We start from the raw sequence: 132,336 nt of genomic DNA, 5'->3' as shown, positions 1-132,336 counted from the left end.
TCGGAAAGTTTCAGAGAGTGTCAGAGAGTGTCAGGGAGTTTCAGAGAGTGACAGAGTGTCACAGAGGGTCACAGAGTGTCAGAGAGTGTCACAGAGTGACACAGAGTTGCAGAGTGTGTCAGAGAGTGTCCGACAGTTTCAGAAAGTGTCAGATACTGTCAGAGAGTTTCAGAAAGTGTCAGAGAGTGTCAGAGAGTGTCTGAGAATGTCAGAGAGTGTCAGAGTGTTTCAGACAGTTTCACGGAGTTTCAGAGAGTGTCAGACATTTTCAGAGGGTTTCAGAGATCTTCAGAGAGTGTCAGAGAGTACGAGAAAGTTTCAGAGAGTGTCGGAGAATTTCAGAGAGATTCAAAGAGTGTCCGAGAGATTCAGAAAGTGTCAGATAGTGTCAGAGAGTTTCAGAAAGTGTCACAGAGTGTCAGAGAGTGTCTGAGAGTTTCAGAGAGTTTCAGAGAGTGTCAGAGAGTTTCAGAGAGTCTCAGATAGTGTCAGAGAGTGTCAGAGAGTGTCTGAGAGTGTCTGAGAGTTTCAGAGAGTTTCAGAGAGTGTCAGAGAGTGTCAGAGAGTTTCAGAGAGTGTCAGAGAGTTTCAGAGAGTCTCAGATAGTGTCAGAGAGTGTCAGAGAGTGTCTGAGAGTGTCTGAGAGTTTCAGAGAGTGTCAGAGAGTGTCAGAGAGTTTCAGAGAGCTTCTGAGAGTTTCTGAGAGTGTCAGAGAGTTACAAAGAGTTTCAGAGAGTTTCAGAGAGTGTCAGAAAGTTTCAGAGAGTGTCCGAGAGTTTCAGAGAGTTTCAGAGAGTGTCAGAGAGTTTCAGAGAGTGTCACAGAGTGTCAGAGAGTGTCTGAGAGTGTCAGAGAGTTTCAGAAAGTGTCACAGAGTGTCAGAGAGTGTCTGAGAGTGTCAGAGAGTGTCAGAGATGTCAGAGAGTTTCAGAGAGTGTCAGAGAGTGTCAGAGAGTTTCAGAGAGTTTCAGAGAGTGTCAGAGAGTTTCAGAGAGTCTCAGATAGTGTCAGAGAGTGTCAGAGAGTGTCTGAGAGTGTCTGAGAGTTTCCGAGAGTGTCAGAGAGTGTCGGAGAGTTTCAGAGAGCTTCTGAGAGTTTCTGAGAGTGTCAGAGAGTTACAAAGAGTTTCAGAGAGTTTCAGAGAGTGTCAGAAAGTTTCAGAGAGTGTCCGAGAGTTTCAGAGAGTTTCAGAGGGTGTCACAGAGTGTCAGAGAGTTTCAGAAAGCTTAAGAGAGTGTCAGGGAGTGTCAGAGATTGTCAGAGAGTTTCAGAGTGTTTCAGAGAGAGTCAGACAGTGTCTGAGAATGTCAAAGAATGTCAAAGAGTTTCAGAGAGTATCAGAGAGTGTCAGAGGGTTTCAGAGAGTGTCAGAGAGTTTCAGAGAGTTTCAGAGGGTGTCACAGAGTGTCAGAGTGTTTCAGAGAGTGTCACAGAGTTTCAGAGAGTGTCAGCGATTTTCAGAGAGTTTCCGAGATCTTCAGAGAGTGTCAGTGAGTGCCACAGAGTGTCAGTGAGTGTCAAAGAGTTTCAGAGAGTGTCAGAGAGTGTCAGAGGGTGTCAGAGAGTGTCAGAGAGTTTCAGAGAATTTCTGAGAGTGTCAGAGAGTGCCTGAGAGTTTCTGACAGTTTCTGAGTGTGCCGGAGAGTGTCAGAGAGTGTCAGAGTGTTTCAGAGAGTGTCACAGAGTTTCAGAGAGTGTCAGAGATTTTCAGAGAGTTTCAGAGATCTTCTGAGAGTGTCAGTGAGTGCCACAGAGTGTCAGAGAGTGCCTGAGAGTTTCTGACAGTTTCTGAGTGTGCCGGAGAGTGTCAGAGAGTGTCAGAGTGTTTCAGAGAGTGTCACAGAGTTTCAGAGAGTGTCAGAGATTTTCAGAGAGCTTCAGAGATCTTCAGAGAGTGTCAGAGAGTGCCAGAAAGTTTCAGAGAGTGTCACAGAGTGTCGGCGAGTTTCAGAGAGATTCAGCGAGTGTCCGAGAGATTCAGAAAGTGTCAGATAGTGTCAGAGAGTTTCAGAATGTGTCAGAGATTGTCAGAGAGTGTCTGAGAGTGTCAGAGATTGTCAGAGAGTTTCAGAGAGTGTCAGAGAGTGTCAGAGAGTTTCAGAGAGTTTCAGAGAGTGTCAGAGAGTGTCAGAGAGTGTCAGAGAGCTTCAGAGAGTGTCAGGGAGTGTCAGAGAGTGTCAGAGAGTTTCAGATAGAGTCCGACAGTGTCTGAGATTGTCAAAGAGTGTCAAAGAGTTTCAGAGAGTTTCAGAGAGTGTCAGAGAGTTTCAGAGAGTGTCAGGGAGTGTCAGGGAATGTCAGAGAGAGTCAGAATGTTTCAGAGAGAGTCAGAGAGTGCAGGGAGTTTCAAAGAGTTTCAGAGAGTGTCACAGAGTGTCAGAGCTTTTCAGAGAGATTCAGAGAGTGTCAGAGAGTGTCACAGAGTGTCATAGAGTTGCAGAGTGTGTCAGAGAGTGTCCGAGAGTTTCAGAAAGAGTCAGATAGTGTCAGAGAGTTTCAGAAAGTGTCAGAGAGTGTCAGAGAGTGTCTGAGAGTGTGAGAGTGTGTCAGAGACTTTCAGAGAGTGTCACAGAGCTTCAGAGAGTGTCAGAGATTTTCAGAGAGTGCCAGAGATCTTCAGAGAGTGTCAGAGGGAGTCAGAGATTTTCAGAGAGCTTCAGAGATGTTCAGAGAGTGTCAGAAAGTTTCAGAGAGAGTCAGAGAGTGTCAGGGAGTTTCAGAGAGTTTCAGAGAGTGTCACAGAGTGTCAGAGTTTTTCAGAGAGATTCAGAGAGAGTCAGAGAGTGTCACAGAGTGTCATAGAGTTGCAGAGTGTGTCAGAGAGTGTCCGAGAGTTTCAGAAAGAGTCAGATAGTGTCAGAGAGTGTCAGAGAGTGTCTGAGAGTGTGAGAGAGTGTCAGAGTCTTTCAGAGAGTGTCACAGAGTTTCAGAGAGTGTCAGAGATTTTCAGAGAGTGCCAGAGATCGTCAGAGAGTGTCAGAGAGTGCCAGAATGTTTCAGAGAGTGTCACAGAGCATCGGAGAGTTTCAGAGAGATTCAGAGAGTGTCCGAGAGATTCAGAAAGTGTCAGATAGTGTCAGAGAGTTTCAGAAAGTGTCAGAGATTGTCAGAGAGTGTCTGAGAGTGTCAGAGATTGTCAGAGAGTTTCAGAGAGTGTCAGAGAGTGTCAGAGAGTTTCAGAGAGTTTCAGAGAGTGTCAGAGAGTGTCAGAGAGTGTCAGAGAGCTTCAGAGAGTGTCAGAGAGTTTCAGATAGAGTCCGACAGTGTCTGAGATTGTCAAAGAGTGTCAAAGAGTTTCAGAGAGTTTCAGAGAGTGTCAGAGAGTTTCAGAGAGTGTCAGGGAGTGTCAGGGAATGTCAGAGAGAGTCAGAAAGTTTCAGAGAGAGTCAGAGAGTGCAGGGAGTTTCAAAGAGTTTCAGAGAGTGTCACAGAGTGTCAGAGCTTTTCAGAGAGATTCAGAGAGTGTCAGAGAGTGTCACAGAGTGTCATAGAGTTGCAGAGTGTGTCAGAGATTGTCCGGGAGTTTCAGAAAGAGTCAGATAGTGTCAGAGAGTTTCAGAAAGTGTCAGAGAGTGTCAGAGAGTGTCTGAGAGTGTGAGAGAGTGTCAGAGACTTTCAGAGAGTGTCACAGAGCTTCAGAGAGTGTCAGAGATTTTCAGAGAGTGCCAGAGACCTTCAGAGAGTGTCAGAGGGAGTCAGAGATTTTCAGAGAGCTTCAGAGATGTTCAGAGAGTGTCAGAAAGTTTCAGAGAGAGTCAGAGAGTGTCAGGGAGTTTCAGAGAGTTTCAGAGAGTGTCACAGAGTGTCAGAGTTTTTCAGAGAGATTCAGAGAGTGTCAGAGAGTGTCACAGAGTGTCATAGAGTTGCAGAGTGTGTCAGAGAGTGTCCGAGAGTTTCAGAAAGAGTCAGATAATGTCAGAGAGTGTCAGAGAGTGTCTGAGAGTGTCAGAGAGTGTCAGAGTATTTCAGAGAGTGTCACAGAGTTTCAGAGAGTGTCAGAGATTTTCAGAGAGTGCCAGAGATCTTCAGAGAGTGTCAGAGAGTGGCAGAATGTTTCAGAGAGTGTCACAGAGCATCGCAGAGTTTCAGAGAGATTCAGAGAGTGTCCGAGAGATTCAGAAAGTGTCAGATAGTGTCAGAGAGTTTCAGAAAGTGTCACAGAGTGTCAGAGAGTGTCTGAGAGTGTCAGAGAGTGTCAGAGAGTTTCAGAGAGTGTCAGAGAGTGTCAGAGAGTTTCAGAGAGTTTCAGAGAGTGTCAGAGAGTTTCAGAGAGTCTCAGATAGTGTCAGAGAGTGTCAGAGAGTGCTTGAGAGTGTCTGAGAGTTTCAGAGAGTGTCAGAGAGTGTCAGAGAGTTTCAGAGAGCTTATGAGAATTTCTGAGAGTGTCAGAGAGTTACAAAGAGTTTCAGAGAGTTTCAGAGAGTGTCAGAAAGTTTCAGAGAGTGTCAGAGAGTTTCATAAAGCTTCAGAGAGTGTCAGGGAGTGTCAGAGAGTGTCAGAGAGTTTCAGAGTGTTTCAGAGAGAGTCAGACAGTGTCTGAGAGTGTCAAAGAGTTTCAGAGAGTGTCAGAGAGTGTCAGAGGGTTTCAGAGAGTGTCAGAGAGTTTCTGAGAGTGTCAGAGATTGTCACAGAGTGTCATAGAGTTGCAGAGTGTCTCAGAGAGTGTCCGAGATTTTCAGAAAGAGTCAGATAATGTCAGAGAGTTTCAGAAAGTGTCAGAGAGTGTCAGAGAGTCTCAGAGAGTTTCAGAGAGTGTCAGAGAGAGTCAGAGAGTTTCAGAGAGTTTCAGAGAGTGTCAGAGAGTTTCAGAGAGTCTCAGATAGTGTCAGAGAGTGTCAGAGAGTGTCTGAGAGTGTCAGAGGGTTTCATAGAGTGTCAGAGAGTTTCAGATAGTGTCAGAGAGTGTCACAGAGTGTCATAGAGTTGCAGAGTGTGTCAGAGAGTGTCCGAGAGTTTCAGAAAGAGTCAGATAATGTCAGAGAGTTTCAGAAAGTGTCAGAGAGTGTCAGAGAGTGTCTGAGAGTGTGAGAGAGTGTCAGAGTCTTTCAGAGAGTGTCACAGAGTTTCAGAGAGTGTCAGAGATTTTCAGAGAGTGCCAGAGATCTTCAGAGAGTGTCAGAGAGTGCCAGAAAGTTTCAGAGAGTGTCACAGAGTGTCGGAGAGTTTCAGAGAGATTCAGAGAGTGTCCGAGAGATTCAAAAAGTGTCAGATAGTGTCAGAGAGTTTCAGAAAGTGTCACAGAGTGTCAGAGAGTGTCTGAGAGTGTCAGAGAGTGTCAGAGAGTTTCAGAGAGTGTCAGAGAGTATCAGAGAGTTTCAGAGAGTTTCAGAGAGTGTCAGAGAGTTTCAGAGAGTGCCAGAACATTTCAGAGAGTGTCACAGAGTGTCTGAGAGTGTCTGAGAGTTTCAGAGAGTGTCAGAGAGTGTCAGACAGTTTCAGAGAGCTTCTGAGAGTTTCTGAGAGTGTCAGAGAGTTACAAAGAGTTTCAGAGAGTTTCAGAGAGTGTCAGAAAGTTTCAGAGAGTGTCCGAGAGATTCAGAAAGTGTCAGATAGTGTCAGAGAGTTTCAGTATGTGTCAGAGAGTGTCAGAGAGTGTCTGAGAGTGTCAGAGATTGTCATAGAGTTTCAGAGAGTGTCAGAGAGTTTCAGAGAGTTTCAGAGAGTGTCAGAGAGCTTCAGACAGTGTCAGGGAGTGCCAGAGAGTGTCAGAGAGTTTCAGATAGAGTCCGACAGTGTCTGAGATTGTCAAAGAGTGTCAAAGAGATTCAGAGAGTGTCAGAGAGTGTCAGAGAGTTTCAGAGAGTGTCAGGGAGTGTCAGAGAGTGTCAGAGAGTGTCAAAAAGTTTCAGAGAGAGTCAGAGAGTGTCAGGGAGTTTCAGAGAGTTTCAGACAGTGTCACAGAGTGTCAGAGCTTTTCAGAGAGATTCAGAGAGTGTCAGAGAGTTTCACAGAGTGTCATAGAGTTGCAGAGTGTGTCAGAGAGTGTCAGAGAGTTTCAGAAAGAGTCAGAGAGTTTCAGAGAGTTTCAGAGAGCTTCAGAGAGTTTCAGAGAGTGTCAGAAAGTTTCAGAGAGTGTCAGAGAGTTTCAGAGAGTGTCAGATAGTGCCAGAAAGTTTCAGAGAGTGTCACAGAGTGTCGGCGAGTTTCAGAGAGATTCAGAGAGTGTCCGAGAGATTCAGAAAGTGTCAGATAGTGTCAGAGAGTTTCAGAATGTGTCAGAGAGTGTCAGAGAGTGTCTGAGAGTGTCAGAGATTGTCATAGAGTTTCAGAGAGTGTCAGAGAGTTTCAGAGAGTGTCAGAGAGTGTCAGAGAGCTTCAGACAGTGTCAGGGAGTGCCAGAGAGTGTCAGAGAGATCCAGATAGAGTCCGACAGTGTCTGAGATTGTCAAAGAGTGTCAAAGAGATTCAGAGAGTGTCAGAGAATGTCAGAGAGTTTCAGAGAGTGGCAGGGAGTGTCAGAGAGTGTCAGAGAGTGTCAGAAAGTTTCAGAGAGAGTCAGAGAGTGTCAGGGAGTTTCAGAGAGTTTCAGAGAGTGTCACAGAGTGTCAGAGCTTTTCAGAGAGATTCAGAGAGTGTCAGAGAGTTTCACAGAGTGTCATAGAGTTGCAGAGTGTGTCAGAGAGTGTCAGAGAGTGTCTGAGAGTGTGAGGGAGTGTCAGAGTCTTTCAGAGAGTGTCACAGAGTTTCAGAGAGTGTCAGAGATTTTCAGAGAGTGCCAGAGATGTTCAGAGAGTGTCAGAGAGTGCCAGAAAATTTCAGAGAGTGTCACAGAGTGTCGGAGAGTTTCAGAGAGATTCAGAGAGTGTCCGAGAGATTCAGAAAGTGTCAGATAGTGTCAGAGAGTTTCAGAAAGTGTCACAGAGTGTCAGAGAGTGTCTGAGAGTGTCAGAGAGTGTCAGAGAGTTTCAGAGAGCGTCAGAGAGTGTCAGAGAGTTTCAGAGTGTTTCAGAGAGTGTCAGAGAGTTTCAGAGAGTCTCAGATAGTGTCAGAGAGTGTCAGAGCGTGTCTGAGAGTGTCTGAGAGTTTCAGAGAGTGTCAGAGAGTGTCACAGAGTTTCAGAGAGTTTCAGAGAGATTCAGAGAGTGTCCGAGAGATTCAGAAAGTGTCAGATAGTGTCAGAGAGTTTCAGAGATCTTCAGAGAGTGTCTGAGAGTGTCAGAGAGTTTCAGAGATTTTCAGAGAGTGTCAGAGAGTTTCAGAGAGTGTCAGAGAGTATCAGAGAGTTTCAGAGAGTTTCAGAGAGTGTCAGAGAGTGTCAGAGAGTTTCAGAGAGTTTCAGAGAGCTTCAGAGAGTTTCAGAGAGTGTCAGAAAGTTTCAGAGAGTGTCAGAGAGTTTCAGAGAGGGTCAGACAGTTTCAGAGAGTTTCAGAGAGTGTCAGAGATTGTCAGAGAGTGTCAGACAGTTTCAGAGAGTTTCAGAGTGTCAGAGAGTTTCAGTGAGAGTCAGTGAGTGTCAGAGATTGTCAAAGAGTGTCACAGAGTTTCAGAGAGTGTCAGGGAGCTTCAGAGAGTGTCAGAGAGTTTCAGAGAGTTTCAGAGAGTTTCAGAGACATTCTGAGAGTGTCAGAGAGTTACAGAGAGTTTCTGAGAGTTTCTGAGTGTGTCGGAGTGTGTCTGAGAGAGTCAGAGAGTCTCAGGGAATTTCAGAGAGCTTCAGAGAGTGTCACAGAGTGTCAGAAAGTTTCAGAGAGAGTCAGAGAGTGTCAGGGAGTTTCAGAGAGTTTCAGAGAGTGTCACAGAGTGTCAGAGCTTTTCAGAGGCTTTCAGAGAGTGTCAGAGAGTTTCAGAGAGTGTCAAAGGGTTTCAGATAGTTTCTGAGAGTGTCAGAGAGTGCCAGAGAGTTTCTGAGAGTTTCTGAGTGTGTCGGAGTGTGTCTGAGAGAGTCAGAGAGTCTCAGGGAATTTCAGAGAGCTTCAGAGAGTGTCACAGAGTGTCAGAAAGTTTCAGAGAGAGTCAGAGAGTGTCAGGGAGTTTCAGAGAGTTTCAGAGAGTGTCACAGAGTGTCAGAGCTTTTCAGAGGCTTTCAGAGAGTGTCAGAGAGTTTCAGAGAGTGTCAAAGGGTTTCAGAGAGTATCTGAGAGTGTCACAGAGTGTCAGAGAGTGTCAGAGATTTTCAGAGAATTTCAGATATGTTCAGAGAGTTTCAGAGAATGTCAGAAAGTTTCAGAGAGTGTCAGGGAGTTTCAGAGAGTTACAGAGTGTCACAGATTGTCAGAGAGTTTCAGAGAGCTTCAGAGAGTGTCAGAGAGTGTCACAGAGTGACACAGAGTTGCAGAGTGTGTCAGAGAGATTCCGAGAGTTTCAGAAAGTGTCAGATACTGTCAGAGAGTTTCAGAAAGTGTCAGAGAGTGTCAGAGAGTGTCTGGGAATGTCAGAGAGTGTCAGAGTGTTTCAGAGAGTTTCACAGAGTTTCAGAGAGTGTCAGAGATTTTCAGAGAGTTTCAGAGATCTTCAGGGAGTGTCAGAGAGTGCGAGAAAGTTTCAGAGAGTGTCACATAGTGTCGGTGAGTTTCAGAGATCTTCAGAGAGTGTCTGAGAGTGTCTGAGAGTGCCAGAGATTGTCAGAGAGTTTCAGAGAGTGTCACAGAGTGTCAGAAAGTTTCAGAGAGAGTCAGAGAGTGTCAGGGAGTTTCAGAGAGTTTCAGAGAGTGTCACAGAGTGTCAGAGCTTTTCAGAGGCTTTCAGAGAGTGTCAGAGAGTTTCAGAGAGTGTCAAAGGGTTTCAGATAGTTTCTGAGAGTGTCAGAGAGTGCCAGAGAGTTTCTGAGAGTTTCTGAGTGTGTCGATGTGTGTCTGCGGGAGTCAGAGAGTATCTGAGAGTGTCACAGAGTGTCAGAGAGTGTCAGAGATTTTCAGAGAATTTCAGATATGTTCAGAGAGTTTCAGAGAATGTCAGAAAGTTTCAGAGAGTGTCAGAGAGTGTCAGGGAGTTTCAGAGAGTTACAGAGTGTCACAGATTGTCAGAGAGTTTCAGAGAGATTCAGAGAGTGTCAGAGAGTGTCACAGAGTGACACAGAGTTGCAGAGTGTGTCAGAGAGTGTCCGAGAGTTTCAGAAAGTGTCAGATACTGTCGGAGAGTTTCAGAAAGTGTCAGAGAGTGTCAGAGAGTGTCTGGGAATGTCAGAGAGTGTCAGAGTGTTTCAGAGAGTTTCACAGAGTTTCAGAGAGTGTCAGAGATTTTCAGAGAGTTTCAGAGATCTTCAGGGAGTGTCAGAGAGTGCGAGAACGTTTCAGAGAGTGTCACAGAGTGTCGGAGAGTTTCAGAGATCTTCAGAGAGTGTCTGAGAGTGTCTGAGAGTGCCAGAGATTGTCAGAGAGTTTCAGAGAGTGTCAGAGAGTTTCAGAGAGTTTCAGAGAGTGTCAGAGAGTGTCAGAGAGTTTCAGAGAGTTTCAGAGAGCTTCGGAGAGTTTCAGAGAGTGGCAGGGAGTGTCAGAGAGTGTCAGAGAGTGTCAGAAAGTTTCAGAGAGAGTCAGAGAGTGTCAGGGAGTTTCAGAGAGTTTCAGAGAGTGTCACAGAGTGTCAGAGCTTTTCAGAGAGATTCAGAGAGTGTCAGAGAGTTTCACAGAGTGTCATAGAGTTGCAGAGTGTGTCAGAGAGTGTCAGAGAGTGTCTGAGAGTGTGAGGGAGTGTCAGAGTCTTTCAGAGAGTGTCACAGAGTTTCAGAGAGTGTCAGAGATTTTCAGAGAGTGCCAGAGATGTTCAGAGAGTGTCAGAGAGTGCCAGAAAATTTCAGAGAGTGTCACAGAGTGTCGGAGAGTTTCAGAGAGATTCAGAGAGTGTCCGAGAGATTCAGAAAGTGTCAGATAGTGTCAGAGAGTTTCAGAAAGTGTCACAGAGTGTCAGAGAGTGTCTGAGAGTGTCAGAGAGTGTCAGAGAGTTTCAGAGAGCGTCAGAGAGTGTCAGAGAGTTTCAGAGTGTTTCAGAGAGTGTCAGAGAGTTTCAGAGAGTCTCAGATAGTGTCAGAGAGTGTCAGAGCGTGTCTGAGAGTGTCTGAGAGTTTCAGAGAGTGTCAGAGAGTGTCACAGAGTTTCAGAGAGTTTCAGAGAGATTCAGAGAGTGTCCGAGAGATTCAGAAAGTGTCAGATAGTGTCAGAGAGTTTCAGAGATCTTCAGAGAGTGTCTGAGAGTGTCAGAGAGTTTCAGAGATTTTCAGAGAGTGTCAGAGAGTTTCAGAGAGTGTCAGAGAGTGTCAGAGAGTTTCAGAGAGTTTCAGAGAGTGTCAGAGAGTGTCAGAGAGTTTCAGAGAGTTTCAGAGAGCTTCAGAGAGTTTCAGAGAGTGTCAGAAAGTTTCAGAGAGTGTCAGAGAGTTTCAGAGAGGGTCAGACAGTTTCAGAGAGTTTCAGAGAGTGTCAGAGATTGTCAGAGAGTGTCAGACAGTTTCAGAGAGTTTCAGAGTGTCAGAGAGTTTCAGTGAGAGTCAGTGAGTGTCAGAGATTGTCAAAGAGTGTCACAGAGTTTCAGAGAGTGTCAGGGAGCTTCAGAGAGTGTCAGAGAGTTTCAGAGAGTTTCAGAGAGTTTCAGAGACATTCTGAGAGTGTCAGAGAGTTACAGAGAGTTTCTGAGAGTTTCTGAGTGTGTCGGAGTGTGTCTGAGAGAGTCAGAGAGTCTCAGGGAATTTCAGAGAGCTTCAGAGAGTGTCACAGAGTGTCAGAAAGTTTCAGAGAGAGTCAGAGAGTGTCAGGGAGTTTCAGAGAGTTTCAGAGAGTGTCACAGAGTGTCAGAGCTTTTCAGAGGCTTTCAGAGAGTGTCAGAGAGTTTCAGAGAGTGTCAAAGGGTTTCAGATAGTTTCTGAGTGTGTCAGAGAGTGCCAGAGAGTTTCTGAGAGTTTCTGAGTGTGTCGGAGTGTGTCTGAGAGAGTCAGAGAGTCTCAGGGAATTTCAGAGAGCTTCAGAGAGTGTCACAGAGTGTCAGAAAGTTTCAGAGAGAGTCAGAGAGTGTCAGGGAGTTTCAGAGAGTTTCAGAGAGTGTCACAGAGTGTCAGAGCTTTTCAGAGGCTTTCAGAGAGTGTCAGAGAGTTTCAGAGAGTGTCAAAGGGTTTCAGAGAGTATCTGAGAGTGTCACAGAGTGTCAGAGAGTGTCAGAGATTTTCAGAGAATTTCAGATATGTTCAGAGAGTTTCAGAGAATGTCAGAAAGTTTCAGAGAGTGTCAGGGAGTTTCAGAGAGTTACAGAGTGTCACAGATTGTCAGAGAGTTTCAGAGAGCTTCAGAGAGTGTCAGAGAGTGTCACAGAGTGACACAGAGTTGCAGAGTGTGTCAGAGAGATTCCGAGAGTTTCAGAAAGTGTCAGATACTGTCAGAGAGTTTCAGAAAGTGTCAGAGAGTGTCAGAGAGTGTCTGGGAATGTCAGAGAGTGTCAGAGTGTTTCAGAGAGTTTCACAGAGTTTCAGAGAGTGTCAGAGATTTTCAGAGAGTTTCAGAGATCTTCAGGGAGTGTCAGAGAGTGCGAGAAAGTTTCAGAGAGTGTCACATAGTGTCGGTGAGTTTCAGAGATCTTCAGAGAGTGTCTGAGAGTGTCTGAGAGTGCCAGAGATTGTCAGAGAGTTTCAGAGAGTGTCACAGAGTGTCAGAAAGTTTCAGAGAGAGTCAGAGAGTGTCAGGGAGTTTCAGAGAGTTTCAGAGAGTGTCACAGAGTGTCAGAGCTTTTCAGAGGCTTTCAGAGAGTGTCAGAGAGTTTCAGAGAGTGTCAAAGGGTTTCAGATAGTTTCTGAGAGTGTCAGAGAGTGCCAGAGAGTTTCTGAGAGTTTCTGAGTGTGTCGATGTGTGTCTGCGGGAGTCAGAGAGTATCTGAGAGTGTCACAGAGTGTCAGAGAGTCTCAGAGATTTTCAGAGAATTTCAGATATGTTCAGAGAGTTTCAGAGAATGTCAGAAAGTTTCAGAGAGTGTCAGAGAGTGTCAGGGAGTTTCAGAGAGTTACAGAGTGTCACAGATTGTCAGAGAGTTTCAGAGAGATTCAGAGAGTGTCAGAGAGTGTCACAGAGTGACACAGAGTTGCAGAGTGTGTCAGAGAGTGTCCGAGAGTTTCAGAAAGTGTCAGATACTGTCGGAGAGTTTCAGAAAGTGTCAGAGAGTGTCAGAGAGTGTCTGGGAATGTCAGAGAGTGTCAGAGTGTTTCAGAGAGTTTCACAGAGTTTCAGAGAGTGTCAGAGATTTTCAGAGAGTTTCAGAGATCTTCAGGGAGTGTCAGAGAGTGCGAGAACGTTTCAGAGAGTGTCACAGAGTGTCGGAGAGTTTCAGAGATCTTCAGAGAGTGTCTGAGAGTGTCTGAGAGTGCCAGAGATTGTCAGAGAGTTTCAGAGAGTGTCAGAGAGTTTCAGAGAGTTTCAGAGAGTGTCAGAGAGTGTCAGAGAGTTTCAGAGAGTTTCAGAGAGCTTCGGAGAGTTTCAGAGAGTGTCAGAAAGTTTCAGAGAGTGTCACAGAGTGTCAGAGTGATTCAGAGAGACTCAGAGAGTGTCAGAGATTGTCAGAGAGTGTCAGACAGTTTCAGAGAGTGTCAAAGAGTGTCACAGAGTTTCAGAGAGTGTCAGAGAGCGTCAGAGCGTGTCAGAGAGTTTCAGAGAGTGTCAGAGTGTTTCAGAGACTTTCTGAGAGTGTCAGAGAGTTCCAGAGAGTTTCTGAGAGTTTCTGAGTGTGTCGGAGTGTGTCTGAGAGTGTCAGAGAGTATCTGAGAGTGTCACAGAGTGTCAGAGAGTGTCAGAGATTTTCAGAGAGTTTCAGAGATGTTCAGAGAGTGTCATGGAGTGTCAGAAAGTTTCAGAGAGAGTCAGAGAGTGTCAGAGCTTTTCAGAGAGATTCAGAGAGTGTCAGAGAGTGTCAAAGAGTGTCATAGAGTTGCAGAGTGTGTCAGAGAGTGTCCGAGAGTTTCAGAAAGAGTCAGATAGTGTCAGAGAGTTTCAGAAAGTGTCATAGAGTTGTAGAGTGTGTCAGAGAGTGTCCGAGAGTTTCAGAAAGAGTCAGATAGTGTCAGAGAGTTTCAGAAAGAGTCAGAGAGTGTCAGAGAGTGTCTGAGAGTGTGAGAGAGTGTCAGAGTCTTTCAGAGAGTGTCACAGAGTTTCAGAGAGTGTCAGAGATTTTCAGAGAGTGCCAGAGATCTTCAGAGAGTGTCAGAGAGTGCCAGAAAGTTTCAGAGAGTGTCACAGAGTGTCGGAGAGTTTCAGAGAGATTCAGAGAGTGTCCGAGAGATTCAGAAAGTGTCAGATAGTGTCAGACAGTTTCAGAAAGTGTCACAGAGTGTCAGAGAGTGTCTGAGAGTGTAAGAGAGTGTCAGAGAGTTTCAGAGAGTGTCAGAGAATGTCAGAGAGTTTCAGAGAGTTTCAGAGAGTCTCAGATAGTGTCAGAGAGTGTCAGAGAGTGTCTGAGAGTGTCTGAGAGTTTCAGAGAGTGTCAGAGAGTGTCAGAGAGTTTCAGAGAGCTTCTGAGAGTTTCTGAGAGTGTCAGAGAGTTACAAAGAGTTTCAGAGATCTTCAGAGAGTGTCAGAGAGTGCGAGAAAGTTTCAGAGAGTGTCACAGAGTGTCGGAGAGTTTCAGAGAGATTCAGAGAGTTTCCGAGAGATTCAGAAAGTGTCAGCTAGTGTCAGAGAGTTTCAGAGAGTTTCAGAGAGTGTCAGAGAGTTTCAGAGAGTGTCAGAGAGTGTCAGAGAGTTTCAGTGAGTTTCAGAGAGTGTCAGAGAGTGTCAGAGAGTTTCAGAGAGTTTCAGAGAGCTTCAGAGAGTTTCAGAGAGTGTCAGAAAGTTTCAGAGAGTGTCAAAGAGTTTCAGAGAGTGTCACAGAGTGTCAGACTGATTCAGAGAGTCTCAGATAGTGTCAGAGAGTGTCAGAGAGTGTCTGAGAGTGTCAGAGGGTTTCAGAGAGTGTCAGAGAGTTTCAGATAGTGTCATAGAGTGTCACAGAGTGTCATAGAGTTGCAGAGTGTGTCAGAGAGTGTCCGAGAGTTTCAGAAAGAGTCAGATAATGTCAGAGAGTTTCAGAAAGTGTCAGAGAGTGTCAGAGAGTGTCTGAGAGTGTGAGAGAGTGTCAGAGTCTTTCAGAGAGTGTCACAGAGTTTCAGAGAGTGTCAGACATTTTCAGAGAGTGCCAGAGATCTTCAGAGAGTGTCAGAGAGTGCCAGAAAGTTTCAGAGAGTGTCACAGAGTGTCGGAGAGTTTCAGAGAGATTCAGAGAGTGTCCGAGAGATTCAGAAAGTGTCAGATAGTGTCAGAGAGTTTCAGAAAGTGTCACAGAGTGTCAGAGAGTGTCTGAGAGTGTCAGAGAGTGTCAGAGAGTTTCAGAGAGTGTCAGAGAGTGTCAGAGAGTTTCAGAGAGTTTCAGAGAGTGTCAGAGAGTTTCAGAGAGTGCCAGAACATTTCAGAGAGTGTCACAGAGTGTCTGAGAGTGTCTGAGAGTTTCAGAGAGTGTCAGAGAGTGTCAGAGAGTTTCATGGAGCTTCTGAGAGTTTCTGAGAGTGTCAGAGAGTTACAAAGAGTTTCAGAGAGTTTCAGAGAGTGTCAGAAAGTTTCAGAGAGTGTCCGAGAGTTTCAGAGAGTTTCAGAGGGTGTCACAGAGTGTCAGAGAGTTTCAGAAAGCTTCAGAGAGTGTCAGGGAGTGTCAGAGAGTGTCAGAGAGTTTCAGAGTGTTTCAGAGAGAGTCAGACAGTGTCTGAGAGTGTCAAAGAATGTCAGAGAGTTTCAGAGAGTGTCAGAGAGTGTCAGAGGGTTTCAGAGAGTGTCAGAGAGTTTCAGAGAATTTCTGAGAGTGTCAGAGAGTGCCTGAGAGTTTCTGACAGTTTCTGAGTGTGCCGGAGAGTGTCAGAGAGTGTCAGAGTGTTTCAGAGAGTGTCACAGAGTTTCAGAGAGTGTCAGCGATTTTCAGAGAGTTTCAGAGATCTTCAGAGAGTGTCAGTGAGTGCCACAGAGTGTCAGTGAGTGTCAGAGAGTTTCAGAGACTGTCAGAGATTTTCTGAGATTTCAGAGATCTTCAGAGAGTGTCAGAGAGTGCCAGAAAGTTTCAGAGAGTGTCACAGAGTGGCGGCGAGTTTCAGAGAGATTCAGAGAGTGTCCGAGAGATTCAGAAAGTGTCAGATAGTGTCAGAGAGTTTCAGAATGTGTCAGAGTGTCAGAGAGTGTCTGAGAGTGTCAGAGATTGTCATAGAGTTTCAGAGAGTGTCAGAGAGTTTCAGAGAGTTTCAGAGAGTGTCAGAGAGTGTCAGAGAGCTTCAGACAGTGTCAGAGATTGTCATAGAGTTTCAGAGAGTGTCAGAGCATTTCAGAGAGATTCAGAGAGTGTCAGAGAGTTTCACAGAGTGTCATAGAGTTGCAGAGTGTGTCAGAGAGTGTCAGAGAGTTTCAGAAAGAGTCAGATAGTGTCAGAGAGTTTCAGAAAGTGTCAGAGAGTGTCTGAGAGTGTGAGAGAGTGTCAGAGTCTTTCAGAGAGTGTCACAGAGTTTCAGAGAGTGTCAGAGATTTTCAGAGAGTGCCAGAGATGTTCAGAGAGTGTCAGAGAGTGCCAGAAAATTTCAGAGAGTGTCACAGAGTGTCGGAGAGTTTCAGAGAGATTCAGAGAGTGTCCGAGAGATTCAGAAAGTGTCAGATAGTGTCAGAGAGTTTCAGAAAGTGTCACAGAGTGTCAGAGAGTGTCTGAGAGTGTCAGAGAGTGTCAGAGAGTTTCAGAGAGCGTCAGAGAGTGTCAGAGAGTTTCAGAGAGTTTCAGAGAGTGTCAGAGAGTTTCAGAGAGTCTCAGATAGTGTCAGAGAGTGTCAGAGCGTGTCTGAGAGTGTCTGAGAGTTTCAGAGAGTGTCAGAGAGTGTCACAGAGTTTCAGAGAGTTTCAGAGAGATTCAGAGAGTGTCCGAGAGATTCAGAAAGTGTCAGATAGTGTCAGAGAGTTTCAGAGATCTTCAGAGAGTGTCTGAGAGTGACAGAGAATTTCAGAGATTTTCAGAGAGTGTCAGAGAGTTTCAGAGAGTGTCAGAGAGTGTCAGAGAGTTTCAGAGAGAGTCAGTGAGTGTCAGAGAGTTTCTGAGAGTTTCTGAGTGTGTCGGAGTGTGTCTGAGAGTGTCAGAGAGTATCTGAGAGTGTCACAGAGTGTCAGAGAGTGTCAGAGATTTTCAGAGAGTTTCAGAGATGTTCAGAGAGTGTCATTGAGTGTCAGAAAGTTTCAGAGAGAGTCAGAGAGTGTCAGAGCTTTTCAGAGAGATTCAGAGAGTGTCAGAGAGTGTCAAAGAGTGTCATAGAGTTGCAGAGTGTGTCAGAGAGTGTCCGAGAGTTTCAGAAAGAGTCAGATAGTGTCAGAGAGTTTCAGAAAGTGTCATAGAGTTGTAGAGTGTGTCAGAGAGTGTCCGAGAGTTTCAGAAAGAGTCAGATAGTGTCAGAGAGTTTCAGAAAGTGTCAGAGAGTGTCAGAGAGTGTCTGAGAGTGTGAGAGAGTGTCAGAGTCTTTCAGAGAGTGTCACAGAGTTTCAGAGAGTGTCAGAGATTTTCAGAGAGTGCCAGAGATCTTCAGAGAGTGTCAGAGAGTGCCAGAAAGTTTCAGAGAGTGTCACAGAGTGTCGGAGAGTTTCAGAGAGATTCAGAGAGTGTCCGAGAGATTTAGAAAGTGTCAGATAGTGTCAGACAGTTTCAGAAAGTGTCACAGAGTGTCAGAGAGTGTCTGAGAGTGTAAGAGAGTGTCAGAGAGTTTCAGAGAGTGTCAGAGAATGTCAGAGAGTTTCAGAGAGTGTCAGAGAGTGTCAGAGAGTTACAAAGAGTTTCAGAGATCTTCAGAGAGTGTCAGAGAGTGCGAGAAAGTTTCAGAGAGTGTCACAGAGTGTCGGAGAGTTTCAGAGAGATTCAGAGAGTTTCCGAGAGATTCAGAAAGTGTCAGCTAGTGTCAGAGAGTTTCAGAGAGTTTCAGAGAGTGTCAGAGAGTGTCAGAGAGTTTCAGAGAGTGTCAGAGAGTGTCAGAGAGTTTCAGTGAGTTTCAGAGAGTGTCAGAGAGTGTCAGAGAGTTTCAGAGAGTTTCAGAGAGCTTCAGAGAGTTTCAGAGAGTGTCAGAAAGTTTCAGAGAGTGTCAAAGAGTTTCAGAGAGTGTCACAGAGTGTCAGAGTGATTCAGAGAGTCTCAGATAGTGTCAGAGAGTGTCAGAGAGTGTCTGAGAGTGTCAGAGGGTTTCAGAGAGTGTCAGAGAGTTTCAGATAGTGTCAGAGAGTGTCACAGAGTGTCATAGAGTTGCAGAGTGTGTCAGAGAGTGTCCGAGAGTTTCAGAAAGAGTCAGATAATGTCAGAGAGTTTCAGAAAGTGTCAGAGAGTGTCAGAGAGTGTCTGAGAGTGTGAGAGAGTGTCAGAGTCTTTCAGAGAGTGTCACAGAGTTTCAGAGAGTGTCAGACATTTTCAGAGAGTGCCAGAGATCTTCAGAGAGTGTCAGAGAGTGCCAGAAAGTTTCAGAGAGTGTCACAGAGTGTCGGAGAGTTTCAGAGAGATTCAGAGAGTTTCCGAGAGATTCAGAAAGTGTCAGATAGTGTCAGAGAGTTTCAGAAAGTGTCACAGAGTGTCAGAGAGTGTCTGAGAGTGTCAGAGAGTGACAGAGAGTTTCAGAGAGTGTCAGAGAGTGTCAGAGAGTTTCAGAGAGTTGCAGAGAGTGTCAGAGAGTTTCAGAGAGTGCCAGAACATTTCAGAGAGTGTCACAGAGTGTCTGAGAGTGTCTGAGAGTTTCAGAGAGTGTCAGAGAGTGTCAGAGAGTTTCAGAGAGCTTCTGAGAGTTTCTGAGAGTGTCAGAGAGTTACAAAGAGTTTCAGAGAGTTTCAGAGAGTGTTCAGAAAGTTTCAGAGAGTGTCCGAGAGTTTCAGAGAGTTTCAGAGGGTGTCACAGAGTGTCAGAGAGTTTCAGAAAGCTTCAGAGAGTGTCAGGGAGTGTCAGAGAGTGTCAGAGAGTTTCAGAGTGTTTCAGAGAGAGTCAGACAGTGTCTGAGAGTGTCAAAGAATGTCAAAGAGTTTCAGAGAGTGTCAGAGAGTGTCAGAGGGTTTCAGAGAGTGTCAGAGAGTTTCAGAGAATTTCTGAGAGTGTCAGAGAGTGCCTGAGAGTTTCTGACAGTTTCTGAGTGTGCCGGAGAGTGTCAGAGACTGTCAGAGTGTTTCAGAGAGTGTCACAGAGTTTCAGAGAGTGTCAGCGATTTTCAGAGAGTTTCAGAGATCTTCAGAGAGTGTCAGTGAGTGCCACAGAGTGTCAGTGAGTGTCAGAGAGTTTCAGAGAGTGTCAGAGATTTTCAGAGAGTTTCAGAGATCTTCAGAGAGTGTCAGAGAGTGCCAGAAAGTTTCAGAGAGTGTCACAGAGTGTCGGCGAGTTTCAGAGAGATTCAGAGAGAGTCCGAGAGATTCAGAAAGTGTCAGATAGTGTCAGAGAGTTTCAGAATGTGTCAGAGAGTGTCAGAGAGTTTCTGAGAGTGTCAGAGATTGTCATAGAGTTTCAGAGAGTGTCAGAGAGTTTCAGAGAGTTTCAGAGAGATTTAGAGAGTGTCCGAGAGATTCAGAAAGTGTCAGATAGTGTCAGAGAGTTTCAGAGATCTTCAGAGAGTGTCTGAGAGTGACAGAGAGTTTCAGAGATTTTCAGAGAGTGTCAGAGAGTTTCAGAGAGTGTCAGAGAGTGTCAGAGAGTTTCAGAGAGAGTCAGTGAGTGTCAGAGAGTTTCTGAGAGTTTCTGAGTGTGTCGGAGTGTGTCTGAGAGTGTCAGAGAGTATCTGAGAGTGTCACAGAGTGTCAGAGAGTGTCAGAGATTTTCAGAGAGTTTCAGAGATGTTCAGAGAGTGTCATTGAGTGTCAGAAAGTTTCAGAGAGAGTCAGAGAGTGTCAGAGCTTTACAGAGAGATTCAGAGAGTGTCAGAGAGTGTCAAAGAGTGTCATAGAGTTGCAGAGTGTGTCAGAGAGTGTCCGAGAGTTTCAGAAAGAGTCAGATAGTGTCAGAGAGTTTCAGAAAGTGTCATAGAGTTGTAGAGTGTGTCAGAGAGTGTCCGAGAGTTTCAGAAAGAGTCAGATAGTGTCAGAGAGTTTCAGAAAGTGTCAGAGAGTGTCAGAGAGTGTCTGAGAGTGTGAGAGAGTGTCAGAGTCTTTCAGAGAGTGTCACAGAGTTTCAGAGAGTGTCAGAGATTTTCAGAGAGTGCCAGAGATCTTCAGAGAGTGTCAGAGAGTGCCAGAAAGTTTCAGAGAGTGTCACAGAGTGTCGGAGAGTTTCAGAGAGATTCAGAGAGTGTCCGAGAGATTTAGAAAGTGTCAGATAGTGTCAGACAGTTTCAGAAAGTGTCACAGAGTGTCAGAGAGTGTCTGAGAGTGTCTGAGAGTGTAAGAGAGTGTCAGAGAGTTTCAGAGAGTGTCAGAGAATGTCAGAGAGTTTCAGAGAGTCTCAGATAGTGTCAGAGAGTGTCAGAGAGTGTCTGAGAGTGTCTGAGAGTTTCAGAGAGTGTCAGAGAGTGTCAGAGAGTTTCAGAGAGCTTCTGAGAGTTTCTGAGAGTGTCAGAGAGTTACAAAGAGTTTCAGAGATCTTCAGAGAGTGTCAGAGAGTGCGAGAAAGTTTCAGAGAGTGTCACAGAGTGTCGGAGAGTTTCAGAGAGATTCAGAGAGTTTCCGAGAGATTCAGAAAGTGTCAGCTAGTGTCAGAGAGTTTCAGAGAGTTTCAGAGAGTGTCAGAGAGTGTCAGAGAGTTTCAGAGAGTGTCAGAGAGTGTCAGAGAGTTTCAGTGAGTTTCAGAGAGTGTCAGAGAGTGTCAGAGAGTTTCAGAGAGTTTCAGAGAGCTTCAGAGAGTTTCAGAGAGTGTCAGAAAGTTTCAGAGAGTATCAAAGAGTTTCAGAGAGTGTCACAGAGTGTCAGAGTGATTCAGAGAGTCTCAGATAGTGTCAGAGAGTGTCAGAGAGTGTCTGAGAGTGTCAGAGGGTTTCAGAGAGTGTCAGAGAGTTTCAGATAGTGTCAGAGAGTGTCACAGAGTGTCATAGAGTTGCAGGGTGTGTCAGAGAGTGTCCGAGAGTTTCAGAAAGAGTCAGATAATGTCAGAGAGTTTCAGAAAGTGTCAGAGAGTGTCAGAGAGTGTCTGAGAGTGTGAGAGAGTGTCAGAGTCTTTCAGAGAGTGTCACAGAGTTTCAGAGAGTGTCAGACATTTTCAGAGAGTGCCAGAGATCTTCAGAGAGTGTCAGAGAGTGCCAGAAAGTTTCAGAGAGTGTCACAGAGTGTCGGAGAGTTTCAGAGAGATTCAGAGAGTTTCCGAGAGATTCAGAAAGTGTCAGATAGTGTCAGAGAGTTTCAGAAAGTGTCACAGAGTGTCAGAGAGTGTCTGAGAGTGTCAGAGAGTGACAGAGAGTTTCAGAGAGTGTCAGAGAGTGTCAGAGAGTTTCAGAGAGTTTCAGAGAGTGTCAGAGAGTTTCAGAGAGTGCCAGAACATTTCAGAGAGTGTCACAGAGTGTCTGAGAGTGTCTGAGAGTTTCAGAGAGTGTCAGAGAGTGTCAGAGAATTTCAGAGAGCTTCTGAGAGTTTCTGAGAGTGTCAGAGAGTTACAAAGAGTTTCAGAGAGTTTCAGAGAGTGTCAGAAAGTTTCAGAGAGTGTCCGAGAGTTTCAGAGAGTTTCAGAGGGTGTCACAGAGTGTCAGAGAGTTTCAGAAAGCTTCAGAGAGTGTCAGGGAGTGTCAGAGAGTGTCAGAGAGTTTCAGAGTGTTTCAGAGAGAGTCAGACAGTGTCTGAGAGTGTCAAAGAATGTCAAAGAGTTTCAGAGAGTGTCAGAGAGTGTCAGAGGGTTTCAGAGAGTGTCAGAGAGTTTCGGAGAATTTCTGAGAGTGTCAGAGAGTGCCTGAGAGTTTCTGACAGTTTCTGAGTGTGCCGGAGAGTGTCAGAGAGTGTCAGAGTGTTTCAGAGAGTGTCACAGAGTTTCAGAGAGTGTCAGCGATTTTCAGAGAGTTTCAGAGATCTTCAGAGAGTGTCAGTGAGTGCCACAGAATGTCAGTGAGTGTCAGAGAGTTTCAGAGAGTGTCAGAGATTTTCAGAGAGTTTCAGAGATCTTCAGAGAGTGTCAGAGAGTGCCAGAAAGTTTCAGAGAGTGTCACAGAGTGTCGGCGAGTTTCAGAGAGATTCAGAGAGAGTCCGAGAGATTCAGAAAGTGTCAGATAGTGTCAGAGAGTTTCAGAATGTGTCAGAGAGTGTCAGAGAGTGTCTGAGAGTGTCAGAGATTGTCATAGAGTTTCAGAGAGTGTCAGAGAGTTTCAGAGAGTTTCAGAGAGTGTCAGAGAGTGTCAGAGAGCTTCAGACAGTGTCAGAGATTGTCATAGAGTTTCAGAGAGTGTCAGAGCATTTCAGAGAGATTCAGAGAGTGTCAGAGAGTTTCACAGAGTGTCATAGAGTTGCAGAGTGTGTCAGAGAGTGTCAGAGAGTTTCAGAAAGAGTCAGATAGTGTCAGAGAGTTTCAGAAAGTGTCAGAGAGTGTCTGAGAGTGTGAGAGAGTGTCAGAGTCTTTCAGAGAGTGTCACAGAGTTTCAGAGAGTGTCAGAGATTTTCAGAGAGTGCCAGAGATGTTCAGAGAGTGTCAGAGAGTGCCAGAAAATTTCAGAGTGTGTCACAGAGTGTCGGAGAGTTTCAGAGAGATTCAGTGAGTGTCCGAGAGATTCAGAAAGTGTCAGATAGTGTCAGAGAGTTTCAGAAAGTGTCACAGAGTGTCAGAGAGTGTCTGAGAGTGTCAGAGAGTGTCAGAGAGTTTCAGAGAGCGTCAGAGAGTGTCAGAGAGTTTCAGAGAGTTTCAGAGAGTGTCAGAGAGTTTCAGAGAGTCTCAGATAGTGTCAGAGAGTGTCCGAGCGTGTCTGAGAGTGTCTGAGAGTTTCAGAGAGTGTCAGAGAGTGTCACAGAGTTTCAGAGAGTTTCAGAGAGATTCAGAGAGTGTCCGAGAGATTCAGAAAGTGTCAGATAGTGTCAGAGAGTTTCAGAGATCTTCAGAGAGTGTCTGAGAGTGTCAGAGAGTTTCAGAGATTTTCAGAGAGTGTCAGAGAGTTTCAGAGAGTGTCAGAGAGTGTCAGAGAGTTTCAGAGAGTTTCAGAGAGTGTCAGAGAGTGTCAGAGAGTTTCAGAGAGTTTCAGAGAGCTTCAGAGAGTTTCAGAGAGTGTCAGAAAGTTTCAGAGAGTGTCAGAGCGTTTCAGAGAGTGTCAGACAGTTTCAGAGAGTTTCAGAGAGTGTCAGAGATTGTGAGAGAGTGTCAGACAGTTTCAGAGAGTTTCAGAGAGTTTCAGAGAGTTTCAGTGAGAGTCAGTGAGTGTCAGAGATTGTCAAAGAGTGTCACAGAGTTTCAGAGAGTGTCAGGGAGCTTCAGAGAGTGTCAGAGAGTTTCAGAGAGTTTCAGAGAGTTTCAGAGACTTTCTGAGAGTGTCAGAGAGTTACAGAGAGTTTCTGAGAGTTTCTGAGTGTGTCGGAGTGTGTCTGAGAGAGTCAGAGAGTCTCAGGGAGTTTCAGAGAGTTTCAGAGAGTGTCACAGAGTGTCAGAAAGTTTCAGAGAGAGTCAGAGAGTGTCAGGGAGTTTCAGAGAGTTTCAGAGAGTGTCACAGAGTGTCAGAGCTTTTCAGAGGCTTTCAGAGAGAGTCAGAGAGTTTCAGAGAGTGTCAAAGGGTTTCAGATAGTTTCTGAGAGTGTCAGAGAGTGCCAGAGAGTTTCTGAGAGTTTCTGAGTGTGTCGATGTGTGTCTGCGGGAGTCAGAGAGTATCTGAGAGTGTCACAGAGTGTCAGAGAGTGTCAGAGATTTTCAGAGAATTTCAGATCTGTTCAGAGAGTTTCAGAGAGTGTCAGAAAGTTTCAGAGAGTGTCAGAGAGTGTCAGGGAGTTTCAGAGAGTTACAGAGTGTCACAGATTGTCAGAGAGTTTCAGAGAGATTCAGAGAGTGTCAGAGATGTCACAGAGTGACACAGAGTTGCAGAGTGTGTCAGAGAGTGTCCGAGAGTTTCAGAAAGTGTCAGATACTGTCAGAGAGTTTCAGAAAGTGTCAGAGAGTGTCAGAGAGTGTCTGGGAATGTCAGAGAGTGTCAGAGTGTTTCAGAGAGTTTCACAGAGTTTCAGAGAGTGTCAGAGATTTTCAGAGAGTTTCAGAGTTCTTCAGGGAGTGTCAGAGAGTGCGAGAAAGTTTCAGAGAGTGTCACAGAGTGTCGGAGAGTTTCAGAGATCTTCAGAGAGTGTCTGAGAGTGTCTGAGAGTGCCAGAGATTGTCAGAGAGTTTCAGAGAGTGTCAGAGAGTTTCAGAGAGTTTCAGAGAGTGTCAGAGAGTGTCAGAGAGTTTCAGAGAGTTTCAGAGAGCTTCGGAGAGTTTCAGAGAGTGTCAGAAAGTTTCAGAGAGTGTCACAGAGTGTCAGAGTGATTCAGAGAGACTCAGAGAGTGTCAGAGATTGTCAGAGAGTGTCAGACAGTTTCAGAGAGTTTCAGAGAGTGTCAGAGAGTTTCAGAGAGAGTCAGTGAGTGTCAGAGAGTGTCAAAGAGTGTCAGAGAGTTTCAGAGAGTGTCAGAGTGTTTCAGAGACTTTCTGAGAGTGTCAGAGAGTTCCAGAGAGTTTCTGAGAGTTTCTGAGTGTGTCGGAGTGTGTCTGAGAGTGTCAGAGAGTATCTGAGAGTGTCACAGAGTGTCAGAGAGTGTCAGAGATTTTCAGAGAGTTTCAGAGATGTTCAGAGAGTGTCATTGAGTGTCAGAAAGTTTCAGAGAGTGTCAGAGAGTGTCAGAGCTTTTCAGAGAGATTCAGAGAGTGTCAGAGAGTGTCACAGAGTGTCATAGAGTTGCAGAGTGTGTCAGAGAGTGTCCGAGAGTTTCAGAAAGAGTCAGATAGTGTCAGAGAGTTTCAGAAAGAGTCATAGAGTTGTAGAGTGTGTCAGAGAGTGTCCGAGAGTTTCAGAAAGAGTCAGATAGTGTCAGAGAGTTTCAGAAAGTGTCATAGAGTTGTAGAGTGTGTCAGAGAGTGTCCGAGAGTTTCAGAAAGAGTCAGATAGTGTCAGAGAGTTTCAGAAAGTGTCAGAGAGTGTCAGAGAGTGTCTGAGAGTGTGAGAGAGTGTCAGAGTCTTTCAGAGAGTGTCACAGAGTTTCAGAGAGTGTCAGAGATTTTCAGAGAGTGCCAGAGATCTTCAGAGAGTGTCACAGAGTGTCGGAGAGTTTCAGAGAGATTCAGAGAGTGTCCGAGAGATTCAGAAAGTGTCAGATAGTGTCAGAGAGTTTCAGAAAGTGTCACAGAGTGTCAGAGAGTGTCTGAGAGTGTCAGAGAGTGTCAGAGAGTTTCAGAGAGTTTCAGAGAATGTCAGAGAGTTTCAGAGAGTTTCAGAGAGTCTCAGATAGTGTCAGAGAGTGTCAGAGAGTGTCTGAGTGTGTCTGAGAGTTTCAGAGAGTGTCAGACAGTGTCAGAGAGTTTCAGAGAGCTTCTGAGAGTTTCTGAGAGTGTCAGAGAGTTACAAAGAGTTTCAGAGATCTTCAGAGAGTGTCAGAGAGTGCGAGAAAGTTTCAGAGAGTGTCACAGAGTGTCGGAGAGTTTCAGAGAGATTCAGAGAGTTTCCGAGAGATTCAGAAAGTGTCAGATAGTGTCAGAGAGTTTCAGAGAGTTTCAGAGAGTGTCAGAGAGTGTCAGAGAGTTTCAGAGAGTGTCAGAGAGTGTCAGAGAGTTTCAGTGAGTTTCAGAGAGTGTCAGAGAGTGTCAGAGAGTTTCAGAGAGTTTCAGAGAGCTTCAGAGAGTTTCAGAGAGTGTCAGAAAGTTTCAGAGAGTGTCAGAGAGTTTCAGAGAGTGTCACAGAGTGTCAGAGTGATTCAGAGAGTCTCAGATAGTGTCAGAAAGTGTCAGAGAGTGTCTGAGAGTGTCAGAGGGTTTCAGAGAGTGTCAGAGAGTTTCAGATAGTGTCAGAGAGTGTCACAGAGTGTCATAGAGTTGCAGAGTGTGTCAGAGAGTGTCCGAGAGTTTCAGAAAGAGTCAGATAATGTCAGAGAGTTTCAGAAAGTGTCAGAGAGTTACAAAGAGTTTCAGAGAGTTTCAGAGAGTGTCAGAAGGTTTCAGAGAGTGTCCGAGAGTTTCAGAGAGTTTCAGAGGGTGTCACAGATTGTCAGAGAGTTTCAGAAAGCTTCAGAGAGTGTCAGGGAGTGTCAGAGAGTGTCAGAGAGTTTCAGAGTGTTTCAGAGAGAGTCAGACAGTGTCTGAGAGTGTCAAAGAATGTCAAAGAGTTTCAGAGAGTGTCAGAGAGTGTCAGAGTGTTTCAGAGAGTGTCAGAGAGTTTCAGAGAATTTCTGAGAGTGTCAGAGAGTGCCTGAGAGTTTCTGACAGTTTCTGAGTGTGCCGGAGAGTGTCAGAGAGTGTCAGAGTGTTTCAGAGAGTGTCACAGAGTTTCAGAGAGTGTCAGCGATTTTCATAGAGTTTCAGAGATCTTCAGAGAGTGTCAGTGAGTGCCACAGTGTGTCAGTGAGTGTCAGAGAGTTTCAGAGAGTGTCAGAGATTTTCAGAGAGTTTCAGAGATCTTCAGTGAGTGTCAGAGAGTGCCAGAAAGTTTCAGAGAGTGTCACAGTGTGTCGGCGATTTTCAGAGAGATTCAGAGAGTGTCCGAGAGATTAAGAAAGTGTCAGATAGTGTCAGAGAGTTTCAGAATGTGTCAGAGAGTGTCAGAGAGTGTCTGTGAGTGTCAGAGATTGTCATAGAGTTTCAGAGAGTGTCAGAGAGTTTCAGAGAGTTTCAGAGAGTGTCAGAGAGTGTCAGAGAGCTTCAGAAAGTGTCAGGGAGTGTCAGAGAGTTTCAGATAGAGTCCGACAGTGTCTGAGATTGTCAAAGAGTTTCAAAGAGATTCAGAGAGTGTCAGAGAGTGTCAGACAGTTTCAGAGAGTGTCAGGGAGTGTCAGAGATTGTCAGAGAGTGTCAGACAGTTTCAGAGAGTATCAGAGAGTGTCAGAGAGTTTCAGAGAGAGTCAGTGAGTGTCAAAGAGTGTCAAAGAGTGTCACAGAGTTTCAGAGAGTGTCAGAGAGCGTCAGAGCGTGTCAGAGAGTTTCAGAGAGTGTCAGAGAGTTCCAGAGAGTTTCTGAGAGTTTCTGAGTGTGTCGGAGTGTGTCTGAGAGTGTCAGAGAGTATCTGAGAGTGTCACAGACTGTCAGAGAGTGTCAGAGATCTTCAGAGAGTTTCAGAGATGTTCAGAGAGTGTCATTGAGTGTCAGAAAGTTTCAGAGAGAGTCAGAGAGTGTCAGAGCTTTTCAGAGAGATTCAGAGAGTGTCAGAGAGTGTCACAGAGTGTCATAGAGTTGCAGAGTGTGTCAGAGAGTGTCCGAGAGTTTCAGAAAGAGTCAGATAGTGTCAGAGAGTTTCAGAAAGTGTCATAGAGTTGTAGAGTGTGTCAGAGAGTGTCCGAGAGTTTCAGAAAGGGTCAGATAGTGTCAGAGAGTTTCAGAAAGTGTCAGAGAGTGTCAGAGAGTGTCAGAGAGTTTCAGAGAGTGTCAGAGATTTTCAGAGAGTTTCAGAGATCTTCAGAGAGTGTCAGAGAGTGCCAGAAAGTTTCAGAGAGTGTCACAGAGTGTCGGCGATTTTCAGAGAGATTCAGAGAGTGTCCGAGAGATTCAGAAAGTGTCAGATAGTGTCAGAGAGTTTCAGAATGTGTCAGAGAGTGTCAGAGAGTGTCTGAGAGTGTCAGAGATTGTCATAGAGTTTCAGAGAGTGTCAGAGAGTTTCAGAGAGTTTCAGAGAGTGTCAGAGAGTGTCAGAAAGCTTCAGACAGTGTCAGGGAGTGTCAGAGAGTGTCAGAGAGTTTCAGATAGAGTCCGACAGTGTCTGAGATTGTCAAAGAGTGTCAAAGATATTCAGAGAGTGTCAGAGAGTGTCAGCGAGTTTCAGAGAGTGTCAGGGAGTGTCAGAGAGTGTCAGAGAGTGTCAGAAAGTTTCAGAGAGAGTCAGAGAGTGTCAGGGAGTTTCAGAGAGTTTCGGAGAGTGTCACAGAGTGTCAGAGCTTTTCAGAGAGATTCAGAGAGTGTCAGAGAGTTTCACAGAGTGTCATAGAGTTGCAGAGTGTGTCAGAGAGTGTCAGAGAGTTTCAGAAAGAGTCAGATAGTGTCAGAGAGTTTCAGAAAGTGTCAGAGAGTGTCAGAGAGTGTCTGAGAGTGTGAGAGAGTGTCAGAGTCTTTCAGAGAGTGTCACAGAGTTTCAGAGAGTGTCAGAGATTTTCAGAGAGTGCCAGAGATGTTCAGAGAGTGTCAGAGAGTGTCGGAGAGTTTCAGAGAGATTCAGAGAGTGTCCGAGAGATTCAGAAAGTGTCAGATAGTGTCAGAGAGTTTCAGAAAGTGTCACAGAGTGTCAGAGAGTGTCTGAGAGTGTCAGAGAGTGTCAGAGAGTTTCAGAGAGCGTCAGAGAGTGTCAGAGAGTTTCAGAGAGTTTCAGAGAGTGTCAGAGAGTTTCAGAGAGTCTCAGATAGTGTCAGAGAGTGTCAGAGCGTGTCTGAGAGCGTCTGAGAGTTTCAGAGAGTGTCAGAGAGTGTCACAGAGTTTCAGAGAGTTTCAGAGAGATTCAGAGAGTGTCCGAGAGATTCAGAAAGTGTCAGATAGTGTCAGAGAGTTTCAGAGATCTTCAGAGAGTGTCTGAGAGTTTCAGAGAGTTTCAGAGATTTTCAGAGAGTGTCAGAGAGTTTCAGAGAGTTTCAGAGAGTGTCAGAGAGTGTCAGAGAGTTTCAGAGAGTTTCAGAGAGTGTCAGAGAGTGTCAGAGAGTTTCAGAGAGTTTCAGAGAGCTTCAGAGAGTTTCAGAGAGTGTCAGAAAGTTTCAGAGAGTGTCAGAGAGTTTCAGAGAGCGTCAGACAGTTTCAGAGAGTTTCAGAGAGTGTCAGAGATTGTCAGAGAGTGTCAGATAGTTTCAGAGAGTTTCAGAGTGTGTCAGAGAGTTTCAGTGAGCGTCAGTGAGTGTCAGAGATTGTCAAAGAGTGTCACAGAGTTTCAGAGAGTGTCAGGGAGCTTCAGAGAGTGTCAGAGAGTTTCAGAGAGTTTCAGAGCGCTTCTGAGAGTTTCTGAGAGTGTCAGAGAGTGTCAGAGAGTTTCAGAGAGTGTCAGAGAATGTCAGAGAGTTTCAGAGAGTTTCAGAGAGTCTCAGATAGTGTCAGAGAGTGTCAGAGAGTGTCTGAGTGTGTCTGAGTGTTTCAGAGAGTGTCAGACAGTGTCAGAGAGTTTCAGAGAGCTTCTGAGAGTTTCTGAGAGTGTCAGAGAGTTACAAAGAGTTTCAGAGATCTTCAGAGAGTGTCAGAGAGTGCGAGTAAGTTTCAGAGAGTGTCACAGAGTGTTGGAGAGTTTCAGAGAGATTCAGAGAGTTTCCGAGAGATTCAGAAAGTGTCAGATAGTGTCAGAGAGTTTCAGAGAGTGCCAGAACATTTCAGAGAGTGTCACAGAGTGTCTGAGAGTGTCTGAGAGTTTCAGAGAGTGTCAGAGAGTGTCAGAGAGTTTCAGAGAGCTTCTGAGAGTTTCTGAGAGTGTCAGAGAGTTACAAAGAGTTTCAGAGAGTTTCAGAGAGTGTCAGAAAGTTTCAGAGAGTGTCCGAGAGTTTCAGAGAGTTTCAGAGGGTGTCACAGAGTGTCAGAGAGTTTCAGAAAGCTTCAGAGAGTGTCAGGGAGTGTCAGAGAGTGTCAGAGAGTTTCAGAGTGTTTCAGAGAGAGTCAGACAGTGTCTGAGAGTGTCAAAGAATGTCAAAGAGTTTCAGAGAGTGTCAGAGAGTGTCAGAGTGTTTCAGAGAGTGTCAGAGAGTTTCAGAGAATTTCTGAGAGTGTCAGAGAGTGCCTGAGAGTTTCTGACAGTTTCTGAGTGTGCCGGAGAGTGTCAGAGAGTGTCAGAGTGTTTCAGAGAGTGTCACAGAGTTTCAGAGAGTGTCAGCGATTTTCAGAGAGTTTCAGAGATCTTCAGAGAGTGTCAGTGAGTGCCACAGTGTGTCAGTGAGTGTCAGAGAGTTTCAGAGAGTGTCAGAGATTTTCAGAGAGTTTCAGAGATCTTCAGTGAGTGTCAGAGAGTGCCAGAAAGTTTCAGAGAGTGTCACAGAGTGTCGGCGATTTTCAGAGAGATTCAGAGAGTGTCCGAGAGATTCAGAAAGTGTCAGATAGTGTCAGAGAGTTTCAGAATGTGTCAGAGAGTGTCAGAGAGTGTCTGTGAGTGTCAGAGATTGTCATAGAGTTTCAGAGAGTGTCAGAGAGTTTCAGAGAGTTTTAGAGAGTGTCAGAGAGTGTCAGAGAGCTTCAGAAAGTGTCAGGGAGTGTCAGAGAGTTTCAGATAGAGTCCGACAGTGTCTGAGATTGTCAAAGAGTGTCAAAGAGATTCAGAGAGTGTCAGAGAGTGTCAGAGAGTTTCAGAGAGTGTCAGGGAGTGTCAGAGATTGTCAGAGAGTGTCAGACAGTTTCAGAGAGTATCAGAGAGTGTCAGAGAGTTTCAGAGAGAGTCAGTGAGTGTCAAAGAGTGTCAAAGAGTGTCACAGAGTTTCAGAGAGTGTCAGAGAGCGTCAGAGCGTGTCAGAGAGTTTCAGAGAGTGTCAGAGAGTTCCAGAGAGTTTCTGAGAGTTTCTGAGTGTGTCGGAGTGTGTCTGAGAGTGTCAGAGAGTATCTGAGAGTGTCACAGACTGTCAGAGAGTGTCAGAGATCTTCAGAGAGTTTCAGAGATGTTCAGAGAGTGTCATTGAGTGTCAGAAAGTTTCAGAGAGAGTCAGAGAGTGTCAGAGCTTTTCAGAGAGATTCAGAGAGTGTCAGAGAGTGTCACAGAGTGTCATAGAGTTGCAGAGTGTGTCAGAGAGTGTCCGAGAGTTTCAGAAAGAGTCAGATAGTGTCAGAGAGTTTCAGAAAGTGTCATAGAGTTGTAGAGTGTGTCAGAGAGTGTCCGAGAGTTTCAGAAAGAGTCAGATAGTGTCAGAGAGTTTCAGAAAGTGTCAGAGAGTGTCAGAGAGTGTCTGAGAGTGTGAGAGAGTGTCAGAGTCTTTCAGAGAGTGTCACAGAGTTTCAGAGAGTGTCAGAGATTTTCAGAGAGTGCCAGAGATCTTCAGAGAGTGTCAGAGAGTGCCAGAAAGTTTCAGAGAGTGTCACAGAGTGTCGGAGAGTTTCAGAGAGATTCAGAGAGTGTCCGAGAGATTCAGAAAGTGTCAGATAGTGTCAGGGAGTTTCAGAAAGTGTCACAGAGTGTCAGAGAGTGTCTGAGAGTGTCAGAGAGTTTCAGAGAGTGTCAGAGAATGTCAGAGAGTTTCAGAGAGTTTCAGAGAGTCTCAGATAGTGTCAGAGAGTGTCAGAGAGTGTCTGAGAGTGTCTGAGAGTTTCAGAGAGTGTCAGAGAGTGTCAGAGAGTTTCAGAGAGCTTCTGAGAGTTTCTGAGAGTGTCAGAGAGTTACAAGGAGTTTCAGAGATCTTCAGAGAGTGTCAGAGAGTGCGAGAAAGTTTCAGAGAGTGTCACAGAGTGTCGGAGAGTTTCAGAGAGATTCAGAGAGTTTCAGAGAGATTCAGAAAGTGTCAGATAGTGTCAGAGAGTTTCAGAGAGTTTCAGAGAGTGTCAGAGAGTGTCAGAGAGTTTCAGAGAGAGTCAGAGAGTGTCAGAGAGCTTCAGTGAGTTTCAGAGAGTGTCAGAGAGTGTCAGAGAGTTTCAGAGAGTTTCAGAGAGCTTCAGAGAGCTTCAGAGAGTGTCAGAAAGTTTCAGAGAGTGTCAGAGAGTTTCAGAGAGTGTCACAGAGTGTCAGAGTGATTCAGAGAGTCTCAGATAGTGTCAGAGAGTGTCAGAGAGTGTCTGAGAGTGTCAGAGGGTTTCAGAGAGTGTCAGAGAGTTTCAGGTAGTGTCAGACAGTGTCACAGAGTGTCATAGAGTTGCAGAGTGTGTCAGAGAGTGTCCGAGAGTGTCTGAGAGTGTGAGAGAGTGTCAGAGTCTTTCAGAGAGTGTCACAGAGTTTCAGAGAGTGTCAGATATTTTCAGAGAGTGCCAGACATCTTCAGAGAGTGTCAGAGAGTGCCAGAAAGTTTCGGAGAGTGTCACAGAGTGTCGGAGAGTTTCAGAGAGATTCAGAGAGTGTCCGAGAGATTCAGAAAGTGTCAGATAGTGTCAGAGAGTTTCAGAAAGTGTCACAGAGTGTCGGAGAGTGTCTGAGAGTGTCAGAGAGTTTCCGAGAGTTTCAGAGAGTGTCAGAGAGTTTCAGAGAGTGCCAGAACATTTCAGAGAGTGCCACAGAGTGTCTGAGAGTGTCAGAGAGTTTCAGAGAGTGTCAGAGAGTGTCAGAGAGTTTCCGAGAGTTTCAGAGAGTGTCAGAGAGTTTCAGAGAGTGCCAGAACATTTCAGAGAGTGTCACAGAGTGTCTGAGAGTGTCAGAGAGTTTCAGAGAGTGTCAGAGAGTGTCAGAGAGTTTCAGAGAGCTTCTGAGAGTTTCTGAGAGTGTCAGAGAGTTACAAAGAGTGTCAGAAAGTTTCAGAGAGTGTCCGAGAGTTTCAGAGAGTTTCAGAGGGTGTCACAGAGTGTCAGAGAGTTTCAGAAAGCTTCAGAGAGTGTCAGGGAGTGTCAGAGAGTGTCAGAGAGTTTCAGAGTGTTTCAGAGAGAGTCAGACAGTGTCTGAGAGTGTCAAAGAATGTCAAAGAGTTTCAGAGAGTGTCAGAGAGTGTCAGAGTGTTTCAGAGAGTGTCAGAGAGTTTCAGAGAATTTCTGAGAGTGTCAGAGAGTGCCTGAGAGTTTCTGACAGTTTCTGAGTGTGCCGGAGAGTGTCAGAGAGTGTCAGAGTGTTTCAGAGAGTGTCACAGAGTTTCAGAGAGTGTCAGCGATTTTCAGAGAGTTTCAGAGATCTTCAGAGAGTGTCAGTGAGTGCCACAGTGTGTCAGTGAGTGTCAGAGAGTTTCAGAGAGTGTCAGAGATTTTCAGAGAGTTTCAGAGATCTTCAGTGAGTGTCAGAGAGTGCCAGAAAGTTTCAGAGAGTGTCACAGAGTGTCGGCGATTTTCAGAGAGATTCAGAGAGTGTCCGAGAGATTCAGAAAGTGTCAGATAGTGTCAGAGAGTTTCAGAATGTGTCAGAGAGTGTCAGAGAGTGTCTGTGAGTGTCAGAGATTGTCATAGAGTTTCAGAGAGTGTCAGAGAGTTTCAGAGAGTTTCAGAGAGTGTCAGAGAGTGTCAGAGAGCTTCAGAAAGTGTCAGGGAGTGTCAGAGAGTTTCAGATAGAGTCCGACAGTGTCTGAGATTGTCAAAGAGTGTCAAAGAGATTCAGAGAGTGTCAGAGAGTGTCAGAGAGTTTCAGAGAGTGTCAGGGAGTGTCAGAGATTGTCAGAGAGTGTCAGACAGTTTCAGAGAGTATCAGAGAGTGTCAGAGAGTTTCAGAGAGAGTCAGTGAGTGTCAAAGAGTGTCAAAGAGTGTCACAGAGTTTCAGAGAGTGTCAGAGAGCGTCAGAGCGTGTCAGAGAGTTTCAGAGAGTGTCAGAGAGTTCCAGAGAGTTTCTGAGAGTTTCTGAGTGTGTCGGAGTGTGTCTGAGAGTGTCAGAGAGTATCTGAGAGTGTCACAGACTGTCAGAGAGTGTCAGAGATCTTCAGAGAGTTTCAGAGATGTTCAGAGAGTGTCATTGAGTGTCAGAAAGTTTCAGAGAGAGTCAGAGAGTGTCAGAGCTTTTCAGAGAGATTCAGAGAGTGTCAGAGAGTGTCACAGAGTGTCATAGAGTTGCAGAGTGTGTCAGAGAGTGTCCGAGAGTTTCAGAAAGAGTCAGATAGTGTCAGAGAGTTTCAGAAAGTGTCATAGAGTTGTAGAGTGTGTCAGAGAGTGTCCGAGAGTTTCAGAAAGAGTCAGATAGTGTCAGAGAGTTTCAGAAAGTGTCAGAGAGTGTCAGAGAGTGTCTGAGAGTGTGAGAGAGTGTCAGAGTCTTTCAGAGAGTGTCACAGAGTTTCAGAGAGTGTCAGAGATTTTCAGAGAGTGCCAGAGATCTTCAGAGAGTGTCAGAGAGTGCCAGAAAGTTTCAGAGAGTGTCACAGAGTGTCGGAGAGTTTCAGAGAGATTCAGAGAGTGTCCGAGAGATTCAGAAAGTGTCAGATAGTGTCAGGGAGTTTCAGAAAGTGTCACAGAGTGTCAGAGAGTGTCTGAGAGTGTCAGAGAGTTTCAGAGAGTGTCAGAGAATGTCAGAGAGTTTCAGAGAGTTTCAGAGAGTCTCAGATAGTGTCAGAGAGTGTCAGAGAGTGTCTGAGAGTGTCTGAGAGTTTCAGAGAGTGTCAGAGAGTGTCAGAGAGTTTCAGAGAGCTTCTGAGAGTTTCTGAGAGTGTCAGAGAGTTACAAGGAGTTTCAGAGATCTTCAGAGAGTGTCAGAGAGTGCGAGAAAGTTTCAGAGAGTGTCACAGAGTGTCGGAGAGTTTCAGAGAGATTCAGAGAGTTTCAGAGAGATTCAGAAAGTGTCAGATAGTGTCAGAGAGTTTCAGAGAGTTTCAGAGAGTGTCAGAGAGTGTCAGAGAGTTTCAGAGAGAGTCAGAGAGTGTCAGAGAGCTTCAGTGAGTTTCAGAGAGTGTCAGAGAGTGTCAGAGAGTTTCAGAGAGTTTCAGAGAGCTTCAGAGAGCTTCAGAGAGTGTCAGAAAGTTTCAGAGAGTGTCAGAGAGTTTCAGAGAGTGTCACAGAGTGTCAGAGTGATTCAGAGAGTCTCAGATAGTGTCAGAGAGTGTCAGAGAGTGTCTGAGAGTGTCAGAGGGTTTCAGAGAGTGTCAGAGAGTTTCAGGTAGTGTCAGACAGTGTCACAGAGTGTCATAGAGTTGCAGAGTGTGTCAGAGAGTGTCCGAGAGTTTCAGAAAGAGTCAGATATTGTCAGAGAGTTTCAGAAAGTGTCAGAGAGTGTCAGAGAGTGTCTGAGAGTGTGAGAGAGTGTCAGAGTCTTTCAGAGAGTGTCACAGAGTTCCAGAGAGTGTCAGATATTTTCAGAGAGTGCCAGAGATCTTCAGAGAGTGTCAGAGAGTGCCAGAAAGTTTCGGAGAGTGTCACAGAGTGTCGGAGAGTTTCAGAGAGATTCAGAGAGTGTCCGAGAGATTCAGAAAGTGTCAGAGAGTTTCAGAAAGTGTCACAGAGTGTCGGAGAGTGTCTGAGAGTGTCAGAGAGTTTCCGAGAGTTTCAGAGAATGTCAGAGAGTTTCAGAGAGTGCCAGAACATTTCAGAGAGTGCCACAGAGTGTCTGAGAGTGTCAGAGAGTTTCAGAGAGTGTCAGAGAGTGTCAGAGAGTTTCCGAGAGTTTCAGAGAGTGTCAGAGAGTTTTAGAGAGTGCCAGAACATTTCAGAGAGTGTCACAGAGTGTCTGAGAGTGTCAGAGAGTTTCAGAGAGTGTCAGAGAGTGTCAGAGAGTTTCAGAGAGCTTCTGAGAGTTTCTGAGAGTGTCAGAGAGTTACAAAGAGTGTCAGAAAGTTTCAGAGAGTGTCCGAGAGTTTCAGAGAGTTTCAGAGGGTGTCACAGAGTGTCAGAGAGTTTCAGAAAGCTTCAGAGAGTGTCAGGGAGTGTCAGAGAGTGTCAGAGAGTTTCAGAGTGTTTCAGAGAGAGTCAGACAGTGTCTGGGAGAGTCAAAGAATGTCAAAGAGTTTCAGAGAGTGTCAGAGAGTGTCAGAGGGTTTCAGAGAGTGTCAGAGAGTTTCAGAGAATTTCTGAGAGTGTCAGAGAGTGCCTGAGAGTTTCTGACAGTTTCTGAGTGTGCCGGAGAGTGTCAGAGAGTGTCAGAGTGTTACAGAGAGTGTCACAGAGTTTCAGTGAGTGTCAGCGATTTTCAGAGAGTTTCAGAGATCTTCAGAGAGTGTCAGTGAGTGCCACAGAGTGTCAGTGAGTGTCAGAGAGTTTCAGAGAGTGTCAGAGATTTTCAGAGAGTTTCAGAGATCTTCAGAGAGTGTCAGAGAGTGCCAGAAAGTTTCAGAGAGTGTCACAGAGTGTCGGCGATTTTCAGAGAGATTCAGAGAGTGTCCGAGAGATTCAGAAAGTGTCAGATAGTGTCAGAGAGTTTCAGAATGTGTCAGAGAGTGTCAGAGAGTGTCTGAGAGTGTCAGAGATTGTCATAGAGTTTCAGAGAGTGTCAGAGAGTTTCAGAGAATTTCAGAGAGTGTCAGAGAGTGTCAGAAAGCTTCAGACAGTGTCAGGGAGTGTCAGAGAGTGTCAGAGAGTTTCAGATAGAGTCCGACAGTGTCTGAGATTGTCAAAGACTGTCAAAGATATTCAGAGAGTGTCAGAGAGTGTCAGAGAGTTTCAGAGAGTGTCAGGGAGTGTCAGAGAGTGTCAGAGAGTGTCAGAAAGTTTCAGAGAGAGTCAGAGAGTGTCAGGGAGTTTCAGAGAGTTTCGGAGAGTGTCACAGAGTGTCAGAGCTTTTCAGAGAGATTCAGAGAGTGTCAGAGAGTTTCACAGAGTGTCATAGAGTTGCAGAGTGTGTCAGAGAGTGTCAGAGAGTTTCAGAAAGAGTCAGATAGTGTCAGAGAGTTTCAGAAAGTGTCAGAGAGTGTCAGAGAGTGTCTGAGAGTGTGAGAGAGTGTCAGAGTCTTTCAGAGAGTGTCACAGAGTTTCAGAGAGTGTCAGAGATTTTCAGAGAGTGCCAGAGATGTTCAGAGAGTGTCAGAGAGTGTCGGAGAGTTTCAGAGAGATTCAGAGAGTGTCCGAGAGATTCAGAAAGTGTCAGATAGTGTCAGAGAGTTTCAGAAAGTGTCACAGAGTGTCAGAGAGTGTCTGAGAGTGTCAGAGAGTGTCAGAGAGTTTCAGAGAGCGTCAGAGAGTGTCAGAGAGTTTCAGAGAGTGTCAGAGAGTTTCAGAGAGTCTCAGATAGTGTCAGAGAGTGTCAGAGCGTGTCTGAGAGTGTCTGAGAGTTTCAGAGAGTGTCAGAGAGTGTCACAGAGTTTCAGAGAGTTTCAGAGAGATTCAGAGAGTGTCCGAGAGATTCAGAAAGTTTCAGATAGTGTCAGAGAGTTTCAGAGATCTTCAGAGAGTGTCTGAGAGTTTCAGAGAGTTTCAGAGATTTTCAGAGAGTGTCAGAGAGTTTCAGAGAGTTTCAGAGAGTGTCAGAGAGTGTCAGAGAGTTTCAGAGAGTTTCAGAGAGTGTCAGAGAGTGTCAGAGAGTTTCAGAGAGTTTCAGAGAGCTTCAGAGAGTTTCAGAGAGTGTCAGAAAGTTTCAGAGAGTGTCAGAGAGTTTCAGAGAGTGTCAGACAGTTTCAGAGAGTTTCAGAGAGTGTCAGAGAATGTCAGAGAGTGTCAGACAGTTTCAGAGAGTTTGAGAGAGTGTCAGAGAGTTTCAGTGAGAGTCAGTGAGTGTCAGAGATTGTCAAAGAGTGTCACAGAGTTTCAGAGAGTGTCAGGGAGCTTCAGAGAGTGTCAGAGAGTTTCAGAGAGTTTCAGAGAGTTTCAGAGAGTGTCAGAGAGTTACAGAGAGTTTCTGAGAGTTTCTGAGTGTGTCGGAGTGTGTCTGAGAGAGTCAGAGAGTCTCAGGGAGTTTCAGAGAGTTTCAGAGAGTGTCACAGAGTGTCAGAAAGTTTCAGAGAGAGTCAGAGAGTGTCAGGGAGTTTCAGAGAGTTTCAGAGAGTGTCACAGAGTGTCAGAGCTTTTCAGAGGCTTTCAGAGAGTGTCAGAGAGTTTCAGAGAGTGTCAAAGGGTTTCAGAGAGTTTCTGAGAGTGTCAGAGAGTGCCAGATAGTTTCTGAGAGTTTCTGAGTGTGTCGATGTGTGTCTGCGGGAGTCAGAGAGTATCTGAGAGTGTCACAGAGTGTCAGAGAGTGTCAGAGATTTTCAGAGAATTTCAGATATGTTCAGAGAGTTTCAGAGAGTGTCAGAAAGTTTCAGAGAGTGTCAGAGAGTGTCAGGGAGTTTCAGAGAGTTACAGAGTGTCACAGATTGTCAGAGAGTTTCAGAGAGATTCAGAGAGTGTCAGAGAGTGTCACAGAGTGACACAGAGTTGCAGAGTGTGTCAGAGACTGTCCGAGAGTTTCAGAAAGAGTCAGATACTGTCAGAGAGTTTCAGAAAGTGTCAGAGAGTGTCAGAGAGTGTCTGGGAATGTCAGAGAGTGTCAGAGTGTTTCAGAGAGTTTCACAGAGTTTCAGAGAGTATCAGAGATTTTCAGAGAGTTTCAGAGATCTTCAGGGAGTGTCAGAGAGTGCGAGAAGGTTTCAGAGAGTGTCACAGAGTGTCGGAGAGTTTCAGAGATATTCAGAGAGTGTCTGAGAGTGTCTGAGAGTGCCAGAGAATGTCAGAGAGTTTCAGAGAGTGTCAGAGAGGTTCAGAGAGTTTCAGAGAGTGTCAGAGAGTGTCAGAGAGTTTCAGAGAGTTTCAGAGAGCTTCGGAGAGTTTCAGAGAGTGTCAGAAAGTTTCAGAGAGTGTCACAGAGTGTCAGAGTGATTCAGAGAGACTCAGAGAGTGTCAGAGATTGTCAGAGAGTGTCAGACAGTTTCAGAGAGTTTCAGAGAGTGTCAGAGAGTTTCAGAGAGAGTCAGTGAGTGTCAGAGAGTGTCAAAGAGTGTCACAGAGTTTCAGAGAGTGTCAGAGAGCGTCAGAGCGTGTCAGAGAGTTTCAGAGAGTGTCAGAGTGTTTCAGAGACTTTCTGAGAGTGTCAGAGAGTTCCAGAGAGTTTCTGAGAGTTTCTGAGTGTGTTGGAGTGTGTCTGAGAGTGTCAGAGAGTATCTGAGAGTGTCACAGAGTGTCAGAGAGTGTCAGAGATTTTCAGAGAGTTTCAGAGATGTTCAGAGAGTGTCATTGAGTGTCAGAAAGTTTCAGCGAGAGTCAGAGAGTGTCAGAGCTTTTCAGAGAGATTCAGAGAGTGTCAGAGAGTGTCACAGAGTGTCATAGAGTTGCAGAGTGTGTCAAAGAGTGTCCGAGAGTTTCAGAAAGAGTCAGATAGTGTCAGAGAGTTTCAGAAAGTGTCATAGAGTTGTAGAGTGTGTCAGAGAGTGTCCGAGAGTTTCAGAAAGAGTCAGATAGTGTCAGAGAGTTTCAGAAAGTGTCAGAGAGTGTCAGAGAGTGTCTGAGAGTGTGAGAGAGTGTCAGAGTCTTTCAGAGAGTGTCACAGAGTTTCAGAGAGTGTCAGTGATTTTCAGAGAGTGCCAGAGATCTTCAGAGAGTGTCAGAGAGTGCCAGAAAGTTTCAGAGAGTGTCACAGAGTGTCATAGAGTTTCAGAGAGATTCAGAGAGTGTCCGAGAGATTCAGAAAGTGTCAGATAGTGTCAGAGAGTTTCAGAAAGTGTCACAGAGTGTCAGAGAGTGTCTGAGAGTGTCAGAGAGTGTCAGAGAGTTTCAGAGAGTGTCAGAGAATGTCAGAGAGTTTCAGAGAGTTTCAGAGAGTCTCAGATAGTGTCAGAGAGTGTCAGAGAGTGTCTGAGAGTGTCTGAGAGTTTCAGAGAGTGTCAGAGAGTGTCAGAGAGTTTCTGAGAGCTTCTGAGAGTTTCTGAGAGTGTCAGAGAGTTACAAAGAGTTTCAGAGATCTTCAGAGAGTGTCAGAGAGTGCGTGAAAGTTTCAGAGAGTGTCACAGAGTGTCGGAGAGTTGCAGAGTGCGTCAGAGAGTGTCCGAGAGTTTCAGAAAGAGTCAGATAGTGTCAGAGAGTTTCAGAAAGAGTCAGATAGTGTCAGAGAGTTTCAGAAAGTGTCATAGAGTTGTAGAGTGTGTCAGAGAGTGTCCGAGAGTTTCAGAAAGAGTCAGATAGTGTCAGAGAGTTTCAGAAAGTGTCAGAGAGTGTCAGAGAGTGTCTGAGAGTGTGAGAGAGTGTCAGAGTCTTTCAGAGAGTGTCACAGAGTTTCAGAGAGTGTCAGAGATTTTCAGAGAGTGCCAGAGATCTTCAGAGAGTGTCAGAGAGTGCCAGAAAGTTTCAGAGAGTGTCACAGAGTGTCGGAGAGTTTCAGAGAGATTCAGAGAGTGTCCGAGAGATTCAGAAAGTGTCAGATAGTGTCAGAGAGTTTCAGAAAGTGTCACAGAGTGTCAGAGAGTGTCTGAGAGTGTCAGAGAGTGTCAGAGAGTTTCAGAGAGTGTAAGAGAATGTCAGAGAGATTCAGAGAGTTTCAGAGAGTCTCAGATAGTGTCAGAGAGTGTCAGAGAGTGTCTGAGAGTGTCTGAGAGTTTCAGAGAGTGTCAGAGAGTGTCAGAGAGTGTCAGAGAGTTTCAGAGAGCTTCTGAGAGTTTCTGAGAGTGTCAGAGAGTTACAAAGAGTTTCAGAGATCTTCAGAGAGTGTCAGAGAGTGCAAGAAAGTTTCAGAGAGTGTCACAGAGTGTCGGAGAGTTTCAGAGAGATTCAGAGAGTTTCCGAGAGATTCAGCAAGTGTCAGATAGTGTCAGAGAGTTTCAGAGAGTTTCAGAGAGTGTCAGAGAGTGTCAGAGAGTTTCAGAGAGTGTCAGAGAGTGTCAGAGAGTTTCAGTGAGTTTCAGAGAGTGTCAGAGAGTGTCAGAGAGTTTCAGAGAGTTTCAGAGAGCTTCAGAGAGTTTCAGAGAGTGTCAGAAAGTTTCAGAGAGTGTCAGAGAGTTTCAGAGAGTGTCACAGAGTGTCAGAGTGATTCAGAGAGATTCCGAGAGTGTCAGAGATTGTCAGAGAATGTCAGACAGTTTCAGAGAGTTTCAGAGAGTGTCAGAGAGTTTCAGAGAGAGTCAGTGAGTGTCAGAGATTTTCAAAGAGTGTCACAGAGTTTCAGAGAGTGTCAGGGAGCGTCAGAGAGTGTCAGAGAGTTTCAGAGAGTGTCAGAGAGTTTCAGAGACTTTCTGAGAGTGTCAGAGAGTTACAGAGAGTTTCTGAGAGTTTCTGAGTGTGTCGGAGTGTGTCTGAGAGTGTCAGAGAGTATCTGAGAGTGTCACAGAGTTTCAGAGAGTGTCAGAGATTTTCAGAGAGTTTCAGAGATGTTCAGAGAGTGTCATTGAGTGTCAGAAAGTTTCAGCGAGAGTCAGAGAGTGTCAGGGAGTTTCAGAGAGTTTCAGAGAGTGTCACAGAGTGTCAGAGCTTTTCAGAGAGATTCAGAGAGTGTCAGAGAGTGTCACAGAGTGTCATAGAATTGCAGAGTGTGTCAGAGAGTGTCCGAGAGTTTCAGAAAGAGTCAGATAGTGTCAGAGAGTTTCAGAAAGTGTCATAGAATTGTAGAGTCTGTCAGAGAGTGTCCGAGAGTTTCAGAGAGTGTCTGAGAGTGTCTGAGAGTTTCAGAGAGTGTCAGAGAGTTTCAGAGAGTTTTAGAGAGCTTCTGAGAGTTTCTGAGAGTGTCAGAGAGTTACAAAGAGTTTCAGAGATCTTCAGAGAGTGTCAGAGAGTGCGAGAAAGTTTCAGAGAATGTCACAGAGTGTCGGAGAGTTTCAGAGAGATTCAGAGAGTTTCCGAGAGATTCAGAAAGTGTCAGATAGTGTCAGAGAGTTTCAGAGAGTTTCAGAGAGTGTCAGAGAGTTTCAGAGAGTGTCAGAGAGTGTCAGAGAGTTTCAGTGAGTTTCAGAGAGTGTCAGAGAGTGTCAGAGAGTTTCAGAGAGTTTCAGAGAGCTTCAGAGAGTTTCAGAGAGTGTCTGAAAGTTTCAGAGAGTGTCAGAGAGTTTCAGAGAGTGTCACAGAGTGTCAGAGTGATTCAGAGAGATTCCGAGAGTGTCAGAGATTGTCAGAGAATGTCAGACAGTTTCAGAGAGTTTCAGAGAGTGTCAGAGAGTTTCAGAGAGAGTCAGTGAGTGTCAGAGATTTTCAAAGAGTGTCACAGAGTTTCAGAGAGTTTCAGGGAGCGTCAGAGAGTGTCAGAGAGTTTCAGAGAGTGTCAGAGAGTTTCAGAGACTTTCTGAGAGTTTCAGAGAGTTACAGAGAGTTTCTGAGAGTTTCTGAGTGTGTCGGAGTGTGTCTGAGAGTGTCAGAGAGTATCTGAGAGTGTCACAGAGTTTCAGAGAGGGTCAGAGATTTTCAGAGAGTTTCAGAGATGTTCAGAGAGTGTCATTGAGTGTCAGAAAGTTTCAGCGAGAGTCAGAGAGTGTCAGGGAGTTTCAGAGAGTTTCAGAGAGTGTCACAGAGTGTCAGAGCTTTTCAGAGAGATTCAGAGAGTGTCAGAGAGTGTCACAGAGTGTCATAGAGTTGCAGATTGTGTCAGAGAGTGTCCGAGAGTTTCAGAAAGAGTCAGATAGTGTCAGAGAGTTTCAGAAAGTGTCAGAGAGTGTCAGAGAGTGTCTGAGAGTGTGAGAGAGTGTCAGAGTCTTTCAGAGAGTGTCACAGAGTTTCAGAGAGTGTCAGAGATTTTCAGAGAGTGCCAGAGATCTTCAGAGAGTGTCAGAGAGTGCCAGAAAGTTTCAGAGAGTGTCACAGAGTGTCGGAGAGTTTCAGAGAGATTCAGAGAGTGTCCGAGAGATTCAGAAAGTGTCAGATAGTGTCAGAGAGTTTCAGAAAGTGTCACAGAGTGTCAGAGAGTGTCTGAGAGTGTCAGAGAGTGTCAGAGAGTTTCAGAGAGTGTCAGAGAATGTCAGAGAGTTTCAGAGAGTTTCAGAGAGTCTCAGATAGTGTCAGAGAGTGTCAGAGAGTGTCTGAGAGTGTCTGAGAGTTTCAGAGAGTGTCAGAGAGTGTCAGAGAGTTTCAGAGAGCTTCTGAGAGTTTCTGAGAGTGTCAGAGAGTTACAAAGAGTTTCAGAGATCTTCAGAGAGTGTCAGAGAGTGCGAGAAAGTTTCACAGAGTGTCACAGAGTGTCGGAGAGTTTCAGAGAGATTCAGAGAGTGTCCGAGAGATTCAGAGAGTGTCAGATAGTGTCAGAGAATTTCAGAGAGTTTCAGAGAGTGTCAGAGAGTGTCAGAGAGTTTCAGAGAGTGTCAGAGAGTTTCAGAGAGTTTCAGAGAGTGTCAGAGAGTGTCAGAGAGTTTCAGACAGTTTCAGAGAGTTTCAAAGAGTGTCAGAAAGTTTCAGAGAGTGTCAGAGAGTTTCAGAGAGTCTCACAGAGTGTCAGAGTGATTCAGAGAGATTCAGAGAGTATCAGAGATTGTCAGAGAATGTCAGACAGTTTCAGAGAGTTTCAGAGAGTGTCAGAGAGTTTCAGAGAGAGTCAGTGAGTGTCAGAGATTTTCAAAGAGTGTCGCAGAGTTTCAGAGAGTGTCAGGGAGCGTCAGAGAGTGTCAGAGAGTTTCAGAGATTGTCAGAGAGTTTCAGAGACTTTCTGAGAGTGTCAGAGAGTTACAGAGAGTTTCTGAGAGTTTCTGAGTGTGTCGGAGTGTATCTGAGAGTCAGAGAGTATCTGAGAGTGTCACAGAGTGTCAGAGAGTTTCAGAGATTTTCAGAGAGTTTCAGAGATGTTCAGAGAGTGTCAGAGAGTGTCTGAAAGTTTCAGAGAGAGTCAGAGAGTGTCAGGGAGTTACAGAGAGTTTCAGAGAGTGTCACAGAGTGTCAGAGCTTTTCACAGAGATTCAGAGAGTGTCAGAGAGTTTCAGAGAGTGTCAAAGGGTTTCAGAGAGTTTCTGAGAGTGTCAGAGAGTATCAGAGAGTGTCACAGAGTGACACAGAGTTGCAGAGTGTGTCAGAGAGTGTCCGAGAGTTTCAGAAAGTGTCAGATACTGTCAGAGAGTTTCAAAGAGTGTCAGAGTGTTTCAGAGAGTTTCACAGAGTTTCAGAGAGCGTCAGAGATTTTCAGAGAGTTTCAGAGATCTTCAGAGAGTGTCAGAGAGTGCGAGAAAGTTTCAGAGAGTGTCACAGAATGTCGGAGGGTTTCAGAGAGATTCAGAGAGTGTCCGAGAGATTCAGAAAGTGTCAGATAGTGTCAGAGAGTTTCAGAGATCTTCAGAGAGTGTCTGAGAGTGTCTGAGAGTGCCAGAGATTGTCAGAGAGTTTCAGAGAGTTTCAGAGAGTGTCAGAGAGTGTCTGAGAGTGTCAGAGAGTTTCAGAGAGGTTCAGAGAGCTTCAGAGAGTTTCAGAGAGTGTCAGAAAGTTTCAGAGAGTGTCACAGAGTGTCAGGGTGATTCAGAGAGACTCAGAGAGTGTCAGAGATTGTCAGAGAGTGTCAGACAGTTTCAGAGAGTTTCAGAGAGTGTCAGAGAGTTTCAGAGCGAGACAGTGAGTGTCCGAGAGTGTCAAAGACTGTCACAGAGTTTCAGAGAGTGTCAGAGAGTGTCAGAGAGTGTCAGAGAGTGCGAGAAAGTTTCAGAGAGTTTCACAGAGTGTCGGAGAGTTTCAGAGAGATTCAGAGAGTGTCCGAGAGATTCAGAAAGTGTCAGATAGTGTCAGAGAGTTTCAGAGATCTTCAGAGAGTGTCTGAGAGTGTCTGAGAGTGCCAGAGATTGTCAGAGAGTTTCAGAGAGTTTCAGAGAGTGTCAGAGAGTGTCAGAGAGTTTCAGAGAGTTTCAGAGAGCTTCAGAGAGTTTCAGAGAGTGTCAGAAAGTTTATGAGAGTGTCACAGAGTGTCAGGGTGATTCAGAGAGACTCAGAGAGTGTCAGAGATTGTCAGAGAGTGTCAGACAGTTTCAGAGAGTTTCAGAGAGTGTCAGAGAGTTTCAGAGAGAGTCAGTGAGTGTCCGAGAGTGTCAGAGAGTTTCAGAGAGTGTCAGAGAGTTTCAGAGACTTTCTGAGAGTGTCAGAGAGTTACAGAGAGTTTCTGAGAGTTTCTGAGTGTGTCGGAGTGTGTCTGAGAGTGTCAGAGAGTATCTGAGAGTGTCACAGAGTTTCAGAGAGTGTCAGAGATTTTCAGAGAGTTTCAGAGATGTTCAGAGAGTGTCAGAGAGTGTCAGAAAGTTTCAGAGAGAGTGTCAGGGAGTTTCAGAGAGTTTCAGAGAGTGTCACAGAGTGTCAGAGCTTTTCAGAGAGATTCAGCGAGTGTCAGAGAGTGTCACAGAGTGTCATAGAGTTGCAGAGTGTGTCAGAGAGTGTCCGAGAGTTTCAGAAAGAGTCAGATAGTGTCAGAGAGATTCAGAAAGTGTCAGAGAGTGTCAGAGAGTGTCACAGAGTGACACAGAGTTGCAGAGTGTGTCAGAGAGTGTCTGAGAGTTTCAGAAAGTGTCAGATACTGTCAGAGAGTTTCAGAAAGTGTCAGAGAGTGTGAGAGAGTGTCTGGGAATGTCAGAGAGTGTCAGAGTGTTTCAGAGAGTTTCAGAGATCTTCAGAGAGTGTCAGAGAGTGCGAGAAAGTTTCAGAGAGTGTCACTGAGTGTCGGAGAGGTTCAGAGAGATTCAGAGAGTGTCCGAGAGATTCAGAAAGTGTCAGAGAGTTTCAGAGAGTGTCTGAGATTGGCAGAGAGTGTCAGAGAGTTTCAGAGAGTGTCAGAGAATGTCAGAGAGTTTCAGAGAGATTCAGAGAGTCTCAGATAGTGTCAGAGAGTGTCAGAGAGTGTCTGAGAGTGTCTGAGAGTTTCAGAGAGTGTCAGAGAGTGTCAGAGAGTGCGAGAAAGTTTCAGAGAGTGTCACAGAGTGTCGGAGAGTTTCAGAGAGATTCAGAGAGTGTCCGGGAGATTCAGAAAGTGTCAGATAGTGTCAGAGAGTTTCAGAAAGTGTCACAGAGTGTCAGAGAGTGTCTGAGATTGGCAGAGAGTGTCAGAGAGTTTCAGAGAGTGTCAGAGAATGTCAGAGAGTTTCAGAGAGTTTCAGAGAGTCTCAGATAGTGTCAGAGAGTGTCAGAGAGTGTCTGAGAGTGTCTGAGAGTTTCAGAGAGTGTCAGAGAGTGTCAGAGAGTTTCAGAGAGCTTCTGAGAGTTTCTGAGAGTGTCAGAGAGTTACAAATTAGTTTCAGAGAGTTTCAGAGAGTGTCAGAAAGTTTCAGAGAGTGTCCGAGAGTTTCAGAGAGTTTCAGAGGGTGTCACAGAGTGTCTGAGAGTTTCAGAAAGCTTCAGAGAGTGTCAGGGAGTGTCAGAGAGTATCATAGAGTTTCAGAGAGTTTCAGAGAGAGTCAGACAGTGTCTGAGAGTGTCAAGGAGTGTCAAAGAGTTTCAGAGAGTGTCAGAGAGTGTCAGAGTGTTTCAGAGAGTGTCAGAGAGTTTCAGAGATTGTCAGAGAGTTTCAGAGACTTTCTGAGAGTGTCAGAGAGTTACAGAGAGTTTCTGAGAGTTTCTGAGTGTGTCGGAGTGTATCTGAGAGTCAGAGAGTATCTGAGAGTGTCACAGAGTGTCAGAGAGTGTCAGAGATTTTCAGAGAGTTTCAGAGATGTTCAGAGAGTGTCAGAGAGTGTCAGAAAGATTCAGAGAGAGTCAGAGAGTGTCAGGGAGTTACAGAGAGTTTCAGAGAGTGTCACAGAGTGTCAGAGCTTTTCACAGAGATTCAGAGAATGTCAGAGAGTTTCAGAGAGTGTCAAAGGGTTTCAGAGAGTTTCTGAGAGTGTCAGAGAGTATCAGAGAGTGTCACAGAGTGACACAGAGTTGCAGAGTGTGTCAGAGAGTGTCCGAGAGTTTCAGAAAGTGTCAGATACTGTCAGAGAGTTTCAGAGAGTGTCAGAGTGTTTCAGAGAGTTTCACAGAGTTTCAGAGAGTGTCAGAGATTTTCAGAGAGTTTCAGAGATCTTCAGAGAGTGTCAGAGAGTGCGAGAAAGTTTCAGAGAGTGTCACAGAATGTCGGAGGGTTTCAGAGAGATTCAGAGAGTGTCCGAGAGATTCAGAAAGTGTCAGATAGTGTCAGAGAGTTTCAGAGATCTTCAGAGAGTGTCTGAGAGTGTCTGAGAGTGCCAGAGATTGTCAGAGAGTTTCAGAGAGTTTCAGAGAGTGTCAGAGAGTGTCAGAGAGTGTCAGAGAGTTTCAGAGAGGTTCAGAGAGCTTCAGAGAGTTTCAGAGAGTGTCAGAAAGTTTCAGAGAGTGTCACAGAGTGTCAGGGTGATTCAGAGAGACTCACAGAGTGTCAGAGATTGTCAGAGAGTGTCAGACAGTTTCAGAGAGTTTCAGAGAGTGTCAGAGGGTTTCAGAGCGAGACAGTGAGTGTCCGAGAGTGTCAAAGAGTGTCACAGAGTTTCAGAGAGTGTCAGAGAGTGTCAGAGAGTGCGAGAAAGTTTCAGAGAGTTTCACAGAGTGTCGGAGAGTTTCAGAGATATTCAGAGAGTGTCCGAGAGTTTCAGAGAGTGTCAGAGAGTGTCAGAGAGTTTCAGAGAGTTTCAGAGAGCTTCAGAGAGTTTCAGAGAGTGTCAGAAAGTTTATGAGAGTGTCACAGAGTGTCAGGGTGATTCAGAGAGACTCAGAGAGTGTCAGAGATTGTCAGAGAGTGTCAGACAGTTTCAGAGAGTTTCAGAGAGTGTCAGAGAGTTTCAGAGAGAGTCAGTGAGTGTCCGAGAGTGTCAGAGAGTTTCAGAGAGTGTCAGAGAGTGTCAGAGATTTTCAGAGAGTTTCAGAGATGTTCAGAGAGTGTCAGAGAGTGTCAGAAAGTTTCAGAGAGAGTGTCAGGTAGTTTCAGAGAGTTTCAGAGAGTGTCACAGAGTGTCAGAGCTTTTCAGAGAGATTCAGCGAGTGTCAGAGAGTGTCACAGAGTGTCATAGAGTTGCAGAGTGTGTCAGAGAGTGTCCGAGAGTTTCAGAAAGAGTCAGATAGTGTCAGAGAGATTCAGAAAGTGTCAGAGAGTCTCAGAGAGTGTCAGAGAGTGTCACAGAGTGACACAGAGTTGCAGAGTGTGTCAGAGTGTTTCAGAGAGTTTCAGAGATCTTCAGAGAGTGTCAGAGAGTGCGAGAAAGTTTCAGAGAGTGTCACAGAGTGTCGGAGAGGTTCAGAGAGATTCAGAGAGTGTCCGAGAGATTCAGAAAGTGTCAGATAGTGTCAGAGAGTTTCAGAGAGTGTCTGAGATTGGCAGAGAGTGTCAGAGAGTTTCAGAGAGTGTCAGAGAATGTCAGAGAGTTTCAGAGAGATTCAGAGAGTCTCAGATAGTGTCAGAGAGTGTCTGAGAGTGTCTGAGAGTTTCAGAGAGTGTCAGAGAGTGTCAGAGAGTGCGAGAAAGTTTCAGAGAGTGTCACAGAGTGTCGGAGAGTTTCAGAGAGATTCAGAGAGTGTCCGGGAGATTCAGAAAGTGTCAGATAGTGTCAGAGAGTTTCAGAAAGTGTCACAGAGTGTCAGAGAGTGTCTGAGATTGGCAGAGAGTGTCAGAGTGTTTCAGAGAGTGTCAGAGAATGTCAGAGAGTTTCAGAGAGTTTCAGAGAGTCTCAGATAGTGTCAGAGAGTGTCAGAGAGTGTCTGAGAGTGTCTGAGAGTTTCAGAGAGTGTCAGAGAGTGTCAGAGAGTTTCAGAGAGCTTCTGAGAGTTTCTGAGAGTGTCAGAGAGTTACAAAGGGTTTCAGAGAGTTTCAGAGAGTGTCAGAAAGTTTCAGAGAGTGTCCGAGAGTTTCAGAGAGTTTCAGAGGGTGTCACAGACTGTCTGAGAGTTTCAGAAAGCTTCAGAGAGTGTCAGGGAGTGTCAGAGAGTGTCATAGAGTTTCAGAGAGTTTCAGAGAGAGTCAGACAGTGTCTGAGAGTGTCAAGGAGTGTCAAAGAGTTTCAGAGAGTGTCAGAGAGTGTCAGAGGGTTTCAGAGAGTGTCAGAGAGTGCCTGAGAGTTTCTGACAGTTTCTGAGTGTGCCGGAGAGTGTCAGAGTGTTTCAGAGAGTGTCACAGAGTTTCAGAGAGTGTCAGAGAGATTCAGAGATCTTCAGAGAATGTCAGTGAGTGCCAGAAAGTTTCAGAGAGTGTCACAGAGTGTCGGAGCGTTTCAGAGAGATTCAGAGAGTGTCCGAGAGATTCAGAAAGTGTCAGATAGTGTCAGAGAGTTTCAGAATGTGTCAGAGTGTGTCAGAGAGTGTCTGAGAGTGTCAGAGAGTGTCAGAGAGTGTCAGAGAGTTGCAGAGAGTTTCAGAGAGTGTCAGAGAGTGTCAGAGAGCTTCAGACAGTGTCAGGGAGTGTCAGAGAGTGTCAGAGAGTTTCAGATAGAGTCAGACATTGTCTGAGATTGTCAAAGAGTGTCAAAGAGTTTCAGAGAGTGTCAGAGAGTGTCAGAGAGTTTCAGAGAGTGTCGGGGAGTGTCAGAGAGTGTCAGAGTGTTTCAGAGAGAGTCAGACAGTGTCTGAGAGTGTCAAAGAGTGTCAAAGAGTTTCAGAGGGTGTCAGAGAGTGTCAGGGAGTGTCAGAGAGTGTCAGAGAGTGTCAGAGAGTTTCAGAGAGGTTCTGAGAGTGTCAAAGAGTGCCAGAGAGTTTCTGAGAGTTTCTGAGTGTGTCGAAGTGTGTCTGCGGGAGTCAGAGAGTATCTGAGAGTGTCACAGAGTGTCAGGGAGTGTCAGAGATTTTCAGAGACTTTCTGAGATGTTCAGAGAGTGTCAGAGAGTGTCAGAACGTTTCAAAGAGTGTCAGAGAGTGTCAGGGATTTTCAGAGAGTTACAGAGTGTCACAGAGTGTCAGAGAATTTCAGAGAGATTCAGAGAGTGTCAGAGAGTTTCAGAGAGTGTCACAGAGTGACACAGAGTTGCAGAGCGTGTCAGAGAGTGTCCGAGAGTTTCAGAAAGTGTCAGAGATTGTCAGAGAGTGTCTGGGAATGTCAGAGAGTGTCAGAGTGTTTCAGAGAGTTTCACAGAGTTTTAGAGACTGTCGGGGATTTTCAGAGAGTTTCAGAGATCTTCAGAGAGTGTCAGAGAGTGCGAGAAAGTTTCAGAGAGTGTCACATGGTGTCGGAGAGTTTCAGAGAGATTCAGAGAGTGTCCGAGAGATTCAGAAAGTGTCAGATAGTGTCAGAGAGTTTCAGAGATCTTCAGAGAGTGTCTGAGAGTGTCTGAGAGTGCCAGAGATTGTCAGAGAGTTTCAGAGAGTGTCAGAGAGTTTCAGAGAGTGTCAGAGAGTTTCAGAGAGTCTCAGATAGTGTCAGAGAGTGTCTGAGAGTGTCTGAGAGTTTCAGAGAGTGTCAGAGAGTGTCAGAGAGTTTCAGAGAGCTTCTGAGAGTTTCTGAGAGCGTCAGAGAGTTACAAAGAGTTTCAGAGAGTTTCAGAGAGTGTCAGAAAGTTTCAGAGAGTGTCCGAGAGTGTCAGAGAGTTTCAGAGAGTCTCAGATAGTGTCAGAGAGTGTCAGAGAGTGTCTGAGAGTGTCTGAGAGTGTCTGAGAGTTTCAGAGAGTGTCAGAGAGTGTCAGAGAGTTTCAGAGAGCTTCTCAGAGTTTCTGAGAGTGTCAGAGAGTTACAAAGGGTTTCAGAGAGTTTCAGAGAGTGTCAGAAAGTTTCAGAGAGTGTCCGAGAGTTTCAGAGAGTTTCAGAGGGTGTCACAGAGTGTCAGAGAGTTTCAGAAAGCTTCAGAGAGTGTCAGGGTGTGTCAGAGAGTGCCAGAGAGTTTCAGAGTGTTTCAGAGAGAGGCAGACAGTGTCTGAGAGTGTCAAAGAGTGTCAAAGAGTTTCAGAGAGTGTCAGAGAGTGTCAGAGGGTTTCAGAGAGTGTCAGAGAGTTTCAGAGAGTGTCAGGGAATGTCACAGAGTGTCATAGAGTTGCAGAGATGTCCGAGAGTGTCCGAGAAATCGGAAAGAGTCAGATAATGTCAGAGAGTTTCAGAAAGTGTCAGAGAGTGTCAGAGAGTGTCTGAGAGTGTGAGAGAGTGTCAGAGTCTTTCAGAGAGTGTCACAGAGTTTCAGAGAGTGTCAGAGATTTTCAGAGAGTGCCAGAGATCTTCAGAGAGTGTCAGAGAGTGCCAGAAAGTTTCAGAGAGTGTCACAGAGTGTCGGAGAGTTTCAGAGAGATTCAGAGAGTGTCCGAGTGATTCAGAAAGTGTCAGATAGTGTCAGAGAGTTTCAGAAAGTGTCACAGAGTGTCAGAGAGTGTCTGAGAGTGTCAGAGAGTTTCAGAGAGTTTCAGAGAGTGTCAGAGAGTTTCAGAGAGTCTCAGATAGTGTCAGAGAGTGTCAGAGAGTGTCTGAGAGTGTCTGAGAGTTTCAGAGAGTGTCAGAGAGTGTCAGAGAGTTTCAGAGAGCTTCTCAGAGTTTCTGAGAGTGTCAGAGAGTTACAAAGAGTTTCAGAGAGTTTCAGAGAGTGTCAGAGAGTTTCAGAGAGTTTCCGAGAGTTTCAGAGAGTTTCAGAATGTGTCAGAGAGTGTCAGAGAGTGTCTGAGAGTGTCAGAGATTGTCAGAGAGTTTCAGAGAGTGTCAGAGAGTGTCAGAGAGTTTCAGAGAGTGTCAGAGATCTTCAGAGAGTGTCAGAGAGCTTCAGACAGTGTCAGGGAGTGTCAGAGAGTGTCAGAGAGTTTCAGATAGAGTCCGACAGTGTCTGAGATTGTCAAAGAGTGTCAAAGAGTTTCAGAGAGTTTCAGAGAGTGTCAGAGAATTTCAGAGAGTGTCAGGGAGTGTCAGAGAGTGTCAGAGAGTGTCAGAAAGTTTCAGAGAGAGTCAGAGAGTGTCAGGGAGTTTCAGAGAGTTTCAGAGAGTGTCACAGAGTGTCAGAGCTTTTCAGAGAGATTCAGAGAGTGTCAGAGAGTGTCAAAGAGTGTCATAGAGTTGCAGAGTGTGTCAGAGAGTGTCCGAGAGTTTCAGAAAGAGTCCGATAGTGTCAGAGCGTTTCAGAAAGTGTCAGAGAGTGTCAGCGAGTGTCTGAGAGTGTGAGAGAGTGTCAGAGAGTTTCTGAGAGTGTCAGAGATTTTCAGAGAGTTTCAGAGATATTCAGAGAGTGTCAGAGAGTGTCAGAAAGTTTCAGAGAGTGTCAGAGAGTGTCAGGGAGTTTCAGAGAGAGTCAGTGAGTGTCAGAGAGTGTCAAAGAGTGTCACAGAGTTTCAGAGAGTGTCAGAGAGCGTCAGAGAGTGTCAGAGTGTTTCAGAGAGTGTCACAGAGTTTCAGAGAGTGTCAGAGATTTTCAGAGAGAGTCAGACAGTGTCTGAGAGTGTCAAAGAGTGTCAAAGAGTTTCAGAGAGAGTCAGACAGTGTCTGAGAGTGTCAAAGAGTGTCAAAGAGTTTCAGAGGGTGTCAGAGAGTGTCAGGGAGTGTCAGAGAGTGTCAGAGAGTGTCAGAGAGTTTCAGAGAGGTTCTGAGAGTGTCAAAGAGTGCCAGAGAGTTTCTGAGAGTTTCTGAGTGTGTCGAAGTGTGTCTGCGGGAGTCAGAGAGTATCTGAGAGTGTCACAGAGTGTCAGGGAGTGTCAGAGATTTTCAGAGACTTTCTGAGATGTTCAGAGAGTGTCAGAGAGTGTCAGAACGTTTCAAAGAGTGTCAGAGAGTGTCAGGGATTTTCAGAGAGTTACAGAGTGTCACAGAGTGTCAGAGAGTTTCAGAGAGATTCAGAGAGTTTCAGAGAGTGTCACAGAATGACACAGAGTTGCAGAGCGTGTCAGAGAGTGTCCGAGAGTTTCAGAAAGTGTCAGATACTGTCAGAGAGTTTCAGAAAGTGTCAGAGATTGTCAGAGAGTGTCTGGGAATGTCAGAGAGTGTCAGAGTGTTTCAGAGAGTTTCACAGAGTTTCAGAGACTGTCGGGGATTTTCAGAGAGTTTCAGAGATCTTCAGAGAGTGTCAGAGAGTGCGAGAAAGTTTCAGAGAGTGTCACATGGTGTCGGAGAGTTTCAGAGAGATTCAGAGAGTGTCCGAGAGATTCAGAAAGTGTCAGATAGTGTCAGAGAGTTTCAGAGATCTTCAGAGAGTGTCTGAGAGTGTCTGAGAGTGCCAGAGATTGTCAGAGAGTTTCAGAGAGTGTCTGAGATTGTCAAAGAGTGTCAGAGAGTTTCAGAGAGTCTCAGATAGTGTCAGAGAGTGTCTGAGAGTGTCTGAGAGTTTCAGAGAGTGTCAGAGAGTGTCAGAGAGTTTCAGAGAGCTTCTGAGAGTTTCAGAGAGTGTCAGAAAGTTTCAGAGAGTGTCCGTGAGTGTCAGAGAGTTTCAGAGAGTCTCAGATAGTGTCAGAGAGTGTCAGAGAGTGCCTGAGAGTGTCTGAGAGTGTCTGAGAGTTTCAGAGAGTGTCAGAGAGTGTCAGAGAGTTTCAGAGAGCTTCTAAGAGTTTCTGAGAGTGTCAGAGAGTTACAAAGGGTTTCAGAGAGTTTCAGAGAGTGTCAGAAAGTTTCAGAGAGTGTCCGAGAGTTTCAGAGAGTTTCAGAGGGTGTCACAGAGTGTCAGAGAGTTTCAGAAAGCTTCAGAGAGTGTCAGGGAGTGTCAGAGAGTGCCAGAGAGTTTCAGAGTGTTTCAGAGAGAGGCAGACAGTGTCTGAGAGTGTCAAAGAGTGTCAAAGAGTTTCAGAGAGTGTCAGAGAGTGTCAGAGGGTTTCAGAGAGTGTCAGAGAGTTTCAGAGAGTGTCAGAGAATGTCACAGAGTGTCATAGAGTTGCAGAGTGTGTCAGAGAGTGTCCGAGAGTTTCGGAAAGAGTCAGATAATGTCAGAGAGTTTCAGAAAGTGTCAGAGAGTGTCAGAGAGTGTCTGAGAGTTTGAGAGAGTGTCAGAGTCTTTCAGAGAGTGTCACAGAGTTTCAGAGAGTGTCAGAGATTTTCAGAGAGTGCCAGAGATCTTCAGAGAGTGTCAGAGAGTGCCAGAAAGTTTCAGAGAGTGTCACAGAGTGTCGGAGAGTTTCAGAGAGATTCAGAGAGTGTCCGAGCGATTCAGAAAGTGTCAGATAGTGTCAGAGAGTTTCAGAAAGTGTCACAGAGTGTCAGAGAGTGTCTGAGAGTGTCAGAGAGTTTCAGAGAGTTTCAGAGAGTGTCAGAGAGTTTCAGAGAGTCTCAGATAGTGTCAGAGAGTGTCAGAGAGTGTCTGAGAGTTTCAGAGAGTGTCAGAGAGTGTCAGAGAGTTTCAGAGAGCTTCTCAGAGTTTCTGAGAGTGTCAGAGAGTTACAAAGAGTTTCAGAGAGTTTCAGAGAGTGTCAGAGAGTTTCAGAGAGTTTCCGAGAGTTTCAGAGAGTTTCAGAGGGTGTCACAGAGTGTCAGAGAGTTTCAGAGAGATTCAGAGAGTGTCCGAGAGGTTCAGAAAGTGTCAGATAGTGTCAGAGAGTTTCAGAATGTGTCAGAGAGTGTCAGAGAGTGTCTGAGAGTGTCAGAGATTGTCAGAGAGTTTCAGAGAGTGTCAGAGAGTGTCAGAGAGTTTCAGAGAGTGTCAGAGATCTTCAGAGAGTGTCAGAGAGCTTCAGACAGTGTCAGGGAGTGTCAGAGAGTGTCAGAGAGTTTCAGATAGAGTCCGACAGTGTCTGAGATTGTCAAAGAGTGTCAAAGAGTTTCAGAGAGTTTCAGAGAGTGTCAGAGAATTTCAGAGAGTGTCAGGGAGTGTCAGAGAGTGTCAGAGAGTGTCAAAAAGTTTCAGAGAGAGTCAGAGAGTGTCAGGGAGTTTCAGAGAGTTTCAGAGAGTGTCACAGAGTGTCAGAGCTTTTCAGAGAGTTTCAGAGAGTGTCAGAGAGTGTCACAGAGTGTCATAGAGTTGCAGAGTGTGTCAGAGAGTGTCCGAGAGTTTCAGAAAGAGTCCGATAGTGTCAGAGAGTTTCAGAAAGTGTCAGAGAGTGTCAGCGAGTGTCTGAGAGTGTGAGAGAGTGTCAGAGAGTTTCTGAGAGTGTCAGAGATTTTCAGAGAGTTTCTGAGTGTGTCGAAGTGTGGCTGCGGGATTCAGAGTGTATCTGAGAGTGTCACAGAGTGTCAGAGAGTGTCAGAGATTTTCAGAGAGTTTCAGAGATATTCAGAGAGCGTCAGAGAGTGTCAGAATGTTTCAGAGAGTGTCAGAGAGTGTCAGGGAGTTTCAGAGAGAGTCAGTGAGTGTCAGAGAGTGTCAAAGAGTGTCACAGAGTTTCAGAGAGTGTCAGAGAGCGTCAGAGAGTGTCAGAGTGTTTCAGAGAGTGTCACAGAGTTTCAGAGAGTGTCAGAGATTTTCAGAGAGAGTCAGACAGTGTCTGAGAGTGTCAAAGAGTGTCAAAGAGTTTCAGAGAGAGTCAGACAGTGTCTGAGAGTGTCAAAGAGTGTCAAAGAGTTTCAGAGGGTGTCAGAGAGTGTCAGGGAGTGTCAGAGAGTGTCCGAGAGTGTCAGAGAGTTTCAGAGAGGTTCTGAGAGTGTCAAAGAGTGCCAGAGAGTTTCTGAGAGTTTCTGAGTGTGTCGAAGTGTGTCTGCGGGAGTCAGAGAGTATCTGAGAGTGTCACAGAGTGTCAGGGAGTGTCAGAGATTTTCAGAGAGTTTCTGAGATGTTCAGAGAGTGTCAGAGAGTGTCAGAACGTTTCAAAGAGTGTCAGAGAGTGTCAGGGATTTTCAGAGAGTTACAGAGTGTCACAGAGTGTCAGAGAGTTTCAGAGAGATTCAGAGAGTGTCAGAGAGTTTCAGAGAGTGTCACAGAGTGACACAGAGTTGCAGAGCGTGTCAGAGAGTGTCCGAGAGTTTCAGAAAGTGTCAGATGCTGTCAGAGAGTTTCAGAAAGTGTCAGAGATTGTCAGAGAGTGTCTGGGAATGTCAGAGAGTGTCAGAGTGTTTCAGAGAGTTTCACAGAGTTTCAGAGACTGTCGGGGATTTTCAGAGAGTTTCAGAGATCTTCAGAGAGTGTCAGAGAGTGCGAGAAAGTTTCAGAGAGTGTCACATGGTGTCGGAGAGTTTCAGAGAGATTCAGAGAGTGTCCGAGAGATTCAGAAAGTTTCAGATAGTGTCAGAGAGTTTCAGAGATCTTCAGAGAGTGTCTGAGAGTGTCTGAGAGTGCCAGAGATTGTCAGAGAGTTTCAGAGAGTGTCTGAGATTGTCAGAGAGTGTCAGAGAGTTTCAGAGAGTCTCAGATAGTGTCAGAGAGTGTCAGAGAGTGTCTCAGAGTTTCAGAGACTGTCAGAGATTGTCAGAGAGTTTCAGAGAGCTTCTGAGAGTTTCTGAGAGCGTCAGAGAGTTACAAAGAGTTTCAGAGAGTTTCAGAGAGTGTCAGAAAGTTTCAGAGAGTGTCCGAGAGTGTCAGAGAGTTTCAGAGAGTCTCAGATAGTGTCAGAGAGTGTCAGAGAGTGCCTGAGAGTGTCTGAGAGTGTCTGAGAGTTTCAGAGAGTGTCAGAGAGTGTCAGAGAGTTTCAGAGAGCTTCTCAGAGTTTCTGAGAGAGTCAGTGAGTTACAAAGGGTTTCAGAGAGTTTCAGAGAGTGTCAGAAAGTTTCAGAGAGTGTCCGAGAGTTTCAGAGAGTTTCAGAGGGTGTCACAGAGTGTCAGAGAGTTTCAGAAAGCTTCAGAGAGTGTCAGGGAGTGTCAGAGAGTGCCAGAGAGTTTCAGAGTGTTTCAGAGAGAGGCAGACAGTGTCTGAGAGTGTCAAAGAGTGTCAAAGAGTTTCAGAGAGTGTCAGAGAGTGTCAGAGGGTTTCAGAGAGTGTCAGAGAGTTTCAGAGAGTGTCAGAGAATGTCACAGAGTGTCATAGAGTTGCAGAGTGTATCAGAGAGTGTCCGAGAGTTTCGGAAAGAGTCAGATAATGTCAGAGAGTTTCAGAAAGTGTCAGAGAGTGTCAGAGAGTGTCTGAGAGTTTGAGAGAGTGTCAGAGTCTTTCAGAGAGTGTCACAGAGTTTCAGAGAGTGTCAGAGATTTTCAGAGAGTGCCAGAGATCTTCAGAGAGTGTCAGAGAGTGCCAGAAAGTTTCAGAGAGTGTCACAGAGTGTCGGAGAGTTTCAGAGAGATTCAGAGAGTGTCCGAGCGATTCAGAAAGTCTCAGATAGTGTCAGAGAGTTTCAGAAAGTGTCACAGAGTGTCAGAGAGTGTCTGAGAGTGTCAGAGAGTTTCAGAGAGTTTCAGAGAGTGTCAGAGAGTTTCAGAGAGTCTCAGATAGTGTCAGAGAGTGTCAGAGAGTGTCTGAGAGTGTCTGAGAGTTTCAGAGAGTGTCAGAGAGTGTCAGAGAGTTTCAGAGAGCTTCTCAGAGTTTCTGAGAGTGTCAGAGAGTTACAAAGAGTTTCAGAGAGTGTCAGAGAGTTTCAGAGAGTTTCCGAGAGTTTCAGAGAGTTTCAGAGGGTGTCACAGAGTGTCAGAGAGTTTCAGAGAGATTCAGAGAGTGTCCGAGAGGTTCAGAAAGTGTCAGATAGTGTCAGAGAGTTTCAGAATGTGTCAGAGAGTGTCAGAGAGTGTCTGAGAGTGTCAGAGATTGCCAGAGAGTTTCAGAGAGTGTCAGAGAGTGTCAGAGAGTTTCAGAGAGTGTCAGAGATCTTCAGAGAGTGTCAGAGAGCTTCAGACAGTGTCAGGGAGTGTCAGAGAGTGTCAGAGAGTTTCAGATAGAGTCCGGCAGTGTCTGAGATTGTCAAAGAGTGTCAAAGAGTTTCAGAGAGTTTCAGAGAGTGTCAGAGAATTTCAGAGAGTGTCAGGAAGTGTCAGAGAGTGTCAGAGAGTGTCAGAAAGATTCAGAGAGAGTCAGAGAGTGTCAGGGAGTTTCAGAGAGTTTCAGAGAGTGTCACAGAGTGTCAGAGCTTTTCAGAGAGATTCAGAGAGTGTCAGAGAGTGTCACAGAGTGTCATAGAGTTGCAGAGTGTGTCAGAGAGTGTCCGAGAGTTTCAGAAAGAGTCCGATAGTGTCAGAGAGTTTCAGAAAGTGTCAGAGAGTGTCAGCGAGTGTCTGAGAGTGTGAGAGAGTGTCAGAGAGTTTCTGAGAGTGTCAGAGATTTTCAGAGAGTTTCTGAGTGTGTCGAAGTGTGTCTGCGGGATTCAGAGAGTATCTGAGAGTGTCACAGAGTGTCAGAGAGTGTCAGAGATTTTCAGAGAGTTTCAGAGATATTCAGAGAGTGTCAGAGAGTGTCAGAAAGTTTCAGAGAGTGTCAGAGAGTGTCAGGGAGTTTCAGAGCGTTACAGAGTGTCACAGAGTGTCAGAGAGTTTCAGAGAGATTCAGAGAGTGTCAGAGAGTGTCAGAGAGTGTCACAGAGTGACACAGAGTTGCAGAGTGTGTCAGAGAGTGTCCGAGAGTTTCAGAAAGTGACAGATACTGTCAGAGAGTTTCAGAAAGTGTCAGAGAGTGTCAGAGAGTGTCTGAGAATGTCAGAGAGTGTCAGAGTCTTTCAGAGAGTTTCACAGAGTTTCAGAGAGTGTCAGAGATTTTCAGAGCGTTTCAGAGATCTTCAGAGAGTGTCAGAGAGTGCGAGAAAGTTTCCGAGAGTGTCACAGAGTGTCGGAGAGTTTCAGAGAGATTCAGAGAGTGTCCGAGAGATTCAGAAATTGTCAGATAGTGTCAGAGAGTTTCAGAGATCTTCAGAGAGTGTCTGAGAGTGTCTGAGAGTGCCAGAGATTGTCAGAGAGTTTCAGAGATTGTCAGAGAGTGTCAGAGTGTTTCACAGAGTTTCAGAGAGTTTCAGAGAGTTTCAGAGAGCTTCAGAGAGTTTCTGAGAGTGTCAGAAAGTTTCAGAGTGTGTCAGAGAGTTTCAGAGTGTGTCACAGAGTGTCAGAGTGATTCAGAGAGATTCAGAGAGTGTCAGAGAATGTCAGAGAGTGTCAGACAGTTTCAGAGAGTTTCAATGATTGTCAGAAAGTTTCAGAGAGACTCAGTGAGTGTCAGAGAGTGTCAAAGAGTGTCACAGAGTTTCAGAGAGTGTCAGACAGCGTCAGAGAGTGTCAGAGAGTTTCAGAGAGTGTCAGAGAGTTTCAAAGAGTTTCTGAGAGTGTCAGAGAGTGCCTGAGAGTGTTAGAGATTTTCAGAGAGTTTCAGAGATGTTCAGAGAGTGTCAGAGGGTGTCTGAGAGTGTCAGAGAGTGTCAGAGAGTTTCAGAGAGTGTCAGATAGTGTCAGAGAGTGTCAGAGAGTGTCTGAGAGTGTCTGAGAGTTTCAGAGAGTGTCAGAGAGTGTCAGAGAGTTTCAGAGAGTGTCAGAAAGTTTCAGAGAGTGTCCGAGAGTTTCTGAGAGTTTCAGAGGGTGTCACAGAGTGTCAGAGAGTTTCAGAAAGCTTCAGAGAGTGTCAGAGAGAGTCAGACAGTGTCTGAGAGTGTCAAAGAGTGTCAAAGAGTTTCAGAGAGTGTCAGAGAGTGTCAGCGAGTGTCAGAGGGTTTCAGAGAGTGTCAGACAGTTTCAGAGAATTTCTGAGAGTGTCAGAGAGTGCCTGAGAGTTTCTGACAGTTTCTGAGTGTGCCGGAGAGCGTCAGAGAGTGTCAGAGTGTTTCAGAGAGTGTCACAGAGTTTCAGAGAGTGTCAGAGATTTTCAGAGAGTTTCAGAGATCTTCAGAGAGTGTCGGAGAGAGCCAGAAAGTTTCAGAGAGTGTCACAGAGTGTCAGAGAGTTTCAGAGAGATTCAGAGAGTGTCCGAGAGATTCAGAAATTGTCAGATATTGTCAGAGAGTTTCAGAATGTGTCAGAGAGTGTCAGATATTGTCAGAGAGTTTCAGAATGTGTCAGAGAGTGTCAGAGAGTGTCTGAGAGTGTCAGAGATTGTCAGAGAGTTTCAGAGAGTTTCAGAGAGTGTCAGAGAGTGTCAGAGAGTGTCTGAGAGCGTCAGAGATTGTCAGAGAGTTTCAAACAGTGTCAGAGAGTGTCAGAGAGTTTCAGAGAGTTTCAGAGAGTTTCAGAGAGTGTCAGAGAGTGTCAGAGAGCTTCAGACAATGTCAGGGAGTGTCAGAGAGTGTCAGAGAGTTTCAGAGAGGTTCTGACAGTGTCTGAGAGTGTCAAAGAGTGTCAAAGAGTTTCAGAGGGTGTCAGAGAGTGTCAGAGAGTGTCAGAGAGTTTCAGAGAGTGTCAAAGAGTTTCAGAGAGGTTCTGAGAGTGTCAGAGAGTGCCAGAGAATTTCTGAGAGTTTCTGAGTGTGTCGAAGTGTGTCTGCGGGAGTCAGAGAGTATCTGAGAGTGTCACAGAGTGTCAGAGAGTGTCAGAGATTTTCAGAGAGTTTCTGAGATATTCAGAGAGTGTCAGAGAGTGTCAGAATGTTTCAGAGAGTGTCAGAAAGTGTCAGGGAGTGTCAGGGAGTCTCAGAGAGTTTCAGAGAGAGTCAGGCAGTGTCTGAGAGTGTCAAAGAGTGTCAGAGGGTTTAAGAGAGTGTCAGAGAGTTTCAGAGAATTTCTGAGAGTGTCAGAGTGTGCCTGAGAGTTTCTGACAGTTTCTGAGTGTGCCGGAGAGGGTCAGAGAGTGTCAGAGTGTTTCAGAGAGTGTCACAGAGTTTCAGAGAGTGTCAGAGATTTTCAGAAAGTTTCAGAGATCTTCAGAGAATGTCAGTGAGTGCCACAGAGTGTCAGTGAGTGTCAGAGAGTTTCAGAGAGTGTCAGAGATTTTCAGAGAGTTTCAGAGATCTTCAGAGAGTGTCGGAGAGTACCAGAAAATTTCAGAGAGTGTCAGAGATTTTCAGAGAGTTTCAGAGATCTTCAGAGTGCCAGAAAGTTTCAGGGAGTGTCACAGAGTGACGGAGAGTTTCAGAGAGATTCAGAGAGTGTCCAAGAGATTCAGAAAGTGAAAGATAGTGTCAGAGAGTTTCAGAATGTGTCAGAGAGTGTCAGAGAGTGTCTGAGAGTGTCAGAGATTGTCAGAGAGTTTCAGAGAGTGTCAGAGAGTTTCAGAGAGTTTCAGAGAGTTTCAGAGAGTGTCAGAGAGTATCAGAGAGTTTCAGAGAGTGTCAGGGAGTGTCAGAGAGTGTCAGAGAGTTTCAGAGAGGTTATGACAGTGTCTGAGAGTGTCAAAGAGTGTCAAAGAGTTTCAGAGGGTGTCAGAGAGTGTCAGAGAGTTTCAGAGAGTGTCAAAGAGTTTCAGAGAGGTTCTGAGAGTGTCAGAGAGTGCCTGAGAGTTTCTGAGAGTTTCTGAGTGTGTCGAAGTGTGTCTGCGGGATTCAGAGAGTATCTGAGAGTGTCACAGAGTGTCAGAGAGTGTCAGAGATTTTCAGAGAGTTTCAGAGATATTCAGAGAGTGTCAGAGAGTGTCAGAAAGTTTCAGAGAGTGTCAGAGAGTGTCAGGGAGTTTCAGAGAGAGTCAGTGAGTGTCAGAGAGTGTCAAAGAGTGTCAAAGAGTTTCAGAGAGTGTCAGAGAGCGTCAGAGAGTGTCCGAGTGTTTCAGAGAGTGTCACAGAGTTTCAGAGAGTGTCAGAGATTTTCAGAGAGTTTCTGAGTGTGTCGAAGTGTGTCTACGGGATTCAGAGAGTATCTGAGAGTGTCACAGAGTGTCAGAGAGTGTCAGAGATTTTCAGAGAGTTTCAGAGATATTCAGAGAGTGTCAGAGAGTGTCAGAAAGTTTCAGAGAGTGTCAGAGAGTGTCAGGGAGTTTCAGAGAGAGTCAGTGAGTGTCAGAGAGTGTCAAAGAGTGTCACAGAGTTTCAGAGAGTGTCAGAGAGCGTCAGAGAGTGTCAGAGTGTTTCAGAGAGTTTCACAGAGTTTCAGAGAATGTCAGAGATTTTCAGAGAGTTTCAGAGATCTTCAGAGAGTGTCGGAGAGAGCCAGAAAGTTTCAGAGAGTGTCACAGAGTGTCGGAGAGTTTCAGAGAGATTCAGAGAGTGTCCGAGAGATGCAGAAAGTGTCAGATAGTGTCAGAGAGTTTCAGAAAGTGTCACTGAGTGTCACAGAGTGTCTGAGAGTTTCAGAGAGTGTCAGAGAGTTTCAGAGAGTGTCAGAGAATGTCAGAGAGTTTCAGAGAGTCTCAGGTAGTGCCAGAGAGTGTCTGAGAGTGTCTGAACGTTTCAGAGAGTGTCAGAGAGTGTCAGAGAATTTCAGAGAGCTTCTGAGAGTTTCTGAGAGTGTCAGAGAGTTACAAAGAGTTTCAGAGAGTTTCAGAGAGTGTCAGAAAGTTTCAGAGAGTGTCCGAGAGTTTCAGAGGGTTTCACAGAGTGTCAGAGAGTTTCAGAAAGCTTCAGAGAGTGTCAGGGAGTGTCAGAGACTCTCAGAGAGTTTCAGAGAGTTTCAGAGAGACTCAGACAGTGTCTGAGAGTGTCAAAGAGTGTCAAAGAGTATCAGAGAGTGTCAGAGAGTGTCAGAGAGTGTCAGAGGGTTTCAGAGAGTGTCAGAGAGTTTCAGAGAATTTCTGAGAGTGTCAGAGAGTGCCTGAGAGTTTCTGACAGTTTCTGAGTGTGCCGAAGAGTGTCAGAGAGTGTCAGAGTGTTTCAGAGAGTGTCACAGAGTTTCAGAGAGTGTCAGAGATTTTCAGAAAGTTTCAGAGATCTTCAGAGAATGTCAGTGAGTGCCACAGAGTGTCAGTGAGTGTCAGAGAGTTTCAGAGAGTGTCACAGAGTGTCGGAGAGTTTCAGAGAGATTCAGAGAGTGTCCGAGAGATGCAGCAAGTGTCAGAGAGTGTCAGAGAGAGTCTGAGAGTGTCAGAGATTGTCAGAGAGTTTCAGAGAGTTTCAGAGAGTTTCAGAGAGTGTCAGAGAGTGTCAGAGAGCTTCAGACAGTGTCAGGGAGTGTCAGAGAGTGTCAGAGAGTTTCAGAGAGAGTCAGACAGTGTCTGATAGTGTCAAAGAGTGTCAAAGAGTTTCAGAGGGTGTCAGAGAGTGTCAGAGAGTGTCAGAGATTGTCAGAGAGTTTCAGAGAGTGTCAAAGAGTTTCAGAGAGGTTCTGAGAGTGTCAGAGAGTGCCAGAGAGTTTCTGAGAGTTTCTGAGTGTGTCGAAGTGTGTCTACGGGAGTCAGAGAGTATCTGAGAGTGTCACAGAGTGTCAGAGAGTGTCAGAAATTTTCAGAGAGTTTCAGAGATATTCAGAGAGTGTCAGAGAGTGTCAGGGAGTTTCAGAGAGTTACAGAGTGTCACAGAGTGTCAGAGAATTTCAGAGAGATTCAGAGAGTATCAGAGATTGTCACAGAGTGACACAGAGTTGCAGAGTGTGTCAGAGAGTGTCCGAGAGTTTCAGAAAGTGTCAGAGAGTGTCAGAGAGTGTCTGAGAATGTCAGAGAGTGTCAGAGTGTTTCAGAGAGTTTCACAGAGTTTCAGAGAGTGTCAGAGATTTTCAGAGAGTTTCAGAGATCTTCAGAGAGTGTCAGAGAGTGCCAGAAAGTTTCAGAGAGTGTCACAGAGTGTCGGAGAGTTTCAGAGAGTGTCCGAGACATTCAGAAAGTGTCAGATAGTGTCAGAGAGTTTCAGAGATCTTCACAGAGTGTCTGAGAGTGTCTGAGAGTGCCAGAGATTGTCAGATAGTTTCAGAGAGTGTCAGAGAGTGTCAGAGAGTTTCAGAGAGTGTCAGAGAATGTCAGAGAGTTTCAGAGAGTCTCAGGTAGTGCCAGAGAGTGTCTGAGAGTGTCTGAACGTTTCAGAGAGTGTCAGAGAGTGTCAGAGAATTTCAGAGAGCTTCTGAGAGTTTCTGAGAGTGTCAGAGAGTTACAAAGAGTTTCAGAGAGTTTCAGAGAGATTCAGAAAGTTTCAGAGAGTGTCCGAGAGTTTCAGAGAGTTTCAGAGGGTTTCACAGAATGTCAGAGAGTTTCAGAAAGCTTCAGAGAGTGTCAGGGAGTGTCAGAGACTCTCAGAGAGTTTCAGAGAGTTTCAGAGAGACTCAGACAGTGTCTGAGAGTGTCAAAGAGTGTCAAAGAGTTTCAGAGGGTGTCAGAGAGTGTCAGAGGGTTTCAGAGAGTGTCAGAGAGTTTCAGAGAATTTCTGAGAGTGTCAGAGAGTGCCTGAGAGTTTCTGACAGTTTCTGAGTGTGCCGAAGAGTGTCAGAGAGTGTCAGAGTGTTTCAGAGAGTGTCACAGAGTTTCAGAGAGTGTCAGAGATTTTCAGAAAGTTTCAGAGATCTTCAGAGAATGTCAGTGAGTGCCACAGCGTGTCAGTGAGTGTCAGAGAGATTCAGAGAGTGTCACAGAGTGTCGGAGAGTTTCAGAGAGATTCAGAGAGTGTCCGAGAGATGCAGCAAGTGTCAGAGAGTGTCAGAGAGAGTCTGAGAGTGTCAGAGATTGTCAGAGAGTTTCAGAGAGTTTCAGAGAGTTTCAGAGAGTGTCAGAGAGTGTCAGAGAGCTTCAGACAGTGTCAGGGAGTGTCAGAGAGTGTCAGAGAGTTTCAGAGAGAGTCAGACAGTGTCTGATAGTGTCAAAGAGTGTCAAAGAGTTTCAGAGGGTGTCAGAGAGTGTCAGAGAGTGTCAGAGAGTTTCAGAGAGTGTCAAAGAGTTTCAGAGAGGTTCTGAGAGTGTCAGAGAGTGCCAGAGAGTTTCTGAGAGTTTCTGAGTGTGTCGAAGTGTGTCTACGGGAGTCAGAGAGTATCTGAGAGTGTCACAGAGTGTCAGAGAGTGTCAGAAATTTTCAGAGAGTTTCAGAGATCTTCAGAGAGTGTCGGAGAGAGCCAGAAAGTTTCAGAGAGTGTCACAGAGTGTCGGAGAGTTTCAGAGAGATTCAGAGAGTGTCCGAGAGATGCAGAAAGTGTCAGATATTGTCAGAGAGTTTCAGAAAGTGTCACTGAGTGTCACAGAGTGTCTGAGAGTGTCAGAGAGTGTCAGAGAGTTTCAGAGAGTGTCAGAGAATGTCAGAGAGTTTCAGAGAGTCTCAGGTAGTGCCAGAGAGTGTCTGAGAGTGTCTGAACGTTTCAGAGAGTGTCAGAGAGTGTCAGAGAATTTCAGAGAGCTTCTGAGAGTTTCTGAGAGTGTCAGAGAGTTACAAAGAGTTTCAGAGAGTTTCAGAGAGTGTCAGAAAGTTTCAGAGAGTGTCCGAGAGTTTCAGAGAGTTTCACAGGGTTTCACAGAGTGTCAGAGAGTTTCAGAAAGCTTCAGAGAGTGTCAGGGAGTGTCAGAGACTCTCAGAGAGTTTCAGAGAGTTTCAGAAAGTTTCAGAGAGTGTCCGAGAGTTTCAGAGAGTTTCAGAGGGTTTCACAGAGTGTCAGAGAGTTTCAGAAAGCTTCAGAGAGTGTCAGGGAGTGTCAGAGACTCTCAGAGAGTTTCAGAGAGTTTCAGAGAGACTCAGACAGTGTCTGAGAGTGTCAAAGAGTGTCAAAGAGTTTCAGAGAGTGTCAGAGAGTGTCAGAGGGTTTCAGAGAGTGTCAGAGAGTTTCAGAGAATTTCTGAGAGTGTCAGAGAGTGCCTGAGAGTTTCTGACAGTTTCTGAGTGTGCCGAAGAGTGTCAGAGAGTGTCAGAGTGTTTCAGAGAGTGTCACAGAGTTTCAGAGAGTGTCAGAGATTTTCAGAAAGTTTCAGAGATCTTCAGAGAATGTCAGTGAGTGCCACAGAGTGTCAGTGAGTGTCAGAGAGTTTCAGAGAGTGTCACAGAGTGTCGGAGAGTTTCAGAGAGATTCAGAGAGTGTCCGAGAGATGCAGCAAGTGTCAGAGAGTGTCAGAGAGAGTCTGAGAGTGTCAGAGATTGTCAGAGAGTTTCAGAGAGTTTCAGAGAGTTTCAGAGAGTGTCAGAGAGTGTCAGAGAGCTTCAGACAGTGTCAGGGAGTGTCAGAGAGTGTCAGAGAGTTTCAGAGAGAGTCAGACAGTGTCTGATAGTGTCAAAGAGTGTCAAAGAGTTTCAGAGGGTGTCAGAGAGTGTCAGAGATTGTCAGAGAGTTTCAGAGAGTGTCAAAGAGTTTCAGAGAGGTTCTGAGAGTGTCAGAGAGTGCCAGAGAGTTTCGGAGAGTTTCTGAGTGTGTCGAAGTGTGTCTACGGGAGTCAGAGAGTATCTGAGAGTGTCACAGAGTGTCAGAGAGTGTCAGAAATTTTCAGAGAGTTTCAGAGATATTCAGAGAGTGTCAGAGAGTGTCAGGGAGTTTCAGAGAGTTACAGAGTGTCACAGAGTGTCAGAGAATTTCAGAGAGATTCAGAGAGTATCAGAGAGTGTCACAGAGTGACACAGAGTTGCAGAGTGTGTCAGAGAGTGTCCGAGAGTTTCAGAAAGTGTCAGAGAGTGTCAGAGAGTGTCTGAGAATGTCAGAGAGTGTCAGAGTGTTTCAGAGAGTTTCACAGAGTTTCAGAGAGTGTCAGAGATTTTCAGAGAGTTTCAGAGATCTTCAGAGAGTGTCAGAGAGTGCCAGAAAGTTTCAGAGAGTGTCACAGAGTGTCGGAGAGTTTCAGAGAGATTCAGAGAGTGTCCGAGACATTCAGAAAGTGTCAGATAGTGTCAGAGAGTTTCAGAGATCTTCAGAGAGTGTCTGAGAGTGTCTGAGAGTGCCAGAGATTGTCAGATAGTTTCAGAGAGTGTCAGAGAGTGTCAGAGAGTTTCAGAGAGTGTCAGAGAATGTCTGAGAGTTTCAGAGAGTCTCAGGTAGTGCCAGAGAGTGTCTGAGAGTGTCTGAACGTTTCAGAGAGTGTCAGAGAGTGTCAGAGAATTTCAGAGAGCTTCTGAGAGTTTCTGAGAGTGTCAGAGAGTTACAAAGAGTTTCAGAGAGTTTCAGAGAGTGTCAGAAAGTTTCAGAGAGTGTCCGAGGGTTTCAGAGAGTTTCAGAGGGTTTCACAGAGTGTCAAAGAGTTTCAGAAAGCTTCAGAGAGTGTCAGGGAGTGTCAGAGACTCTCAGAGAGTTTCAGAGAGTTTCAGAGAGACTCAGACAGTGTCTGAGAGTGTCAAAGAGTGTCAAAGAGTTTCAGAGAGTGTCAGAGAGTGTCAGAGGGTTTCAGAGAGTGTCAGAGAGTTTCAGAGAATTTCTGAGAGTGTCAGAGAGTGCCTGAGAGTTTCTGACAGTTTCTGAGTGTGCCGAAGAGTGTCAGAGAGTGTCAGAGTGTTTCAGAGAGTGTCACAGAGTTTCAGAGAGTGTCAGAGATTTTCAGAAAGTTTCAGAGATCTTCAGAGAATGTCAGTGAGTGCCACAGCGTGTCAGTGAGTGTCAGAGAGTTTCAGAGAGTGTCACAGAGTGTCGGAGAGTTTCAGAGAGATTCAGAGAGTGTCCGAGAGATGCAGCAAGTGTCAGAGAGTGTCAGAGAGAGTCTGAGAGTGTCAGAGATTGTCAGAGAGTTTCAGAGAGTTTCAGAGAGTTTCAGAGAGTGTCAGAGAGTGTCAGAGAGCTTCAGACAGTGTCAGGGAGTGTCAGAGAGTGTCAGAGAGTTTCAGAGAGAGTCAGACAGTGTCTGATAGTGTCAAAGAGTGTCAAAGAGTTTCAGAGGGTGTCAGAGAGTGTCAGAGAGTGTCAGAGAGTTTCAGAGAGTGTCAAAGAGTTTCAGAGAGGTTCTGAGAGTGTCAGAGAGTGCCAGAGAGTTTCTGAGAGTTTCTGAGTGTGTCGAAGTGTGTCTACGGGAGTCAGAGAGTATCTGAGAGTGTCACAGAGTGTCAGAGAGTGTCAGAAATTTTCAGAGAGTTTCAGAGATATTCAGAGAGTGTCAGAGAGTGTCAGGGAGTTTCAGAGAGTTATAGTGTGTCACAGAGTGTCAGAGAATTTCAGAGAGATTCAGAGAGTATCAGAGAGTGTCACAGAGTGACACAGAGTTGCAGAGTGTGTCAGAGAGTGTCCGAGAGTTTCAGAAAGTGTCAGAGAGTGTCAGAGAGTGTCTGAGAATGTCAGAGAGTGTCAGAGTGTTTCAGAGAGTTTCACAGAGTTTCAGAGAGTGTCAGAGATTTTCAGAGAGTTTCAGAGATCTTCAGAGAGTGTCAGAGAGTGCCAGAAAGTTTCAGAGAGTGTCACAGAGTGTCGGAGAGTTTCAGAGAGATTCAGAGAGTGTCCGAGACATTCAGAAAGTGTCAGATAGTGTCAGAGAGTTTCAGAGATATTCAGAGAGTGTCTGAGAGTGTCTGAGAGTGCCAGAGATTGTCAGAGAGTTTCAGAGAGTGTCAGAGAGTGTCAGAGAGTTTCACAGAGTTTCAGAGAGTGTCAGAGAGTGTCAGAGAGTTTCAGAGAGTTTCAGAGAGCTTCAGAGAGTTTCAGAGAGTGTCAGAAAGTTTCAGAGAGTGTCAGAGAGTTTCAGAGAGTGTCACAGAGTGTCAGAGTGATTCAGAGAGATTCAGAGAGTGTCAGAGATTGTCAGAGAGTGTCAGACAGTTTCAGAGAGTTTCAGAGAGTTTCAGAGAGTTTCAGAGAGAGTCAGTGAGTGTCAGAGAGTGTCAAAGAGTGTCACAGAGTTTCAGAGAGCGTCAGGGAGTTTCAGAGAGTTTCAGAGAGTGTCACAGAGTGTCAGGGTTTTTCAGAGAGATTCAGAGAGTGTCAGAGAGTGTCACAGAGTGTCATAGAGTTGCATAGTGTGTCAGAGAGTGTCCGAGAGTTTCAGAAAGAGTCAGATAGTGTCAGAGAGTTTCAGAAAGTATCAGAGAGTGTCAGAGAGTGTCTGAGAGTGTCAGAAAGTGTCAGAGTCTTTCAGAGAGTTTCACAGAGTTTCAGAGAGTGTCAGAGATTTTCAGAGAGTGCCAGAGATCTTCAGAGAGTGTCCGAGAGTGCCAGAAAGTTTCAGAGAGTGTCACAGAGTGTCGGAGAGTTTCAGAGAGATTCAGAGCGTACCGAGAGATTCAGAAAGTGTCAGATAGTGTCAGAGAGTTTCAGAAAGTGTCACAGAGTGTCAGAGAGTGTCAGAGAGTGTCAGAGATTGTCAGAGAGTTTCAGAGAGTGTCAGAGAGTTTCAAAGAGTTTCAGAGAATTTCAGAGAGTGTCAGAGAGTTTCAGAGAGTCTCAGATAGTGTCGGAGAGTGTCAGAGAGTGTCTGAGAGTGTCTGAGAGTTTCAGAGAGTGTCAGAGAGTGTCAGAGAGTTTCAGTGAGCTTCTGAGTGTTTCTGAGAGTGTCAGAGAGTTGCAAAGAGTTTCAGAGAGTTTCAGAAAGTGTCAGAAAGTTTCAGAGAGTGTCCGAGAGTTTCACAGAGTTTCAGAGGGTGTCACAGAGTGTCAGAGAGTTTCAGAAAGCTTCAGAGAGTGTCAGGGAGAGTCAGAGAGTGTCAGAGAGTTTCAGAGTGTTTCAGAGAGAGTCAGACAGTGCCTGAGAGTGTCAAAGAGTGTCAGAGGGTTTCAGAGAGTGTCAGAGAGTTTCAGAGAATTTCTGAGATTGTCAGAGAGTGCCTGAGAGTTTCTGACAGTTTCTGAGTGTGCCGGAGAATGTCAGAGAGTGTCAGTGTGTTTCAGAGAGTGTCACAGAGTTTCAGAGAGTGTCAGAGATTTTCAGAGAATTTCAGAGATCTTCAGAGAGTGTCAGTGAGAGCCACAGAGTGTCAGTGAGTGTCAGAGAGTTTCAGAGAGTTTCAGAGATCTTCAGAGAGTGTCAGAGAGTGCCAGAAAGTTTCAGAGAGTTTCACAGAGTGTCGGAGAGTTTCAGAGAGATTCAGAGAGTGTCCGAGAGATTCAGAAAGTGTCAGATCGTGTCAGAGAGTTTCAGAAAGTGTCAGAGAGTGTCTGAGAGTGTCAGAGATTGTCAGAGAGTTTCAGAGAGTTTCAGAGCGTGTCAGAGAGTTTCAGAGAGTTTCAGAGAGTGTCAGAGAGTGTCAGAGAGCTTCAGACAGTGTCAGGGAGTGTCAGAGATTGTCAGAGAGCTTCAGACAGTGTCAGACAGTGTCTGAGAGTGTCAAAGAGTGTCAAAGAGTTTCAGAGAGTGTCAGAGAGTTTCAGAGAGTGTCAGAGAGTGTCAGAGAGTTTCAGAGAGTTTCAGGGAGTGTCAGAAAGTGTCAGAGTGTTTCAGAGAGAGTCAGACAGTGTCTGAGAGTGTCAAAGAGTGTCAAAGAGTTTCAGAGAGTGTCAGAGAGTGTCAGAGAGTGTCAGAGAGTTTCAGAGAGTGTCTAAGAGTTTCAGAGAGTTTCTGAGAGTGTCAGAGAGTGCCAGAAAGTTTCAGAGATTTTCAGAGAGTTTCAGAGATGTTCAGAGAGTGTCAGAGGGTGTCTGAGAGTGTGAGAGAGTGTCAGAGTCCTGCAGAGAGTGTCAGAGAGTTTCAGAGAGTGTCAGAGATTTTCAGAGAGTGCCAGACATCTTCAGAGAGATTCAGAGAGTGCCAGAAAGTTTCAGAGAGTGTCACAGAGTGTCGGAGAGTTTCAGAGAGATTCAGAGAGTGTCCGAGAGATTCAGAAAGTGTCAGATCGTGTCAGAGAGTTTCAGAAAGAGTCAGAGAGTGTCTGAGAGTGTCAGAGAGTGTCATAGAGTTTCAGAGAGTTTCAGAGAGAGTCAGACAGTGTCTGAGAGTGTCAAGGAGTGTCAAAGAGTTTCAGAGAGTGTCAGAGAGTGTCAGAGGGTTTCAGAGAGTGTCAGAGAGTGATTGAGAGTTTCTGACAGTTTCTGAGTGTGCCGGAGAGTGTCAGAGTGTTTCAGAGAGTGTCACAGAGTTTCAGAGAGTGTCAGAGAGATTCAGAGATCTTCAGAGAATGTCAGTGAGTGCCAGAAAGTTTCAGAGAGTGTCACAGAGTGTCGGAGCGTTTCGGAGAGATTCAGAGAGTGTCCGAGAGATTCAGAAAGTGTCAGATAGTGTCAGAGAGTTTCAGAATGTGTCAGAGTGTGTCAGAGAGTGTCTGAGAGTGTCAGAGAGTGTCAGAGAGTGTCAGAGAGTTGCAGAGAGTTTCAGAGAGTGTCAGAGAGTGTCAGAGAGCTTCAGACAGTGTCAGGGAGTGGCAGAGAGTGTCAGAGAGTTTCAGATAGAGTCAGACATTGTCTGAGATTGTCAAAGAGTGTCAAAGAGTTTCAGAGAGTGTCAGAGAGTGTCAGAGAGTTTCAGAGAGTGTCGGGGAGTGTCAGAGAGTGTCAGAGAGTTTCAGAGAGAGTCAGACAGTGTCTGAGAGTGTCAAAGAGTGTCAAAGAGTTTCAGAGGGTGTCAGAGAGTGTCAGGGAGTGTCAGAGAGTGTCAGAGAGTGTCAGAGAGTTTCAGAGAGGTTCTGAGAGTGTCAAAGAGTGCCAGAGAGTTTCTGAGAGTTTCTGAGTGTGTCGAAGTGTGTCTGCGGGAGTCAGAGAGTATCTGAGAGTGTCACAGAGTGTCAGGGAGTGTCAGAGATTTTCAGAGACTTTCTGAGATGTTCAGAGAGTGTCAGAGAGTGTCAGAACGTTTCAAAGAGTGTCAGAGAGTGTCAGGGATTTTCAGAGAGTTACAGAGTGTCACAGAGTGTCAGAGAATTTCAGAGAGATTCAGAGAGTGTCAGAGAGTTTCAGAGAGTGTCACAGAGTGACACAGAGTTGCAGAGCGTGTCAGAGAGTGTCCGAGAGTTTCAGAAAGTGTCAGATACTGTCAGAGAGTTTCAGAAAGTGTCAGAGATTGTCAGAGAGTGTCTGGGAATGTCAGAGAGTGTCAGAGTGTTTCAGAGAGTTTCACAGAGTTTCAGAGACTGTCGGGGATTTTCAGAGAGTTTCAGAGATCTTCAGAGAGTGTCAGAGAGTGCGAGAAAGTTTCAGAGAGTGTCACATGGTGTCGGAGAGTTTCAGAGAGATTCAGAGAGTGTCCGAGAGATTCAGAAAGTGTCAGATAGTGTCAGAGAGTTTCAGAGATCTTCAGAGAGTGTCTGAGAGTGTCTGAGAGTGCCAGAGATTGTCAGAGAGTTTCAGAGAGTGTCTGAGATTGTCAGAGAGTGTCAGAGAGTTTCAGAGAGTCTCAGATAGTGTCAGAGAGTGTCTGAGAGTGTCTGAGAGTTTCAGAGAGTGTCAGAGAGTGTCAGAGAGTTTCAGAGAGCTTCTGAGAGTTTCTGAGAGCGTCAGAGAGTTACAAAGAGTTTCAGAGAGTTTCAGAGAGTGTCAGAAAGTTTCAGAGAGTGTCCGAGAGTGTCAGAGAGTTTCAGAGAGTCTCAGATAGTGTCAGAGAGTGTCAGAGAGTGTCTGAGAGTGTCTGAGAGTGTCTGTGAGTTTCAGAGAGTGTCAGAGAGTGTCAGAGAGTTTCAGAGAGCTTCTCAGAGTTTCTGAGAGTGTCAGAGAGTTACAAAGGGTTTCAGAGAGTTTTAGAGAGTGTCAGAAAGTTTCAGAGAGTGTCCGAGAGTTTCAGAGAGTTTCAGAGGGTGTCACAGAGTGTCAGAGAGTTTCAGAAAGCTTCAGAGAGTGTCAGGGAGTGTCAGAGAGTGCCAGAGAGTTTCAGAGTGTTTCAGAGAGAGGCAGACAGTGTCTGAGAGTGTCAAAGAGTGTCAAAGAGTTTCAGAGAGTGTCAGAGAGTGTCAGAGGGTTTCAGAGAGTGTCAGAGAGTTTCAGAGAGTGTCAGGGAATGTCACAGAGTGTCATAGAGTTGCAGAGATGTCCGAGAGTGTCCGAGAGTTTCGGAAAGAGTCAGATAATGTCAGAGAGTTTCAGAAAGTGTCAGAGAGTGTCAGAGAGTGTCTGAGAGTGTGAGAGAGTGTCAGAGTCTTTCAGAGAGTGTCACAGAGTTTCAGAGAGTGTCAGAGATTTTCAGAGAGTGCCAGAGATCTTCAGAGAGTGTCAGAGAGTGCCAGAAAGTTTCAGAGAGTGTCACAGAGTGTCGGAGAGTTTCAGAGAGATTCAGAGAGTGTCCGAGTGATTCAGAAAGTGTCAGATAGTGTCAGAGAGTTTCAGAAAGTGTCACAGAGTGTCAGAGAGTGTCTGAGAGTGTCAGAGAGTTTCAGAGAGTTTCAGAGAGTGTCAGAGCGTTTCAGAGAGTCTCAGATAGTGTCAGAGAGTGTCAGAGAGTGTCTGAGAGTTTCAGAGAGTGTCAGAGAGTGTCAGAGAGTTTCAGAGAGCTTCTCAGAGTTTCTGAGAGTGTCAGAGAGTTACAAAGAGTTTCAGAGAGTTTCAGAGAGTGTCAGAGAGTTTCAGAGAGTTTCCGAGAGTTTCAGAGAGTTTCAGAATGTGTCAGAGAGTGTCAGAGAGTGTCTGAGAGTGTCAGAGATTGTCAGAGAGTTTCAGAGAGTGTCAGAGAGTTTCAGAGAGTGTCAGAGATCTTCAGAGAGTGTCAGAGAGCTTCAGACAGTGTCAGGGAGTGTCAGAGAGTGTCAGAGAGTTTCAGATAGAGTCCGACAGTGTCTGAGATTGTCAAAGAGTGTCAAAGAGTTTCAGAGAGTTTCAGAGAGTGTCAGAGAATTTCAGAGAGTGTCAGGGAGTGTCAGAGAGTGTCAGAGAGTGTCAGAGAGTGTCAGAAAGTTTCAGAGAGAGTCAGAGAGTGTCAGGGAGTTTCAGAGATTTCAGAGAGTGTCACAGAGTGTCAGAGCTTTTCAGAGAGATTCAGAGAGTGTCAGAGAGTGTCACAGAGTGTCATAGAGTTGCAGAGTGTGTCAGAGAGTGTCCGAGAGTTTCAGAAAGAGTCCGATAGTGTCAGAGAGTTTCAGAAAGTGTCAGAGAGTGTCAGCGAGTGTCTGAGAGTGTGAGAGAGTGTCAGAGAGTTTCTGAGAGTGTCAGACATTTTCAGAGAGTTTCTGAGTGTGTCGAAGTGTGTCTGCGGGATTCAGAGAGTATCTGAGAGTGTCACAGAGTGTCAGAGAGTGTCAGAGATTTTCAGAGAGTTTCAGAGATATTCAGAGAGTGTCAGAGAGTGTCAGAAAGTTTCAGAGAGTGTCAGAGAGTGTCAGGGAGTTTCAGAGAGAGTCAGTGAGTGTCAGAGAGTGTCAAAGAGTGTCATAGAGTTTCAGAGAGTGTCAGAGAGCGTCAGAGAGTGTCAGAGTGTTTCAGAGAGTGTCACAGAGTTTCAGAGAGTGTCAGAGATTTTCAGAGAGAGTCAGACAGTGTCTGAGAGTGTCAAAGAGTGTCAAAGAGTTTCAGAGAGAGTCAGACAGTGTCTGAGAGTGTCAAAGAGTGTCAAAGAGTTTCAGAGGGTGTCAGAGAGTGTCAGGGAGTGTCAGAGAGTGTCAGAGAGTCTCAGAGAGTTTCAGAGATGTTCTGAGAGTGTCAAAGAGTGCCAGAGAGTTTCTGAGAGTTTCTGAGTGTGTCGAAGTGTGTCTGCGGGAGTCAGAGAGTATCTGAGAGTGTCACAGAGTGTCAGGGAGTGTCAGAGATTTTCAGAGAGTTTCTGAGATGTTCAGAGAGTGTCAGAGAGTGTCAGAACGTTTCAAAGAGTGTCAGAGAGTGTCAGGGATTTTCAGAGAGTTACAGAGTGTCACAGAGTGTCAGAGAGTTTCAGAGAGATTCAGAGAGTGTCAGAGAGTTTCAGAGAGTGTCACAGAATGACACAGAGTTGCAGAGCGTGTCAGAGAGTGTCCGAGAGTTTCAGAAAGTGTCAGATACTGTCAGAGAGTTTCAGAAAGTGTCAGAGATTGTCAGAGAGTGTCTGGGAATGTGAGAGAGTGTCAGAGTGTTTCAGAGAGTTTCACAGAGTTTCAGAGACTGTCGGGGATTTTCAGAGAGTTTCAGAGATCTTCAGAGAGTGTCAGAGAGTGCGAGAAAGTTTCAGAGAGTGTCACATGGTGTCGGAGAGTTTCAGAGAGATTCAGAGAGTGTCCGAGAGATTCAGAAAGTGTCAGATAGTGTCAGAGAGTTTCAGAGATCTTCAGAGAGTGTCTGAGAGTGTCTGAGAGTGCCAGAGATTGTCAGAGAGTTTCAGAGAGTGTCTGAGATTGTCAGAGAGTGTCAGAGAGTTTCAGAGAGTCTCAGATAGTGTCAGAGAGTGTCTGAGAGTGTCTCAGAGTTTCAGAGACTGTCAGAGAGTGTCAGAGAGTTTCAGAGAGCTTCTGAGAGTTTCAGAGAGTGTCAGAAAGTTTCAGAGAGTGTCCGAGAGTGTCAGAGAGTTTCAGAGAGTCTCAGATAGTGTCAGAGAGTGTCAGAGAGTGCCTGAGAGTGTCTGAGAGTGTCTGAGAGTTTCAGAGAGTGTCAGAGAGTGTCAGAGAGTTTCAGAGAGCTTCTAAGAGTTTCTGAGAGTGTCAGAGAGTTACAAAGGGTTTCAGAGAGTTTCAGAGAGTGTCGGAAAGTTTCAGAGAGTGTCCGAGAGTTTCAGAGAGTTTCAGAGGGTGTCACAGAGTGTCAGAGAGTTTCAGAAAGCTTCAGAGAGTGTCAGGGAGTGTCAGAGAGTGCCAGAGAGTTTCAGAGTGTTTCAGAGAGAGGCAGACAGTGTCTGAGAGTGTCAAAGAGTGTCAAAGAGTTTCAGAGAGTGTCAGAGAGTGTCAGAGGGTTTCAGAGAGTGTCAGAGAGTTTCAGAGAGTGTCAGAGAATGTCACAGAGTGTCATAGAGTTGCAGAGTGTGTCAGAGAGTGTCCGAGAGTTTCGGAAAGAGTCAGATAATGTCAGAGAGTTTCAGAAAGTGTCAGAGAGTGTCAGAGAGTGTCTGAGAGTTTGAGAGAGTGTCAGAGTCTTTCAGAGAGTGTCACAGAGTTTCAGAGAGTGTCAGAGATTTTCAGAGAGTGCCAGAGATCTTCAGAGAGTGTCAGAGAGTGCCAGAAAGTTTCAGAGAGTGTCACAGAGTGTCGGAGAGTTTCAGAGAGATTCAGAGAGTGTCCGAGCGATTCAGAAAGTGTCACAGAGTGTCAGAGAGTGTCTGAGAGTGTCAGAGAGTTTCAGAGAGTTTCAGAGAGTGTCAGAGAGTTTCAGAGAGTTTCAGAGAGTCTCAGATAGTGTCAGAGAGTGTCAGAGAGTTTCTGAGAGTTTCAGAGAGTGTCAGAGAGTGTCAGAGAGTTTCAGAGAGCTTCTCAGAGTTTCTGAGAGTGTCAGAGAGTTACAAAGAGTTTCAGAGAGTTTCAGAGAGTGTCAGAGAGTTTCAGAGAGTTTCCGAGAGTTTCAGAGAGTTTCAGAGGGTGTCACAGAGTGTCAGAGAGTTTCAGAGAGATTCAGAGAGTGTCCGAGAGGTTCAGAAAGTGTCAGATAGTGTCAGAGAGTTTCAGAATGTGTCAGAGAGTGTCAGAGAGTGTCTGAGAGTGTCAGAGATTGTCAGAGAGTTTCAGAGAGTGTCAGAGAGTGTCAGAGAGTTTCAGAAAGCTTCAGAGAGTGTCAGGGAGTGTCAGAGAGTGCCAGAGAGTTTCAGAGTGTTTCAGAGAGAGGCAGACAGTGTCTGAGAGTGTCAAAGAGTGTCAAAGAGTTTCAGAGGGTGTCAGAGAGTGTCAGAGAGTGTCAGAGAGTGTCAGAGGGTTTCAGAGAGTGTCAGAGAGTTTCAGAGAGTGTCAGAGAATGTCACAGAGTGTCATAGAGTTGCAGAGTGTATCAGAGAGTGTCCGAGAGTTTCGGAAAGAGTCAGATAATGTCAGAGAGTTTCAGAAAGTGTCAGAGAGTGTCAGAGAGTGTCTGAGAGTTTGAGAGAGTGTCAGAGTCTTTCAGAGAGTGTCACAGAGTTTCAGAGAGTGTCAGAGATTTTCAGAGAGTGCCAGAGATCTTCAGAGAGTGTCAGAGAGTGCCAGAAAGTTTCAGAGAGTGTCACAGAGTGTCGGAGAGTTTCAGAGAGATTCAGAGAGTGTCCGAGCGATTCAGAAAGTGTCACAGAGTGTCAGAGAGTGTCTGAGAGTGTCAGAGAGTTTCAGAGAGTTTCAGAGAGTGTCAGAGAGTTTCAGAGAGTTTCAGAGAGTCTCAGATAGTGTCAGAGAGTGTCAGAGAGTTTCTGAGAGTTTCAGAGAGTGTCAGAGAGTGTCAGAGAGTTTCAGAGAGCTTCTCAGAGTTTCTGAGAGTGTCAGAGAGTTACAAAGAGTTTCAGAGAGTTTCAGAGAGTGTCAGAGAGTTTCAGAGAGTTTCCGAGAGTTTCAGAGAGTTTCAGAGGGTGTCACAGAGTGTCAGAGAGTTTCAGAGAGATTCAGAGAGTGTCCGAGAGGTTCAGAAAGTGTCAGATAGTGTCAGAGAGTTTCAGAATGTGTCAGAGAGTGTCAGAGAGTGTCTGAGAGTGTCAGAGATTGTCAGAGAGTTTCAGAGAGTGTCAGAGAGTGTCAGAGAGTTTCAGAAAGCTTCAGAGAGTGTCAGGGAGTGTCAGAGAGTGCCAGAGAGTTTCAGAGTGTTTCAGAGAGAGGCAGACAGTGTCTGAGAGTGTCAAAGAGTGTCAAAGAGTTTCAGAGGGTGTCAGAGAGTGTCAGAGAGTGTCAGAGAGTGTCAGAGGGTTTCAGAGAGTGTCAGAGAGTTTCAGAGAGTGTCAGAGAATGTCACAGAGTGTCATAGAGTTGCAGAGTGTATCAGAGAGTGTCCGAGAGTTTCGGAAAGAGTCAGATAATGTCAGAGAGTTTCAGAAAGTGTCAGAGAGTGTCAGAGAGTGTCTGAGAGTTTGAGAGAGTGTCAGAGTCTTTCAGAGAGTGTCACAGAGTTTCAGAGAGTGTCAGAGATTTTCAGAGAGTGCCAGAGATCTTCAGAGAGTGTCAGAGAGTGCCAGAAAGTTTCAGAGAGTGTCACAGAGTGTCGGAGAGTTTCAGAGAGATTCAGAGAGTGTCCGAGCGATTCAGAAAGTCTCAGATAGTGTCAGAGAGTTTCAGAAAGTGTCACAGAGTGTCAGAGAGTGTCTGAGATTGTCAGAGAGTTTCAGAGAGTTTCAGAGAGTGTCAGAGAGTTTCAGAGAGTCTCAGATAGTGTCAGAGAGTGTCAGAGAGTGTCTGAGAGTGTCTGAGAGTTTCAGAGAGTGTCAGAGAGTGTCAGAGAGTTTCAGAGAGCTTCTCAGAGTTTCTGAGAGTGTCAGAGAGTTACAAAGAGTTTCAGAGAGTGTCAGAGAGTTTCAGAGAGTTTCCGAGAGTTTCAGAGAGTTTCAGAGGGTGTCACAGAGTGTCAGAGAGTTTCAGAGAGATTCAGAGAGTGTCCGAGAGGTTCAGAAAGTGTCAGATAGTGTCAGAGAGTTTCAGAATGTGTCAGAGAGTGTCAGAGAGTGTCTGAGAGTGTCAGAGATTGTCAGAGAGTTTCAGAGAGTGTCAGAGAGTGTCAGAGAGATTCAGAGAGTGTCAGAGATCTTCAGAGAGTGTCAGAGAGCTTCAGACAGTGTCAGGGAGTGTCAGAGAGTGTCAGAGAGTTTCAGATAGAGTCCGACAGTGTCTGAGATTGTCAAAGTGTGTCAAAGAGTTTCAGAGAGTTTCAGAGAGTGTCAGAGAATTTCAGAGAGTGTCAGGGAGTGTCAGAGAGTGTCAGAGAGTGTCAGAAAGATTCAGAGAGAGTCAAAGAGTGTCAGGGAGTTTCAGAGAGTTTCAGAGAGTGTCACAGAGTGTCAGAGCTTTTCAGAGAGATTCAGAGAGTGTCAGAGAGTGTCACAGAGTGTCATAGAGTTGCAGAGTGTGTCAGAGAGTGTCCGAGAGATTCAGAAAGAGTCCGATAGTGTCAGAGAGTTTCAGAAAGTGTCAGAGAGTGTCAGCGAGTGTCTGAGAGTGTGAGAGAGTGTCAGAGAGTTTCTGAGAGTGTCAGAGATTTTCAGAGAGTTTCTGAGTGTGTCGAATTGTGTCTGCGGGATTCAGAGAGTATCTGAGAGTGTCACAGAGTGTCAGAGAGTGTCAGAGATTTTCAGAGAGTTTCAGAGATATTCAGAGAGTGTCAGAGAGTGTCAGAAAGTTTCAGAGAGTGTCAGAGAGTGTCAGGGAGTTTCAGAGCGTTACAGAGTGTCACAGAGTGTCAGAGAGTTTCAGAGAGATTCAGAGAGTGTCAGAGAGTGTCAGAGAGTGTCACAGAGTGACACAGAGTTGCAGAGTGTGTCAGAGAGTGTCCGAGAGTTTCAGAAAGTGTCAGATACTGTCAGAGAGTTTCAGAAAGTGTCAGAGAGTGTCAGAGAGTGTCTGAGAATGTCAGAGAGTGTCAGAGTGTTTCAGAGAGTTTCACAGAGTTTCAGAGAGTGTCAGAGATTTTCAGAGCGTTTCAGAGATCTTCAGAGAGTGTCAGAGAGTGCGAGAAAGTTTCCGAGAGTGTCACAGAGTGTCGGAGAGTTTCAGAGAGATTCAGAGAGTGTCCGAGAGATTCAGAAATTGTCAGATAGTGTCAGAGAGTTTCAGAGATCTTCAGAGAGTGTCTGAGAGTGTCTGAGAGTGCCAGAGATTGTCAGAGAGTTTCAGAGAGTGTCAGAGAGTGTCAGAGTGTTTCACAGAGTTTCAGAGAGTTTCAGAGAGTTTCAGAGAGCTTCAGAGAGTTTCTGAGAGTGTCAGAAAGTTTCAGAGTGTGTCAGAGAGTTTCAGAGTGTGTCACAGAGTGTCAGAGTGATTCAGAGAGATTCAGAGAGTGTCAGAGAATGTCAGAGAGTGTCAGACAGTTTCAGAGAGTTTCAATGATTGTCAGAAAGTTTCAGAGAGAGTCAGTGAGTGTCAGAGAGTGTCAAAGAGTGTCACAGAGTTTCAGAGAGTGTCAGACAGCGTCAGAGAGTGTCAGAGAGTTTCAGAGAGTGTCAGAGAGTTTCAAAGAGTTTCTGAGAGTGTCAGAGAGTGCCTGAGAGTGTTAGAGATTTTCAGAGAGTTTCAGAGATGTTCAGAGAGTGTCAGAGGGTGTCTGAGAGTGTCAGAGAGTGTCAGAGAGTTTCAGAGAGTGTCAGATAGTGTCAGAGAGTGTCAGAGAGTGTCTGAGAGTGTCTGAGAGTTTCAGAGAGTGTCAGAGAGTGTCAGAGAGTTTCAGAGAGTGTCAGAAAGTTTCAGAGAGTGTCCGAGAGTTTCAGAGAGTTTCAGAGGGTGTCACAGAGTGTCAGAGAGTTTCAGAAAGCTTCAGAGAGTGTCAGAGAGAGTCAGACAGTGTCTGAGAGTGTCAAAGAGTGTCAAAGAGTTTCAGAGAGTGTCAGAGAGTGTCAGTGAGTGTCAGAGGGTTTCAGAGAGTGTCAGACAGTTTCAGAGAATTTCTGAGAGTGTCAGAGAGTGCCTGAGAGTTTCTGACAGTTTCTGAGTGTGCCGGAGAGCGTCAGAGAGTGTCAGAGTGTTTCAGAGAGTGTCACAGAGTTTCAGAGAGTGTCAGAGATTTTCAGAGAGTTTCAGAGATCTTCAGAGAGTGTCGGAGAGAGCCAGAAAGTTTCAGAGAGTGTCACAGAGTGTCAGAGAGTTTCAGAGAGATTCAGAGAGTGTCCGAGAGATTCAGAAATTGTCAGATATTGTCAGAGAGTTTCAGAATGTGTCAGAGAGTGTCAGATATTGTCAGAGAGTTTCAGAATGTGTCAGAGAGTGTCAGAGAGTGTCTGAGAGTGTCAGAGAGTTTCAGAGAGTTTCAGAGAGTGTCAGAGAGTGTCAGAGAGTGTCTGAGAGCGTCAGAGATTGTCAGAGAGTTTCAAACAGTGTCAGAGAGTGTCAGAGAGTTTCAGAGAGTTTCAGAGAGTGTCAGAGAGTGTCAGAGAGCTTCAGACAATGTCAGGGAGTGTCAGAGAGTGTCAGAGAGTTTCAGAGAGGTTCTGACAGTGTCTGAGAGTGTCAAAGAGTGTCAAAGAGTTTCAGAGGGTGTCAGAGAGTGTCAGAGAGTGTCAGAGAGTTTCAGAGAGTGTCAAAGAGTTTCAGAGAGGTTCTGAGAGTGTCAGAGAGTGCCAGAGAATTTCTGAGAGTTTCTGAGTGTGTCGAAGTGTGTCTGCGGGAGTCAGAGAGTATCTGAGAGTGTCACAGAGTGTCAGAGAGTGTCAGAGATTTTCAGAGAGTTTCTGAGATATTCAGAGAGTGTCAGAGAGTGTCAGAATGTTTCAGAGAGTGTCAGAAAGTGTCAGGGAGTGTCAGGGAGTCTCAGAGAGTTTCAGAGAGAGTCAGACAGTGTCTGAGAGTGTCAAAGAGTGTCAGAGGGTTTAAGAGAGTGTCAGAGAGTTTCAGAGAATTTCTGAGAGTGTCAGAGAGTGCCTGAGAGTTTCTGACAGTTTCTGAGTGTGCCGGAGAGTGTCAGAGAGTGTCAGAGTGTTTCAGAGAGTGTCACAGAGTTTCAGAGAGTGTCAGAGATTTTCAGAGAGTTTCAGAGATCTTCAGAGAATGTCAGTGAGTGCCACAGAGTGTCAGTGAGTGTCAGAGAGTTTCAGAGAGTGTCAGAGATTTTCAGAGAGTTTCAGAGATCTTCAGAGAGTGTCGGAGAGTACCAGAAAATTTCAGAGAGTGTCAGAGATTTTCAGAGAGTTTCAGAGATCTTCAGAGTGCCAGAAAGTTTCAGGGAGTGTCACAGAGTGTCGGAGAGTTTCAGAGAGATTCAGAGAGTGTCCAAGAGATTCAGAAAGTGAAAGATAGTGTCAGAGAGTTTCAGAATGTGTCAGAGAGTGTCAGAGAGTGTCTGAGAGTGTCAGAGATTGTCAGAGAGTTTCAGAGAGTGTCAGAGAGTTTCAGAGAGTTTCAGAGAGTTTCAGAGAGTGACAGAGAGTATCAGAGAGTTTCAGAGAGTGTCAGGGAGTGTCAGAGAGTGTCAGAGAGTTTCAGAGAGGTTATGACAGTGTCTGAGAGTGTCAAAGAGTGTCAAAGAGTTTCAGAGGGTGTCAGAGAGTGTCAGAGAGTGTCAGAGAGTTTCAGAGAGTGTCAAAGAGTTTCAGAGAGGTTCTGAGAGTGTCAGAGAGTGCCAGAGAGTTTCTGAGAGTTTCTGAGTGTGTCGAAGTGTGTCTGCGGGATTCAGAGAGTATCGGAGAGTGTCACAGAGTGTCAGAGAGTGTCAGAGATTTTCAGAGAGTTTCAGAGATATTCAGAGAGTGTCAGAGAGTGTCAGAAAGTTTCAGAGAGTGTCAGAGAGTGTCAGGGAGTTTCAGAGAGAGTCAGTGAGTGTCAGAGAGTGTCAAAGAGTGTCAAAGAGTTTCAGAGAGTGTCAGAGAGCGTCAGAGAGTGTCCGAGTGTTTCAGAGAGTGTCACAGAGTTTCAGAGAGTGTCAGAGATTTTCAGAGAGTTTCTGAGTGTGTCGAAGTGTGTCTTCGGGATTCAGAGAGTATCTGAGAGTGTCACAGAGTGTCAGAGAGTGTCAGAGATTTTCAGAGAGTTTCAGAGATATTCAGAGAGTGTCAGAGAGTGTCAGAAAGTTTCAGAGAGTGTCAGAGAGTGTCAGGGAGTTTCAGAGAGAGTCAGTGAGTGTCAGAGAGTGTCAAAGAGTGTCACAGAGTTTCAGAGAGTGTCAGAGAGCGTCAGAGAGTGTCAGAGTGTTTCAGAGAGTTTCACAGAGTTTCAGAGAATGTCAGAGATTTTCAGAGAGTTATCAGAGATCTTCAGAGAGTGTCGGAGAGAGCCAGAAAGTTTCAGAGAGTGTCACAGAGTGTCGGAGAGTTTCAGAGAGATTCAGAGAGTGTCCGAGAGATGCAGAAAGTGTCAGATAGTGTCAGAGAGTTTCAGAAAGTGTCACTGAGTGTCACAGAGTGTCTGAGAGTGTCAGAGAGTGTCAGAGAGTTTCAGAGAGTGTCAGAGAATGTCAGAGAGTTTCAGAGAGTCTCAGGTAGTGCCAGAGAGTGTCTGAGAGTGTCTGAACGTTTCAGAGAGTGTCAGAGAGTGTCAGAGAATTTCAGAGAGCTTCTGAGAGTTTCAGAGAGTGTCAAAGAGTTTCAGAGAGGTTCTGAGAGTGTCAGAGAGTGCCAGAGAGTTTCTGAGAGTTTCTGAGTGTGTCGAAGTGTGTCTGCGGGATTCAGAGAGTATCTGAGAGTGTCACAGAGTGTCAGAGAGTGTCAGAGATTTTCAGAGAGTTTCAGAGATATTCAGAGAGTGTCAGAGAGTGTCAGAAAGTTTCAGAGAGTGTCAGAGAGTGTCAGGGAGTTTCAGAGAGAGTCAGTGAGTGTCAGAGAGTGTCAAAGAGTGTCAAAGAGTTTCAGAGAGTGTCAGAGAGCGTCAGAGAGTGTCCGAGTGTTTCAGAGAGTGTCACAGAGTTTCAGAGAGTGTCAGAGATTTTCAGAGAGTTTCTGAGTGTGTCGAAGTGTGTCTTCGGGATTCAGAGAGTATCTGAGAGTGTCACAGAGTGTCAGAGAGTGTCAGAGATTTTCAGAGAGTTTCAGAGATATTCAGAGAGTGTCAGAGAGTGTCAGAAAGTTTCAGAGAGTGTCAGAGAGTGTCAGGGAGTTTCAGAGAGTGTCAGAGATTGTCAGAGAGTTTCAGAGAGTTTCAGAGAGTTTCAGAGAGTGTCAGAGAGTGTCAGAGAGCTTCAGACAGTGTCAGGGAGTGTCAGAGAGTGTCAGAGAGTTTCAGAGAGAGTCAGACAGTGTCTGATAGTGTCAAAGAGTGTCAAAGAGTTTCAGAGGGTGTCAGAGAGTGTCAGAGAGTGTCAGAGAGTTTCAGAGAGTGTCAAAGAGTTTCAGAGAGGTTCTGAGAGTGTCAGAGAGTGCCAGAGAGTTTCTGAGAGTTTCTGAGTGTGTCGAAGTGTGTCTACGGGAGTCAGAGAGTATCTGAGAGTGTCACAGAGTGTCAGAGAGTGTCAGAAATTTTCAGAGAGTTTCAGAGATATTCAGAGAGTGTCAGAGAGTGTCAGGGAGTTTCAGAGAGTTACAGAGTGTCACAGAGTGTCAGAGAATTTCAGAGAGATTCAGAGAGTATCAGAGAGTGTCACAGAGTGACACAGAGTTGCAGAGTGTGTCAGAGAGTGTCCGAGAGTTTCAGAAAGTGTCAGAGAGTGTCAGAGAGTGTCTGAGAATGTCAGAGAGTGTCAGAGTGTTTCAGAGAGTTTCACAGAGTTTCAGAGAGTGTCAGAGATTTTCAGAGAGTTTCAGAGATCTTCAGAGAGTGTCAGAGAGTGCGAGAAAGTTTCAGAGAGTGTCACAGAGTGTCGGAGAGTTTCAGAGAGATTCAGAGAGTGTCCAAGACATTCAGAAAGTGTCAGATAGTGTCAGAGAGTTTCAGAGATCTTCAGAGAGTGTCTGAGAGTGTCTGAGAGTGCCAGAGATTGTCAGAGAGTTTCAGAGAGTGTCAGAGAGTGTCAGAGAGTTTCACAGAGTTTCAGAGAGTGTCAGAGAGTTTCAGAGAGTTTCAGAGAGTTGCAGAGAGCTTCAGAGAGTTTCAGAGAGTGTCAGAAAGTTTCAGAGAGTGTCAGAGAGTTTCAGAGAGTGTCACAGAGTGTCAGAGAGATTCAGAGAGTGTCAGAGATTGTCAGAGAGTGTCAGACAGTTTCAGAGAGTTTCAGAGAGTTTCAGAGAGTTTCACAGAGAGTCAGTGAGTGTCAGAGAGTGTCAAAGAGTGTCACAGAGTTTCAGAGAGCGTCAGGGAGTTTCAGAGAGTTTCAGAGAGTGTCACAGAGTGTCAGGGTTTTTCAGAGAGATTCAGAGAGTGTCAGAGAGTGTCACAGAGTGTCATAGAGTTGCATAGTGTGTCAGAGAGTGTCCGAGAGTTTCAGAAAGAGTCAGATAGTGTCAGAGAGTTTCAGAAAGTATCAGAGAGTGTCAGAGAGTGTCTGAGAGTGTCAGAAAGTGTCAGAGTCTTTCAGAGAGTTTCACAGAGTTTCAGAGAGTGTCAGAGATTTTCAGAGAGTGCCAGAGATCTTCAGAGAGTGTCCGAGAGTGCCAGAAAGTTTCAAAGAGTGTCACAGAGTGTCGGAGAGTTTCAGAGAGATTCAGAGCGTGTCCGAGAGATTCAGAAAGTGTCAGATAGTGTCAGAGAGTTTCAGAAAGTGTCACAGAGTGTCAGAGAGTGTCAGAGAGTGTCAGAGATTGTCAGAGAGTTTCAGAGAGTGTCAGAGAGTTTCAAAGAGTTTCAGAGAATTTCAGAGAGTGTCAGAGAGTTTCAGAGAGTCTCAGATAGTGTCGGAGAGTGTCAGAGAGTGTCTGAGAGTGTCTGAGAGTTTCAGAGAGTGCCAGAGAGTGTCAGAGAGTTTCAGTGAGCTTCTGAGTGTTTCTGAGAGTGTCAGAGAGTTGCAAAGAGTTTCAGAGAGTTTCAGAAAGTGTCAGAAAGTTTCAGAGAGTGTCCGAGAGTTTCACAGAGTTTCAGAGGGTGTCACAGAGTGTCAGAGAGTTTCAGAAAGCTTCAGAGAGTGTCAGGGAGAGTCAGAGAGTGCCAGAGAGTTTCAGAGTGTTTCAGAGAGAGTCAGACAGTGCCTGAGAGTGTCAAAGAGTGTCAGAGGGTTTCAGAGAGTGTCAGAGAGTTTCAGAGAATTTCTGAGATTGTCAGAGAGTGCCTGAGAGTTTCTGACAGTTTCTGAGTGTGCCGGAGAATGTCAGAGAGTGTCAGTGTGTTTCAGAGAGTGTCACAGAGTTTCAGAGAGTGTCAGAGATTTTCAGAGAATTTCAGAGATCTTCAGAGAGTGTCAGTGAGAGCCACAGAGTGTCAGTGAGTGTCAGAGAGTTTCAGAGAGATTCAGAGATCTTCAGAGACTGTCAGAGAGTGCCAGAAAGTTTCAGAGAGTGTCACAGAGTGTCGGAGAGTTTCAGAGAGATTCAGAGAGTGTCCGAGAGATTCAGAAAGTGTCAGATCGTGTCAGAGAGTTTCAGAAAGTGTCAGAGAGTGTCTGAGAGTGTCAGAGATTGTCAGAGAGTTTCAGAGAGTTTCAGAGCGTGTCAGAGAGTTTCAGAGAGTTTCAGAGAGTGTCAGAGAGTGTCAGAGAGCTTCAGACAGTGTCAGGGAGTGTCAGAGATTGTCAGAGAGCTTCAGACAGTGTCAGACAGTGTCTGAGAGTGTCAAAGAGTGTCAAAGAGTTTCAGAGAGTGTCAGAGAGTTTCAGAGAGTGTCAGAGAGTGTCAGAGAGTTTCAGAGAGTTTCAGGGATTGTCAGAAAGTGTCAGAGTGTTTCAGAGAGAGTCAGACAGTGTCTGAGAGTGTCAAAGAGTGTCAAAGAGTTTCAGAGAGTGTCAGAGAGTGTCAGAGAGTGTCAGAGAGTTTCAGAGAGTGTCTAAGAGTTTCAGAGAGTTTCTGAGAGTGTCAGAGAGTGCCAGAAAGTTTCAGAGATTTTCAGAGAGTTTCAGAGATGTTCAGAGAGTGTCAGAGGGTGTCTGAGAGTGTGAGAGAGTGTCAGAGTCCTGCAGAGAGTGTCAGAGAGTTTCAGAGAGCGTCAGAGATTTTCAGAGTGCCAGACATCTTCAGAGAGATTCAGAGAGTGCCAGAAAGTTTCAGAGAGTGTCACAGAGTGTCGGAGAGTTTCAGAGAGATTCAGAGAGTGTCCGAGAGATGCAGAAAGTGTCAGATAGTGTCAGAGAGTTTCAGAAAGTGTCACTGAGTGTCAGAGAGTGTCTGAGAGTGTCAGAGAGTGTCAGAGAGTTTCAGAGAGTGTCAGAGAATGTCAGAGAGTTTCAGAGAGTTTCAGAGAGTCTCAGGTAGTGTCAGAGAGTGTCAGAGAGTGTCTGAGAGTGTCTGAATGTTTCAGAGAGTGTCAGAGAGTGTCAGAGAATTTCAGAGAGCTTCTGAGAGTTTCTGAGAGTGTCAGAGAGTTACAAAGAGTTTCAGAGAGTTTCAGAGTGTGTCGGAAAGTTTCAGAGAGTGTCCGAGATTTTCAGAGAGTTTCAGAGGGTGTCACAGAGTGTCAGAGAGTTTCAGAAAGCTTCAGAGAGTGTCAGGGAGTGTCAGAGAGTCTCAGAGAGTTTCAGAGAGTTTCAGAGAGAGTCAGACAGTGTCTGAGAGTGTCAAAGAGTGTCAGAGAGTTTCAGAGAGTGTCAGAGAGTGTCAGAGAGTGTCAGAGGGTTTCAGAGAGTGTCAGAGAGTTTCAGAGAATTTCTGAGAGTGTCAGAGAGTGCCTGAGAGTTTCTGACAGTTTCTGAGTGTGCCGAAGAGTGTCAGAGAGTGTCAGAGTGTTTCAGAGAGTGTCACAGAGTTTCAGAGAGTGTCAGAGATTTTCAGAAAGTTTCAGAGATCTTCAGAGAATGTCAGTGAGTGCCACAGAGTGTCAGTGAGTGTCAGAGAGTTTCAGAGAGTGTCACAGAGTGTCGGAGAGTTTCAGAGAGATTCAGAGAGTGTCCGAGAGATTCAGCAAGTGTCAGAGAGTGTCAGAGAGAGTCTGAGAGTGTTAGAGATTGTCAGAGAGTTTCAGAGAGTTTCAGAGAGTGTCAGAGAGTGTCAGAGAGCTTCAGACAGTGTCAGGGAGTGTCAGAGAGTGTCAGAGAGTTTCAGAGAGAGTCAGACAGTGTCTGATAGTGTCAAAGAGTGTCAAAGAGTTTCAGAGGGTGTCAGAGAGTGTCAGAGAGTGTCAGAGAGTTTCAGAGAGTGTCAAAGAGTTTCAGAGAGGTTCTGAGAGTGTCAGAGAGTGCCAGAGAGTTTCTGAGAGTTTCTGAGTGTGTCGAAGTGTGTCTACGGGAGTCAGAGAGTATCTGAGAGTGTCACAGAGTGTCAGAGAGTGTCAGAAATTTTCAGAGAGTTTCAGAGATATTCAGAGAGTGTCAGAGAGTGTCAGGGAGTTTCAGAGAGTTACAGAGTGTCACAGAGTGTCAGAGAATTTCAGAGAGATTCACAGAGTGTCAGAGAGTGTCACAGAGTGACACAGAGTTGCAGAGTGTGTCAGAGAGTGTCCGAGAGTTTCAGAAAGTGTCAGAGAGTATCAGAGAGTGTCTGAGAATGTCAGAGAGTGTCAGAGTGTTTCAGAGAGTTTCACAGAGTTTCAGAGAGTGTCAGAGAGTTTCAAAGAGTTTCAGAGAATTTCAGAGAGTGTCAGAGAATGCGAGAAAGTTTCAGAGAGTGTCACAGAGTGTCGGAGAGTTTCAGAGAGATTCAGAGAGTGTCCGAGACATTCAGAAAGTGTCAGATAGTGTCAGAGAGTTTCAGAGATCTTCAGAGAGTGTCTGAGAGTGTCTGAGAGTGCCAGAGATTGTCAGAGAGTTTCAGAGAGTGTCAGAGAGTGTCAGAGAGTGTCAGAGAGTTTCAGAGAGTTTCAGAGAGCTTCAGAGAGTTTCAGAGAGTGTCAGAAAGTTTCAGAGAGTGTCAGAGAGTTTCAGAGAGTGTCACAGAGTGTCAGAGTGATTCAGAGAGATTCAGAGAGTGTCAGAGATTGTCAGAGAGTGTCAGACAGTTTCAGAGAGTTTCAGAGAGTTTCAGAGAGTTTCAGAGAGAGTCAGTGAGTGTCAGAGAGTGTCAAAGAGTATCACAGAGTTTCAGAGAGAGTCAGAGAGCGTCAGGGAGTTTCAGAGAGTTTCAGAGAGTGTCACAGAGTGTCAGAGTATTTCAGAGAGATTCAGAGAGTGTCAGAGAGTGTCACAGAGTGTCATAGAGTTGCATAGTGTGTCAGAGAGTGTCCGAGAGTTTCAGAAAGAGTCAGATAGTGTCAGAGAGTTTCAGAAAGTATCAGAGAGTGTCAGAGAGTGTCTGAGAGTGTCAGAGAGTGTCAGAGTCTTTCAGAGAGTTTCACAGAGTTTCAGAGAGTGTCAGAGATTTTCAGAGAGTGCCAGAGATCTTCAGAGAGTGTCCGAGAGTGCCAGAAAGTTTCAGAGAGTGTCACAGAGTGTCGGAGAGTTTCAGAGAGATTCAGAGAGTGTCCGAGAGATTCAGAAAGTATCAGATAGTGTCAGAGAGTTTCAGAAAGTGTCAGAGAGTTTCAGAGAGTTTCAGAGAGCTTCAGAGAGTTTCAGAGAGTGTCAGAGAGTTTCAAAGAGTTTCAGAGAATTTCAGAGAGTGTCAGAGAGTTTCAGAGAGTCTCAGATAGTGTCGGAGAGTGTCAGAGAGTGTCTGAGAGTGTCTGAGAGTTTCAGAGAGTGTCAGAGAGTGTCAGAGAGTTTCAGTGAGCTTCTGAGAGTTTCTGAGAGTGTCAGAGAGTTGCAAAGAGTTTCAGAGAGTTTCAGAAAGTGTCAGAAAGTTTCAGAGAGTGTCCGAGAGTTTCACAGATTTTCAGAGATCTTCAGAGTGCCAGAAAGTTTCAGGGAGTGTCACAGAGTGTCGGAGAGTTTCAGAGAGATTCAGAGAGTGTCCGAGAGATTCAGAAAGTGTCAGATAGTGTCAGAGAGTTTCAGAAAGTGTCACAGAGTGTCAGAGAGTGTCAGAGAGTGTCAGAGAGTGTCAGAGAGTTTCAGAGAGTTTCAGAGAGCTTCAGAGAGTTTCAGAGAGTGTCAGAGAGTTTCAAAGAGTTTCAGAGAATTTCAGAGAGTGTCAGAGAGTTTCAGAGAGTCTCAGATAGTGTCGGAGAGTGTCAGAGAGTGTCTGAGAGTGTCTGAGAGTTTCAGAGAGTGTCAGAGAGTGTCAGAGAGTTTCAGTGAGCTTCTGAGAGTTTCTGAGAGTGTCAGAGAGTTGCAAAGAGTTTCAGAGAGTTTCAGAAAGTGTCAGAAAGTTTCAGAGAGTGTCCGAGAGTTTCACAGATTTTCAGAGATCTTCAGAGTGCCAGAAAGTTTCAGGGAGTGTCACAGAGTGTCGGAGAGTTTCAGAGAGATTCAGAGAGTGTCCGAGAGATTCAGAAAGTGTCAGATAGTGTCAGAGAGTTTCAGAAAGTGTCACAGAGTGTCAGAGAGTGTCAGAGAGTGTCAGAGAGTGTCAGAGAGTTTCAGAGAGTTTCAGAGAGCTTCAGAGAGTTTCAGAGAGTGTCAGAGAGTTTCAAAGAGTTTCAGAGAATTTCAGAGAGTGTCAGAGAGTTTCAGAGAGTCTCAGATAGTGTCGGAGAGTGTCAGAGAGTGTCTGAGAGTGTCTGAGAGTTTCAGAGAGTGTCAGAGAGTGTCAGAGAGTTTCAGTGAGCTTCTGAGAGTTTCTGAGAGTGTCAGAGAGTTGCAAAGAGTTTCAGAGAGTTTCAGAAAGTGTCAGAAAGTTTCAGAGAGTGTCCGAGAGTTTCACAGATTTTCAGAGATCTTCAGAGTGCCAGAAAGTTTCAGGGAGTGTCACAGAGTGTCGGAGAGTTTCAGAGAGATTCAGAGAGTGTCCGAGAGATTCAGAAAGTGTCAGATAGTGTCAGAGAGTTTCAGAAAGTGTCACAGAGTGTCAGAGAGTGTCAGAGAGTGTCAGAGAGTGTCAGAGAGTTTCAGAGAGTTTCAGAGAGCTTCAGAGAGTTTCAGAGAGTGTCAGAGAGTTTCAAAGAGTTTCAGAGAATTTCAGAGAGTGTCAGAGAGTTTCAGAGAGTCTCAGATAGTGTCGGAGAGTGTCAGAGAGTGTCTGAGAGTTTCAGAGAGTGTCAGAGAGTGTCAGAGAGTTTCAGTGAGCTTCTGAGAGTTTCTGAGAGTGTCAGAGAGTTGCAAAGAGTTTCAGAGAGTTTCAGAAAGTGTCAGAAAGTTTCAGAGAGTGTCCGAGAGTTTCACAGATTTTCAGAGATCTTCAGAGTGCCAGAAAGTTTCAGGGAGTGTCACAGAGTGTCGGAGAGTTTCAGAGAGATTCAGAGAGTGTCCGAGAGATTCAGAAAGTGTCAGATAGTGTCAGAGAGTTTCAGAAAGTGTCACAGAGTGTCAGAGAGTGTCAGAGAGTGTCAGAGATTGTCAGAGAGTTTCAGAGAGTGTCGGAGAGTTTCAAAGAGTTTCAGAGAATTTCAGGGAGTGTCAGAGAGTTTCAGAGAGTCTCAGATAGTGTCGGAGAGTGTCAGAGAGTGTCTGAGAGTGTCTGAGAGTTTCAGAGAGTGTCAGAGAGTGTCAGAGAGTGTCAGAGGGTTTCAGAGAGTGTCAGAGAGTTTCAGAGAATTTCTGAGAGTGTCAGAGAGTGCCTGAGAGTTTCTGACAGTTTCTGAGTGTGCCGAAGAGTGTCAGAGAGTGTCAGAGTGTTTCAGAGAGTGTCACAGAGTTTCAGAGAGTGTCAGAGATTTTCAGAAAGTTTCAGAGATCTTCAGAGAATGTCAGTGAGTGCCACAGAGTGTCAGTGAGTGTCAGAGAGTTTCAGAGAGTGTCACAGAGTGTCGGAGAGTTTCAGAGAGATTCAGAGAGTGTCCGAGAGATTCAGCAAGTGTCAGAGAGTGTCAGAGAGAGTCTGAGAGTGTTAGAGATTGTCAGAGAGTTTCAGAGAGTTTCAGAGAGTGTCAGAGAGTGTCAGAGAGCTTCAGACAGTGTCAGGGAGTGTCAGAGAGTGTCAGAGAGTTTCAGAGAGAGTCAGACAGTGTCTGATAGTGTCAAAGAGTGTCAAAGAGTTTCAGAGGGTGTCAGAGAGTGTCAGAGAGTGTCAGAGAGTTTCAGAGAGTGTCAAAGAGTTTCAGAGAGGTTCTGAGAGTGTCAGAGAGTGCCAGAGAGTTTCTGAGAGTTTCTGAGTGTGTCGAAGTGTGTCTACGGGAGTCAGAGAGTATCTGAGAGTGTCACAGAGTGTCAGAGAGTGTCAGAAATTTTCAGAGAGTTTCAGAGATATTCAGAGAGTGTCAGAGAGTGTCAGGGAGTTTCAGAGAGTTACAGAGTGTCACAGAGTGTCAGAGAATTTCAGAGAGATTCAGAGAGTGTCAGAGAGTGTCACAGAGTGACACAGAGTTGCAGAGTGTGTCAGAGAGTGTCCGAGAGTTTCAGAAAGTGTCAGAGAGTGTCAGAGAGTGTCTGAGAATGTCAGAGAGTGTCAGAGTGTTTCAGAGAGTTTCACAGAGTTTCAGAGAGTGTCAGAGATTTTCAGAGAGTTTCAGAGATCTTCAGAGAGTGTCAGAGAATGCGAGAAAGTTTCAGAGAGTGTCACAGAGTGTCGGAGAGTTTCAGAGAGATTCAGAGAGTGTCCGAGACATTCAGAAAGTGTCAGATAGTGTCAGAGAGTTTCAGAGATCTTCAGAGAGTGTCTGAGAGTGTCTGAGAGTGCCAGAGATTGTCAGAGAGTTTCAGAGAGTGTCAGAGAGTGTCAGAGAGTGTCAGAGAGTTTCAGAGAGTTTCAGAGAGCTTCAGAGAGTTTCAGAGAGTGTCAGAGAGTTTCAAAGAGTTTCAGAGAATTTCAGAGAGTGTCAGAGAATGCGAGAAAGTTTCAGAGAGTGTCACAGAGTGTCGGAGAGTTTCAGAGAGATTCAGAGAGTGTCCGAGACATTCAGAAAGTGTCAGATAGTGTCAGAGAGTTTCAGAGATCTTCAGAGAGTGTCTGAGAGTGTCTGAGAGTGCCAGAGATTGTCAGAGAGTTTCAGAGAGTGTCAGAGAGTGTCAGAGAGTGTCAGAGAGTTTCAGAGAGTTTCAGAGAGCTTCAGAGAGTTTCAGAGAGTGTCAGAGAGTTTCAAAGAGTTTCAGAGAATTTCAGAGAGTGTCAGAGAGTTTCAGAGAGTCTCAGATAGTGTCGGAGAGTGTCAGAGAGTGTCTGAGAGTGTCTGAGAGTTTCAGAGAGTGTCAGAGAGTGTCAGAGAGTTTCAGTGAGCTTCTGAGAGTTTCTGAGAGTGTCAGAGAGTTGCAAAGAGTTTCAGAGAGTTTCAGAAAGTGTCAGAAAGTTTCAGAGAGTGTCCGAGAGTTTCACAGATTTTCAGAGATCTTCAGAGTGCCAGAAAGTTTCAGGGAGTGTCACAGAGTGTCGGAGAGTTTCAGAGAGATTCAGAGAGTGTCCGAGAGATTCAGAAAGTGTCAGATAGTGTCAGAGAGTTTCAGAAAGTGTCACAGAGTGTCAGAGAGTGTCAGAGAGTGTCAGAGAGTGTCAGAGAGTTTCAGAGAGTTTCAGAGAGCTTCAGAGAGTTTCAGAGAGTGTCAGAGAGTTTCAAAGAGTTTCAGAGAATTTCAGAGAGTGTCAGAGAGTTTCAGAGAGTCTCAGATAGTGTCGGAGAGTGTCAGAGAGTGTCTGAGAGTGTCTGAGAGTTTCAGAGAGTGTCAGAGAGTGTCAGAGAGTTTCAGTGAGCTTCTGAGCGTTTCTGAGAGTGTCAGAGAGTTGCAAAGAGTTTCAGAGAGTTTCAGAAAGTGTCAGAAAGTTTCAGAGAGTGTCCGAGAGTTTCACAGATTTTCAGAGATCTTCAGAGTGCCAGAAAGTTTCAGGGAGTGTCACAGAGTGTCGGAGAGTTTCAGAGAGATTCAGAGAGTGTCCGAGAGATTCAGAAAGTGTCAGATAGTGTCAGAGAGTTTCAGAAAGTGTCACAGAGTGTCAGAGAGTGTCAGAGAGTGTCAGAGATTGTCAGAGAGTTTCAGAGAGTGTCGGAGAGTTTCAAAGAGTTTCAGAGAATTTCAGGGAGTGTCAGAGAGTTTCAGAGAGTCTCAGATAGTGTCGGAGAGTGTCAGAGAGTGTCTGAGAGTGTCTGAGAGTTTCAGAGAGTGTCAGAGAGTGTCAGAGAGTGTCAGAGGGTTTCAGAGAGTGTCAGAGAGTTTCAGAGAATTTCTGAGAGTGTCAGAGAGTGCCTGAGAGTTTCTGACAGTTTCTGAGTGTGCCGAAGAGTGTCAGAGAGTGTCAGAGTGTTTCAGAGAGTGTCACAGAGTTTCAGAGAGTGTCAGAGATTTTCAGAAAGTTTCAGAGATCTTCAGAGAATGTCAGTGAGTGCCACAGAGTGTCAGTGAGTGTCAGAGAGTTTCAGAGAGTGTCACAGAGTGTCGGAGAGTTTCAGAGAGATTCAGAGAGTGTCCGAGAGATTCAGCAAGTGTCAGAGAGTGTCAGAGAGAGTCTGAGAGTGTTAGAGATTGTCAGAGAGTTTCAGAGAGTTTCAGAGAGTGTCAGAGAGTGTCAGAGAGCTTCAGACAGTGTCAGGGAGTGTCAGAGAGTGTCAGAGAGTTTCAGAGAGAGTCAGACAGTGTCTGATAGTGTCAAAGAGTGTCAAAGAGTTTCAGACGGTGTCAGAGAGTGTCAGAGAGTGTCAGAGAGTTTCAGAGAGTGTCAAAGAGTTTCAGAGAGGTTCTGAGAGTGTCAGAGAGTGCCAGAGAGTTTCTGAGAGTTTCTGAGTGTGTCGAAGTGTGTCTACGGGAGTCAGAGAGTATCTGAGAGTGTCACAGAGTGTCAGAGAGTGTCAGAAATTTTCAGAGAGTTTCAGAGATATTCAGAGAGTGTCAGAGAGTGTCAGGGAGTTTCAGAGAGTTACAGAGTGTCACAGAGTGTCAGAGAATTTCAGAGAGATTCAGAGAGTGTCAGAGAGTGTCACAGAGTGACACAGAGTTGCAGAGTGTGTCAGAGAGTGTCCGAGAGTTTCAGAAAGTGTCAGAGAGTGTCAGAGAGTGTCTGAGAATGTCAGAGAGTGTCAGAGTGTTTCAGAGAGTTTCACAGAGTTTCAGAGAGTGTCAGAGATTTTCAGAGAGTTTCAGAGATCTTCAGAGAGTGTCAGAGAATGCGAGAAAGTTTCAGAGAGTGTCACAGAGTGTCGGAGAGTTTCAGAGAGATTCAGAGAGTGTCCGAGACATTCAGAAAGTGTCAGATAGTGTCAGAGAGTTTCAGAGATCTTCAGAGAGTGTCTGAGAGTGTCTGAGAGTGCCAGAGATTGTCAGAGAGTTTCAGAGAGTGTCAGAGAGTGTCAGAGAGTGTCAGAGAGTTTCAGAGAGTTTCAGAGAGCTTCAGAGAGTTTCAGAGAGTGTCAGAGAGTTTCAAAGAGTTTCAGAGAATTTCAGAGAGTGTCAGAGAGTTTCAGAGAGTCTCAGATAGTGTCGGAGAGTGTCAGAGAGTGTCTGAGAGTGTCTGAGAGTTTCAGAGAGTGTCAGAGAGTGTCAGAGAGTTTCAGTGAGCTTCTGAGAGTTTCTGAGAGTGTCAGAGAGTTGCAAAGAGTTTCAGAGAGTTTCAGAAAGTGTCAGAAAGTTTCAGAGAGTGTCCGAGAGTTTCACAGATTTTCAGAGATCTTCAGAGTAACAGAAAGTTTCAGGGAGTGTCACAGAGTGTCGGAGAGTTTCAGAGAGATTCAGAGAGTGTCCGAGAGATTCAGAAAGTGTCAGATAGTGTCAGAGAGTTTCAGAAAGTGTCACAGAGTGTCAGAGAGTGTCAGAGAGTGTCAGAGATTGTCAGAGAGTTTCAGAGAGTGTCGGAGAGTTTCAAAGAGTTTCAGAGAATTTCAGGGAGTGTCAGAGAGTTTCAGAGAGTCTCAGATAGTGTCGGAGAGTGTCAGAGAGTGTCTGAGAGTGTCTGAGAGTTTCAGAGAGTGTCAGAGAGTGTCAGAGAGTGTCAGAGGGTTTCAGAGAGTGTCAGAGAGTTTCAGAGAATTTCTGAGAGTGTCAGAGAGTGCCTGAGAGTTTCTGACAGTTTCTGAGTGTGCCGAAGAGTGTCAGAGAGTGTCAGAGTGTTTCAGAGAGTGTCACAGAGTTTCAGAGAGTGTCAGAGATTTTCAGAAAGTTTCAGAGATCTTCAGAGAATGTCAGTGAGTGCCACAGAGTGTCAGTGAGTGTCAGAGAGTTTCAGAGAGTGTCACAGAGTGTCGGAGAGTTTCAGAGAGATTCAGAGAGTGTCCGAGAGATTCAGCAAGTGTCAGAGAGTGTCAGAGAGAGTCTGAGAGTGTTAGAGATTGTCAGAGAGTTTCAGAGAGTTTCAGAGAGTGTCAGAGAGTGTCAGAGAGCTTCAGACAGTGTCAGGGAGTGTCAGAGAGTGTCAGAGAGTTTCAGAGAGAGTCAGACAGTGTCTGATAGTGTCAAAGAGTGTCAAAGAGTTTCAGAGGGTGTCAGAGAGTGTCAGAGAGTGTCAGAGAGTTTCAGAGAGTGTCAAAGAGTTTCAGAGAGGTTCTGAGAGTGTCAGAGAGTGCCAGAGAGTTTCTGAGAGTTTCTGAGTGTGTCGAAGTGTGTCTACGGGAGTCAGAGAGTATCTGAGAGTGTCACAGAGTGTCAGAGAGTGTCAGAAATTTTCAGAGAGTTTCAGAGATATTCAGAGAGTGTCAGAGAGTGTCAGGGAGTTTCAGAGAGTTACAGAGTGTCACAGAGTGTCAGAGAATTTCAGAGAGATTCAGAGAGTGTCAGAGAGTGTCACAGAGTGACACAGAGTTGCAGAGTGTGTCAGAGAGTGTCCGAGAGTTTCAGAAAGTGTCAGAGAGTGTCAGAGAGTGTCTGAGAATGTCAGAGAGTGTCAGAGTGTTTCAGAGAGTTTCACAGAGTTTCAGAGAGTGTCAGAGATTTTCAGAGAGTTTCAGAGATCTTCAGAGAGTGTCAGAGAATGCGAGAAAGTTTCAGAGAGTGTCACAGAGTGTCGGAGAGTTTCAGAGAGATTCAGAGAGTGTCCGAGACATTCAGAAAGTGTCAGATAGTGTCAGAGAGTTTCAGAGATCTTCAGAGAGTGTCTGAGAGTGTCTGAGAGTGCCAGAGATTGTCAGAGAGTTTCAGAGAGTGTCAGAGAGTGTCAGAGAGTGTCAGAGAGTTTCAGAGAGTTTCAGAGAGCTTCAGAGAGTTTCAGAGAGTGTCAGAAAGTTTCAGAGAGTGTCAGAGAGTTTCAGAGAGTGTCACAGAGTGTCAGAGTGATTCAGAGAGATTCAGAGAGTGTCAGAGATTGTCACAGAGTGTCAGACAGTTTCAGAGAGTTTCAGAGAGTTTCAGAGAGTTTCAGAGAGAGTCAGTGAGTGTCAGAGAGTGTCAAAGAGTGTCACAGAGTTTCAGAGAGAGTCAGAGAGCGTCAGGGAGTTTCAGAGAGTTTCAGAGAGTGTCACAGAGTGTCAGAGTATTTCAGAGAGATTCAGAGAGTGTCAGAGAGTGTCACAGAGTGTCATAGAGTTGCATAGTGTGTCAGAGAGTGTCCGAGAGTTTCAGAAAGAGTCAGATAGTGTCAGAGAGTTTCAGAAAGTATCAGAGAGTGTCAGAGAGTGTCTGAGAGTGTCAGAGAGTGTCAGAGTCTTTCAGAGAGTTTCACAGAGTTTCAGAGAGTGTCAGAGATTTTCAGAGAGTGCCAGAGATCTTCAGAGAGTGTCCGAGAGTGCCAGAAAGTTTCAGAGAGTGTCACAGAGTGTCGGAGAGTTTCAGAGAGATTCAGAGAGTGTCCGAGAGATTCAGAAAGTATCAGATAGTGTCAGAGAGTTTCAGAAAGTGTCACAGAGTGTCAGAGAGTGTCAGAGATTGTCAGAGAGTTTCAGAGAGTGTCAGAGAGTTTCAAAGAGTTTCAGAGAATTTCAGAGAGTGTCAGAGAGTTTCAGAGAGTCTCAGATAGTGTCGGAGAGTGTCAGAGAGTGTCTGAGAGTGTCTGAGAGTTTCAGAGATTGTCTGAGAGTGTCAGAGAGTTTCAGTGAGCTTCTGAGAGCTTCTGAGAGTGTCAGAGAGTTGCAAAGAGTTTCAGAGAGTTTCAGAAAGTGTCAGAAAGTTTCAGAGAGTGTCCGAGAGTTTCACAGAGTTTCAGAGGGTGTCACAGAGGGTCAGAGAGTTTCAGAAAGCTTCAGAGAGTGTCAGGCAGTGTCAGAGAGTGCCAGAGAGTTTCAGAGTGTTTCAGAGAGAGTCAGACAGTGCCTGAGAGTGTCAAAGAGTGTCAGAGAGTTTCAGAGAGTGTCAGAGAGTTTCAGAGAATTTCTGAGATTGTCAGAGAGTGCCTGAGAGTTTCTGACAGTTTCTGAGTGTGCCGGAGAATGTCAGAGAGTGTCAGAGTGTTTCAGAGAGTGTCACAGAGTTTCAGAGAGTGTCAGAGATTTTCAGAGAATTTCAGAGATCTTCAGAGAGTGTCAGTGAGAGCCACAGAGTGTCAGTGAGTGTCAGAGAGTTTCAGAGAGTGTCAGAGATTTTCAGAGAGTTTCAGAGATCTTCAGAGAGGGTCAGAGAGTGCCAGAAAGTTTCAGAGAGTGTCACAGAGTGTCGGAGAGTTTCAGAGAGATTCAGAGAGTGTCCGAGAGATTCAGAAAGTGTCAGATCGTGTCAGAGAGTTTCAGAAAGTGTCAGAGAGTGTCTGAGAGTGTCAGAGATTGTCAGAGAGTTTCAGAGAGTTTCAGAGCGTGTCAGAGAGTTTCAGAGAGTTTCAGAGAGTGTCAGAGAGTGTCAGAGAGCTTCAGACAGTGTCAGGGAGTGTCAGAGATTGTCAGAGAGCTTCAGACAGTGTCAGACAGTGTCTGAGAGTGTCAAAGAGTGTCAAAGAGTTTCAGAGAGTGTCAGAGAGTTTCAGAGATAGTCAAAGAGTGTCAAAGAGTTTCAGAGAGTGTCAGAGATTTTCAGAGAGTGTCAGAGAGTGCGAGAAAGTTTCAGAGAGTATCACAGAGTGTCGGAGAGTTTCAGAGAGATTCAGAGACTGTCCGAGAGATTCAGAAAGTATCAGATAGTGTCAGAGAGTTTCAGAAAGTGTCAGAGAGTGTCAGAGAGTGTCAGAGATTGTCAGAGAGTTTCAGAGAGTGTCAGAGAGTTTCAAAGAGTTTCAGAGAATTTCAGAGAGTGTCAGAGAGTTTCAGAGAGTCTCAGATAGTGTCGGAGAGTGTCAGAGAGTGTCTGAGAGTGTCTGAGAGTTTCAGAGAGTGTCAGAGAGTGTCAGAGAGTTTCAGTGAGCTTCTGAGAGTTTCTGAGAGTGTCAGAGAGTTGCAAAGAGTTTCAGAGAGTTTCAGAAAGTGTCAGAAAGTTTCAGAGAGTGTCCGAGAGTTTCACAGATTTTCAGAGATCTTCAGAGTGTCGGAGAGTTTCAGAGAGATTCAGAGAGTGTCCGAGAGATTCAGAAAGTGTCAGATAGTGTCAGAGAGTTTCAGAAAGTGTCACAGAGTGTCAGAGAGTGTCAGAGAGTGTCAGAGAGTGTCAGAGAGTTTCAGAGAGTGTCGGAGAGTTTCAAAGAGTTTCAGAGAGTTTCAGAAAGTGTCAGAAAGTTTCAGAGAGTGTCCGAGAGTTTCACAGAGTTTCAGAGGGTGTCACAGAGGGTCAGAGAGTTTCAGAAAGCTTCAGAGAGTGTCAGGCAGTGTCAGAGAGTGCCAGAGAGTTTCAGAGTGTTTCAGAGAGAGTCAGACAGTGCCTGAGAGTGTCAAAGAGTGTCAGAGGGTTTCAGAGAGTGTCAGAGAGTTTCAGAGAATTTCTGAGATTGTCAGAGAGTGCCTGAGAGTTTCTGACAGTTTCTGAGTGTGCCGGAGAATGTCAGAGAGTGTCAGAGTGTTTCAGAGAGTGTCACAGAGTTTCAGAGAGTGTCAGAGATTTTCAGAGAATTTCAGAGATCTTCAGAGAGTGTCAGTGAGAGCCACAGAGTGTCAGTGAGTGTCAGAGAGTTTCAGAGAGTGTCAGAGATTTTCAGAGAGTTTCAGAGATCTTCAGAGAGGGTCAGAGAGTGCCAGAAAGTTTCAGAGAGTGTCACAGAGTGTCGGAGAGTTTCAGAGAGATTCAGAGAGTGTCCGAGAGATTCAGAAAGTGTCAGATCGTGTCAGAGAGTTTCAGAAAGTGTCAGAGAGTGTCTGAGAGTGTCAGAGATTGTCAGAGAGTTTCAGAGAGTTTCAGAGCGTGTCAGAGAGTTTCAGAGAGTTTCAGAGAGTGTCAGAGAGGGTCAGAGAGCTTCAGACAGTGTCAGGGCGTGTCAGAGATTGTCAGAGAGCTTCAGACAGTGTCAGACAGTGTCTGAGAGTGTCAAAGAGTGTCAAAGAGTTTCAGAGAGTGTCAGAGAGTTTCAGAGATAGTCAAAGAGTGTCAAAGAGTTTCAGAGAGTGTCAGAGAGTGTCAGAGAGTGTCAGAGATTTTCAGAGAGTTTCAGGGAGTGTCAGAAAGTGTCAGAGTGTTTCAGAGAGAGTCAGACAGTGTCTGAGAGTGTCAAAGAGTGTCAAAGAGTTTCAGAGAGTGTCAGAGAGTGTCAGAGAGTTTCAGAGAGTGTCTAAGAGCTTCAGAGAGTTTCTGAGAGTGTCAGAGAGCGCCAGAAAGTTTCTGAGAGTTTCTGAGTGTGTCGAAGTGTGTCTGCCGGTGTCAGAGAGTATCTGAGAGTGTCACAGAGTGTCAGGGAGTGTCAGAGATTTTCAGAGTGTTTCAGAGATGTTCAGAGAGTGTCAGAGAGTGTCAGAAAGTTTCAGAGAGTGTTAGAGAGTGTCAGGGAGTTTCAGAGAGTTACAGAGTGTCACAGAGTGTCAGAGAGTTTCAGAGAGATTCAGAGATTTTCAGAGAGTGTCAGAGAGTGTCTGAGAATGTCAGAGAGTGTCAGAGTGTTTGAGACAGTTTCACAGAGTTTCAGAGAGTGTCAGAGATTTTCAGAGAGTGTCAGAGAGTGCGAGAAAGTTTCAGAGAGTATCACAGAGTGTCGGAGAGTTTCAGAGAGATTCAGAGACTGTCCGAGAGATTCAGAAAGTGTCAGATAGTGGCAGAGAGTTTCAGAGAGTGTCATGGAGTTTCAGAGAGTGTCAGAGAGAGTCAGAAAGTTTCAGAGAGAGTCAGAGAGGTCAGGGTGTTTCAGAGAGTTTCAGAGAGTGTCAAATAGAGTCAGAGCTTTTCAGAGAGATTCAGAGAGTGTCAGAGATTGTCACAGAGTGTCATAGAGTTGCAGAGTGTGTCAGAGTGTGTCCGAGAGTTTCAGAAAGAGTCAGATAGTGTCAGAGAGTTTCAGAAAGTGTCAGAGATTGTCAGAGAGTGTCTGAGAGTGTGAGAGAGTATCAGAGTCTTTCAGAGAGTGTCACAGAGTTTCAGAGAGTGTCAGAGATTTTCAGAGAGTGCCAGAGATCTTCAGAGAGTTTCAGAGAGTGCCAGAAAGTTTCAGAGAGTGTCACAGTGTATCGGAGAGTTTCAGAGAGCTTCAGAGAGTGTCCGAGAGATTCAGAAAGTGTCAGATAGTGTGAGAGAGTTTCAGAAAGTGTCACAGAATGTCAGAGAGTGTCTGAGAGTGTCAGAGAGTGTCAGAGAGTTTCAGAGAGTGTCAGAGAGTGTCAGAGAGTTTCAGAGAGTTTCAGAGAGAGTCAGAGAGTTTCAGAGAGTCTCAGATAGTGTCAGAGAGTATCAGAGAGTGTCAGAGGGTGTCTGAGAGTTTCAGAGAGTGTCAGAGAGTGTCAGAGAGTTTCAGAGAGCTTCTGAGAGTTTCTGAGAGTGTCAGAGAGTTACAAAGAGTTTCAGAGAGTTTCAGAGAGAGTCAGAAAGTTTCAGAGAGTTTCAGAGAGAGTCAGACAGTGTCTGAGAGTGTCAAAGAGTGTCAAAGATTTTCAGAGAGTGTCAGAGAGTGTCAGAGGGTTTCAGACAGTTTCTGAGTGTGCCGGAGAGTGTCAGAGAATTTCTGAGAGTGTCGGAGAGTGCCTGAGAGTTTCTGACAGTTTCTGAGTGTGCCGGAGAGTGTCAGAGTGTGTCAGAGTGTTTCAGAGAGTGTCACAGAGTTTCAGAGAGTGTCAGAGATTTTCAGAGAGTGTCAGAGATTTTCAGAGAGTTTCAGAGTGTGTCTGGGAGTGTCAGAGAGTGTCAGCGAGTTTCAGAGAGTTTCAGAGAGAGTCAGACAGTGTCTGAGAGTGTCAGAGAGTTTCAGAGAGTTTCAGAGAGAGTCAGACAGTGTCTGAGAGTGTCAAAGAGTGTCAAAGATTTTCAGAGAGTGTCAGAGAGTGTCAGAGGGTTTCAGACAGTTTCTGAGTGTGCCGGAGAGTGTCAGAGAATTTCTGAGAGTGTCGGAGAGTGCCTGAGAGTTTCTGACAGTTTCTGAGTGTGCCGGAGAGTGTCAGAGTGTTTCAGAGAGTGTCACAGAGTTTCAGAGAGTGTCAGGGAGTGTCAGAGAGTTGCAGAGAGTTTCAGAGAGTTTCAGAGAGAGTCAGACAGTGTCTGAGAGTGTCAGAGAGTTTCAGAGAGTTTCAGAGAGAGACAGACAGTGTCTGAGAGTGTCAAAGAGTGTCAAAGGTTTTCGGAGAGTGTCAGAGTGTGTCAGAGTGTTTCAGAGAGTGTCACAGAGTTTCAGAGAGTGTCAGAGATTTTCACAGAGTTTCAGAGATCTTCAGAGAGTGTCAGTGAGTGCCACAGAGTGTCAGTGAGTGCCAGAGAGTTCCAGAGAGTGTCATAGATTTTCAGAGATCTTCAGAGAGTGTCAGAGAGTGCCAGAAAGTTTCAGAGAGTGTCAAAGAGTGTCGGCGAGTTTCAGAGAGATTCAGAGAGTGTCCGAGAGATTCAGAAAGTGTCAGATAGTGTCAGAGAGTTTCAGAATGTGTCAGAGTGTGTCAGAGAGTGTCTGAGAGTTTCAGAGATTGTCAGAGAGTTTCAGAGAGTTTCAGAGAGTGTCAGAGAGTGTCAGTGAGCTTCAGACAGTGTCAGGGAGTGTCAGAGTGTGTCAGAGAGTTTCAGATAGAGTCAGACAGTGTCTGAGATTGTCAAAGAGTGTCAAAGAGATTCAGAGACTGTCAGAGAGTGTCAGGGAGTGTCAGAGAGTGTCAGAGAGTTTCAGAGAGAGTCAGACAGTGTCTGAGAGTGTCAAAGAGTGTCAATGAGTTTCAGAGGGTGTCAGAGAGTGTCAGAGAGAGTCAGAGAGTGTCAGAGAGTTTCAGAGAGTGTCAAAGAGTGCCAGAGAGTTTCTGAGAGTGTCAGAGAGTGCCAGAGACTTTCTGAGAGTTTCTGAGTGCGTCGAAGTGTGTCTGCGGGAGTCGGAGAGTATCTGAGAGTGTCACAGAGTGTCAGAGAGTGTCAGAGATTTTCAGAGAGTTTCAGAGATGTTCAGAGAGTGTCAGAGAGTGTCAGAAAGTTTCAGAGAGTGTCAGAGAGTGTCAGAGATCTTCAGAGAGTGTCACAGAGATTCAGAGACTGTCAGAGAGTGTCAGGGAGTGTCAGAGAGTGTCAGAGAGTTTCAGAGAGAGTCAGACAGTGTCTGAGAGTGTCAAAGAGTGTCAATGAGTTTCAGAGGGTGTCAGAGAGTGTCAGAGAGTGTCAGAGAGTGTCAGAGAGTTTCAGAGAGTGTCAAAGAGTGCCAGAGAGTTTCTGAGAGTGTCAGAGAGTGCCAGAGACTTTCTGAGAGTTTCTGAGTGCGTCGAAGTGTGTCTGCGGGAGTCGGAGAGTATCTGAGAGTGTCACAGAGTGTCAGAGAGTGTCAGAGATTTTCAGAGAGTTTCAGAGATGTTCAGAGAGTGTCAGAGAGTGTCAGAAAGTTTCAGAGAGTGTCAGAGAGTGTCAGAGATCTTCAGAGAGTGTCACAGAGTGACACAGAGTTTCAGAGAGTTTCAGAGAGAGTCAGACAGTGTCTGAGAGTGTCAAAGAGTGTCAAAGAGTTTCAGAGGGTGTCACTGAGTGTCAGAGAGTTTCAGAGAGTGTCAAAGAGTTTCAGAGAGTTTCTGAGAGTGTCAGAGAGTGCCAGAGAGTTTCTGAGAGTTTCTGAGTGTGTCGAAGTGTGTCTGCGGGAGTCGGAGAGTATCTGAGAGTGTCACAGAGTGTCAGAGAGTGTCAGAGATTTTCAGAGAGTTTCAGAGATGTTCAGAGAGTGTCAGAGAGTGTCAGAAAGTTTCAGAGAGTGTCAGAGAGTGTCAGAGATCTTCAGAGAGTGTCACAGAGTGACACAGAGTTTCAGAGAGTTTCAGAGAGATTCAGAGAGTGTCAGAGAGTGTCAGAGAGTGTCACAGAGTGACACAGAGTTTCAGAGAGTTTCAGAGAGATTCAGAGAGTGGCAGAGTGTGTCAGAGAGTGTCCGAGAGATTCAGTAAGTGTCAGATACTGTCAGAGAGTTTCAGAAAGTGTCAGGCGGTGTCAGAGAGTGTCTGAGAATGTCAGAGAGTGTCAGAGTGTTTCACAGAGTTTCACAGAGTTTCAGAGAGTGTCAGAGATTTTCAGAGAGTTTCAGAGATCTTCAGAGAGTGTCAGAGAGTGCGAGAAAGTTTCAGAGATTGTCGGAGAGTTTCAGAGAGATTCAGAGAGTGTCCGAGAGATTCAGAAAGTGTCAGATAGTGTCAGAGAGTTTCAGAGATCTTCAGAGAGTGTCTGAGAGTGTCTGAGAGTGCCAGAAATTGTCAGAGAGTTTCGGAGAGTGTCAGAGAGTGTCAGAGAGTTTCAGATAGTTTCAGAGAGTGTCAGAGAGTTTCAGAAAGTGTCACAGAATGTCAGAGAGTGTCAGAGAGTTTCAGAGAGTTTCAGAGAGAGTCAGAGAGTTTCAGAGAGTCTCAGATAGTGTCAGAGAGTATCAGAGAGTGTCAGAGAGTGTCTGAGAGTTTCAGAGAGTGTCAGAGAGTGTCAGAGAGTTTCAGAGAGCTTCTGAGAGTTTCAGAGAGTGTCAGCGAGTTTCAGAGAGTTTCAGAGAGAGTCAGACAGTGTCTGAGAGTGTCAGAGAGTTTCAGAGAGTTTCAGAGAGAGTCAGACAGTGTCTGAGAGTGTCAAAGAGTGTCAAAGATTTTCAGAGAGTGTCAGAGAGTGTCAGAGGGTTTCAGACAGTTTCTGAGTGTGCCGGAGAGTGTCAGAGAATTTCTGAGAGTGTCGGAGAGTGCCTGAGAGTTTCTGACAGTTTCCGAGTGTGCCGGAGAGTGTCAGAGTGTGTCAGAGTGTTTCAGAGAGTGTCACAGAGTTTCAGAGAGTGTCAGAGATTTTCAGAGAGTGTCAGAGATTTTCAGAGAGTTTCAGAGTGTGTCTGGGAGTGTCAGAGAGTGTCAGCGAGTTTCAGAGAGTTTCAGAGAGAGTCAGACAGTGTCTGAGAGTGTCAAAGAGTTTCAGAGAGTTTCAGAGAGAGTCAGACAGTGTCTGAGAGTGTCAAAGAGTGTCAAAGATTTTCAGAGAGTGTCAGAGAGTGTCAGAGGGTTTCAGACAGTTTCTGAGTGTGCCGGAGAGTGTCAGAGAATTTCTGAGAGTGTCGGAGAGTGCCTGAGAGTTTCTGACAGTTTCTGAGTGTGCCGGAGAGTGTCAGAGTGTTTCAGAGAGTGTCACAGAGTTTCAGAGAGTGTCAGGGAGTGTCAGAGAGTGTCAGAGAGTTTCAGAGAGTTTCAGAGAGAGTCAGACAGTGTCTGAGAGTGTCAGAGAGTTTCAGAGAGTTTCAGAGAGAGTCAGACAGTGTCTGAGAGTGTCAAAGAGTGTCAAAGGTTTTCGGAGAGTGTCAGAGTGTGTCAGAGTGTTTCAGAGAGTGTCACAGAGTTTCAGAGAGTGTCAGAGATTTTCACAGAGTTTCAGAGATCTTCAGAGAGTGTCAGTGAGTGCCACAGAGTGTCAGTGAGTGCCAGAGAGTTCCAGAGAGTGTCATAGATTTTCAGAGATCTTCAGAGAGTGTCAGAGAGTGCCAGAAAGTTTCGGAGAGTGTCAAAGAGTGTCGGCGAGTTTCAGAGAGATTCAGAGAGTGTCCGAGAGATTCAGAAAGTGTCAGATAGTGTCAGAGAGTTTCAGAATGTGTCAGAGTGTGTCAGAGAGTGTCTGAGAGTTTCAGAGATTGTCAGAGAGTTTCAGAGAGTTTCAGAGAGTGTCAGAGAGTGTCAGTGAGCTTCAGACAGTGTCAGGGAGTGTCAGAGTGTGTCAGAGAGTTTCAGATAGAGTCAGACAGTGTCTGAGATTGTCAAAGAGTGTCAAAGAGATTCAGAGACTGTCAGAGAGTGTCAGGGAGTGTCAGAGAGTGTCAGAGAGTTTCAGAGAGAGTCAGACAGTGTCTGAGAGTGTCAAAGAGTGTCAATGAGTTTCAGAGGGTGTCAGAGAGTGTCAGAGAGTGTCAGAGAGTGTCAGAGAGTTTCAGAGAGTGTCAAAGAGTGCCAGAGAGTTTCTGAGAGTGTCAGAGAGTGCCAGAGAGTTTCTGAGAGTTTCTGAGTGCGTCGAAGTGTGTCTGCGGGAGTCGGAGAGTATCTAAGAGTGTCACAGAGTGTCAGAGAGTGTCAGAGATTTTCAGAGAGTTTCAGAGATGTTCAGAGAGTGTCAGAGAGTGTCAGAAAGTTTCAGAGAGTGTCAGAGAGTGTCAGAGATCTTCAGAGAGTGTCACAGAGTGACACAGAGTTTCAGAGAGTTTCAGAGAGAGTCAGACAGTGTCTGAGAGTGTCAAAGAGTGTCAAAGAGTTTCAGAGGGTGTCACTGAGTGTCAGAGAGTTTCAGAGAGTGTCAAAGAGTTTCAGAGAGTTTCTGAGAGTGTCAGAGAGTGCCAGAGAGTTTCTGAGAGTTTCTGAGTGTGTCGAAGTGTGTCTGCGGGAGTCGGAGAGTATCTGAGAGTGTCACAGAGTGTCAGAGAGTGTCAGAGATTTTCAGAGAGTTTCAGAGATGTTCAGAGAGTGTCAGAGAGTGTCAGAAAGTTTCAGAGAGTGTCAGAGAGTGTCAGAGATCTTCAGAGAGTGTCACAGAGTGACACAGAGTTTCAGAGAGTTTCAGAGAGATTCAGAGAGTGTCAGAGAGTGTCAGAGAGTGTCACAGAGTGACACAGAGTTTCAGAGAGTTTCAGAGAGATTCAGAGAGTGGCAGAGTGTGTCAGAGAGTGTCCGAGAGATTCAGTAAGTGTCAGATACTGTCAGAGAGTTTCAGAAAGTGTCAGGCGGTGTCAGAGAGTGTCTGAGAATGTCAGAGAGTGTCAGAGTGTTTCACAGAGTTTCACAGAGTTTCAGAGAGTGTCAGAGATTTTCAGAGAGTTTCAGAGATCTTCAGAGAGTGTCAGAGAGTGCGAGAAAGTTTCAGAGATTGTCGGAGAGTTTCAGAGAGATTCAGAGAGTGTCCGAGAGATTCAGAAAGTGTCAGATAGTGTCAGAGAGTTTCAGAGATCTTCAGAGAGTGTCTGAGAGTGTCTGAGAGTGCCAGAAATTGTCAGAGAGTTTCGGAGAGTGTCAGAGAGTGTCAGAGAGTTTCAGATAGTTTCAGAGAGTGTCAGAGAGTTTCAGAAAGTGTCACAGAATGTCAGAGAGTGTCTGAGAGTGTCAGAGAGTGTCAGAGAGTTTCAGAGAGTGCCAGAGATTGTCAGAGAGTTTCAGAGAGTTTCAGAGAGAGTCAGAGAGTTTCAGAGAGTCTCAGATAGTGTCAGAGAGTATCAGAGAGTGTCAGAGAGTGTCTGAGAGTTTCAGAGAGTGTCAGAGAGTGTCAGAGAGTTTCAGAGAGCTTCTGAGAGTTTCTGAGAGTGTCAGAGAGTTACAAAGAGTTTCAGAGGGTGTCAGAGAGTGTCAGAGAGTGTCACTGAGTGTCAGAGAGTTTCAGAGAGTGTCAAAGAGTTTCAGAGAGTTTCTGAGAGTGTCAGAGAGTGCCAGAGAGTTTCTGAGAGTTTCTGAGTGTGTCGAAGTGTGTCTGCGGGAGTCGGAGAGTATCTGAGAGTGTCACAGAGTGTCAGAGAGTGTCAGAGATTTTCAGAGAGTTTCAGAGATGTTCAGAGAGTGTCAGAGAGTGTCAGAAAGTTTCAGAGAGCGTCAGAGAGTGTCAGAGATCTTCAGAGAGTGTCACAGAGTGACACAGAGTTTCAGAGAGTTTCAGAGAGATTCAGAGAGTGTCAGAGAGTGTCAGAGAGTGTCACAGAGTGACACAGAGTTTCAGAGAGTTTCAGAGAGATTCAGAGAGTGGCAGAGTGTGTCAGAGAGTGTCCGAGAGATTCAGTAAGTGTCAGATACTCTCAGAGAGTTTCAGAAAGTGTCAGGCGGTGTCAGAGAGTGTCTGAGAATGTCAGAGAGTGTCAGAGTGTTTCACAGAGTTTCACAGAGTTTCAGAGAGTGTCAGAGATTTTCAGAGAGTTTCAGAGATCTTCAGAGAGTGTCAGAGAGTGCGAGAAAGTTTCAGAGATTGTCGGAGAGTTTCAGAGAGATTCAGAGAGTGTCCGAGAGATTCAGAAAGTGTCAGATAGTGTCAGAGAGTTTCAGAGATCTTCAGAGAGTGTCTGAGAGTGTCTGAGAGTGCCAGAAATTGCCAGAGAGTTTCGGAGAGTGTCAGAGAGTGTCAGAGAGTTTCAGATAGTTTCAGAGAGTGTCAGAGAGTGTCAGAGAGTTTCAGAAAGTGTCACAGAATGTCAGAGAGTGTCTGAGAGTGTCAGAGAGTGTCAGAGAGTTTCAGAGAGTGTCAGAGATTGTCAGAGAGTTTCAGAGAGTTTCAGAGAGAGTCAGAGAGTTTCAGAGAGTCTCAGATAGTGTCAGAGAGTATCAGAGAGTGTCAGAGAGTGTCTGAGAGTTTCAGAGAGTGTCAGAGAGTGTCAGAGAGTTTCAGAGAGCTTCTGAGAGTTTCTGAGAGTGTCAGAGAGTTACAAAGAGTTTCAGAGAGTTTCAGAGAGAGTCAGAAAGTTTCAGAGAGTTTCAGAGAGAGTCAGACAGTGTCTGAGAGTGTCAAAGAGTGTCAAAGATTTTCAGAGAGTGTCAGAGAGTGTCAGAGGGTTTCAGACAGTTTCTGAGTGTGCCGGAGAGTGTCAGAGAATTTCTGAGAGTGTTGGAGAGTGCCTGAGAGTTTCTGACAGTTTCTGAGTGTGCCGGAGAGTGTCAGAGTGTATCAGAGTGTTTCAGAGAGTGTCACAGAGTTTCAGAGAGTGTCAGAGATTTTCAGAGAGTTTCGGAGTGTGTCTGGGAGTGTCAGAGAGTGTCAGCGAGTTTCAGAGAGTTTCAGAGAGAGTCAGACAGTGTCTGAGAGTGTCAGAGAGTTTCAGAGAGTTTCAGAGAGAGTCAGACAGTGTCTGAGAGTGTCAAAGAGTGTCAAAGATTTTCAGAGAGTGTCAGAGAGTGTCAGAGGGTTTCAGACAGTTTCTGAGTGTGCCGGAGAGTGTCAGAGAATTTCTGAGAGTGTCGGAGAGTGCCTGAGAGTTTCTGACAGTTTCTGAGTGTGCCGGAGAGTGTCAGAGTGTTTCAGAGAGTGTCACAGAGTTTCAGAGAGTGTCAGGGAGTGTCAGAGAGTGTCAGAGAGTTTCAGAGAGTTTCAGAGAGAGTCAGACAGTGTCTGAGAGTGTCAGAGAGTTTCAGAGAGTTTCAGAGAGAGTCAGACAGTGTCTGAGAGTGTCAAAGAGTGTCAAAGGTTTTCGGAGAGTGTCAGAGTGTGTCAGAGTGTTTCAGAGAGTGTCACAGAGTTTAAGAGAGTGTCAGAGATTTTCACAGAGTTTCAGAGATCTTCAGAGAGTGTCAGAGAGTGCGAGAAAGTTTCAGAGAGTGTCGGAGTGTTTCAGAGAGATTCAGAGAGTGTCCGAGAGATTCAGAAAGTGTCAGATAGTGTCAGAGAGTTTCAGAGATCTTCAGAGAGTGTCTGAGAGTGTCTGAGAGTGCCAGAAATTGTCAGAGAGTTTCGGAGAGTGTCAGAGAGTGTCAGAGAGTTTCAGAGAGTTTCAGAGAGTGTCAGAGAGTGTCAGAGAGTTTCAGAGAGTTTCAGAGAGCTTCAGAGAGTTTCAGAGAGTGTCAGAAAGTTTCAGAGGGTGTCAGAGAGTTTCAGAGAGAGTCACAGAGTGTCAGAGTGATTCAGAGAAATTCAGAGAGTGTCAGAGATTGTCAGAGAGTTTCAGACAGTTTCAGAGACTTTCAGAGAGTGTCAGAGAGTTTCAGAGAAAGTCAGTGAGTGTCAGAGAGTGTCAAAGAGTGTCACAGAGTTTCAGAGAGTGTCAGAGAGCGTCAGAGAGTGTCAGAGAGTTTCAGAGAGTGTCAGAGTGTTTCAGAGACTTTCTGAGAGTGTCAGAGAGTTCCAGAGAGTTTCTGAGAGTTTCTGAGTGTGTCGGAGTGTGTCTGAGAGAGTCAGAGAGTATCTGAGAGTGTCACAGAGTGTCAGAGAGTGTCAGAGATTTTCAGAGAGTTTCAGAGATGTTCAGAGAGTGTCAGAGAGTGTCAGAAAGTTTCAGAGAGAGTCAGAGAGTGTCAGGGAGTTTCAGAGAGTTTCAGAGAGTGTCACAGAGTGTCAGAGCTTTTCAGAGAGATTCAGAGAGTGTCAGTGAGTGTCACAGAGTGTCATCGAGTTGCAGAGTGTGTCAGAGAGAGTCCGAGAGTTTCAGAAATAGTCAGATAGTGTCAGAGAGTTTCAGAAATTGTCAGAGAGTGTCAGAGAGTGTCAGAGAGTTTCAGAGAGCTTCTGAGAGTTTCTGAGAGTGTCAGAGAGTTACAAAGAGTTTCAGAGAGTTTCAGAGAGTTTCAGAAAGTTTCAGAGAGTGTCCGAGTGTTTCAGAGAGTTTCAGAGGGTGTCACAGAGTGTCAGAGAGTTTCAGAAAGCTTCAGAGAGTGCCAGGGAGTGTCAGAGAGTGTCAGAGAGTTTCAGAGAGTTTCAGAGAGAGTCAGACAGTGTCTGAGAGTGTCAAAGAGTGTCAAAGAGTTTCAGAGAGTGTCAGAGTGTGTCAGAGAGTTTCAGAGGGTTTCAGGGAGTGTCAGAGAGTTTGGGAGAATTTCTGAGAGTGTCAGAGAGTGCCTGAGAGTTTCTGACAGTTTCCGAGTGTGCCGGAGAGTGTCAGAGTGTGTCAGAGTGTTTCAGAGAGTGTCACAGTGTTTCAGAGAGTGTCAGAGATTTTCAGAGAGTTTCAGAGTTCTTCAGAGAATGTCAGTGAGTGCCACAGAGTGTCAGTGAGTGTCAGAGAATTTCAGAGAGTGTCAGAGATTTTCAGAGAGTTTCAGAGATCCTCAGAGTGCCAGAAAGTTTCAGAGAGTGTCACAGAGTGTCGGAGAGTTTCGGAGAGATTCAGAGAGTGTCCAAGAGATTCAGAAAGTGTCAGATTGTGCCAGAGAGTTTCAGAATGTGTCAGAGAGTGTCAGAGAGTGTCTGAGAGTGTCAGAGATTGTCAGAGAGTTTCAGAGAGTGTCAGAGAGTGTCAGAGAGTGTCAGAGAGCTTCAGAGAGCTTCTGAGAGTGTCAGAGAGTTACAAAGAGTTTCAGAGAGTTTCAGAGAGTTTCAGAAAGTTTCAGAGAGTGTCCGAGAGTTTCAGAGAGTTTCGGAGGGTGTCACAGAGTGTCAGAGAGTTTCAGAAAGCTTCATAGAGTGTCAGGTGGTGTCAGAGAGTGTCAGAGAGTTTCAGAGAGTTTCAGAGAGAGTCAGACAGTGTCTGAGAGTGTCAAAGAGTGTCAAAGAGTTTCAGAGAGTGTCAGAGAGTGTCAGAGAGTGTCAGAGGGTTTCAGAGAGTGTCAGAGAGTTTCAGAGAATTTCTGAGAGTGTCAGAGAGTGCCTGAGAGTTTCTGACAGTTTCTGAGTGTGCCGGAGAGTGTCAGAGTGTGTCGGAGAGTTTCGGAGAGATTCAGAGAGTGTCCGAGAGATTCAGAAAGTGTCAGATTGTGACAGAGAGTTTCAGAATGTGTCGGAGAGTGTCAGAGAGTGTCTGAGAGTGTCAGAGATTGTCAGATAGTTTCAGAGAGTGTCAGAGTTTCAGAGAGTTTCAGAGAGTGTCAGAGAGTGTCAGAGAGCTTCAGACAGTGTCAGGGAGTGCCAGAGAGTGTCAGAGAGTTTCAGATAGAGTCAGACAGTGTCTGAGATTGTCAAAGAGTGTCAAAGAGTTTCAGAGAGTGTCAGAGAGTGTCAGAGAGTTTCAGAGAGTGTCAGGGAGTGTCAGAGAGTGTCAGAGAGTTTCAGAGAGAGTCAGACAGTGTCTGAGAGTGTCAAAGAGTTTCCAAGTGTTTCAGAGGGTGTCAGAGAGTGTCAGAGAGTTTCAGAGAGTGTCAAAGAGTTTCAGAGAGGTTCTGAGAGTGTCAGAGAGTGCCAGAGAGTTTCTGAGAGTTTCTGAGTGTGTCGAAGTGTGTCTGCGGGAGTCAGAGAGTATCTGAGAGTGTCACAGAGTGTCAGAGATTGTCAGAGATTTTCAGAGAGTTTCAGAGATGTTCAGAGAGATTCATAGAGTTTCAGAGAGTTTCAGAGAGTGTCAGAGAGTCTCAGGGAGTTTCAGAGAGTTTCAGAGAGCTTCAGAGAGTTTCAGAGAGTGTCAGAAAGTTTCAGAGAGTGTCAGAGAGTTTCAGAGAGTGTCACAGATTGTCAGAGTGATTCAGAGAGATTCAGAGAGTGTCAGAAATTGTCATAGAGTTTCAGAATGTTTCAGTGAGTTTCAGAGAGTGTCAGAGAGTTTCAGAGAGAGTCAGTGAGTGTCAGAGAGTGTCAAAGAGTGTCACAGAGTTTCAGAGAGTGTCAGAGAGTGTCAGAGAGTGTCAGAGAGTTTCAGAGAGTGTCAGAGTTTTTCAGAGACTTTCTGAGAGTGTCAGAGAGTTCCGGAGAGTTTCTGAGAGTTTCTGAGTTTGTCGGAGTGTGTCTGAGAGAGTCAGAGAGTATCTGAGAGTGTCACAGAGTGTCAGAGAGTGTCAGAGATTTTCAGAGAGTTTCAGAGATGTTCAGAGAGTGTCAGAGAGTGTCAGAAGGTTTCAGAGAGAGTCAGAGAGTGTCAGGGAGTTTCAAAGAGTTTCAGAGAGTGTCAGAGAGTGTCAGAGCTTTTCAGAGAGATTCAGAGACTGTCAGAGAGTGTCACAGAGTGTCATAGAGTTGCAGAGTGTGTCAGAGAGTGTCAGAGAGTTTCAGAAAGAGTCAGATAGTGTCAGAGAGTTTCAGAAAGTGTCAGAGAGTGTCAGAGAGTGTCTGAGAGTGTCAGAGAGTGTCAGAGAGAGTCAGAGAGTGTCAGGGAGTTTCAGAGAGTTTCAGAGAGTGTCACAGAGTGTCAGAGATTGTCAGAGTCTTTCAGAGAGTGTCACAGAGTTTCAGAGAGCGTCAGAGATTTTCAGAGAGTGCCAGAGATCTTCAGAGAGTGTCAGAGAGTGCCAGAAAGTTTCAGAGAGTGTCAGAGTGTGTCAGAGAGTGTCTGAGAGTGTCAGAGAGTGTCAGAGAGAGTCAGAGAGTGTCAGGGAGTTTCAGAGAGTTTCAGAGAATGTCACAGAGTGTCAGAGCTTTTCAGAGAGATTCAGAGAATGTCAGAGAGTGTCACAGAATGCCATAGAGTTGCAGAGTGTGTCAGAGAGTGTCCGAGAGTTTCAGAAAGTGTCAGAGAGTGTCAGAGAGTGTCTCAGAGTGTCAGAGATTGTCAGAGTCTTTCAGAGAGTGTCACAGAGTTTCAGAGAGTGTCAGAGATTTTCAGAGAGTGCCAGAGATCTTCTGAGAGTGTCAGAGAGTGCCTGAGAGTTTCTGACAGTTTCTGAGTGTGCCGGAGAGTGTCAGAGAGTGTCAGAGTGTTTCAGAGAGTGTCACAGAGTTTCAGAGAGTGTCAGAGATTTTCAGAGAGTTTCAGAGATCTTCAGAGAATGTCAGTGAGTGCCACAGAGTGTCAGTGAGTGTCAGAGAGTTTCAGAGAGTGTCAGGGATTTTCAGAGAGTTTCAGAGATCTTCAGAGAGTGTCAGAGAGTGCCAGAAAGTTTCAGAGAGTGTCACAGAGTGTCGGCGAGTTTCCGAGAGATTCAGAAAGTGTCAGATAGTGTCAGAGAGTTTCAGAATGTGTCAGAGAGTGTCAGAGAGTGTCTGAGAGGGTCAGAGATTGTCAGAGTCTTTCAGAGAGTGTCACAGAGTTTCAGAGAGAGTCAGAGATTTTCAGAGAGTGCCAGACATCTTCAGAGAGTGTCAGAGAGTGCCAGAAAGTTTCAGAGAGTGTCACAGAGTGTCAGAGAGTGTCACAGAATGTCAGAGAGTTTCAGAGAGATTCAGAGATTGTCTGAGAGATTCAGAAAGTGTCAGATAGTGTCAGAGAGTTTCAGAAAGTCTCAGAGAGTGTCAGAGAGTGCCTGAGAGTGTGAGAGAGTGTCAGAGAGTTTCAGAGAGTGTCAGAGAATGTCAAAGAGTTTCAGAGAGTTTCAGAGAGTGTCAGAGAGTTTCAGAGAGTCTCAGATAGTGTCAGAGAGTGTCTGAGAGTGTCTGACAGTTTCAGAGAGTGTCAGAGAGTGTCAGAGAGTTTCAGAGAGCTTCTGAGAGTTTCTGAGAGTGTGAGAGAGTTACAAAGAGTTTCAGAGAGTTTCAGAGAGTTTCAGAAAGTTTCAGAGAGTGTCCGAGAGTTTCAGAGAGTTTCAGAGGGTGTCACAGAGTGTCAGAGAGTTTCAGAAAGCTTCAGAGAGTGTCAGGGAGTGTCAGAGAGTGTCAGAGAGTTTCAGAGGGAGTCAGACAGTGTCTGACAGTGTCAAAGAGTGTCAACGAGTTTCAGAGAGTGTCAGAGAGTGTCAGAGAGTGTCAGAGGGTTTCAGAGAGTGTCAGAGACTTTCAGAGAATTTCTGAGAGTGTCAGAGAGTGCCTGAGAGTTTCTGACAGTTTCTGAGTGTTCCGGAGAGTGTCAGAGTGTGTCAGAGTGTTTCAGAGAGTGTCACAGTGTTTCAGATTGTGTCAGAGATTTTCAGAGAGTTTCAGAGATCTTCAGAGAATGTCAGTGAGTGCCACAGAGTGTCAGTGAGTGTCAGAGAATTTCAGAGAGTGTCAGAGATTTTCAGAGAGTTTCAGAGATCTTCAGAGTGCCAGAAAGTTTCAGAGAGTGTCACAGAGTGTAGGAGAGTTTCAGAGAGATTCAGAGAGTGTCCGAGAGATTCAGAAAGAGTCAGATAGTGTCAGAGAGTTTCAGAATATGTCAGAGAGTGTCAGAGAGTGTCTGAGAGTGTAGGGGATTGTCAGAGAGTGTCAGAGAGTGTCAGAGAGTGTCAGAGAGTTTCAGAGAGTGTCAGAGAGTGTCAGAGAGCTTCAGACAGTGTCAGGGAGTGTCAGAGAGTGTCAGAGAGTTTCAGATAGAGTCAGACAGTGTCTGTGATTGTCAAAGAGTGTCAAAGAGTTTCAGAGAGTGTCAGAGAGTGTCAGAGAGTTTCAGAGAGTGTCAGGGAGTGTCAGAGAGTGTCAGAGAGCTTCAGAGAGAGTCAGACAGTGTCTGAGAGTGTCAAAGAGTGTCAAAGTGTTTCAGAGGGTGTCAGAGAGTGTCAGAGAGTTTCAGAGAGTGTCAAAGAGTTTCAGAGAGGTTCTGAGAGGGTCAGAGAGTGCCAGAGAGTTTCTGAGAGTTTCTGAGTGTGTCGAAGTGTGTCTGCGGGAGTCAGAGAGTATCTGAGAGTGTCACAGAGTGTCAGAGAGTGTCAGAGATTTTCAGAGAGTTTCAGAGATGTTCAGAGAGTGTCAGAGAGTGTCAGGGAGTTTCAGAGAGTTACAGAGTGTCACAGAGTGTCAGAGAGTTTCAGAGAGTGTCAGAGAGTGTCAGAGAGTTTCAGAGAGTTTCAGAGAGCTTCAGAGAGTTTCAGAGAGTGTCAGCAAGTTTCAGAGAGTGTCAGAGAGTTTCAGAGAGTGTCACAGAGTGTCAGAGTGATTCAGAGAGATTCAGAGAGTGTCAGAGATTGTCATCGAGTTTCAGACAGTTTCAGTGAGTTTCAGAGAGTGTCAGAGAGTTTCAGAGATAGTCAGTGAGTGTCAGAGAGTGTCAAAGAGTGTCACAGAATTTCAGAGAGTGTCAGAGATTTTCAGAGAGTTTCAGAGATCTTCAGAGTGCCAGAAAGTTTCAGAGAGTGTCACAGAGTGTAGGAGAGTTTCAGAGAGATTCAGAGAGTGTCCGAGAGATTCAGAAAGAGTCAGATAGTGTCAGAGAGATTCAGAATATGTCAGAGAGTGTCGGAGAGTGTCTGAGAGTGTCAGGGATTGTCAGAGAGTGTCAGAGAGTGTCAGAGAGTTTCAGAGAGTGTCAGAGAGTGTCAGAGAGCTTCAGACAGTGCCAGGGAGTGTCAGAGAGTGTCAGAGAGTTTCAGATAGAGTCAGACAGTGTCTGTGATTGTCAAAGAGTGTCAAAGAGTTTCAGAGAGTGTCAGAGAGTGTCAGAGAGTTTCAGAGAGTGTCAGGGAGTGTCAGAGAGTGTCAGAGAGTTTCAGAGAGAGTCAGAAAGTGTCTGAGAGTGTCAATGAGTGTCAAAGTGTTTCAGAGGGTGTCAGAGAGTGTCAGAGAGTTTCAGAGAGTGTCAAAGAGTTTCAGAGAGGTTCTGAGAGTGTCAGAGAGTGCCAGAGAGTTTCTGAGAGTTTCTGAGTGTGTCGAAGTGTGTCTGCGGGAGTCAGAGAGTATCTGAGAGTGTCACAGAGTTTCAGAGAGTGTCAGAGATTTTCAGAGAGTTTCAGAGATGTTCAGAGAGTGTCAGAGAGTGTCAGGGAGTTTCAGAGAGTTACAGAGTGTCTCAGAGTGTCAGAGAGTTTCAGAGAGTGTCAGAGAGTGTCAGAGAGTTTCAGAGAGTTTCAGAGAGCTTCAGAGAGTTTCAGAGAGTGTCAGAAAGTTTCAGAGAGTGTCAGAGAGTTTCAGAGAGTGTCACAGAGTGTCAGAGTGATTCAGAGAGATTCAGAGAGTTTCAGAGATTGTCATCGAGTTTCAGACAGTTTCAGTGAGTTTCAGAGAGTGTCAGAGAGTTTCAGAGAGTGTCAGAGAGCGTCAGAGAATGTCAGAGTGTTTCAGAGAGTGTCAGAGTGTTTCAGAGACTTTCTGAGAGTGTCAGAGAGTTCCAGAGAGTTTCTGAGAGTTTCAGAGATGTTCAGAGAGTGTCAGAGAGTATCAGAAAGTTTCAGAGAGAGTCAGAGGGTGTCAGGGAGTTTCAGAGAGTTTCAGAGAGTGTCACAGAGTGTCAGAGCTTTTCAGAGAGATTCAGAGAGTGTCACAGAGTGTCACAGAGTGTCATAGATTTGCAGAGTGTGTCAGAGAGTGTCCGAGAGTTTCAGAAAGAGTCAGATAGTGTCAGAGAGTTTCAGAAAGTGTCAGAGAGTGTCAGAGAGTGTCTGAGAGTGTCAGAGATTGTCAGAGTCTTTCAGAGAGTGTCACAGAGTTTCAGAGAGTGTCAGCGATTTTCAGAGTGCCAGAGATCTTCAGAGAGTGTCAGAGAGTGCCAGAACGTTTCAGAGAGTGTCAGAGAGTGTCAGAGAGCGTCAGAGAATGTCAGAGTGTTTCAGAGAGTGTCAGAGTGTTTCAGAGACTTTCTGAGAGTGTCAGAGAGTTCCAGAGAGTTTCTGAGAGTTTCATAGATGTTCAGAGAGTGTCAGAGAGTGTCAGGGAGTTTCAGAGAGTTTCAGAGAGTGTCACAGAGTGTCAGAGCTTTTCAGAGAGATTCAGAGAGTGTCACAGAGTGTCACAGAGTGTCATAGATTTGCAGAGTGTGTCAGAGAGTGTCCGAGAGTTTCAGAAAGAGTCAGATAGTGTCAGAGAGTTTCAGAAAGTGTCAGAGAGCGTCAGAGAGTGTCTGAGAGTGTCAGAGATTGTCAGAGTCTTTCAGAGAGTGTCACAGAATTTCAGAGAGTGTCAGCGATTTTCAGAGTGCCAGAGATCTTCAGAGAGTGTCAGAGAGTGCCAGAACGTTTCAGAGAGTGTCAGAGAGTGTCAGAGAGTGTCTGAGAGTGTCAGAGAGTGTCAGAGAGAGTCAGAGAGTGTCAGGGAGTTTCAGAGAGTGTCTGAGAGTGTAAGAGAGTGTCAGAGTGTTTCAGAGAGTGTCACAGAGTTTCAGAGAGTGTCAGAGATTTTCAGAGAGTTTCAGAGATCTTCAGAGAATGTCAGTGAGTGCCACAGAGTGTCAGTGATTGTCAGAGAGTTTCAGAGAGTGTCAGAGATTTTCAGAGAGTTTCAGAGATCTTACAGAGCGTGTCAGAGAGTGCCAGAAAGTTTCAGAGAGTGTCACAGAATGTCGGCGAGTTTCAGAGGGATTCAGAGAGTGTCCAAGAGATTCAGAAAGTGTCAGATGATGTCAGAGAGTTTCAGAATGTGTCAGAGAGTGTCACAGAGTGTCTGAGAGTGTCAGAGAGTGTCAGAGAGTGTCAGAGAGTTCCAGAGAGTTTCTGAGAGTTTCAGAGATGTTCAGAGAGTGTCAGAGAGTATCAGAAAGTTTCAGAGAGAGTCAGAGAGTGTCAGGGAGTTTCAGAGAGTTTCAGAGAGTGTCACAGAGTGTCAGAGCTTTTCAGAGAGATTCAGAGAGTGTCACAGAGTGTCACAGAGTGTCATAGATTTGCAGAGTGTGTCAGAGAGTGTCCGAGAGTTTCAGAAAGAGTCAGATAGTGTCAGAGAGTTTCAGAAAGTGTCAGAGAGCGTCAGAGAGTGTCTGAGAGTGTCAGAGATTGTCAGAGTCTTTCAGAGAGTGTCACAGAGTTTCAGAGAGTGTCAGCGATTTTCAGAGTGCCAGAGATCTTCAGAGAGTGTCAGAGAGTGCCAGAACGTTTCAGAGAGTGTCAGAGAGTGTCAGAGAGCGTCAGAGAATGTCAGAGTGTTTCAGAGAGTGTCAGAGTGTTTCAGAGACTTTCTGAGAGTGTCAGAGAGTTCCAGAGAGTTTCTGAGAGTTTCATAGATGTTCAGAGAGTGTCAGAGAGTGTCAGGGAGTTTCAGAGAGTTTCAGAGAGTGTCACAGAGTGTCAGAGCTTTTCAGAGAGATTCAGAGAGTGTCACAGAGTGTCACAGAGTGTCATAGATTTGCAGAGTGTGTCAGAGAGTGTCCGAGAGTTTCAGAAAGAGTCAGATAGTGTCAGAGAGTTTCAGAAAGTGTCAGAGAGCGTCAGAGAGTGTCTGAGAGTGTCAGAGATTGTCAGAGTCTTTCAGAGAGTGTCACAGCATTTCAGAGAGTGTCAGCGATTTTCAGAGTGCCAGAGATCTTCAGAGAGTGTCAGAGAGTGCCAGAACGTTTCAGAGAGTGTCAGAGAGTGTCAGAGAGTGTCTGAGAGTGTCAGAGAGTGCCAGAGAGAGTCAGAGAGTGTCAGGGAATTTCTGAGAGTGTAAGAGAGTGTCAGAGTGTTTCAGAGAGTGTCACAGAGTTTCAGAGAGTGTCAGAGATTTTCAGAGAGTTTCAGAGATCTTCAGAGAATGTCAGTGAGTGCCACAGAGTGTCAGTGATTGTCAGAGAGTTTCAGAGAGTGTCAGAGATTTTCAGAGAGTTTCAGAGATCTTACAGAGAGTGTCAGAGAGTGCCAGAAAGTTTCAGAGAGTGTCACAGAATGTCGGCGAGTTTCAGAGGGATTCCGAGAGTGTCCAAGAGATTCAGAAAGTGTCAGATAGTGTCAGAGAGTTTCAGAATGTGTCAGAGAGTGTCAGAGAGTGTCTGAGAGTGTCAGAGAGTGTCAGAGAGTGTCAGAGAGTTTCAGAGAGTGTCAGAGAGTGTCAGAGAGCTTCAGACAGTGTCAGGGAGTGTCAGAGAGTGTCAGAGAGTTTCTGATAGAGTCAGACAGTGTCTGAGATTGTCAAAGAGTGTCAAAGAGTTTCAGAGAGTGTCAGAGAGTGTCAGAGAGTTTCAGAGAGTGCCAGGGATTGTCAGAGAGTGTCAGAGAGATTCAGAGAGAGTCAGACAGTGTCTGAGAGTGTCAAAGAGTGTCAAAGTGTTTCATAGGGTGTCAGAGAGTGTCAGAGAGTTTCAGAGAGTGTCAAAGAGTTTCAGAGAGGTTCTGAGAGTGTCAGAGAGTGCCAGAGAGTTTCTGAGAGTTTCTGAGTGTGTCGAAGTGTGTCTGCGGGAGTCAGAGAGTATCTGAGAGTGTCACAGAGTGTCAGAGAGTGTCAGAGATTTTCAGAGAGTTTCAGAGATGTTCAGAGAGTGTCAGAGAGTGTCAGGGAGTTTCAGAGAGTTACAGAGTGTCACAGAGTGTCAGAGAGTTTCAGAGAGTGTCAGAGAGTGTCAGAGAGTTTCAGAGAGTTTCAGAGAGCTTCAGAGAGTGTCACAGAGTGTCAGAAAGTTTCAGAGAGTGTCAGAGAGTTTCAGAGAGTGTCACAGAGTGTCATAGATTTGCAGAGTGTGTCAGAGAGTGTCCGAGAGTTTCAGAAAGAGTCAGATAGTGTCAGAGAGTTTCAGAAAGTGTCAGAGAGCGTCAGAGAGTGTCTGAGAGTGTCAGAGATTGTCAGAGTCTTTCAGAGAGTGTCACAGCATTTCAGAGAGTGTCAGCGATTTTCAGAGTGCCAGAGATCTTCAGAGAGTGTCAGAGAGTGCCAGAACGTTTCAGAGAGTGTCAGAGAGTGTCAGAGAGTGTCTGAGAGTGTCAGAGAGTGCCAGAGAGAGTCAGAGAGTGTCAGGGAGTTTCTGAGAGTGTAAGAGAGTGTCAGAGTGTTTCAGAGAGTGTCACAGAGTTTCAGAGAGTGTCAGAGATTTTCAGAGAGTTTCAGAGATCTTCAGAGAATGTCAGTGAGTGCCACAGAGTGTCAGTGATTGTCAGAGAGTTTCAGAGAGTGTCAGAGATTTTCAGAGAGTTTCAGAGATCTTACAGAGAGTGTCAGAGAGTGCCAGAAAGTTTCAGAGAGTGTCACAGAATGTCGGCGAGTTTCAGAGGGATTCCGAGAGTGTCCAAGAGATTCAGAAAGTGTCAGATAGTGTCAGAGAGTTTCAGAATGTGTCAGAGAGTGTCAGAGAGTGTCTGAGAGTGTCAGAGAGTGTCAGAGAGTGTCAGAGAGTTTCAGAGAGTGTCAGAGAGTGTCAGAGAGCTTCAGACAGTGTCAGGGAGTGTCAGAGAGTGTCACAGAGTTTCTGATAGAGTCAGACAGTGTCTGAGATTGTCAAAGAGTGTCAAAGAGTTTCAGAGAGTGTCAGAGAGTGTCAGAGAGTTTCAGAGAGTGCCAGGGATTGTCAGAGAGTGTCAGAGAGATTCAGAGAGAGTCAGACAGTGTCTGAGAGTGTCAAAGAGTGTCAAAGTGTTTCATAGGGTGTCAGAGAGTGTCAGAGAGTTTCAGAGAGTGTCAAAGAGTTTCAGAGAGGTTCTGAGAGTGTCAGAGAGTGCCAGAGAGTTTCTGAGAGTTTCTGAGTGTGTCGAAGTGTGTCTGCGGGAGTCAGAGAGTATCTGAGAGTGTCACAGAGTGTCAGAGAGTGTCAGAGATTTTCAGAGAGTTTCAGAGATGTTCAGAGAGTGTCAGAGAGTGTCAGGGAGTTTCAGAGAGTTACAGAGTGTCACAGAGTGTCAGAGAGTTTCAGAGAGTGTCAGAGAGTGTCAGAGAGTTTCAGAGAGTTTCAGAGAGCTTCAGAGAGTGTCACAGAGTGTCAGAAAGTTTCAGAGAGTGTCAGAGAGTTTCAGAGAGTGTCAGAGAGTTTCAGTGAGTTTCAGAGAGTGTCAGAGAGTTTCAGAGAGAGTCAGTGAGTGTCAGAGAGTTCCAGACAGTTTCTGAGAGTTTCTGAGAGTGTCAGAGAGTTCCAGAGAGTTTCTGAGAGTTTCTGAGTGTGTCGGAGTGTGTCTGAGAGAGTCAGAGAGTATCTGAGAGTGTCACAGAGTGTCAGAGAGTGTCAGAGATGTTCAGAGAGTTTCAGAGAGTGTCACAGAGTGTCAGAGCTTTTCAGAGAGATTCAGAGAGTGTCAGAGAGTGTCAAGGAGTGTCACAGAGTTTCAGAGAGTGTCAGAGAGCGTCAGAGAATGTCAGAGTGTTTCAGAGAGTGTCAGAGTGTTTCAGAGACTTTCTGAGAGTGTCAGAGAGTTCCAGAGAGTTTCTGAGAGTTTCTGAGTGTGTCGGAGTGTGTCTGAGAGAGTCAGAGAGTATCTGAGAGTGTCACAGAGTGTCAGAGAGTGTCAGAGATGTTCAGAGAGTTTCAGAGAGTGTCACAGAGTGTCAGAGCTTTTCAGAGAGATTCAGAGAGTGTCAGAGAGTGTCACAGAGTGTCATAGATTTGCAGAGTGTGTCAGAGAGTGTCCGAGAGTTTCAGAAAGAGTCAGATAGTGTCAGAGAGTTTCAGAAAGTGTCAGAGAGTGTCAGAGAGTGTCTGAGAGTGTCAGAGAGTGTCAAAGAGAGTCAGAGAGTGTCAGGGAGTTTCAGAGAGTTTCAGAGAGTGTCACAGAGTGTCAGAGCTTTTCAGAGAGATTCAGAGAGTGTCAGAGAGTGTCACAGATTGTCATAGAGTTGCAGAGTGTGTCAGAGAGTGTCCGAGAGTTTCAGAAAGAGTCAGATAGTGTCAGAGAGTTTCAGAAAGTGTCAGAGAGTGTCAGAGAATGTCTGAGAGTGTCAGAGATTGTCAGAGTCTTTCAGAGAGTGTCACAGAGTTTCAGAGAGTGTCAGAGATTTTCAGAGTGCCAGAGATCTTCAGAGAGTGTCAGAGAGTGCCAGAAAGTTTCAGAGAGTGTCAGAGAGTGTCAGAGAGTGTCTGAGAGTGTCAGAAAGTGTCAGAGAGAGTCAGAGAGTGTCAGGGAGTTTCAGAGAGTGTCTGAGAGTGTAAGAGAGTGTCAGAGTGTTTCAGAGAGTGTCACAGAGTTTCAGAGAGTGTCAGAGATTTTCAGAGAGTTTCAGAGATCTTCAGAGAATGTCAGTGAGTGCCACAGAGTGTCAGTGAGTGTCAGAGAGTTTCAGAGAGTGTCAGAGATTTTCAGAGAGTTTCAGAGATCTTCAGAGAGTGTCGGAGAGTGCCAGAAAGTTTCAGAGAGTGTCACAGAGTGTCGGGGAGTTTCAGAGAGATTCAGAGAGTGTCCGAGAGATTCAGAAAGTGTCAGAGAGTGTCAGAGAGTTTCAGAATGTGTCAGAGAGTGTCAGAGAGTGTCTGAGAGTGTCAGAGATTGTCAGAGTCTTTCAGAGAGTGTCACAGAGTTTCAGAGAGAGTCATAGATTTTCAGAGAGTGCCAGACATCTTCAGAGAGTGTCAGAGAGTGCCAGAAAGTTTCAGAGAGTGTCACAGAGTGTCAGAGAGTTTCAGAGAGATTCAGAGATTGTCTGAGAGATTCAGAAAGTGTCAGATAGTGTCAGAGAGTTTCAGAAAGTCTCAGAGAGTGTCAGAGAGTGCCTGAGAGTGTCAGAGAGTGTCAGAGAGTTTCAGAGAGTGTCAGAGAATGTCAAAGAGTTTCAGAGAGTTTCAGAGAGTGTCAGAGAGTTTCAGAGAGTCTCAGATAGTGTCAGAGAGTGTCTGAGAGTGTCTGACAGTTTCAGAGAGTTTCAGAGAGTGTCGGAGAGTTTCAGAGAGCTTCTGAGAGTTTCTGAGAGTGTGAGAGAGTTACAAAGAGTTTCAGAGAGTTTCAGAAAGTTTCAGAGAGTGTCGGAGAGTTTCAGAGAGTTTCAGAGGGTGTCACAGAGTGTCAGAGAGTTTCAGAAAGCTTCAGAGAGTGTCAGGGAGTGTCAGAGAGTGTCAGAGAGTTTCAGAGAGTTTCAGAGGGAGTCAGACAGTGTCTGAGAGTGTCAAAGAGTGTCAACGAGTTTCAGAGAGTGTCAGAGAGTGTCAGAGAGTGTCAGAGGGTTTCAGAGAGTGTCAGAGAATTTCTGAGAGTGTCAGAGAGTGCCTGAGAGTTTCTGACAGTTTCTGAGTGTGCCGGAGAGTGTCAGAGTGTGTCAGAGTGTTTCAGAGAGTGTCACAGAGTTTCAGAGAGTGTCAGAGATTTTCAGAGAGTTTCAGAGATCTTCAGAGAATGTCAGTGAGTGCCACAGAGTGTCAGTGAGTGTCAGAGAATTTCAGAGAGTATCAGAGATTTTCAGAGAGTTTCAGAGATCTTCAGAGTGCCAGAAAGTTTCAGAGAGTGTCACAGAGTGTCGGAGAGTTTCAGAGAGATTCAGAGAGTGTCCGAGAGATTCAGAAAGAGTCAGATAGTGTCAGAGAGTTTCAGAATATGTCAGAGAGTGTCAGAGATTGTCAGAGATTGTCGGAGAGTGTCAGAGAGTGTCAGAGAGTGTCAGAGAGTTTCAGAGAGTGTCAGAGAGTGTCAGAGAGAGTCAGAGAGTGTCAGAGAGTGTCAGAGAGAGTCAGAGAGTGTCAGGGAGTTTCAGAGAGTGTCTGAGAGTGTAAGAGAGTGTCAGAGTGTTTCAGAGAGTGTCACAGAGTGTCGGAGAGTTTCAGAGAGATTCAGAGAGTGTCCGAGAGATTCAGAAAGAGTCAGGTAGTGTCAGAGAGTTTCTGAATATGTCAGAGAGTGTCAGAGATTGTCAGAGATTGTCCGAGAGTGTCAGAGAGTGTCAGAGAGTGTCAGAGAGTTTCAGAGAGTGTCAGAGAGTGTCAGAGAGAGTCAGAGAGTGTCAGAGAGTGTCAGTGAGAGTCAGAGAGTGTCAGGGAGTTTCAGAGAGTGTCTGAGAGTGTACGAGAGTGTCAGAGTGTTTCAGAGAGTGTCACAGAGTTTCAGAGAGTGTCAGAGATTTTCAGAGAGTTTCAGAGATCTTCAGAGAGTGTCGGAGAGTGCCAGAAAGTTTCAGAGAGTGTCACAGAGTGTCGGGGAGTTTCAGAGAGATTCAGAGAGTGTCCGAGAGATTCAGAAAGTGTCAGATAGTGTCAGAGAGTTTCAGAATGTGTCAGAGAGTGTCAGAGAGTGTCTGAGAGTGTCAGAGATTGTCAGAGTCTTTCAGAGAGTGTCACAGAGTTTCAGAGAGAGTCATAGATTTTCAGAGAGTGCCAGACATCTTCAGAGAGTGTCAGAGAGTGCCAGAAAGTTTCAGAGAGTGTCACAGAGTGTCAGAGAGTTTCAGAGAGATTCAGAGATTGTCCGAGAGATTCAGAAAGTGTCAGATAGTGTCAGAGAGTTTCAGAAAGTCTCAGAGAGTGTCAGAGAGTGCCTGAGAGTGTCAGAGAGTGTCAGAGAGTTTCAGAGAGTGTCAGAGAATGTCAAAGAGTTTCAGAGAGTTTCAGAGAGTGTCAGAGAGTTTCAGAGAGTCTCAGATAGTGTCAGAGAGTGTCTGAGAGTGTCTGACAGTTTCAGAGAGTGTCAGAGAGTGTCAGAGAGTTTCAGAGAGCTTCTGAGTGTTTCTGAGAGTGTGAGAGAGTTACAAAGAGTTTCAGAGAGTTTCAGAGAGTTTCAGAAAGTTTCAGAGAGTGTCGGAGAGTTTCAGAGAGTTTCAGAGGGTGTCACAGAGTGTCAGAGAGTTTCAGAAAGCTTCAGAGAGTGTCAGGGAGTGTCAGAGAGTGTCAGAGAGTTTCAGAGAGTTTCAGAGGGAGTCAGACAGTGTCTGAGAGTGTCAAAGAGTGTCAACGAGTTTCAGAGAGTGTCAGAGAGTGTCAGAGAGTGTCAGAGGGTTTCAGAGAGTGTCAGAGAATTTCTGAGAGTGTCAGAGAGTGCCTGAGAGTTTCTGACAGTTTCTGAGTGTGCCGGAGAGTGTCAGAGTGTGTCAGAGTGTTTCAGAGAGTGTCACAGAGTTTCAGAGAGTGTCAGAGATTTTCAGAGAGTTTCAGAGATCTTCAGAGAATGTCAGTGAGTGCCACAGAGTGTCAGTGAGTGTCAGAGAATTTCAGAGAGTATCAGAGATTTTCAGAGAGTTTCAGAGATCTTCAGAGTGCCAGAAAGTTTCAGAGAGTGTCACAGAGTGTCGGAGAGTTTCAGAGAGATTCAGAGAGTGTCCGAGAGATTCAGAAAGAGTCAGATAGTGTCAGAGAGTTTCAGAATATGTCAGAGAGTGTCAGAGATTGTCAGAGATTGTCGGAGAGTGTCAGAGAGTGTCAGAGAGTGTCAGAGAGTTTCAGAGAGTGTCAGAGAGTGTCAGAGAGAGTCAGAGAGTGTCAGAGAGTGTCAGAGAGAGTCAGAGAGTGTCAGGGAGTTTCAGAGAGTGTCTGAGAGTGTAAGAGAGTGTCAGAGTGTTTCAGAGAGTGTCACAGAGTGTCGGAGAGTTTCAGAGAGATTCAGAGAGTGTCCGAGAGATTCAGAAAGAGTCAGGTAGTGTCAGAGAGTTTCTGAATATGTCAGAGAGTGTCAGAGATTGTCAGAGATTGTCCGAGAGTGTCAGAGAGTGTCAGAGAGTGTCAGAGAGTTTCAGAGAGTGTCAGAGAGTGTCAGAGAGAGTCAGAGAGTGTCAGAGAGTGTCAGTGAGAGTCAGAGAGTGTCAGGGAGTTTCAGAGAGTGTCTGAGAGTGTACGAGAGTGTCAGAGTGTTTCAGAGAGTGTCACAGAGTTTCAGAGAGTGTCAGAGATTTTCAGAGAGTTTCAGAGATCTTCAGAGAGTGTCGGAGAGTGCCAGAAAGTTTCAGAGAGTGTCACAGAGTGTCGGGGAGTTTCAGAGAGATTCAGAGAGTGTCCGAGAGATTCAGAAAGTGTCAGATAGTGTCAGAGAGTTTCAGAAAGTCTCAGAGAGTGTCAGAGAGTGCCTGAGAGTGTCAGAGAGTGTCAGAGAGTTTCAGAGAGTGTCAGAGAATGTCAAAGAGTTTCAGAGAGTTTCAGAGAGTGTCAGAGAGTTTCAGAGAGTCTCAGATAGTGTCAGAGAGTGTCTGAGAGTGTCTGACAGTTTCAGAGAGTGTCAGAGAGTGTCAGAGAGTTTCAGAGAGCTTCTGAGTGTTTCTGAGAGTGTGAGAGAGTTACAAAGAGTTTCAGAGAGTTTCAGAGAGTTTCAGAAAGTTTCAGAGAGTGTCGGAGAGTTTCAGAGAGTTTCAGAGGGTGTCACAGAGTGTCAGAGAGTTTCAGAAAGCTTCAGAGAGTGTCAGGGAGTGTCAGAGAGTGTCAGAGAGTTTCAGAGAGTTTCAGAGGGAGTCAGACAGTGTCTGAGAGTGTCAAAGAGTGTCAACGAGTTTCAGAGAGTGTCAGAGAGTGTCAGAGAGTGTCAGAGGGTTTCAGAGAGTGTCAGAGAATTTCTGAGAGTGTCAGAGAGTGCCTGAGAGTTTCTGACAGTTTCTGAGTGTGCCGGAGAGTGTCAGAGTGTGTCAGAGTGTTTCAGAGAGTGTCACAGAGTTTCAGAGAGTGTCAGAGATTTTCAGAGAGTTTCAGAGATCTTCAGAGAATGTCAGTGAGTGCCACAGAGTGTCAGTGAGTGTCAGAGAATTTCAGAGAGTATCAGAGATTTTCAGAGAGTTTCAGAGATCTTCAGAGTGCCAGAAAGTTTCAGAGAGTGTCACAGAGTGTCGGAGAGTTTCAGAGAGATTCAGAGAGTGTCCGAGAGATTCAGAAAGAGTCAGATAGTGTCAGAGAGTTTCAGAATATGTCAGAGAGTGTCAGAGATTGTCAGAGATTGTCGGAGAGTGTCAGAGAGTGTCAGAGAGTGTCAGAGAGTTTCAGAGAGTGTCAGAGAGTGTCAGAGAGAGTCAGAGAGTGTCAGAGAGTGTCAGAGAGAGTCAGAGAGTGTCAGGGAGTTTCAGAGAGTGTCTGAGAGTGTAAGAGAGTGTCAGAGTGTTTCAGAGAGTGTCACAGAGTGTCGGAGAGTTTCAGAGAGATTCAGAGAGTGTCCGAGAGATTCAGAAAGAGTCAGATAGTGTCAGAGAGTTTCTGAATATGTCAGAGAGTGTCAGAGATTGTCAGAGATTGTCCGAGAGTGTCAGAGAGTGTCAGAGAGTGTCAGAGAGTTTCAGAGAGTGTCAGAGAGTGTCAGAGAGAGTCAGAGAGTGTCAGAGAGTGTCAGTGAGAGTCAGAGAGTGTCAGGGAGTTTCAGAGAGTGTCTGAGAGTGTAAGAGAGTGTCAGAGTGTTTCAGAGAGTGTCACAGAGTTTCAGAGAGTGTCAGAGATTTTCAGAGAGTTTCAGAGATCTTCAGAGAGTGTCGGAGAGTGCCAGAAAGTTTCAGAGAGTGTCACAGAGTGACGGGGAGTTTCAGAGAGATTCAGAGAGTGTCCGAGAGATTCAGAAAGTGTCAGATAGTGTCAGAGAGTTTCAGAATGTGTCAGAGAGTGTCAGAGAGTGTCTGAGAGTGTCAGAGATTGTCAGAGTCTTTCAGAGAGTGTCACAGAGTTTCAGAGAGAGTCATAGATTTTCAGAGAGTGCCAGACATCTTCAGAGAGTGTCAGAGAGTGCCAGAAAGTTTCAGAGAGTGTCACAGAGTGTCAGAGAGTTTCAGAGAGATTCAGAGATTGTCCGAGAGATTCAGAAAGTGTCAGATAGTGTCAGAGCGTTTAAGAAAGTCTCAGAGAGTGTCAGAGAGTGCCTGAGAGTGTCAGAGAGTGTCAGAGAGTTTCAGAGAGTGTCAGAGAATGTCAAAGAGTTTCAGAGAGTTTCAGAGAGTGTCAGAGAGTTTCAGAGAGTCTCAGATAGTGTCAGAGAGTGTCTGAGAGTGTCTGACAGTTTCAGAGAGTGTCAGAGAGTGTCAGAGAGTTTCAGAGAGCTTCTGAGTGTTTCTGAGAGTGTGAGAGAGTTACAAAGAGTTTCAGAGAGTTTCAGAGAGTTTCAGAAAGTTTCAGAGAGTGTCGGAGAGTTTCAGAGAGTTTCAGAGGGTGCCACAGAGTGTCAGAGAGTTTCAGAAAGCTTCAGAGAGTGTCAGGGAGTGTCAGAGAGTGTCAGAGAGTTTCAGAGAGTTTCAGAGGGAGTCAGACAGTGTCTGAGAGTGTCAAAGAGTGTCAACGAGTTTCAGAGAGTGTCAGAGAGTGTCAGAGGGTTTCAGAGAGTGTCAGAGAATTTCTGAGAGTGTCAGAGAGTGCCTGAGAGTTTCTGACAGTTTCTGAGTGTGCCGGAGAGTGTCAGAGTGTGTCAGAGTGTTTCAGAGAGTGTCACAGTGTTTCAGAGAGTGTCAGAGATTTTCAGAGAGTTTCAGAGATCTTCAGAGAATGTCAGTGAGTGCCACAGAGTGTCAGTGAGTGTCAGAGAATTTCAGAGAGTGTCAGAGATTTTCAGAGAGTTTCAGAGATCTTCAGAGTGCCAGAAAGTTTCAGAGAGTGTCACAGAGTGTCGGAGAGTTTCAGAGAGATTCAGAGAGTGTCCGAGAGATTCAGAAAGAGTCAGATAGTGTCAGAGAGTTTCAGAATATGTCAGAGAGTGTCAGAGATTGTCAGAGAGTGTCAGCGAGTTTCAGAGAATGTCAGAGAGTGTCAGAGAGAGTCAGAGAGTGTCAGAGAGTGTCAGAGAGAGTCAGAGAGTGTCAGGGAGTTTCAGAGAGTGTCTGAGAGTGTAATAGAGTGTCAGAGTGTTTCAGAGAGTGTCACAGAGTTTCAGAGAGTGTCAGAGATTTTCAGAGAGTTTCAGAGATCTTCAGAGAATGTCAGTGAGTGCCACAGAGTGTCAGTGAGTGTCAGAGAGTTTCAGAGAGTGTCAGTGATTTTCAGGGAGTTTCAGAGATCTTCAGAGAGTGTCGGAGAGTGCCAGAAAGTTTCAGAGAGTGTCACAGAGTGTCGGATAGTTTCAGAGAGATTCAGAGAGTGTCCGAGAGATTCAGAAAGTGTCAGATAGTGTCAGAGAGTTTCAGAATGTGTCAGAGAGTGTCTGAGAGTGTCAGAGATTGTCAGAGAGCTTCAGACAGTGTCAGGGAGTGTCAGAGAGTGTCAGAGAGTTTCAGATAGAGTCAGACAGTGTCTGAGATTGTCAAAGAGTGTCAAAGAGTTTCAGAGAGTTTCAGAGAGTGTCAGAGAGTTTCAGAGAGTGTCAGGGAGTGTCAGAGAGTGTCAGAGAGTTTCAGAGAGAGTCAGACAGTGTCTGAAAGTGTCAAAGAGTGTGAAAGTGTTTCATTGGGTGTCAGAGAGTGTCAGAGAGTTTCAGAGAGTGTCAAAGAGTTTCAGAGAGGTTCTGAGAGTGTCAGAGAGTGCCAGAGAGTTTCTGAGAGTTTCTGAGTGTGTCGAAGTGTGTCTGCGGGAGTCAGAGAGTATCTGAGAGTGTCACAGTGTGTCAGAGAGTGTCAGAGATTTTCAGAGAGTTTCAGAGATGTTCAGAGAGTGTCAGAGAGTGTCAGCGAGTTTCAGAGAGTTACAGAGTGTCACAGAGTGTCAGAGAGTTTCAGAGAGTGTCAGAGAGTGTCAGAGAGTGTCAGAGAGTTTCAGAGAGTTTCAGAGAGCTTCAGAGAGTTTCAGAGAGTGTCAGAAAGTTTCAGAGAGTGTCAGAGAGTTTCAGAGAGTTTCACAGAGTGTCAGAGTGATTCAGAGAGATTCAGAGAGTGTCAGAGATTGTCATCGAGTTTCAGACAGTTTCAGTGAGTTTCAGAGAGTGTCAGAGAGTTTCAGAGAGAGTCAGTGAGTCTCAGAGAGTGTCAAAGAGTGTCACAGAGTTTCAGAGAGTGTCAGCGAGCGTCAGAGAATGTCAGAGTGTTTCAGAGAGTGTCAGAGTTTTTCAGAGACTTTCTGAGAGTGTCAGAGAGTTCCAGAGAGTTTCTGAGAGTTTCTGAGTGTGTCGGAGTGTGTCTGAGAGAGTCAGAGAGTATCTGAGAGTGTCACAGAGTGTCAGAGAGTGTCAGAGACTTTCAGAGAGTTTCAGAGATGTTCAGAGAATGTCAGAGAGTGTCAGAAAGTTTCAGAGAGAGTCAGGGAGTGTCAGGGACTTTCAAAGAGTTTCAGAGAGTGTCAGAGAGTGTCAGAGCTTTTCAGAGAGAGTCAGAGACTGTCAGAGAGTGTCACAGAGTGTCATAGAGTTGCAGAGTGTGTCAGAGAGTGTCCGAGAGTTTCAGAAAGAGTCAGATAGTGTCAGAGAGTTTCAGAAAGTGTCAGAGTGTGTCAGAGAGTGTCTGAGAGTGTCAGAGATTGTCAGAGTCTTTCAGAGAGTGTCACAGAGTTTCAGAGAGTGTCAGCGATTTTCAGAGTGCCAGAGATCTTCAGAGAGTGTCAGAGAGTGCCAGAACGTTTCAGAGAGTGTCAGAGAGTGTCAGAGAGTGTCTGAGAGTGTCAGAGAGTGTCAGAGAGAGTCAGAGAGTGTCAGGGAGTTTCAGAGAGTGTCTGAGAGTGTAAGAGAGTGTCAGAGTGTTTCCGAGAGTGTCACAGAGTTTCAGAGAGTGTCAGAGATTTTCAGAGAGTTTCAGAGATCTTCAGAGAATGTCAGTGAGTGCCACAGAGTGTCAGTGATTGTCAGAGAGTTTCAGAGAGTGTCAGAGATTTTCAGAGAGTTTCAGAGATCTTGCAGAGAGTGTCAGAGAGTGCCAGAAAGTTTCAGAGAGTGTCACAGAGTGTCGGCGAGTTTCAGAGGGATTCAGAGAGTGTCCGAGAGATTCAGAAAGTGTCAGATAGTGTCAGAGAGTTTCAGAATGTGTCAGAGAGTGTCAGAGAGTGTCTGAGAGTGTCAGAGATTGTCAGAGTCTTTCAGAGTGTCACAGAGTTTCAGAGAGAGTCAGAGATTTTCAGAGAGTGCCAGACATCTTCAGAGAGTGTCAGAGAGTGCCAGAAAGTTTCAGAGAGTGTAACAGAGTGTCAGAGAGTTTCAGAGAGATTCAGAGAGTGTCCGAGAGATTCAGAAAGTGTCAGATAGTGTCAGAGAGTTTCAGAAAGTCTCAGAGAGTGTCAGAGAGTGTCTGAGAGTGTCAGAGATTGTCAGAGAGTGTCAGAGAGTGTCAGAGAGTGTCAGAGAGTTTCAGAGAGTTTCAGAGAGTGTCAGAGAGCTTCAGACAGTGTCAGGGAGTGTCAGAGAGTGTCAGAGAGTTTCAGATAGAGTCAGACAGTGTCTGAGATTGTCAAAGAGTGTCAAAGAGTTTCAGAGAGTGTCAGAGAGTGTCAGAGAGTTTCAGAGAGTGCCAGGGAGTGTCAGAGAGTGTCAGAGAGATTCAGAGAGAGTCAGACAGTGTCTGAGAGTGTCAAAGAGTGTCAAAGTGTTTCATAGGGTGTCAGAGAGTGTCAGAGAGTTTCAGAGAGTGTCAAAGAGTTTCAGAGAGGTTCTGAGAGTGTCAGAGAGTGCCAGAGAGTTTCTGAGAGTTTCTGAGTGTGTCGAAGTGTGTCTGCGGGAGTCAGAGAGTATCTGAGAGTGTCACAGAGTGTCAGAGAGTGTCAGGGATTTTCAGAGAGTTTCAGAGATGTTCAGAGAGTGTCAGAGAGTGTCAGGGAGTTTCAGAGAGTTACAGAGTGTCACAGAGTGTCAGAGAGTTTCAGAGAGTGTCAGAGAGTGTCAGAGAGTTTCAGAGAGTTTCAGAGAGCTTCAGAGAGTGTCACAGAGTGTCAGAAAGTTTCAGAGAGTGTCAGAGAGTTTCAGAGATCGTCAGAGAGTTTCAGTGAGTTTCAGAGAGTGTCAGAGAGTTTCAGAGAGAGTCAGTGAGTGTCAGAGAGTTCCAGACAGTTTCTGATAGTTTCTGAGAGTGTCAGAGAGTTCCAGAGAGTTTCTGAGAGTTTCTGAGTGTGTAGGAGTGTGTCTGAGAGAGTCATAGAGTATCTGAGAGTGTCACAGAGTGTCAGAGAGTGTCAGAGATGTTCAGAGAGTTTCAGAGAGTGTCACAGAGTGTCAGAGTGATTCAGAGAGATTCAGAGAGTGTCAGAGATTGTCATCGAGTTTCAGACAGTTTCAGTGAGTTTCAGAGAGTGTCAGAGAGTTTCAGAGAGAGTCAGTGATTGTCAGAGAGTTCCAGAGAGTTTCTGAGAGTTTCTGAGAGTGTCAGAGAGTTCCAGAGAGTTTCTGAGAGTTTCTGAGTGTGTCGGAGTGTGTCTGAGAGAGTCAGAGAGTATCTGAGAGTGTCACAGAGTGTCAGAGAGTGTCAGAGATGTTCAGAGAGTTTCAGAGAGTGTCACAGAGTGTCAGAGTGATTCAGAGAGATTCAGAGAGTGTCAGAGATTGTCATCGAGTTTCAGACAGTTTCAGTGAGTTTCAGAGAGTGTCAGAGAGTTTCAGAGAGAGTCAGTGAGTGTCAGAGAGTGTCAAAGAGTGTCACAGAGTTTCAGAGAGTGTCAGCGAGCGTCAGAGAATGTCAGAGCGTTTCAGAGAGTGTCAGAGTTTTTCAGAGACTTTCTGAGAGTGTCAGAGAGTTCCAGAGATTTTCTGAGAGTTTCTGAGTGTGTCGGAGTGTGTCTGAGAGTGTCAGAGAGTATCTGAGAGTGTCACAGAGTGTCAGAGAGTGTCAGAGATTTTCAGAGATGTTCAGAGAGTGTCAGAGAGTGTCAGAAAGTTTCAGAGAGAGTCAGAGAGTGTCAGGGAGTTTCAAAGAGTTTCAGAGAGTGTCAGAGAGTGTCAGAGCTTTTCAGAGAGAGTCAGAGACTGTCAGAGAGTGTCACAGAGTGTCATAGAGTTGCAGAGTGTGTCGAAGAGTGTCCGAGAGTTTCAGAAAGAGTCAGATAGTGTCAGAGAGTTTCAGAAAGTGTCAGAGTGTGTCAGAGAGTGTCTGAGAGTGTCAGAGATTGTCAGAGTCTTTCAGAGAGTGTCACAGAGTTTCAGAGAGTGTCAGCGATTTTCAGAGTGCCAGAGATCTTCAGAGAGTGTCAGTGAGTGCCAGAACGTTTCAGAGAGTGTCAGAGAGTGTCAGAGAGTGTCTGAGAGTGTCAGAGAGTGTCAGAGAGAGTCAGAGAGTGTCAGGGAGTTTCAGAGAGTGTCTGAGAGTGTAAGAGAGTGTCAGAGTGTTTCAGAGAGTGTCACAGAGTTTCAGAGAGTGTCAGAGATTTTCAGAGAGTTTCAGAGATCTTCAGAGAATGTCAGTGAGTGCCACAGAGTGTCAGTGATTGTCAGAGAGTTTCAGAGAGTGTCAGAGATTTTCAGAGAGTTTCAGAGATCTTACAGAGAGTGTCAGAGAGTGCCAGAAAGTTTCAGAGAGTGTCACAGAGTGTCGGCGAGTTTCAGAGGGATTCAGAGAGTGTCCGAGAGATTCAGAAAGTGTCAGATAGTGTCAGAGAGTTTCAGAATGTGTCAGAGAGTGTCAAAGAGTGTCTGAGAGTGTCAGAGATTGTCAGAGTCTTTCAGAGAGTGTCACAGAGTTTCAGAGAGAGTCAGAGATTTTCAGAGAGTGCCAGACATCTTCAGAGAGTGTCAGAGAGTGCCAGAAAGTTTCAGAGAGTGTAACAGAGTGTCAGAGAGTTTCAGAGAGATTCAGAGAGTGTCCGAGAGATTCAGAACGTGTCAGATAGTGTCAGAGAGTTTCAGAAAGTCTCAGAGAGTGTCAGAGAGTGTCTGAGAGTGTCAGAGATTGTCAGAGAGTGTCAGAGAGTGTCAGAGAGTGTCAGAGAGTTTCAGAGAGTGTCAGAGAGTGTCAGAGAGCTTCAGACAGTGTCAGGGAGTGTCAGAGAGTGTCAGAGAGTTTCAGATAGAGTCAGACAGTGTCTGAGATTGTCAAAGAGTGTCAAAGAGTTTCAGAGAGTGTCAGAGAGTGTCAGAGAGTTTCAGAGAGTGCCAGTGAGTGTCAGAGAGTGTCAGAGAGATTCAGAGAGAGTCAGACAGTGTCTGAGAGTGTCAAAGAGTGTCAAAGTGTTTCATAGGGTGTCAGAGAGTGTCAGAGAGTTTCAGAGAGTGTCAAAGAGTTTCAGAGAAGTTCTGAGAGTGTCAGAGAGTGCCAGAGAGTTTCTGAGAGTTTCTGAGTGTGTCGAAGTGTGTCTGCGGGAGTCAGAGAGTATCTGAGAGTGTCACAGAGTGTCAGAGAGTGTCAGAGATTTTCAGAGAGTTTCAGAGATGTTCAGAGAGTGTCAGAGAGTGTCAGGGAGTTTCAGAGAGTTACAGAGTGTCACAGAGTGTCAGAGAGTTTCAGAGAGTGTCAGAGAGTGTCAGAGAGTTTCAGAGAGTTTCAGAGAGCTTCAGAGAGTGTCACAGAGTGTCAGAAAGTTTCAGAGAGTGTCAGAGAGTTTCAGAGATTGTCAGAGAGTTTCGGTGAGTTTCAGAGAGTGTCAGAGAGTTTCAGAGAGAGTCAGTGAGTGTCAGAGAGTTCAGGACAGTTTCTGATAGTTTCTGAGAGTGTCAGAGAGTTCCAGAGAGTTTCTGAGAGTTTCTGAGTGTGTCGGAGTGTGTCTGAGAGAGTCAGAGAGTATCTGAGAGTGTCACAGAGTGTCAGAGAGTGTCAGAGATGTTCAGAGAGTTTCAGAGAGTGTCACAGAGTGTCAGAGTTTTTCAGAGAGATTCAGAGAGTGTCAGAGAGTGTCAAGGAGTGTCACAGAGTTTCAGAGAGTGTCAGAGAGCGTCAGAGAATGTCAGAGTGTTTCAGAGAGTGTCAGAGTGTTTCAGAGACTTTCTGAGAGTGTCAGAGAGTTCCAGAGAGTTTCTGAGATTTTTGAGTGTGTAGGAGTGTGTCTGAGAGAGTCAGAGAGTATCTGAGAGTGTCACAGAGTGTCAGAGAGTGTCAGAGATGTTCAGAGAGTTTCAGAGAGTGTCACAGAGTGTCAGAGTGATTCAGAGAGATTCAGAGAGTGTCAGAGATTGTCATCGAGTTTCAGACAGTTTCAGTGAGTTTCAGAGAGTGTCAGAGAGTTTCAGAGAGAGTCACTGATTGTCAGAGAGTTCCAGAGAGATTCAGAGAGTGTCAGAGAGTGTCAAAGAGTGTCACAGAGTTTCAGAGAATGTCAGAGTGTTTCAGAGAGTGTCAGAGTGTTTCAGAGACTTTCTGAGAGTGTCAGAGAGTTCCTGAGAGTTTCTGAGTGTGTCGGAGTGTGTCTGAGAGAGTCAGAGAGTATCTGAGAGTGTCACAGAGTGTCAGAGAGTGTCACAGATGTTCAGAGAGTTTCAGAGAGTGTCACAGAGTGTCAGAGCTTTTCAGAGAGATTCAGAGAGTGTCAGAGAGTGTCACAGAGTGTCATAGATTTGCAGAGTGTGTCAGAGAGTGTCCGAGAGTTTCAGAAAGAGTC

Source organism: Heterodontus francisci, chromosome 35 (assembly GCF_036365525.1).
Source record: "Heterodontus francisci isolate sHetFra1 chromosome 35, sHetFra1.hap1, whole genome shotgun sequence".
In the NCBI taxonomy this organism is placed as follows: domain Eukaryota; kingdom Metazoa; phylum Chordata; class Chondrichthyes; order Heterodontiformes; family Heterodontidae; genus Heterodontus; species Heterodontus francisci.
This window is presented reverse-complemented; position numbering follows the sequence as displayed.